Source organism: Lutjanus erythropterus, chromosome 21 (assembly GCF_056507025.1).
Source record: "Lutjanus erythropterus isolate fLutEry1 chromosome 21, fLutEry1.hap2, whole genome shotgun sequence".
NCBI lineage: Eukaryota > Metazoa > Chordata > Actinopteri > Lutjaniformes > Lutjanidae > Lutjanus > Lutjanus erythropterus.
In genome coordinates, this window is record NC_139337.1 from 10,161,698 (window position 1) to 10,297,410 (window position 135,713).

Sequence of the window (135,713 nt, forward strand, 5' to 3'; positions counted from 1 at the left end):
TGAATAATCACTTATCCTGGAGCCAGTCTCAGAGAGGATGACCAGATCCCAACAAACCAAATGTGGGACAAAGAGTATGTTTGTGTGGGACAATGTGGGACACATTATTAGCACTGAGATATAGTCTAAAATTGTGATATTAAAAAATAAACATTTCTTTTCTGCCCGTTAGTTGATTCACTGGAACGTTAGACCACGGAACGCTTTTCCACTTTGCATCAGTCCATCTCAAATGAGCTTGGACGCAGACAAGTCTGTGGCTTTTCTGGATGTTCTTGATGAATGGCTTTTATTTGGTAAAGTAGATGGTAGAGTCTTGACTTGCATTTGTACATGCAGCGACGAACTGTGTTTAACCTCAACGGTTTTAAGAAGTGTGTCCGATAAGTGTATCTAAGATTCTCTGAATCTCTTAATGATATTATGGATTGTAGACGGTGAAATCCATAAATCCCTTCTAGCTGTGTGTTGACAAATGTTCTTAAATTTTTCAAATATTTGCAGTTTTTCCACAAAGTGGTGATACTCATCCCATCCAAGCTTGTGAATAACTGAGCCTCTTGAGCATAGACATATACACTGATGTCAAATTGGCCTTTTGATCATACATCAATGTCACTGCCATACTGGACAGGGCAAGACTGACAATGGGTAAGCTAGAAAAAATCTTTTCTTACTCCCTGTAGATTATAACCCCTTGAATATAATATGACTCACTGAAATCAGCTGAAAAATAAATGTTATGGTGCTTTTAATCCAGAAAAATAGCAGCTCCTCTGTTTACATGTATTATTGTATTATTGCTGCAACACAGCAACACAAAATGTGCTGTATTCTTTTGAGGATTCTCCTTTAATACCCAGTCATGATACCGTCACCCGTTACCAGTGAACCTGTTTACCTGTGGAAAGCTCCAAACAGGTGTTTTTTTGAGGATCCCACAACTTTCCCATGTATATATTTTACAAAAAAACAATGAAGTTGATTAGTTTGAATATTAAAGACCTTGTCTTCGTACTGTGACTGAAGGTCAAAAAGGAGGTCGTATAAAGTGCTACCACAACAGCTAATTACTTTTCCTTGTCCCATGACCCAACCAAATTACTTAGAAACCAACAAATGCTCGACGATCAAAAGCACAAAATCTTTTATAGAGATAGTAAGATAAAATCTGCTTCGAGGGGTAAATAATCACTTATCCTTTGGAGGGTCGAAGGGGGCCTGGAGCCGATCCCAGAGAGGGTGAACAGAATCCAAAAAGCTAAAAGTGGGAGAGAGTATGTTTGTGTGGGACAATGTGGGACACGTTATCAACGCTGGGAAATATTGATATTAAAAAAACAAACATTTCTCTTCCGCCCATTAACTTGTAACGTCTCTTTGCTTTGCTCTCTGGCTGATTCATTGTAACACAACACAAAACAGATCATTTTTTTGGAGTAGTTTCATCATATTCCACCAAAACCTCTTGACTTTGTGGTGACACAATTTTTCCACACTGCGGTGGCAAAGACGGTGCCAGGTTAACAGGCACCCGACCCACATGGGCACAGTTTGACCGACATCAAACAGCTCCACAATGCCAGCTTTCCCTGCTTTCTTCACAACTGCTGGATATGATTTTAGAGAAGCATCTGTCCTGCAGTAGTTCTACTTTTAAAAAATTAGAGGAAACGTGGGACACAGTGTCAAGTATGTGGGATGTGGGGCAATGAATAAAAATGCCACACTATACCATATCATGTGAGGCACCTGGTCACCCTGGCATTTGGAGAGAGAATATCAGTGAAAACTCAAAATATCTGCATGGAAAAACCCTGTAAAAAGCTGTTGTAGAATTCCCTGAATCAATACACTGGTTGGGAAAGAAAGGGTGCAGACAGTACGCATACATATCCTCTATTAAATGAAACTGTTCCACTGTTAAAAGTTCTGGGGTTACAGCTGAAGAGATGCTACGGGTAGTAAAGACAGATTTTTCCGTGGTAAGAATTTATTACATTTTGAATGCGACACACTTTTAAAATAACTGTAAGCCCACATCACCTCTGCAGACTTATCAGACCTGACAGTTTATTTCACCCAAGCACGAACTACTGATACCACCTGATTCCATGAGGAAAACATCCATGTGTTCAATATATCATTCCACGTTTAATCATGTTGTGAATTAAATATTTATTTCTGATAAACATCTCTGCTATATGTGTTACAGTATCTACAGTATGCATTTCAGACCAGGTTTCTCAGTGATTTATCCCTTTAAATCCAGGACATTAATAGTGATACCAAATATTTTTCATATAAATTGTTTAGAGTGCAACTATGGATGTATATGTGAAGGTGAAGACTTGATATTAATTAATGTAATATTACAAAAAAATCATGTCAGATCAGTCTAAGCAACAAGATATAGACATGAGTGTCATTTAAAATATTATTTCCATCGGAGGAACATGGTGGAGTCATTTCATGTCAAACACAAATCTATAAAGCTATTTAAACACATCAAAATAAAAGTAAATTGAATGACGTTCAAGGCACTTAGAGTTACGCATGAAGGGAATTTACGGACCAAAACAAACATAATTCCAGGAACATTACTCACATATTATCACATTAGATCACACACTTGGAAATCAAGACAGATTCAGTGATTGAAAAGGCACTTTTCTGTCTCAAACAAATGGAAGTAGCAAAAATTCATATCCTAGCAAACAGTATGGGTTGCCATTCATCCATAAAGTGCATCACACGACCTAAAACCAGGCCTGGCTTGAGACGATTCGGCATTAACTGTGGTTATTACGCACTTTGTTAAATCTTTATCAAAGAGTGAAAACAGCTGGCCAGCACACACCGTGAAACCCCCTGCCCCGCAAGTGTTGTTTGGGTATAAAAATATTTGGGGGATGATGTGGCCTGGTAACAGTGGATGGCCGACATGGTTTAACAGTGCTAATTAGTCGCTTATGTCACAATTTCTTCCTGAAACATGTGATTTTTCTGCATCTTATTTACAAAGGCTTTGATTTAGTTTGACCACACATGTGTTGACAAACATGAAACAGGCCCTGTTCTAAACAGGGCACTTCCCTCTGCTCTATAGACTGTGGTTCATTAGTTGTTAAGGCCCTAACTTGTTTTTTGTTGTTTTTTCCAGGTGAACTAGCAGCACTCTGCATTCCTTGACTGGAGCTGAGGTTCATCTTAAAATAAATAAATGATCAACAGTTTTGAGTTTCTTAAAGGACAAGTATGTAATATATTTACTGTACTAAATCATAAAATGATCACGATATGTCTTCAGAGTGTAAGGAAACATGCTTGGTTGAAATACCAGCTTCTCCACCAACAATGCTACAGCCATTACGTTTCCATTTCGGCGTGAAACATCCATTATTTTGTTTGCCCGTTTCATATTTTCAGAGTTAAAATCAATGCCGAATGGTCGCTGAATGAGGTAGTGTCTGTTTTGACTCGTAAGAAATCATTTATAATCTTTCAGAAAGAGTAGATGTCTGTAACGATTAAACTGAGCAATATGTTAATGGAGTCTGGCAGAGAGTAAGGCAGGCCGTCACTGCCTTACTGCATGTCCCTGTCCTGTCAACTCCAGCTCCAGAGTGTGTATTTTCAGAGTAACAAGCTTTGGTTTTGGGATCATGGGCTTTGTTTTTTTAAGTACAAACAAATGACAGTTTTGTTTTGTTTTGTTGCTTTCCATGTTGCTGTCAACATGGATTAGGCTGTTTTGACACATAGCGGTTCCAGTGAAAACTGTCTAATCTGAGGTCTGTGGATTGTCCCCCAGCCAGGATTTTAACATTGTTTATGCCAGGAAAAGTTGCTGTTTAGTAATTTTTTAAGTATATTGCGCACTACAAACATCCAATTCATCTTAATTGTATTTAGATAGAGGCAGAAACCTTACAAGTGGAGGTCTTGAAGGGACAGTTCAGATTATTGTAAGTGGGAATATATGAGGTACTTACAGATAGTCAGTGTAATAGCTACAATAGATGCTGATCGACATGGCCCCAGTCTGGAGAAGCAGAGAGCAGTACCAGCAGGAAAGCCACGCAATATACAGCTGTGGACAAGGTCAGCAAATATTTCTTCAAACCAACCAAGCTCCATAGCTGAAATCACTAATTTTTAACTCACAGTATAGGTGAGCTGCAGGTCTACCACTGCCTCAATCTTTTAATTAGTTTGTTTTATGGTCTGACTTCAGTGGATCTGAACTAAACTAATTTCAAGTCACAACCCCCACCTCCCCATCTGCTTAAGACTGTTCAGGAATTACTGCATACCACATGAAAGCTACCCAACTCACATTATATTACTGGAGCAGATGACAAAAAAAAAAACTTTTCATTCATGTTGTATTTGTTTATGTAGCTAACTGTCATTTTTGAGCTGGTTTATAGTTTTGACTGCTAGTGAGGTGGCTGCTACGTATCTTGAGGCCATCTGTATTTTGCATATTTTGTGTGCTTATCTTGATGTTGGACATCTTCCTGCTGCTTGCCATGTTATTTTATTTGACTCTTCACAACCATCTGGCGACCCTCAGGAATTATCTTACAACCAAAAGGTTGAGCACCAGTGTTCTTAAACTCCTAAGTCACAAAATATGACAAACAAACTAACAAATCAAGACAGCAATAGACCAGCAACTCTAATGTTCTGTGGGGTAAAATTACTGATTTCACCTATGGAGTTTGGTTGGTTTGGAGAAAGTGATATATGGTTTGTATAAAAGCAGTTTCCAAACAGAAAAGTCTGATGGCAAAGTAAAGCGCTGAACAACATTATAAATATACCATACACTTAAACTGATTCAGTGGGTAATACCCTGACAGTTAATAAATACCTCAGAGAACCCCATTTCAACTAATCTGAACTATCCCTTTAAAAACTTCAGCAAATAAAAACAAAACTATCATGGCTACACAGCAGCAGGGCTGAGTAGAAAAATATGGATTTTGGTCAAATGGGTGAGCTGATCCTTTAATTCATGTCACGATATCTCAGCCTACGCTAACAGGAGCCAGAAGAGGTCTCGGGTTCTAAATATTTATGGACGTAAATTGGCATAACTGACATCTTGTGTGTTTAAGAGGAAAAGCAACAACAGGCCACATTTGCTTGGCTCTCTTCAGAGGATGCAGGATATTACACATTTTACTGCCTCTCACAACTTGGTGTGCCGCAAATCATGAATGGCACTAAAACATGAGGGAATGGCGGCTTTTAGATGCAAGGGAAACCGAATGTTTTCAACAGCTGTCTGTCTTCCAGCCTCGATGAGACGAGAGTCAATGGCAGTAGAGGGCAATGACATGGAAGTATGCGAACAGAAAATCCTCTGTGATACCCACCTGGATACCATTGTGTATCCTGAGACATTTAATTTTCTCCAGACTTTTTTCTTATTTCTACAGCCACAGCGGGGTGTTGTTTCTCTGGCTTGGGCCTTTTGTCACAAGTAAGGAGCCATAAGGCAAAGCAGAGACTCATGAGATGATGGTTGAGGCTTTTAGCAGATTGTCACAATTGTGGAAATCATCAAACCACCGAGTGGTGCGAGTCTTCAAGTTTTTGGTGAATAAGCCATACTTTGGCTTTGTGACCGCAGGACAAAATTGATCCAACATGGCGGCCATGGAAGGAGGTGCAAATGTGAGAAATCTCCACATAGTTTAAGAAAGATCAACTTTAGGTTGATGGAGGTTTAACCATCTAGTTCCAGATAAAGTTTTTATAGGAAGTTTCATAAGGTCCTTAGAATAAAGTCTTCTGTAGATGCCAGATAAAATATCCCATGAGCCATGAGGAAATATAAGTGAAACAGGATTATGCAGTCTAAACTGTTCCCCTTCAACCCAATATGCAGATCTTGAGATAAGGGCCGCGGCAAATCCAACTCCAGGACTGGAAGGTGAAACAGCGGCTAAAATCTGGAAGGCTGTGATGGGAGGAGGGAGAGGTAAGGCTGGAGAGAAGGAAGAATAAACAAAAAACATAAAGAAAGGTGGAGTGGTCTGGTGAGGGACGAGGAGATGGAGGAAACCGGTAGTGGTTGTTAGTGTTCCAGCTTCTGGTGGTAAAGCTGAGTGACCTGGATGACCGGAGGAGAGGAGCTGAGCGACGGCCCACACCAACAGGCAGAGGATCGCACTGGCTGGACTTCACACCTGCCACTAGAGGGGAGGGGGGTCACAGCAGAGAAAATACATTCAGCATTTGACTCATTCACCTCAAATTAAATGCAGTGTGAGAACTGGACACCTTAGACAACATAAAGCCAGACAGACTGAGAGGATCCAAGAAGACACGTACAGTACAGTAGAGGAGAGATGCTAACACAGCCCAACCTGCGAGCCATCCTTGTGGGAGGAGACAGATACTGTACGACAGGTTATTAATGCCACAACACCAGCAAGTTACAGGTACAAGTCAACTGAAAACACAGCAGAAGACAGGCTTCACTTCTGACCCTCTCCCATCTTGCGCTACGTGACAGATCATGGATCCCTACTGGTCTACATCCCCAAAATATACCATGCACACACCATATACTGCAGTACCAGGTTACCACACAATGGGCCTCATACCAGAACTACTCATACGAATAGGCTCGTTCTTAGTGATTTAGGAGAACTTGCTGTATTCACCAATTTTCTGTTGTGTAGATCCTTTGCTGTAGTCATGTGCAATCAGTCTGCAACTCTTAGGTCATCCAGACAAGTTTTTTACTATTAGATTGTATATTTCATTACTTTGAGGCAATTTTGAGCTTGAAAATCCTGGCTGCATCTTCACATGCAGATTTATGCAAGTCACTGTCCAGGGGAACATCCTCTTTTGCAAAGCCTGACTGTACAACATCACCTATTATGGCAGTTATTCTACTGTCCATCTCTGTGGTGGTGACCTCTCCTCAACCCCCACCTCCTGCTGAAGTCATGGATCGCCTTGCTGTGGCGAGACATTTGTTTTCTTTTGAGCCATTTTCATATTGGACTATTTATTCTGTAATTCAACGACAGTACGACCTTCAGGTGAAACAGCGTGAACAGCACTCCTTTTTTTTTCTCCTGTCATGGGCTTTAGCAGGTCAAATTCCATCAGAAATTCCACTGCTGATGCTACAACGATAGACTTTCCTTATGGATCTCCGAAAGCAGCCTTTGTTTTTACATTTTGATGCCATTTTCATGAATAAACACTTCCTGATGTATGGGGCGGGAGGTGTTCCTCATGCAGTATTATCTGGGTGTTAATTATGCTATTTTACAAGACTGATAAACATGTACTCAAATACACACAGACTGACTATTTACACAGTCTACTGAAGTTAGGAGCGCTTGTTGACATGGCACTGTATGATACTGTATGATATATAGGTACACATTATGGTAAGAATACAAAAATGTTCTCGCATGAGGCCCCAATATGTGACTAACTGAGATCCAAATCTGGGTCTTTAACATTGTAAGTTGGAGGATTTTTACCTCCATGTCAAGACACCAGATGGGGAGAGGGAGGAGGAAGACCTGAAATCCAAAAACCTACGATGCCCACGTAGTGAGCACACGTCACCATGTGAAAGAGAGGCACTAACCACGTGTGTTAGTCACATATGATGCAGAGGAGCAGTGTGGCACAGCCAAAAAGGTTCACAGAGCACAGAACATTACAGTACAATGAGTACACACCAAGGTTGGGGACAAATCATTTTCAGGTTGTTATTAAAATACTGTGGCTTTTCAGAAATACCAAGGACTCTCAAGCCTCTTGAGTTTTAACACCCCTCTTTCAAGGTTTGTGGCCACCGTAGTTTAAAGGGGCTGAGTAACAATTTTAGTTAAAAACATTAAAAAAATTTAAATTATCAATAGAATGCGAAGAAATAACAGTTTTGATATTATGTCAATGATGTCTATGTATGATGTAGGAGGGAGGGAGAGACTAAGGGTGCTTTTCATTTGGTAAATCCCTCGTCTCCTCCACTTGCTCCTCTCCTTGCATCTTAGCTCCTCCCAGCGAAGACATGAGAGAGAGATGTGAGGACGGAGGGGACAAAGTTGTGGAAAGAAAATTCCTCGGTTCCTTTTAGCGTCAGTCTGACATGACGACAGTTCGTGATGACCAGCTGAAAACAGCTGTATCAGCTGTCAAACTGACTGGTACAAATGTCCACTGAAACACTTATTACATGCGGCTCTTTTAAGGGGAGGGGAACAGACTTTGTGTATGAGAGGATAAGAGTTAGAAATTTTCCTGAATTAGATGCACTGAAAGTGAACTGACCCCAACCTAAACATCCTGTCTGCAAGCAATAAAAACATAGATTTGTTTTTTTTTTTTCAAGTAAATCTTAATACAATACTCACATGTCACATGTACGGCCAGTATGGACAGGAGGGACAATTGCAGCAATGACACATATAGCATGAGAGTACTGTAGTAACAAAGACTTGAAAATAATACACCTGATACCATGAAACATGACGCCTCCATTCAGATAGTACAGTAGTTAAAAATGGGATGCATGTTACTAAGGAGAAGAAGAAGAAGGAAAAAGACAGTATGCCATAGGGTTAGCCTGTTGAGCTGTTATGTGAAGTACCTCACATGTTATGGGGCCCTTTTTTCAGATTGGGGCAGCACTGCTGTGAAATATAAGGGTAAAAAAACACAAGAAGGGAAAACAGTTTAAAAAGCAAACTAGCAGGTGTGACCATGATGAAAATAATAGCAATGCCAATCCACTTTCACTGTACAATCACTGATATGTTTACAGACTTACTGTACAACTGGCCAAAAATCATGTTTAATTAACCCTTCTAAAAAAACATCCATACAGGTTTCGAACAATTTGAATGTCTATTTTTGTGCATTACATCGATAAAAGGGCAAACCAATACAATGAACAATATAACTACTTGTATATGTATATTTATGTCAGCATAAACTGAGAGATCTGCATACCTACACATTACTAAATAATAAATAATGTCCTATACCGTAAAACTTCATTTAAAGACAGTAGATCGCTCTCTCTCTCTTGGCGCCACGGTGCTAGAGTGAGAACTGAGATCACACTGTCTCTCTGAGCAACATCAAATGAATGATTAATAACTGATTTGTTATTCTGATAGCTGACACAACTCGCAAACAACTTTATCTCAAAGTTTTGTTCTGTTTTTTAATTTGAGTATATAATCAAATTTAGAATATCTGTTGACAGTCCTACTGTACCTGCCAATGGATCTTTTTTATGGACAATTTAGAGATTGATGTTTTTATCCAGACGTGCTCAAGTTCAAAAATATGCCTCTCACTCAGGCCTGAAATTTAAACTTTGTGTTATGCATTTCTTGACATTAGAATATATCTATCCAATATCCAGGAGATAGGATCAATTGCTGGAAATGAACACTGATATCTGGGCATTGTATGGAGCTAGAGGTGCTATGCCATGAATGGGTAATAAATAAACACATCAAAACAATATACACTAACTTTTATAATGTCTCTGTACTGTCTGTACTAATTGGCAGCATTTTCTGCCAAGAGAGGCTTACAATGGTAAGGACTAAAACAAAAAGGAGGCTGATTGCTGGTGCGGCCTGATGAATCAGCTGAAATGTGATTAGTTTAGTATTATGCCGGCTTGAGATCAATACCTCCTCCTGCGTAATTTGATTAGATAAGCCACAGCCTCCTTTAACCCAGCTGAAGACTGAAGAGAGATCCAGGCCTTTATTAGAAAGAAGCCTTCATTGTTTTTTTTCAGTTTGCACCCATTTGCTATGTTACTGATGACCCAGAGTCAAAACATCCTCCATCTGCTTCGCGTTAAGAGTTTCCAGTGGTTAATGGAGCATAAACTCTTTATTTCACTGAAAGGCTTAACAAGTAAACAGCAGGAACAAAGGAACTGTAGAGTTTCTTTAGCAGTAGCTTATTTTCTTATCAAGAAAAACAGGGGCAAAAGTAAAATAAAAAAAAAAAACTTTTAGTATTATGTTTAGTCCTGAGATTAAGTATTTTTCTATATAGTTATTCTTAATGCCTGCCACTGAATCAGATTCATGAATGTGTTTAAATTTTTCCACACAAAGTAAAACAAGAGTACTACGTTAGCCAATTAAAAAGAAGCAGAAGTCGATTTTTCAGCCTCCAAATTCAACACCATATGAAAGTTCCTTTTAGTGGCTTTAAGTTCCAAGGACATTATTTTACCCTGTAAATCCCTGCTCTCGGTGGAAGTACTAAAATAAAGGAACTTTGGGGTGGGGCTTGTCGGGATTAGTCAAGTATCTGCAATTGCAAATCATAACTTTTTATATTGTGATGAAAATGCAGACAACAACGATGGAAAAATAAACTTTTAGGTTGACGACAGAGTAATTCCTGGGACTAAAAGTTTTGAGTACTTTGGGTGTAAACTTGTGACACAAAACATGGATTTTTTTTCAGCCGACACCCATAATTACCTGCTTCTCATGGTGGATATGATAAGATAACCAATAATTTCATATAGAGCCCAACTGATATATCAGCTGACCAATATTATTGGTCTAATATTGTCCTACCGCAGTTTTCTCTGTCCAATACGCACCCAATATGCAATCTTTATATTTTAAAAAGAAGTTCATACAACCTGGAGTTTACGCCCACCTGAGGGTACAAAACCAGCCAAATCTAAATGACATCACTATTCTTAACTCTTCAAATGTTCATTTATTTTTTCAACTAAGTACATCAAAAACTTGACAGATATTCTTTAGCTTTTAGAGCACATTTTGAATAACAATTAAAATCAAATGCTTTGACATAGTGTGTCAAATCAGATATTATTAGAGGAAATATTTATCAGCTAAATTTACAGAATAGCAGAATAGCAAATACTAGTATAAATTTCCCATTGCTGGCTGGTAAGTACCAGGCCCAATATTTATTGTGCATCCCTACTGTAAACATGGCTGGGCTCAATGTAATTATTGTATGTATGAAAAATGAATGAAAAGAGGTTGCAGTCAGTGAAAGACCTCCTATGTACACAGCTTGTTAACCTGACAGGAAGAAGCAAAGGTCTCAGTTGTCAAGATGATTCATGTGCGTCCCATGTTCACCACTTAACCTTGCCCCTCGACCCTTGGACAACTTTCTAAAAGCATTTGGAAATTGACTTGTAGTTCTGTTTTCCTGGAAGGGAAAACACCAAATGGGAAAACATCATTTGCTCTGCATAAAATAGAGCCAGTTGCAGTTAGAGCGGGACAGCTGTAACAAGGTTAAAGACTACTTATTTAATCATGTGGCTGTCTAAGCTGTCTCTGCATTTGTGGTGTGTGACCACCTGAATCTTATTCACTACTCTGTGTGCGTGTGTGTGTGTGTGTGTGTGTGGTATTTTTTACCCAGCTTCGTCAGGCATGTCCTGATCAGCCTCAGCAGCAGACGACTCCACATCTGCATCTGCATCTGCATCTGCGCTGCTCTCACTGCCCTGAGCTGACAGACCACACAGAGACTCTGGACTCACACACTCACCACTGAGACAGACAGACAGACAGGCGCACACACACAACCAAACAGTTCTTACTGACTTTGTTGCTGCATACTAAATAACAAAAAATACTTCTTATTTTAGCATTGAGGTATGTGGACCTCAGTTACTACAGTCATTTCTAAGGGTGACACCTTCTGGTCAGTTGGAGAATTGGTTGGTTGTTATGCCCTTGTCCAACCAAGGTCACTGGTATTACTTTAATAAGGAGCTTAAGTTCTTCTTAATCCATTATTGTTGGGGGCAGGATATTTGAAGACCTGGGGTATTGTATTTTGGAGAAACAAGCTCTTTACTGAATGTTTGCCTGGCTCCAAACTAATTAACTAGAAAAAGCACAAATGGCTACATCGGCCACTAGCCTCTGAGGACAGAAGATCTGACGCCAACCAGTAACAGTTCAAGCTCAACGATAGATTGATGCAGGATGTCTGTGAGCAGCTGTAAGTTTTACCATGTTTTATGTTGTTTTAATGTTTAACTTGTACATTATTCTGTTGAATTTGGCGCTAGCGTGTTGTGGCTAATGTGGCTACTTTCACAGACTGGGCACTGTTGGACTAAAGTTGTTATACCGACGGACACTCAAGAGAAAATGTCTGAACATTAAGCCTTGTTTAAAGCCAACTAAATAACAAGAGCAATAGGTCGGATGCTGGTAACTGTTTTTTCATGTTGCCTTTTTTGCGGACATGCTGCAGCATGAGCTTTATTTAGCTGTCACCACTGTGTGTGTGGGCATATGTACGTGTTGCTGCTGTATGTAATGCAAAATTTACTTGATAGATGTGCCCTGAAGGTAACGATATAGCTATGTGGGAAACATAAATGGTCAAGCTGCAGGAATTTATGTGCTTGGGAATGCTGTGTATCCTTGATGAGCTCACATTTATGCTAGCAGGTAGAGTTCACTTAGTGACAGTTCACTCCAAAATCAGAAATACGTATTTTTCCCCTGGCCTGTAGTGCTGCTTATCCATCTTGATTTTTTGATGTGGAGTTGTAGAGTTTTCCTTTAATGTTTTATATTAATGTATTTCTAAGTTCTTGTAAAGCACCCTGAATTGCCCAGTGTTTGAATGGTGCTATATAAAGTTGCCTTTTTGCCTTTTGGAAGTATTGGCCATAGAGGTGACTTCCTAGCAGAAAGAAAGTAGTTCCAGTAGATTCTAAAGTGGTACTGGTACATTCTCCTGCAGAAAGAGAGTAGTTCATGCATGAAACTGCTCACAACAAGGTTTTGGTGCATTTAGAACCAGAGTGCCATTTAGTCATATTATACTGGAGAGAAGGCAGCCATCTCATTGGCTGATAACAAATAAAATAAAACTCTGCATCTCACACCAAAAATATCTAGGTGGATAAACAGCACTACTGGCCAGGGGGAAAGTATTTCTGACTTTGGGGTGAACTGTCCCTTTAACTACTCAAGGGATAAAGTGCATTTTTCCCCATCACCATTGCTTGAAGAGAAGGTTTTATCTTTGGTTGACTACAGCCCTCATAATTTGTTCTGCCAGATGTGACTTGCATGTATGTAATTTGTATGGTACATGTGTTTGACCTCTCTTCCTGCAGTATATCCTGCATTTGTGTGTGTGTGTGTGTGTGTGTGTGTCCACTGACTTGATATGCTTCTCCAGCAGGAGGATGGCCTTCTCCTTCTCCTCCAGCCTCTTCTTCAGGGAGGTGATCTCCTTCTGCTTCTCTAGCAGCTCCTTCTGGAGACGATAGTTGCTCTCCTCTAGAGTCTCACAGAAGGCCTGGAGGGAGCAACGGAGAAAACAAGAACGGAAAACTTTGTTGACCGTGACAAGAAACAGAGGAGAAGTCAGGGGTAACATTTTTGAATGTTGGAACTTTCAACAAATACACAAATGGTACATAAACATCAACCCATGTGTAAAAATGATCGTTAAACTGTTTTAAACAGACAAGTTCAAGGTCCTGGCTTGAAAACATTTCCAGGTCAAGTAGGTTATTTTACGAGGGCAGCTATAGGGGACAAGTGAAACTTGTGACATGTTTACTGCCTGCTGTAACGAGGGTGAGCGTTTGCCCTCGTCACCAAATGCCATCAAGCCCTGTAGGACTGGGTATCACTTTAAAGGCTTAAATACAGCCCCCATAGGGTACCTTGGTAGTGACTGTGAATACTTCATATCATATTTTATTTTGCTGACTATAAACAGATCTTAAAAACATCAGTGTTTAATGTGGTCTTTAGACTCTCTCATAAAAGAACTGCGTCAGAAATGCAACGTATTAAACAGAGCAGTAAATGAAAACACTGCAGCGACAGCAGAAAAGAATATAGCAGCAAGTTAACATTAACGTCATTTTACAGGAGCTCTCAGCACCACAAAAAACACAAGACCAGAAATAAAACGGCATATTATTTTTCATGCAATTTTAACTTTCTATTTTCCATGCTTCCAACTTAAATGTGCCTCCTTGTCTTTTTAACTGTGCCTGGGGTTTTTCATATCTCTAATCTCTGTCAGCCAGCTACATTGTAAAACGGTGGTGACGCAAAATTTTGTGGCTCTCATGCAACAGCTGCGGGCTTAAATATCCCCTGATATGCTCAAAAGAGTCTGAAGAATAATTGAGTGAACTTTAGATACTGTTTTGCTGCAATAAACAAGGGGGTGCAGGCCAACTTTTCTGAACCTCAATGGTGAGAAAACAGAAATTTTATTAGTTGGTCCAGAAATAAAAAGTGAGCTAGTTCTCGGCAAATTCTGCAGTTTGGCCCTACAGGTTACATCTGAAGTCACATGTCTGGGCATTATCCTAGAGAAGTAGTTCTCAAACGGTGGGGCGCAGAGCTACTGCCTGCTTGACCAGGGGAGAACTACAGAGTGCAACAAAGTAGAATGAATATGATTTATGTAGAGATATTTTTTTTTTACTAGTTGCTTCCTTATTTATCCTTTTTTTTTAAATAGTTGCTTCCCTATTTATTGTTTATTACTGATAATGATTATGGGATGGAGTGGAACTGAACTTTTCTGGCCTCTGAAAGGGGGCCATGCCAGAAAAAGACATACAGAAAAAGACATACAGAGAGTGACCAAAGCAACAAACTGTTTCATTAAAGAAATACTGCAAAAGAATGTCCGTTCCTATCTACACAAGATGCTGAAAAACTTGAAAAGACCTAAAATAGATAAGACTACTCTAATGCTCTTTTCACTGGTCTTCCAAGACAAACCGTGGATCAACTACAATTACTTTAGAATTCAGCTTTTAACTAGAATAGAAAAGGGAGGAGGGGTTATCACTTTAGTTTTTAGCTAACCTAAACCAGCTCCCATTATTACATTTCCAGCTCTTTGTTGTTTCATAATCCTTCATGGTGTCTTAGATGTTTTGCTGCTGTTTTTTTTTCTATACAATCTACGATCACCCTTTTTTTTTTTTTAACTATACAGCAAAACTATGGAATATTCTACCAAATGCTGTAAGAGATGCAAACTCTGTCAACAGTTTTAAAGAAAAATTTAAAATTATTGCTTAAACATTGCAATTAACTCACTGCTACTCTTATCTTTCACATATTTTATTGTATTGTTCTTATGTCTCTCTTTGTTTTATTTCTAGTTTCTAATTTCTTAGCATATGTGTTCTTGCCTTTGGCTCATTATTTCTATTAATTATTCATTTGTTTGCTCGGTTTATCACAGTATTTGCACTTGTTTTAATTTGCCTATTTTTTACACATTCTATTGTCTCCTTACTTTCTTGCAAAGCACTTTGAGCTACACTCCTTGTATGAAATGTGCTATATGAATAAAAACAAAATTTTAATCACACAGCCCTAATACAATGACACAAATCATTCTTTAAAGGGTCTTGAAGTGAAATGGATAGCAGCACAAACACAAATTCACACACACATGCTTCCACATATATATTCACACTTACTCTGCTCTCCTCTAGACTGTCAAAAGGTCCAGGCGGGTCATCCAGACACAGAAACTCTCTCACTGCCAGGCTGTCAAAGAGAGCAAATGTTGTAACATAAACGTGTGTGTTTATTTGTCAGCAGGCATGTCTGCTCTGTAACATAATACAAAAATACTCAAGTATTTTGCTTGTAGTTATGGCATTAAAAAGTAGTCCTGCTACTTATGATTATTTTCGTTGTCAATTAATCTGCTGATTATTTTTTCCTCAGTTAACTGTTAAGTTGTTTGGTCCAAAAAGTGAAAATACTGATCACTGTTTTCTACAGCCCAATGTGATGTCCTCAAATGTCTTTAGTGTCATAGAGGACTGAAGAAAACTAAAAATATTCACTTTTGAGAAAGTAGAATCAGGAAAATCAGGCATTTTTTCTTTAAAAAATAGTCAAACTGATACCTCGATTATCAAAATAGTTGGCAATTAATTTAGTACTTGCCATTTAATTGATTAATCTATTTGAAATCAGGAATTATCAACTATTACTGTACATGAGCACTTTGCAAAACACATAGTTTACACAAAAAGGCTGTCACATACCAGTTGGCAATGTCCTTATGTGCAACAAGGTTTTGCAAAAAGGCCTGCAGACCCAACTGTCTGTCTTCCAGGAAGTCGCTGTCATAGTTATCTTTGAACCACCGCTTAGGAGGCAATGAGAGGCGGAAGCCTGGGAACATCTCCTTCAGCTACACACACACACACACACACACACACACACACAGGACAGAATGAGTATCACATGATCTTGCCTACTAGTGCAGTTACAGTAAAAGAATATACTCTTCAGTGTTAAAGACATGAGGTCATGAGGACATACATGGACATTATGTACATTTCAAACAAAGTTCAGATTACATTGTTTTGGGGTTTTTTTGCATAAAAATCTGATCATGTGTTTCTCATTAGCTCAGTTTAACTAAAACAAGGTTGTATTTTGTGAAAATGGCGTTCAAACATTGTGATTAACAGGAAACGTGGGGTAAGACAGTTTCCTTATGTCACTAAACTGAATTGCATATGTGTGTACTGGTACATTCATAATGTAGCGGATGACAAACTGCACTGTGACGGTGTCATACTGCTGTAAAGTAGAGCTGGAGTGATGCAGTCTTGCCTCTGATATGAATATCTGAAAGACTTCAAAAGATTTGGTAACAATAATTTAATAAATAAAAAACATTTTGATATTTACAGCTGAAAAATAAACATTCAGTTCTCTGGCGACACTGTTTTTACTACCACAAACATCTTTGTTATTACTTTTTATGTCAGTATTATCATCTGCGGATATTTTTCTGGTTCTTTAACCCTGAGTACACAGCAAAAAAAAATTTACAGAACATGGTGCTTCATCGTCTAACACGGACAGTACTGCAAAATATTAGGAATAAAACTGTGCAGCAAAAAGCATAACTGGCTCTGGAAAAGCATGTAAATTACATATGCATGACATTCTCTGATCCCAGTCATGGGAGCTAAGAAAAAAAAAGTGATATCGATAACTCTTATATCACCCCTAGCCTCATTCTGATGTATGACTGACAGGAGGAACATGAAAAACCAGACAGCATCTGAAATTTTACCCTGGTCTCCAGCAGAGCTGCTCAGAAGGAAGGTGGAATGATTGACAACTGTTCAAGGTTCACAATATCTAAAATGAAGTGGTTATTTGGCCAGATTTTGGCAGCATGATGGTTTGGAGCATAAAGAACATACACATGGACAGCACAGCAGGGAAGTGGATTATGTTCAGGTTGGCCTGATATGATTCTGTAGATGTTGTGCAACTTTTTTCTGACAGGATGATTTTGAAGAAATATCTAAATGCAGTTATTTTGACTAATATTGCAATTGTGAAATGATTTGCAATATTAGAGGAAGGGATCATATTTACACCATTATTCACATTTTCATTGAAAAACACATTAAAAGATTTATGGTGTGTTATTTTCTTCAGGGATCCGCAACGAACAAAGATGTTTTCTTCAGTCTAGGAAATGATGTGTTGGTCAGGACACCTCTGTAGCACCACAGTTTTTCATTTAAAATGCTATTTTGACACACATTTCACCTTTAACAAATATTGCGCATCCTGCCATTTGACAATCACAGTAGACCATATTGTGAGTTTGATAAAATTTAGAAATAATTGTTCAGCTCTACATGAAAACTTGTTCTAATACTGTTAAATTAAATATATGAACTCAATCCAAAATGACCAGTCACTGCTCTTTTATCAAGAACTAACACTGTCCACTTTATTTGCACTGTAGTTAATCAAATTCAGTTAAAGTGCAGTCAGTAGACTGCAGATTTCCGCTGAGCAAGAGATGGTGAAGCACCTGCTGTAATGCCAACACAACTGCCAGATGCAACCAGCAGAGATTTGATTTTTTTTTTTTTTTGTATAGCATATCTTAACTATTATTATTTGGTCAAAAATATTGTGATACTTGATTTTGTTCATATTTCCCATCAATAATACAACAAACTCTTTGGACTACACAGCATGTCATCAGTCACAAGCTACATGATCAATAATTACAGATACCCACCAATGAAACATCACTATTGTGACAGTTCTTTCAGCTGTACCGCCCAGGCCTAGTCTTTCTACTTCCATCCATCTCTGCTTTTACTCCTGCTTATTAAATCCTTAAAACAGATGTATGTAGATTAAGACAAAGCCGTGTTGTCAGCTTTGGGAGATGCTGCACTGGTGACAAACCATGTTTTCAGTTTACTCAGCAGGAGGTGGGATGGTGTGTGTGTTCATGTATGCGCACCATCTTGTTTTCACACTTGGTAGCCTGAGCCTTGTGCATAAACTTAGAGCGGAGCAATGCTGGCTGAGGTCCAAACTACTACTCAAATAATGTTTGGCAACAGCCACCCAGTGTGGAGGCTGTGCTGCATATTGAAAACCTGATCATGTGTTGACCACGATATTTATTTATGCTGACATTTATCTCAATGTGCATGTTTGGCTTGTCTGTAAACTCTTAAATAACTGGAACTGTCATTGCTTTTTGCAATAATAATGAAGAACACATAGAAATATCATCCGAATGTTTGCGTTTCTGTGCCTCAGTGGCTAAAAATGCGGCTAATGTCAAAATGTTTCCAATCAGTTATGTGTATGACCAATGAGGCCTGTATAATTATGTTAAATGCTTGGCAAAAGGGCATCAAGGACAGTGTGAAGTTTACAGCTGCCTCTGTGGAAAAGCCACAGGAATGGAGGAAAGGATGTCCACACCCCCTCCTGTTCTCTCTCCATACTGAATGTAGGGTGTTCCCATCTCTTGTGTGTCCTTTCTTCTTGCCTGAGGTTACTGTGTCTGCATTAGTAATTGAATTGGAATAATAGCTAATAATAATCAAGTTTTTGCAAGCCGACAGCAATCCTTTTGTAGCTTACTAACCATCATTTTTTGCGGTAGGGTCTTTCTCCTCTATCATCACATGGCTTTACTTTCCCTTCAGTAATCTGTGACCAGACTGTCTTTCCTGAAACCACGAGAGACCTGTTTCCCTTGTTGGCTCGGGCCTTTTGGCTATTTGGGAACAGAGGGCCTCTTTGTGTGGCTCTAATCACTTCCACCGCGCACTCAAAAACAAAAGAAAGCATGCTGAAAGCGATAACTTGATAGTCACAAACAGGGTCTGTAAACACGGATGGGTGATCACAAAATTAAGCTTCAGATAGGCGTTCCCTTTCTTTCCACACAAACATATGTACAGAGAGCACACCCAAACACACCTTGTCATTGAGTCTGGAGAAGTCTGTGTATCTTCGAAAAACAACCCAGCTCTCATCTGGAGTCTTCCTCACCAGTACCTTAAATACCTGCAGCAGAAACAACACACATAGTTTTAAACCCTTGTTCACAACTGCAAAAATATAGAGTCATGGCTTCTTGCCAGTTGGACTTAACTTGTGTCAGACATGGTGATTATAACTGAGTATCACAGAAAACAACACAATAGTCAATTTATTTACATTACTGATGATTGGCCTGTTTATCACAATATAGGCTAATAATCAAAATAATTAGCAAAACAGTAAGCTAAAATAAAAAGCAGTATTGGCAATGATATTGAAAAGGTACAGAAAGTTATATTGCATATGAGATTGAAAATGTTATTTGTATATGTAACTGCAAATATAGTCATTCCTACCATACTGTTGCAGAATCGATGACTATCTGTACTGAGGATATTTGATTTATCACTCTACCCTACATGAGTAGTTTACAGTAAACACAGCAATGTCTACAGCAATGGATCATGTTCTTTTAGATCATCATTATTCGAGAATTTACGGCATGTTATTTTGGAGAAAATGTGTACATTGAGATATATATTGAATATTTCAGCAGAGCCTGTTTACTGGCCTTCACTCTTTGAGGAAGAAAAGACCATCATAAACTTTTTTTAAATTGTTTGACATGCAAAATGTGACTCGGCAGTCTTTAAGCCACTAGTAGTTTTTTTCATTTGGCGCCAGCACCTTTAAAGCACTTGTGTTCATCCAAGTGTTCTCAAGACAAGGACATGGCGTTTGCATGCTCTAATGAAGTGTTCTCTTTGGTAAGCTGACATGAAGGACTGTTCACTGATGTTTTTTTATGCAATTAATGTTAATTATTATGTCCTTCTCTTTCCTCAACACATCTTACAATGGTACCCTGAAATTCAGCTTTTGTACAACAACTTGTCTCTCTGCTACTCTCTGTGCGCTGAGTAAATGTTGACATTAGATTTTAATCTCGAGTATGCAGTCATGCTGTGTGCTTGTCCTCACTGAGCGTGTCTTTATCTCATCAGTTAACGTGTCAAATTGTTGTCCTGTCCTCTAGGGAAACTGACAAATATGTTCACATATTGCAGCATTTCGCACTTGGCTTGAGAGTTTTGTTACATATACTAAGCAGTTTCCAAAAAGTGGTCATGATCTCATACAAGTTAATTATCTGGCCTCATACCGTGAACTTGGCCCTCTCTTCCATGACCTCATATCCTAGAACAGTGGGGGTTATCGGCCTCTCCTCAGTTTGCTGACTCCCAACAGGATCCGATATGGAGCGGGGGCAGCTGGAGTACTCTATGGAGGGCTCCAGAGTTCCGTTCACCCTGGCCCGCGTCACAGGGCTCTGGGGTGGTGGTGGCGTCCTGCTCCGGCTGGCTCTGTCCATGCAGCGGGACTGGCGCTGGGAAGCTAATCCTCCACATCCTCTTCCGTGGTCCTCCCCGGCCACCCTGTTGACGGAGGAACAGGACGAGTTGCTGGAGACGCTGCCTAGTGAGGACGCTCGCTGTGCCCGTCTGAGCTTGCTGCTGCCTCCTGACAAGACTCTGTCCATGGGCACAGGGACAGGCACGAAGGGTGATGCCATCTTCCTGAGCTGCTTGCTCCTGCCCTGCCACTGCAGTAGTCAGCAAGGTTCCTCACACACTGACCTTGCCTTCCTTCAGAGGTGCTGTGTGATAATGAAGAGAAGCAGTAATGCTCACCCTGAGGGGCTGATGAAGACTCTGAACACCCTGTACAAGAAAAGACAAGAATAATCTGTAATGATCATTGTATTTATCATGATCAAAACTCAATACAAGCTTTTTCACATTTCCCTTAAAGGACCAGTATGAAGGATTCAGGGCCCACCTGATGCTGGATTCTTGGGGCCGATGCTGATATTAGGAGTATTTAAATTCCAATAGATATGTACATACATAGCTAGACCAATATTCTTTATACAAGTACATAAACACATTTTTTTTCTTTTATACAGTCATCCCTTTAAGGAAGTTAACACTTGTGACAAAGATATGTAATGGAGACAGGATATTTAACAGTTTAACAATCAATATTATTGTCCTAAATAATATTAGAGCACTAATAGTAAACATTTACTACTATTTTTAATATTTATAAATACCTATAAAGAAAAGAACAAAATTATAACAAAATATATGTATATATTAAACCTGAATTTTAAAAAAGGATTAAATATATTATATATAATGCTTCTGTTTAAGCTAACACATAATAACAAACGACAAACATTATATACATGCAAAAGACTGTACACTGACAATACACTAATGAAAACTGCCATATTCTGTCAATAACCCCCTGTAAATCTTACACACTAGACCTTTAAATTTACACCAGCGCAGTAGAATCTGTCAGCAAACATTATCCTGAAATAAGGGTACCAGACTGTGAAGGCTGATGAATTATTGACATGAGCCACATGCCATCTATAATTTATGGATTTGTGCATTATGTGTAAAATTCATGATGGAAGAAAAAGCCTCTAAAGATCTGTAGATAATTAGTGTGTCAGATCATTTTGCCAATTGATAAGCTCTTATCTATCGGGTTCAACTGAAGTCTGAGCAGCACCACTGAAAGCTACATGAAGGAGCCATGCTGCTTTGATCTGACATAAAGGAGGAGGAACCTGGATGTTGATTATTAAGGAAGAGTGGGGACTGAAATCGATTTCTTTTCATACTGAGGAACTGACAGCTACCTGCCAAGCATGTTCACATTAATTCAGCATCCGTCAACCTTAGAGAAGTCAGAGCTGTGTCTCTGTGACACTAGAAACAGAAATCCTGAAAACAGGCTGATCATACACATTTTAGTGGGTGTACAGAGCGAGTAGCAAGGATAAAAAGGTAAAGGTGTAAACCAAATGACAAGTTATTGCTCGTGCTGCTCACTCACTCTTAAGTGACTAGCATAGCTATTTTAGTGCGCTTAAGAAACAAACATGACGACAGTAGTGAGGCTGGAGCCAACATAACGACAAAACACTGGCTGCTTCATACTTTTAAGTCACATTTGTCAAAGTCAACTGGCTGACGACGTGGCCAGCGTTTGGTAAACGAATTTAGCAAGCGAGCTAACCTATCAGCGGCAAATGACGTCCTTCTACTGAATAGTACGAAGCCCGTTAAGAAAATGAGGCAGTGTAGTCAGTGTAACATTCACCTGCTTTTCGGTTCAGACACAACTGGTAGCATCAGTGGCTAAGTTTTGACTAAAACAGTTAGGTAGCTAATATAGTAAACAATGTGTTGCAAGTAACCACCAGGAAAACCTGCAAAAAAAAAAAAAACATTTTTGAGTCACTGCAAGAGCTAGCTGACGTTAGCTAGGTTACTACTAACAGTCCAAACAAAGTAGGCTAACTAAAATTTCATTGAAATAAGAGCTGCTTATGATATCAAATTCTTGCCGAATCGAGTATTAACTCCTCATAGTTGGTTAAATTTCTTGTGTTATTTAATTTAATGTACTTTAACGGGAATAAATACGGCTACGCTAAATCGTCAAGTTTTTGAACGATGTTTGGTGTGTCCTCTATCCCAGTGAAAGACCCTGGGATACAAGGCTATCGCATTACCTTCACGTTAGCCTGTAAGCTAGGACGGGCAGCCTCTGTGTGGACAAAAGCTAAGATGACGCCATGATGACACGGATTTTCTCTTACCGTGGAATCCAGTATTTTTCCGCTTCAGAAAATCATTTTATCATACATATAAATCCCGATGTGTGATTGCCCTGTTCCTGTTTATCCACTGCACGATCTCCTCCCCTGTCCACTTCATGTTAGCTCAGTGAATTCAGACTACGACACCTGCAGAGCCTCAGGATAGGCAGGTGAGGGCGCTGTAACACATCTAATATAACATTGTATTGTAGTGTACTGTAATTCAGTATCAATGCTGAGTAGTGTGAGCACATGATCACACTACTCAGCATGCAGTAAGCTTTTAATCATCCTCAGTTAACCTTGTAGAGAGCTGATTCGAGTAGGGCTATCTACTGTAAGTATAGCTCCCACAGAATACAACAACATTAATAATAATAATAATAAACTTTATTTAATAGCACTTTTTCATTCACCATTAACATTCACTGCCATCCACACAAAGTTTCCCTTGAGCAAAAATAGCTATATGACAAAAAGTAAACAATACAAAATAAAGATTTAAACAGACAATATACAAGAGAATGCATTTGTATTTAAAAAGGGCTTTAAGATTGACTTAGATAAAATTAGACCAAAACCCCTGTAAAAGCACAGTTAGAATTTTTAAAAAGAGTTTTAAAACCGGATAAGGAGTTTGCCAGTCTGATCTCCAGAGGAAGCTTGTTTAAAAGGTCATCTTTGGTCCTCAGCCAGGATTGTTTGATAGCTAATAGAGCCTTGGTGGAGGATCTCAGGGTTAGGACCAGTTACGTAGTTCTCATATTGTCTTTGATTTATTAGGTATTTCATTGGAAAACTTAAATGTAAATGTTTGGGTTGGCTGTGGTTTAAGAGGAAGTGCAAGTCAATGATCTCTTGCTCCTCCAGTTTGCAGGTCGAAGCGTCCTTGGGCAAGATATTGAACCACAAATTACTCCTGAGGGCTGTGCCAATTTTGTGTGTGTGTGTGTGTGTGTGTGTGTGTGTGTGTGTGTGTGTGTGTGTGTGTGTGTGTGTGTGTGTGAATGATTGAGCACAAAATCATTGTGGGGCACTTTGGTAACAAAGTGCTGCATTATTCCTGTGTTGTATTGTTGGTACCTTGCATGTCATCTGCAAACTTAACAATAGAGTTCTCTCCGTGTCAGGGGCTGCAGTCATGGGTGTTCAGTGTGAACAGGAGGGGACTGAGCATGTAGCAGTGGGGGACTCCGGTGTTGAACACAAGAGTGGAGGAGATGAGACCACCAATCTGAAGTGCAGGGGGGGACTTACCATTAGTTGGCAATTGAATTAGGCTTAAAGTTAGCAAGGGCCAAATAAAACACCTCACAAACCTAATAAATTATATCTTTCAATGAATCCATACACTAAAATGCTGTCAGAATGCTTAATTAGTGAGTGTCTCAGAGCCTCCCCTCTAACCTGGACTGTTCCATGATCTTGCTGTGCATCTGCAGAAATGATTCAGGAAGACAGTAGACAACTCCTGCAAACAAACAGCTTGGTGTGGTGTGCAGACTGTTGAAAACTCCAGTGAAGCTACCTCGGCTGTGGTGAAAAAAAGAGGAAGCAGGACGATACTAAAGAACCAGTTTGTTCACCCTGTTGCCATCTAGCAAGACACACAGAAGTATCCACCATCCTGGTGCCATACTACTATACTTATTTTCATGACTTATTATTTATTCAAGGCAAGGGATGTGGTGGGCCCCATCCACCCCTGCTAAACTGTCTGGGCATATCCAATTGCAGAATGTGGCACGCAGGCCGAATCTGACACGTCAGATGGTTTGGTACACAGAATTATCTGGGAAATTGTCCTTAGAAACTGGTTGAAATACAGCAGACAAGATGGATTCTTGCATGATCTTGTGATCTCACCAATCCAGCTGCCTCTCAAGCTAAGCTCAGGCCCAGAGTGTTAAATTTGCCCACCAGCTTCATGGGGGAGATTATGTTTAATGCTGAGCTGAAATCAACCAACAGCATTCGGGTGTAGGTGTTGTTTTCCTCAAGGTGAGTGAAGACTGAGTGGAGGGCAGTGGAGGTGGCATTCTTCTGTGGATCTGTTGGTTCTGAATGCGAACTGGTGAGGGCCTAGGCTATATCCAGTGCCCTCATAAATTTGATAATCACATTTCTATGCTGATGTTTCTGGAGATTATTATTTTGTCTTCGTCTCAGCAGTCACCGGTTAGTTCTGTTCAGGGTTATGAGAGGTAACTGTGGTTAGCACACTCTTACAGTGCACATCCATTGGACAAGACAATACCCAAACTATGACATGGTTGGGTGTGTCTTTGACTCAGTGAGTTGATTTCTAGAAACTTTCTCAAGCTGTGGCAAGACCTAGTTGATCTTGGGTGTGTCAGAGCGTAAAATAAAAACAGAGGTGGCTCAAACAAGTCTTCCTATAACCGAATCCTTCTGCATCACTTGTTGACGTGAAGAAGAGTGTCTGACAGTAAGTACAGGCTGCGTATTTGATTTTGTTGATGAGAGTGATAACTAAAGATAACAGGCTTCAGTCAGGCTTTAAATACCCAGCAGTTCTTCATTTATGCTGTTTTCACCTGGTTTCCAAGGGCAACAGAGTTTGAGTAGAAATGAGCGATATCTGTGTGTTTTTACTGAATGTGATGACATTTAACTTTTGTTTAAAGTTCTAAATCAATTCTGATTTCGATTAATTGGTGAGTTAAAAAATAACGGTGAGGGAATGATGGGAATTTGTCTGCACATGTCTGGGAGGGGATACGGTTGTGTGAGGACACTGCAAAGTTGCAAAATGAAACACCAGTAAAAAGAGTTTTCTAAAGGTTTGCATGAGCTGTTTAGTTTTTAGATGTATATTTGATAGGACAGTGAGGACAGGAGGGGAGGATAGAGCAGGAGAAGGACAGCAGCAAAGGGCTGCAGGGAGGAGTCACACCCACAGCTGCTGCAGGCATTTCATAGCCTTGGTACATAGGGTGTATACTCTACCAACGGCGCTACTAGGCTGCCAAAGCAGCTTAAAGGGACATTTCACCACAAAATAAAAAAAACCTCTTGCCTGTAGTGCCATCTATCCCTCTACATTGTTTTGGTGTGAGTTGCTGAGATGCCTGTCTTCTCTACAATAGTAAGTGGCACTAGTCTTGTGGTGGTGAGAGTGCCAACTAACACATTTGAAAAACTCAACAGCAATGTCTCTTGCCAGAAATCATGACTCAAAATAATCCACAGATCTTGTTGTGAGATGTTTCACGTAGTGACTACTTTTTTTCTGCAGTAGAATCTAGCTTTCTAGTAGAAAGAAATTAGTTACATGAAACTTCTCACAACAAGGATTATTTTTTGAGTGCCATTATATTGGAGAGACGGCAGACATCTCTATGGCTGAGATCTCCAAAACTCTGCAACTCACACCAGAACAATCTAGATGGATAAACAGCACTACAGACCAGAGGAAAAATATGTATTTTTGATAGCTGGCAAATTAAACTAAGAGCAAAATACCTGGATTTCATTCAGCTTCAGTGAAGCACTCACTCCTTGAGCATCCTCATGAAAATTGCAAGAATGCAGACGAAGAAATATTCTCATCTCTACCTGTGGCTGAAAAGGAGATTGATGGCTACAAATTTCAACTAAAAACCATTCATGTGTCACATAATCGGGGAATCTTGTCCAAATAGGAAGGTGTAACTTGTCAGATAGAGGGATGTGCTACAGTTTGTAATGTGATGAATAATTCTCTGCTGTCTTTTCTTTGTATTAGACAAAATGGCATCATCAACTCCTCTATCCAAGGCCAACACCACCTTCTGTCTGGATTTGTTCAAAAAGCTGAGTGATAACGACAAGACCGCAAATGTCTTCTACTCTCCGCTTAGCATCTCTTCAGCCCTGGCTATGGTGATGATGGGGACCAGAGGAAACACACACACTCAAATATCAGAGGTACAACACACACTGCGAAAGACCAGCAGTACAGAAGTTGCAGTTCTCGAGTTGACACACCCATTAGAACCGGTTTTGTGTTTACACGGTCACTCATGCCAATGTCACATAGTCTATAGATCTGGTTGGAATTGTGCCACAATGTTATTACATAAAAGGTGTGGGTCACAGGTTTCTGTTCTGTCGTTGTTTCCTTAAAGGGATAATTCATCCAAAAATGAAAAGTCAGTCATTATCTACTCACCCTCATGCCGACTGAGATTTAGTGTTTTTAGTCCACAAAACACTGCTGGAGTTTCACAGGAAAACTGTGTTGCAGAATCTCCCAAACAATGAAGGTAAATGGTGAACAGTTTCCAAACCTAAACAACAGGAAAAAAAATGCCTCCATACTGCTCATCTGGTGTAATCCAAGTCTCAAAAGCCCCAACATGCTAAGTTGACAAATATTTGCACCATGTCAGCCTGAATCTTCACTGTAGATCCTTAGCTTGGAGCCACATTTACATGCACACTGTCTGAACTGGGTGTGTGTGGTGTGACAGTGTGCAAACGGCATGTCAGGACTTTAGGAGACTTGGATTATGCCAGACGAGCAGTATGGAGGCATTTTATGTTTTATTTTATGTTTCCTTCCAGTTGTTTTTTGTTTGGGAGATTCTGCAACACTGTTTTCCTGTGAAACTCAGTGTTTTGTGGACTAACAAAAGAAAGAAACCCGACCTTCAGTTGGCATGAGGGTGAGTAGATAATGACTGAATTTTGATTTTTGGGTGAGCTACTCCTTTAAGTCTTGACCTGGACAACTTCAACCGAACTGTCTGGCAGAGTGAGGTGTGGCAGGAGAGGGTGTGTGGCAGGAGACGGTGCCTACACATGCTTTAATTACTCATTCTGTCGACCAGAGCCAACAAAACTGGTAAGGATCTGTTCTGTTCTGACTCAGGTTACAAGAAGAGGTGTAGTTACATTGTCCCATGAGGGGCAGACAACAAAAACGAGCAGCAGTAATGCAGCAAAACCAAAATGAGAGTGAGATGGCCCCATCTTGAGTGAATTTCAGTGCTCGAAAGTATCTAAGTATGCTTAATCATGTACTGAACTACATGTACTTTACTTGAGTATTTCTATTTTCTCCTACTTTATACCTCCACTTTACTCAATTTCAGTGACAAATATTGCACTTTTTTTTATTGCACTTCTTCTCAGCATTAAATCATTTACGTACGAAACATGTAATGAACTTATAAAATCTGCATCTGATTCAACAATCCAACATTATAGGGAGTACTTAAAAGTGACTTCACTCCACAATATTATTTATATGTTAATACATCAGTTCATCGCAGGGCTCATGACAGGAACTTATTTTTGTTAATATTTTTCTTCTTCTACTTTAGTAACATTTTTAATACATGAATTTAACTTATCAGGGATTATTTCTACAGAATGGTATTGCTACTTTTACTTAAATAAAAAGTATAAGCATACTTCTACCACTGAATAAGTATAATTACTTGCAGCTAATGTTCACACTGGACTGACCCTGATGATACTTGGCTCTACAGGCGGCTGCCAACAGTACAATAACTAAACTGGAGGGAGTACTCCGCCCCTCCTCTAAAGTCCTATAATATAACTGAGGAGATAAAATACTTACTTATCATAATGACTTCTGGGGCCTGGGCCTGGTGGGTCTGTTTGGTAATCCATCCATGGCTTTATTATGCATATCAGAAAAATAGCCTGTGATAAAGGAAAGCAACAGGAGACAAAAGCTTAAAAAACTGTACATTGTACTGTACAGTAATGACACAGCTTTGCACTGTGCAGACAGCACAGTATAGGAAAAAAGGAGTGAGAGCTGCAAAAACACTCTCTGTTTAAGATGACATTTATGATTTTTGGTGTTACAGAAACCTACTAACTAACTACATTTGGGAAAACAACCCATCTTATTTTAGGATAGGAATTTAGCTATTACAGGGTCATCCTGACTGAAGAATTTCCTAAGTTAGGTTTATAATTTCCTCTGACCCATCAAAGCTTAAATTTTTGTCCATTCACAAACTACCATTGTAACATTATAACACAGATACAGACATGACAGGACAAGTACTGATTGAAGAATGTGGTTTACAGCACTTGTAGACTTGTATTTTTTTCAAGTCTGTAATTTTACTCTTACTAAAATCTGCATTACAGTATGTAATCTAGTTATTTACTTAAAAAAAACACTACTGAGTAGCCCTACAATTTGAATTAATATCCAAACCTTTCATCTGCATTTTTTGTAGAACAGGCCAGTGAAAACCGTTTTATATATGGATGAAAAAACAAACTTTGCAGCACGCAGGTCAGATTTTCAAGACTCTTACCATCACTGATAAAAGGTGGAGTAAGCAGTTCTAGAGAAAGATAATTAATTGTTCAGTGTCATTCCCAGGATGGTCCTGGCAATAAGACTCAGCAATCAGCTTTCTCCAGAACTGCTTACTCCACCTTTTCTTGTTCCCAGCTGTCAAGACTTGGGATGTTGATGATGCAATATTTTCCTTTGAGATGTGACGTTATAAGCTTAACAGTTTCAATAGGAGTGGGAGTAAATGTTTACATCATTGGCAGTCTTTCAGTGGAATTGTATTGATAAGCGACTCTGACTTTGTATGTTAACATATTGGTGTAATCTTGCCTGTACATGTCATGCATGCCTTGGTGTGTATGTATGATTCAGTGAGGCTGTAGAGAGGTTTACCTGCCTCCAAAGAGTGCAGTTCCAGTATTTTAGTTGTGGCTAACCTGTGCATCAATCTACACACACACACATGCATTGTGGAAGATGAACGATTTTGATGATTATTTAATATACTGATTATGGGATTCTTTGTCTCTAAGTTGTGAGGAAGGAAGATTGACGTTTGAGTGTAAAATCAACGGAACAGTGAACTCAGAAAAGTTGCTGTGCTTACACATTGTTAACATCTGAAGAAAGAATTATTGAATCAACATTGTCATGGAATCAGCAGCTGTTGTTTTTGTACATAAGGCAAGACACTATGAAAGACCTTCAGAGAACACTGTGCTTGAGTCTTCTCTCCATGCTGCATGAAGTAAAGAGATTTGATTCATCACACCGTCTTGGTAATTCTTCAGTATTACAATCTTGAAATGTATCCATGAAATCAGGCATTTTAGGCCGCAACAATCCCAAAAAACAGCCTGCAAAATCCTGGAGGGACTGACATATAGTGTAAAACATATGTAATTAAAACACTGTGAAATAAAAAAAACGTTGATTTTGACTTCATGGGAACTTTAATAGTGATCCAAATAATAAGAGAAGCTACCATTTGCATCCAGGTCCTCGCCTTCACTGAGTCAGAGGAGCCGATGCAGGAGGAAGAAGAGCAGTCAGCGATGCAGTCGCAGTCACAGATGCAGTCGCAGATGGAGACACGAAGGATGATACAGCAGCAGATACAGCAGCGCTCCAGACTGCCAGCGTATCTGCAACAGGTGCTGACAAAGCCAAAATTATAGGAATGAAAAATGTTTTAGGCTTGGTGGTGTCATCTGGTGAGGAAATCTACAATTTTGGTACCATTTTTCACGCATAATATCCCACTGCTTTGCTTGCCAATTTCCAAAATGTTGCTACATCATCAGAATTTGGTCATATGAACAGTAATATGAAGCGTTCAAGCTTTTAAACAAACAGATTTGTGCTGCAGATGGAAAATTCAACATAATGATAGGCAGTGGGTAATTGTGTGTAAATGTTTTTTCAAAAGCTTGTACATGGTGTATTTATTTAAGTAGTTTGTCTGTTTGGTCTGTTTTTGTTCTTATCCATATTCTTTTCAAAAGGTGCTGGGGTGTCGTGAAGAGAAACTGAAACTTCTGAAATACATCATTTGTGGGTGGTTTTGCCGATGGTCACTCTAATTACAGTTAACTGTGAAAACAGACACCAAGATCATCCATTTTATGTCATTATTATTGGGCAGCATTGCATGTTGTCCTCGCACATTAGCACAGACAAACTGAGTGATATAGAAGGACAGTAGCATCAGATAACAAGGAAACAGAAATTATATTTTTGGCCCAGAAAAAGAAAATATAGGTTCATTGATTAGCTCACTGTAACAGTGCTAGCTGATTTTGTTGTCTGTTCTCATCGTTTAACAGGTAAGCTGACCATAAGGCCTATGATTCCTATCAACATAATACAAAGTTGTCCCTCATCTATCACTGTCTCAGTGTGTCTTTGTAACTTGCAGGTCTTCTATGGTTGTGGTCTTTTGCAGTGCCTGAAACCTAGAAACAGTGAAAATGACATCCACGCAAAGTTTTCCCAACTGCTGAGCAAGCTCAACAAGGAAGATGCTCCGTATTCCCTCAGCATCGCCAACAGGCTGTATGGAGAGAAGTCCTACAAGTTTGTTGAGGTGTGTGTGAGAGAACATATCGTGCTCAGCTTGAATCAACTAATTGGTGAAGGAGGGAGTGAACTGCTGCCCTGTAATTTAGGCCTGTGGATAAATATAACATGGCATTAAACTCATGTGTGAATGTTCTTGGTTATTCCCAGCTACCTTTACCTAAAAGAACCCAATTTGCTTTCTAATAGATGGACACAAACAAAAAGTTTTGGAGCCAGAAAACATTGCATTTAAATGTGACATTTAGATTTGCCATTTAGACAAAAAATGCCTACTTGTAAACAGTATAAATGATTTTCAATGAAATCACTTAATTGGGTTTATTTAAAACTACCTGAACAGTAAAACTCCATGTTTTTGTGCCCACGTGACTAATGGGTACAACAATTTGTCCAGTATTGATGGAGCCAGCAGAAGCAAAACTGAGCTAGAACATAATCTCTTTTGGCAAATATGCACAGTCAAAGAAAGTCCAATAAAAGTGCTTGTTTTTGCCACTAACAGGCTCGGATTATTATTATTATTATATAGCATTATGGACAGCGTTGCTATAGAGATACACTTTGTTAAAGAGTAAAATATATTTTGCTTAACCAGAAACAGCTGTATTATTGCTCTTTCCTCAACTAACCAGACTCCATTTACAAAACTGTACTCTTACCATTTCCATCATCACTTGAACTCGACAGAAACAAAATAAAAGTTATGAAAACCACCTTTGTTCATCTTTCCACTGTTCCATAATGATCAACTCTGGTTGTTTGGTCAAAATGAGCCCTTGAATCACTGCGTTAGATGTGTAAATATTCTAGCTGTACATGCTGTTTCTCTCTGCTGCTTCTTTGTTGGTGATTGTTGGAACGGTGGAAAGATGAACTTAAGATGTTTTACTTTGTTTCTGTCTAGTTTGAATGAAGTGGACAACAATGAAGATGTTAAAATTAGAGTTTTGTAAAGGGAGTCTGGTTGGTTTGACAAGAGCAATGAAACTGGTTCAACAAAACGTATCTTACGTTTTAACAAAAGGTCCATCTCTGTAGCGATCTTTTCCATAATGGTGTCAGATGCTTAAAATAACAATCTGAGCCTGTCAGTGACAAAAACAAGTAATTGGCACTGACAGTGTGCAGGTGCCCACAAGGATTAAATTGTTGCTCAGGTCGCCTCTGACGCCTGCAGCACTCTCCATCAGTACTGGACCAACTGTAGGGTTCAAAAATACTGAAGCTACACTTTAAAGTTTTTCATTTCAGTGTTAAAGTGTGCACAGTATATTTTACTTATGTCATCTTTCTTACCAATCAAATCCTGCTATGCAGTTGCAGTAAAAAACAAACAAGCAAATACATGTATTGCTCAGCTAACACAGTTAATACAGCTAAACGTATGAGGCAAATAGATGATCAGCCCTCAGGCAATCATACTGACTGAGTTCAGCTCTCTACTAATGTTGCCTTTATTTCAAAATAAGAGCGTCCTTTTCCTTTATTGGCGAATGTGACTATTTAACTGTGGTATGCATATTCAGACGTGCTATTTATGATTTAAGGAGTACCTGGCAGATACCAAAAAGTACTACAGCGCTGAGCTGGAGCCCGAGGACTTCAAAACAAACTTTAATGGAGCCAGGACCAACATCAATGGCTGGGTGGAGGAAAAGACACAAGGTAGGTCTCACATAAACATACACACACTCATCAATACATAGATTGGGAGCTACATCTAGGGCCCCTTGCCAAGCCTTCTTCATCTCACTCTGCCCTTAATCCTTATAGAGACAATTCACCCCAAAATTAAAAGTACATATAGTCCCTCTGCCCTGTAGTGACACTTTTTTTTTCCTACAGTAGAATCTATCAGAAGTACTGTCTTTCTTGAAAGAAAGTCTTCCTCGTTGATGATGGCCTTGTTCATTACTGTTCACCAGGTAAAATCAAGGACTTGCTGTCCGAGGGAGTGTTGACCGAAATGACCAGGATGGTGCTGGTCAATGCCATCTACTTCAAAGGCAGCTGGGACACCAAGTTTGATGAAGCTGAAACTACTGATGCTGAATTTAGAATAAACAAGGTAACGCTGCTTAAGAATGGAGGAGGAACAAAAGCAGCATTTTGGGTTTATGGAGTGATTTTGCTGGATAGGACACAGTTTACATGAGGTCTGTGATACAGTCTCTGCCATGTACAGTGTACTTTGATAGAAGACCGTTACAAAACTGTGTTGATTTAGCTGGATGGAAATTTACAGCTCGAAGTGAAAATGTCATTGTGTTGTATCTACCAGTTTGATTTGCTGCAGCTCACACTATGTAAACCTTTCACTAATACAAACATATGGATATATGTATTAGAAACTGTACAGGATATTTGTACACACATGATGTGTAACATTACACAAAAAGAAAAGAAAATCTAAATAATTATTGCCATAGTAATAATTCACAGAAGAAATTCACAGGATGGTTTCACAGTATGAAGATATTACACAGGCTGATCTTACAGTAAAGATAAAAATGTACAGTGTATTGTAGAGGATAACTGCACATTAGAGATGAAGGAGTAACTGTATGTATATATAGAATAAAAAAAATAGATATCAGATATATGAAGTATATAGCATAGTATATTAATAAAGAAACCAAATATATTAAAGAAAGTAAATATACATAGTATATATGTGAAATATATCAATCAAAATGATCAGAAAAAATATCAGGATGATAAGAACTACCTAAAATGACAGAGGCCATCTTTGGGAAAAATGTATTTCATGTTTACTTTGATGTTTTAGTTCGGCCCGTGTGCTATCTATTAATATTGGTAGGCGGGATTTATGACTTACACTGTCTGCAGCCTCCCATCAGGGGACAACCAGGATGCTTTGGCTTCACTTTTGGGGAACTGTGATCCTATCCACTTCTATTATATGTCATTGACTGGCCATCACTAATATTTGGGAGCATAAATTACCATTTTTCATATATTATTAGTCATGTGACTGTAATGGTGTGTGGGTAAAAACAGAAGTCCCAGAATAAGTTTAAGGCAGTTTACTTCAGGTAGAGGACATTTGAATCATGAATCTAGACGTGTATTTGTGCATAATAAAGAAAGGAATATCTGGACAAACAATGAATAAACTTAACAACGAACAGAAAACGTATCAGGCTAAACAATTTGAGCATGTTTGGCACTGAGGTAATCCAAAAGTAATGGAAAGTAATCAGGTTACATTACTGATATTGTGATGCTTGGATTAGGTTACTGACTATATTTTTTTAACAGGTAATTAAGAACTGTATCAGAATACATTTTGAAAATAACCAGCTCTGATCTTATTAAGATTAATATGTTCAATGGCTCCAAAGTGATAGAAAACTATAAATATACTAATTTATTCAGGTTATTAGTGTGATGTGTATGACATGATGACAGAATGTCAAAGGTCAATGTATTACAGTTTTAGGGTGTGCGAGCTTTGAGAGAATTACTGACTCAAGAGCAAAAGTGCCTGTTCTGTTTCCTTTTGTCTTTAGAACAATACTAAGCCGGTGAAGCTGATGCACCAAAAACAGGATTTTCTTATCGCCTCCATCCCTGAGGTCAGCTGTAAGGTAATGTCCATGTTTTTCAACAGTAAGGTTTTGTCCATTTCTGTTTGCCATGTAATTTGATATTTAAATAATTCAAAAACTGATTATAATGACATATGGAAGACAGATTTACAATTATCCAAAGAACAATTGACCCTTCCTAAGTCCTGCCCTTTTTGCTCTCCAATAACAGTTGAGCAAACATTTTCTCCCCAGGAAAGCAAAGTCATGGTCCCCCCCAACTCTGACTCTGATTGGCTAGCACTTGTTTTTCTTTGTTGGTTCTTTTCAGTATAGAGGAGCACAGCACGTAGCATATCTAAGTGCAAGAAACAAGGAAAGAGGCTGTTGACTGAGGTTCCTCAAAAGGGGGTGCAATTTACGAAGGGTATTTCCATAGACGTAACTACTAAAGTAATAAAGGCTGGGACTTTTTTCTCTCCAAATAAAGACCCGTCTTTTAGGATGAGCAAATCTGTTTATGTTTAAATGAAAATACATTAAAACCAGAATGTTTCTGGACAGGTCCTCATGATGCCCTATAAAGGGAAGGACCTCAGTATGGTCATCATTCTACCTGATGAGATAGAGGACGACACCACAGGCTTGGAGAAGGTAGGACACAAGCATACATACAGTAAGGAAACATATATAAATGTTAAAGAGACAGACTAATAAGTGATACTGTATCCACACTAGCTGGAGAGTGAGCTGACCTATGAGAAATTTGTGGAGTGGACTGGGCCAAACAAGATGAGGGAAGAGGAGGTCAAAGTGAGCCTGCCTCGATTCAAGATGGAGGAGAAGTACGACTTGAACAATGTCCTGATCAGCATGGGCATGACGGATGCTTTTGATGTCACAAAGAGTGACTTCTCCGGTAAGACATATGATATAAATGTATAGACTGCGTAATTATTTTGAAGGTGCAATATATAACATTCAGCCTCATTAGATGTCAGCAAACAACAGTTGTGCATGTCAGGAAACGTGCATGTTAGTGCGTGAGTTCCTTTCTGTCTGTCTTGCCTCCGTTTTCACATAGTGTTTAGTGAACAGTGTGTGTTCCATAGATTATATTATTATAGTAGTATAAGGAACCAGATACGGCACACAAAGATGGCACCCATTCAGTCCAGTGAGAATTGCTAACCTGGCTCATAGACTAAAAAAAGCTTTCTAGCTTCTGGGTGTACTTCTTGGATATACGAACAACTGAATATACTCAGTAGCGTTTCCCTGCTTGTCCCCACCAGCGAGTTCCTGCTCAGCTCATAGACTTTATATTGCAACAATGTCAAATTTTTAAATTGCTTTTCTCGGTTTTACGAATATGAAACCTCCATGGATCAAAAATTCTTACAAGAACAATGTTTTATGGGCTGCAGGGGAGTTTTTCACAGCAATACAATGAGCGACCACTGGGAAAAATTGGGAAGGCTGAGTGGTAACACCCTCCTTAGGTTTTTGTATTACATTTGCGGTTTGTTTCCATGTTTTGAGGAAACAAAGCGTACATTTGTTTTGGTCTGACATGCCAGTGCTATACTGCAACCTCTAGTGGCAGTGAATGTCACTTACAGCACCTATTATCAGCACAACTTAACAAACATATAAAAGAGCACCACTTACACCACAGAAATTTAAACATCATTTAGAGACAATCCAAGAAAAGACATAACAGTAATAGCTTGATTAGAGATTCATAAGAAGTGCAGTGCAAAAACATTCAAACTCAAACACTCATATTGCTGAACCTGTCACTACATATCTGACAGTCTGACAGTAGTACATGAGACGATTAATGTGTGAGAAATCAGGTTCCTCTGGCTCCTCCCGGTGGTACTTATAACCCCTTGTCTAGGCTGAGAGAGAGTCTGAGGGATTAAACTGGTCCAGAGTGAGCTGATCTTGGACTCTTAGTCCACACTGCTCCATCTAGGATACAAAATGTGGATAAAATACATTTTCAGTGCCTTGTTACCAGGTAACAGCCTTGTGTTTATGTGTGTATTATGTGTGTATGTAAAAACAGACTTGAGGTCTAAATAAAAGCTCACAGACTGGGCATAAGAATCCACCACACCTTAACAGAAGCTTCCAACTCAAAACATTAGTGATGATTATTATTCTTCAGCAAATATGAGAAAAATGTATTTTTATAGAAGTTACCAACTGTAGCTTTAAATGATCGCTCTTCCAAACTGATATAGTGTGGGTGGTAAAGTGATGGACTGTCTCTCCCCTGCTGACAGGCATGTCTCCTGCCAACGACCTGTACCTGTCAAAGGTCGTCCACAAAGCTTTCGTGGACGTGAATGAGGAGGGAACTGAGGCCGCTGCTGCCACTGGTGCTGTTGTGTCAACTCGCAGTATAAAGATTCCTGTCATCTTCAACGCAGACCACCCCTTCCTCTTCTTCATCCAGCATGACTCCACCAAAACCATTCTCTTTGCCGGCCGATACTGCTCCCCTGAATAAGTTCTCATCTGTGTTCCTGTCCTTTATTTTCATGGCCAGGATTTTGCAAGAAAGCCTTTTAACAGAAACCATGGTGCTAGATTAAATCTGTTTAAAATTGTATGCATGCATTCATTTTCCACAAGCGATTCTGTCTTTATACGCTGCCTTTCACTGTTGGCAAAATGGACACATACTCTGTATTTTCTTTGTTTCTAAACCATGTTTGTCCACATTCTGTATGTCCCTCACTGTTTCCTCATTGGCATCATGCCCAAATCCTCTTCATTAGTGATCTACATCCCACTCACTGCACCCTCATTCCTTTCATGAGTTCATTCATCTGTCACAGGACCGAAAGTGTTGCAATTGTTTCCTGCGGTGTTATTTGCAGGGTGTTTGTGTTAAATGCCAAACATAATCTCAAATGGAATTAATTTCCATCTTCCAATTTATATGAAAGAATGTGTAAATATGACATCTGTTCAATGCACTGAATTTATAATTACACAATTTCCTTACACTGACAATGGAGTAAAGGCCTTCGGTTTAACAAACAGAATAGAGTAGCGTATGAATCTGTGTGTCATGGTGTTTCAATCTATAAATCTTTGTTTTACTAATGCACATCACACCCTATCATTGCTTTGCTGTAAAAATCTGAAAGGGCAGGTCCAGCCATGATGACTTTTGAAGTACCTCCAACCTACAAGGTCCATGTGGCCTTGATTGCTTCATCTTGTCGATTTGCCTGCACATCTTCATGAAGATCAGATCCTACCTGTCTGAACATGCAGCACAGCTCCTGGTACAGGCTCTCATAATATCAGGCTTTGATTACTGCAGCTCCTCCAGGCAGGCCTCCCTGCACATACGTTCAAACCTCTGCACATGATCCAGAGTGCGGCGGCACATTTGGTTTCAAACCAGCCAAAAACAACACATCACCCCATTGCTGCGATCACTCCACTGGCTTCAAGTAACTGTTGACTCCCAGACCCTCACATTGATGAGGAGGACAAATGAGCAGTACCATCTTTGTTAACTTTTGAAGATACACAGTGTTCAGACAAGCAGAAAGTATCTCTGACAGGTAGAAAGACAGAATACACTGCTTATCAAATAAATAAATCAGAGCTGCCACCATGAAGTGATTAATTGATTACTTGATAAAGATAAAAGATAAAAATGAAGATAAAATGATTAGTTGTTTTGTTGTCAATATAATGCAAATTTGAGCCAGTCCTAACTATTAAATACATTTAAATATACCATTAAATTATAATTTACGTATCACATTAGAAACTCACTTTCTCACTCTGTTGCTGAGAAATCACCATGCTCACACAGGGAAGATGTACTGCCCCCCAGGGTCCACATAATATCACTGCACCTAATTACAAAACGTGACTCCTGCAGAGCCTCATCAGTTCAGTCATCACAGCTACAGTCTCACAGTGAAGGCAGCAGTCAGCTGCAGGGCTTTTAAATGAAAATGAGGATGCCAGAGTAACAAAACAAGAACTTTATTTATTTTATTTTAGATTTAAAAAATCTACAGTTGTTTACATATACAATAATTGAGACAGGTGTGGGAATGACAGTATTGTAGTAGTGACAGTTTAGTTCAGACGAGTTTTTTTCAGCCTGGAGTTTTCTGTTGCTGCTTTACGCTTACGTGACGGTGTGCCAAGAGCTTCTTCAGAGGGAGCCTCAGTCAGGTAGTACAGCTCCATAGATGGGGTCGGCTCCTGGAGGGAAGAAAAAAGCTCTTAACATAAAATCTGGTGCAACTAACTTTATTCTGACTTCATACTAATGAAGTGATCTTACCTCTTAGAAGATATTTAAAATATTGAACTACTTCACAATCGTCAGAATATATGAATAAAACATGTGTTGGGGTACATCTTTGCAGTTTTTCATGCAGCTGGTTGAACTGAAGCTACATCCTGTTAACCTAAGATTTAGTTATTCAATCCACTGACCTGCATGAGGTAATCTGCAATGTACTCTGGCTTCAAGCATGTGACTCCATGTGAGGTAGCCTCTGATAGATCAACTCTGAAGTCTCCCGGCTTCAACCGACTGAAATCTGCAAACAGGTGTGTGGCCTCCTTGTACAAGGACGGGGAGGGACTCGGCAGGACCTGGAGAGAAAAATTACAGGTAAGAACTACAACTTCACTATGTTTACAAAAAGAACTTGTCAAAATACAGCCGAGACTGTGGTCTAGGTTTCATTGGTAGGTAGGTAGTATTGGTTTTAGGTTGGTAGGGGAACTGGGAAACTTAGCTGGCTCTGCCCACTTCCCTTCGTAACTGTGATATGTCACAACATCCTTTTGATGTGTTCCAGTGTCAAAAATGTTTCCTGCTTCAGTTCTTGTGCCAGCATTCTGCTCTTGCATGAATGCTCTCTATGGTAAAAACTGAAAGTTCTCAGTCTCCAGAGATATCCAGCCAGTGCTGATGGTAAATGTAGTCAATTGAAGCAATAAATTCCCCAGCAAGTACTGTAGTGACCAAGAAAACTGAGATTTCCTGCTCACAGAGCTGTCGCTGGCAATGCCTACATCTACCAGGATGTATTGCGAGCAAGCTTCTGACAACAACTCCCATGTTGCTAGAGCAAGACTGATATGTTGTTGGCCTATATTGACTTATCACAGATATGTGGGGGGGTCGGTTTGCCTTTATTTGACAGGTGAGGACCGATGCTCTACCAACTGAGCTACAGGGGACCCCAATCACAAGATGCAGTAAGAACAGATTTTGCACCCGGGAAACTGTGAAAATGTGTGGATCCAAATAAACATATTGTGCAGAAAATGTGGGTGCTCATTTTTTTTCAATGGTAGAATCTACTACTTTATTTCTACAAGAAAGAAAACTTCATGAAACTGCTCGCAACAAGGTCTGTTGGTTGTCTTGAAAAACCAGATCAGTTCCACACTGAAATGTCTCACGGTGTATTTTTTTTATAAGCTTCTCTCTGTTTTATTCTGTTATTGTTATGCACAACCACTGCCAAAGGGGAAACATGCTCTACTGGAAGAATCTTAGTTGACAGAGGGGTCTCTGACTGATGATTCAACTAATCGACTTTTTGAGGGCAGCCCTACTTACAGGAGTTAGATATTAGGAGAGACGCTGTCCAATTTGCAACTTTTTTAAGAGGCCGTCTAAAGAAGAAAAACAACATAATTTGTCCTTTATGGATTACTGTTTCCATTTTCAAGTCTGACAATCAGCAAATTGTTTATCAAACAAACAGCTACCTTCGCCAAGCCAGACTGCAGTAACCGCCTGAAGCCTGATTCTCTGTTAGTGTCAATGTTCAGGATTACAGTCCATCCACTGAAGGCTCCCTGAAATACAGAAAAAGAACATTTAGTAACCTTTAATATTCAAGTAGTAGATAATAAAATAAAGTGTGTGCCTGTGCCTTTAAGTACCCCTTGCTCAGAGCATCCCTGCAGGGCTTTTCTCCAGCGCATGGCAGCTAAAGCCAATCTCCTCTGCTGGGAGGTGATGGAGGGTAACGCCTCCAGAATGGAGCTACTGCCCCACTCATAGTCATCCTCCTGGAACACACACAGAATTTTGTTTGTTTGCAGAGACACTTTTTTTTCCCAATTTAGTATTTTTTCCTATTTTGGACAATGGACCATTTTAGCAGGTTTTCGAAAACCTAAGACTTTTTTTATGCTGAACCATAAATCTGAGTCTAATGTCAAAATAAATAAAATGTCAGAAACTGTATTTTTAAATGCACATAGCTAATTCCAAATTTTCAGAATAAGGGACAACAGGACATTATTCGGCATGCAGCTCATTAAACCAACTTTAATATTACATATCACAACATATTGTAAATGCAGGGAGAAAATACATTGTTATACATATAGAAATATAAATACATTGTTAAATCTTCAGATCCTGACCTGGATGAAGCGACCCACAGAGCGGCAGGCCTCCAGGTACGAGCGGTGCAGGATCCATTTGCCGGCCGCCATCGCTGCCAGGTACTTCTCGTTGCGCAGAGGAGTCCCAACGATAATGTGGGAGCAGCTGGGGTCAAAAGACTGCTTGTCCAGGACTATACCACCTAGAAAGAGACGTATACAGAAAGGAAAAAAAGAACTATAGATAAGGTATGCTGTACCTAAACCGGACTCATTGTTATATTAAGATATGTGAGATTATTATAGACTGCTGAGAGACAGAAATATCACTTTGAACTTTAGTGGCAAAATTAAACACTGTTTTCTTGAAGAATTAATGTTTCTCTTTGTAAATGCTGCTTTGGTTAAATATATAACACAGGTTTCAATAATAGTTAAACTGATGATGTACAGTGGTTAGAGGAAGCATCTGCAGGAGGAAATGTCCCAGAACTCTGGAGGCAGATCCTCCTTTTCAGTCATCGGGGATTTGCTCATGTCTTCAGGCCCGTCCACCACTCAGGACTATAGCAGCACTGGTGCTCCTTACTGAACATTGGTGGAACACCAGCACAAATTTTAGAAGCACCACTTAAATTGACACGCAAGGGCCCTCTGCTAAGGGGGCCTGCAACCTGATCCATGAGTGATGTAAACCATTTGCCATTGCCACCAAGTCACACCTGACTCCCAATACAATCCTGTCTCCTTTAAATCAGTTTGTTCCATTTGTCGTTCTATGAATAAGTAGATGTAAAGAGAGAGCTGCAAGAGTTGTTAATAAAGCTTAACTGAGAGAAGAGTTTATCATAATTTGATTGGTCACAGTTAACCACAGGAAAGGACAAGTTTCATTTCGTGTACGGACATTGAACAGATGTTCACACGTTTTTGTTTTTTGTTTTGGGTTTTTTTTAAACGTGGAAAACTCACCAAGCTCCTCTATGAGGTGACTGTAATCAATGCGTTCCTGAGGGCTGAGGGAGGACAGCTGAAATCTGGGTTGCTGCTTTTCTTCCTCACGCTCCTCCTAAGAAAAAGAAAGAAAGAAAGAACCTTTTATCACCAGCAGCTTATTTGAAAAGAGAAAGAACAGAGAAAGAGATAAAGAGATGACATTGGGTGCATGTCACAGCTGATGTGCTATGTAGAGCACTATATAATATATATATGTGTCATGTAACAGCAGTTGCATGTGTGTGCAGATGTTTGGGGACATGTTGTTAATGTTAATATGAATCTTCACCTGTGGCTCTGGTGCTACTGGGGGGTTGGCGAGTGGGAAGGCGATGCTGGGGGCTTCAGGAGTGAGGATGCTATTTTCTTGGTCCTGTTTTGGAGGTGTCACCACTTTCTGGCCCATGCACCGATCTATGACATCACAAGCAGCTGGGGGAGGACACAGTGATTACAGTGACAGTCAATTTTATTAGTTAAACCTGAACTTACAGTAACTTCCAAACAGGTGCTGCAACTGGAGTCTGGGGGCGTTACGTGTGAATATAGCAGGATAGTCAGTTGCTTGGCCAACGGTGGCTGCTTGGAAAATTTTAACAGAACACTGAAGTTAGAACTTTCCTAAGTGAAAACTTCCAAACTGTTGGTGTGACCGGCTCCTGATCTCTTACCCATCTCCACCAGCTCAGAGTCTGTCATGGAGTCCCGGAGCCCAGGGTTGTTTTCTGCAGTTGGGGGAGGTGGAGGTGCGAGGAGCTCAGAGTGTTGTGAGGGACTTCCAGGCCACTGTAAATTATCAGCCAGCTTGGCCCTCTCCTCCCGGGCTGTGGGGTCGTCCCACACTATCTGTTCACTCTGAGACAGCTCTGTGTTTATGTCCATAGCTGCCTCTCTGGAAACCCTGAAATCAGGATAGAATTTTTATTTTAATTTGTATCAGTATTCTTTTGTTTTTATCCATTCTATTGGTTTTTATTATATTTTGTCTTTTTAAAATCTATTTTATCTAGTTCTTAGTCTAGGTTTAATTTCACTATATTATTAATATTGCCTTAAATCTATTTTATTGTATGTCACAGTCAACAGTTCTTTGTTTTTACTCTCTATCTGAAATAGAGAGAGTATGTAGTATATATAGAATATCTATTTCACTCTATTACAGTTTTCACTTTCTTATTGTTGGTCATCTGTTAAGCACTTTGAATTGCATTGACCTGTATGGAAGGTGCCATACAGATCAAGTTTGATTGATTGACTGAATGAGGTGAAGAGGTGAGTGAACCTCACAAAAATTTAAACATTTGCTTCATCACACTCTGATCTGTTTGAACTTCTCATTTAAAATGCATGAGTTTTTGCACAATGGTTATAACAATGAAATGATAATTAGATTTACTAATTATTAGTAATTGTTTAATTTGTTATTTTATCATTTGTTTATGTAATATTAAATAATTTGTTTATAAAGTATGTATTGTATCATACCTGATATCTATCGTTGTATACATTGTGACATTTTATTAAATATTTATTAATGATTACCAAAGGATTTATAACATTTTAAGAAATCACAAACATATATAGAGAGATGACCAGATATCTGTAACACTTTCATGGTTAATAATTAGTTTGTAAACCATCCATAAACATAATTTGGCTACTATAAAACTGCAACTGATGATTATACCTTAGGAACACCTCAGGTACTTCTGTGTGTAACTGTTATGTATGTGAATATCCCGAGGGCACTTACTTCAACCCAAAGCATGATCTTTCACTAAACCCATTGAAGTAATTTTGTTTCCTAAACCAACCCTACAACTGTGTGCAACATTTTGCAAATCGGTAATAAATACATCATAGTGCATCTGTAAACATTATTTGGGTGGCTGTTACAAAGTTGAAACAAATGACTAACATTTTTAGAACTGCTTAATAAATGGTTTATAAAGCATAAATAAACTTTTTTTGAAGATTGTTTAGAGTAAATAAGTATTAACTAAAGTTTCATTGACTAAATTTACCATTTAATAATGACAGTTTTTATAAAGTGGTACCAATGACTGTTACATCTTTATTTTTCAACGTGTCGGATTCCTTACCTCAGAGCCTCCAGAGTCCGTCTGTTCCCACTTCGTCCAACCCGGCTCCAATCAGGTGTGTGGGGACTCGAGTCGGCCCCTCCTGATCCCATCCTGCGGAGTCTGACTGAGGAACGCCTCTCTGTCGTCAGCTTGGTGGCTGACATTATCTCCTGGAGCTGTCTTTGCAGGTTCTCTCTCATTTCTAGAGTCTGTGAAATATCTGGATGCAAGAGATAATGAACAATGTTCAATAATAAAAATGTCTATCAAGTACATGCAAGAGCTTTGTGGAATTGAATCAAAGTTGGAGAAAGACACCCACCACTTTTCTCTGCAGCATCATGAGTTTCTTCTTGATCTATGCTTCCATCACTTACACGACGCAAGGTTGTATCTTCTGTGGTTGTAGCTGCTTCTGTAACATGTTCACACTGAGAGACAGATATTTAACAATTAAAGGAGGCACCCCCACTTTAATGATTTAGCTCCTCTCTCAGAAATTACTGATGACATAATATTGATTCTCATATGGAATTGAAGGCAGAACAGCATCTTATGTTCTCTGAATCGTAGCCATAACATACAGAGGTGAAATTACACATTTAGACCCACATTTTTTTTTCACTTACCACAGTGCTGTCTTTGCGCTGTGTTCGTGTTGAAGGTGGAGACCTCTGAGAACTGTTGGGCACCTGGCTGAGGTTCAGGCTCATCTTGGGGTTGAATGTAAAAGGATACAGAGACTCGGGGACATGCCTCTGCTCCTCAGCACACTGCACGAGATGACATGGGTAACTTGTTAGCTATGAACTTCTGTGTATGGATATGTACCGTGTGTGCAGTCACAAAAATTAACCTAACTGAATGACATAGCATATAAATATCACTTTGTGCATCTTCTTCAAGAGATAATATTTTTACAGGCTTGTATAATTAATGTCAACAAAACATTTTGCCTTACTTGTTGACAGAATGGGACTGGATTAAGGATTAAGTTTCCTTTGTGGTTGATGTTTAGGTTTTGACATCACTAGCTGCTCTTGGTTTCAAAATGATCTCTCTGAGAGGTCACAAAGTGTCAAGATTGGTCACAATGTGTAATTCCCAATTGGTAATGCCCAGTCCTCTTTCCTCCCCATTACAAAGGGAGTTTCTCAAGGTTCAGTCCTTGGATCAGTCTTATTCCCCATTTATATAAACAATATTGCATCTCAATTGTACAATTGTAATTGAAATCCATCTTTACACGGATGACACTGTCCTTTATTGCTGTGCAAACTGTATTCATGCTGACACTCTTTCATTTACACTCCTACAAAAAAAACCTTCATAACTTAGACCTGGTCCTAAACCGTGAAAAGAAAATATAAGCTCGATATCATTAGCCATCAGCCTTGGATCAACTGTATCTGAGGCAGTGTGTGATGTGTTGACAAAAACGCATAATAGTAATTTAAAACACAAATAACAGGCTACTAACTTAGTAATTCACTTCAGAGGTGAAACAATGAATTGATGAACTGACTAATCTTTGAAGTAATTCTCAAATCTGTTGGTTTTCTGTGCTTCATGTCAATGTAAACCTTTTGGCGGAAAAAAAATACATTTTTAAAACAGCATGTTTTTGCCATTTTCTAAACTAAATGATTAACTAATTGATTAACAAAATAACCAACTGATTAATCAATACTAAAAACAATCATTAGCTCCAGTCCCAATTCATTTACTTACAAATGAAAATGTATTAACTGCTTTCCAAAGTTTGTGAGCAAACTGTCCAATAACTTCCTGTGCAGTGCACTTAAGAGTAGAAAACAAGTTGACAAGTAAATTAGAGCTCGGGTTCTACTTTACTGTGTTTTGTTAATGGGAAACTTACAGCCTGCAGCCAGTACTGAGAGACCACATGAAGCCCTCTCTCCTTCACTCCTCTGTATTCCCGGGTGTTGTCCCCTACACGGCCCTGGTAGATGTAGTGTGTCACTGTATCATCACAAGCCCACCTAAAACAAGTTGATAAATAGATGTTTGTATTATTGTGTCTATATTTACTGGAATAGAAATGAAAGGATGTGTTCACATTTTCAAGAGACCCCTTCGTAAAGAAATTTCAACACAAGTGACAAAACTCCACAGTCCTTCTTCTGTGCAAAAATAAATAACTAATGTATTTAAATATTTATTATTGTGTAGATATGAAGCTTCTGCAGTCTGAATCAGACCGATATAGTGAACACCTTCCAAAGTTAATGTGTCTTTACTTTGAAATTCCCTCTTTGGGCCTCCAGAGGGAAAGAAAAACGGCTGAGTCGGGTCAGAGCAATACAAAATTGGTACTAAAAACACATTCACTTTGGAAGATGCACACTCTGTCTAATTCAGACTGCTGAAGTCTGATTAACTTCAGACAAGTTTTGGAATGTATTTTTCTTAAGAACAGGGACTGTTTGTTCCTTCGTCACCTAAAAATAAAATAAAACTGATTTCAGAAGGGGTCTATTTGGAGAAAAAAAATGATTACATAAGTTAAATACCTGAAGTCAGCTCCGAGCGAGGCAGCGATGGCGTTGAGTTCACTCTGCATTCTGCTCAGCTTCTTTCCCACACAGATTACAACACCAGTCAGAGGACCAGCCTCTTTTTCTTTTCTTACCTTTAAACACAGAAATAAGGTGACATGGACAGTATGTATGCTGCTCTCACATATGTCCACTATCTCTTGTACTATAAATGAAGTTTTCCTCTACTATGTGGCAGGTATCGGTAACCATAAGAGATCCTCCATCAGTGTTATTTGTAAACAGAATCACTTAATATGTCAAACAGGTCTTGTGTTAGTTTACCTCCTTCTCAGATGTCTTGGTGAATTCTGGGCTACCAGAGGTAGCTTGCATATCTGAGATGCCATTTCGGGCGCTATTAGCCAGAGCCACCTTCATGTTCCTGTTGATGATCTCAGTCAGTGGGGTCTCTGGCGTCTCCACTGTCCCTCCTGGTTTGGACTTTCCCCCTGGAGTCTCCAATGCTCCTAGTGCATCCTGAACACAAAAGGTACACATATTCATAGGATTATCTTTTATATATCGATTTATGACTACAAGCCTATAACATTAAGTAAAAATTGTAATTGTAGCAGCTGTTGCTGCTCACTGTGTCCCAACCTTTATATTGAAGGAGGGCCTGAAGAGCTGGTCTCTGCTGAGGAAACGAGAGGGAGTGTCCAGCTGCAGTGAGGGATCTCTCTGATGGGGGGTCTCTCTGCTGCTCTCCTGGTTTTGTTTAGGGGTGTTGATGTCTTCTTTGGGCTTCATCTTGTCCACTAAGGAGCGGAACATTTTGCTCTGGAAGCGACTTACATCCAGTGGAGTAACGGCCTTAACGGTCTGGACACCAAGCAAAGGCAATTCTGGAGAGACACGTGCTGGTGGAGGCATGGTGGGATTCTGGGAACCACCAACAAAACTTCCATCATCCCTATCTGTGGAAGACCACAACAAAGTCAGTGAACACTTGCCAAATACATCAGACACCAAATAAAATGCACTGCAAAATCACAGTTATGTAGCAAAACTATGTCTTACTTAATTTAGGTTACTCAAACATGCCTGGCAAAACTTACTTTTCTGTTAAATAAAATAGACTCATTGGTAATTTACAATTTACATCATGTTCTATATCCAGCCAATACAAATAAAGCATACCATTACATCCATATAGAGAGTTTAAATCATGACACTCTTCTAACCTGGTGAGGGTGGCAGGTCAACTAGAAAACGCCCCTCCTCTGCCCTCCGGCCGGTTCGAGCAGACTCTAGTATCCAGCGCACGGTGACAGCTGGGAGCCCCCATTTCTTTGCTGCCTGGTACTTTGTGCCTTCGGGGGTCTGCAACACCAGATGAGTGCTGGCCATCATGCCTGTCTTCTGGTTGGCCAGGCGCACAAAGTAATCCTGGACACTACAGGAGGGGAAAAAAAAGATGATGATTTAAAGACAGGTAGTTCACAATGGGCAAGCAGGACACATTAGCAAGCTTCAATGGTGAGGGTTTTTTTTTCCACTTGTAAGTGGGCAAAATCTACTTTCCTGAAGTCATTTTTTTTACTTGCCCTTGTACAAATTGTTTTATTTATTGGTGGTTATCTAATAACAACAAACATCTAAGTTACCGGTCATATTTAATCTGAGGCTGCAATGTCTAAAAATGTCTGTAAATAGTACAAAATGTTTATCCCATTTCGTCAAAGTCCAAGGTGATGTCTTTAAATGTCTTGTTTTGTCAGTCAATCGCAAGGATATCTGGTTTAATTTGATAATAATTTCCACATTTGAGATGCTGAAAACAGCATTTTCTGCACTTTTTGCAAAAAAAATTATTTCAAGGGTTAATCGATTATCAAAATAGTTACAGTAGTTTAATTCTCTTTTGCCAGTTGCCCATTTAGGCAAGTAAATTGCTAGATTTACTTGCTCAACATAGCATTCTACTTGGTCTGGGCAATCCTTAATAGTTGAACCCTGATGAGGGTAAAGGTATGCAGGAGAGAGAACAATGTCAACAGCCAATGACTTACTCTACATTTATTTAACAGTGGTAACAACACCCCACAGCTGACAGCTAGAAAAATGTACAAATTGACATTTGTGAACTGAACTTGAAAACAACTGCTATTACAGCAAGTAAATGCAATATACTTAAAACTACTGGTAATGTTATTACATTTTTATTAGTGTCATGTGGGTTCATTTGAAATCACCAAAGTCTCACATTAATACAAACTAACTAACAGATCAAGGCAGCAGTAGACCAGCAACTCATTAAAATGACTGTTTCTGCCAAAGGAATCTGGTGGCTTTGCAGAGAGCAATATTTGGCTTCTATAACAGCCTTTTCCCATTGGAAAAGGCTGTCTGACAGCAAAGTAAAGGACTAAAAATCTAAATATAGTGTACACATAAACTGATATTGAGTTAGTTAGATGGGACTATTTTTGGGGTGGCTAAAATATGCTTTGGTGCAGTACATCTCTTAGTTTCTGATTCCAGTACTCCTGCTGGCATGCTGACCGCCATCTACTGTAGGTAATACAATAATAGTATATAATAGTATAGCTAACAGTACAACAGCATGTGTTAGCATGTGTGGTCAGACAACAGTGTAAACATACTTGGCTCCAAGGTGCTTGGCCAGCTCCACCAAAGACTCCCTCTCTGCTCCGGTGAACTGGCTGACAGAGAGGACACAGTCTTTGAGAGGTAAACGTCCATCCATCACAGGAACAGGGGTGAACAAAGGGTTGGAGGACAGCTGCAGAACACACTCCTTCTCCACACACATGGCCTGAACATTAATATGAACATTTCTGTCAGGTATCAAACTTAGAAAGCTTTTCATGTCACATGAAACTGACAAAAAAATCTATGAAATTATAACCAACAACTGTTTTCATTATCATGTGATCTGACAATTATTTTTGGTCTAACCATTATTTAGAAAACATGAAAAATCACATGTTCCTTGAGCCTAAGATGTCAACTTCAAACTTCCTTGTTTGGTCTGACTGGCAGAACTCAAAACATATTTCATTTTACAGGATAACGCAACAAATCTTCTTTGACCAATCATTTTTAGCTCAAAAATTGTTACCGTTGCCTCAAAAATGAGATAAGCAACAAAAAGATACTCCTTATTAAAGGATGAGTAACAGACCATTTTTGTCCAGATCACATTAAAATCAACAGAAATGCCACACCATCCTTCCTACTCAAACAAAATGAAACTAGATCTGAATTATGATCTCACCAGCCAGGTATCAGTGACCACCTCGTCCACTGTGGCCTCCACTGAGCAGCCCAACAGTGGCACCACTGCATAGTCTGCCACAGCACGTGTACGGCTCATTAGCACCCTGCCTCCATTTTCTGTCACCAGCAGAGAGAGCTGGGCCTCGGACTCCGTGCCGAAGCCCACGAGAAGGAAACACTTCCCAAAGAACAGGCCTGCTTCACTGGCTTCGTGCAGGGTTGATTCAGGCTCGGCTACTTTGGTCTGGTTCGATGACCAGCGTTCAGGCTCTGCAGCTGCACTAATGGATCTCCTACTGTTGACCTCTCCTGGTGGGGGCATTTCAGCTGGAGGAGAGAGGAAAATTAGATTATCTAAAACATATAAAACTAAATTTTGTAAAAGCTCCAAGTGAATCCTTCAATAACAGGTACTTACCTACTGTAGGGTCGTCATCCATGTATTGTGAGAGCAGATCTTCCTCTGCTTTCTTATGCCTAGGAGTGTTGGGGCTGGCTGCAGGGGGACCAGCTGAGGCACGAGAAGTTGGAGCGTGATGGGCAGGCACAGTAACAGCAGCCACAGCTGGAGGCAGACAGTCAGGGTGGAAGTAACCTGCTTCTAGGAGAAGACTGCCTTTGGAGAAACTGTCCAGCAGCCACTGCACTGTTACTACGTGAGGTCTGGGAAGTAAAAAACAAGCCAAGTTTATTAAAGGAAACTAAAAAGTAAAACTAGGTGTGACAAAAACATTTGTTAACTGAAATAAAAAAAACAAAAACTAGACTTAAGAGAAAAAAGAAAACTGTGACAATATTATGTACCGTATTTTTCAGACTATAAGGCGCACTTAAAATCCTTTAATTTTCTCAAAAATCGACAGTGCGCCTTATAATCTGGAGTGCCTTATGTATTAATTCTGGTTGTGCTTACTGACCTCGAACCGATTTTATGTGGTACACGGTGCTCAAAAATCTGTCAAAATGTTTTAGTACGACTTTGGTAAGCTATGAAGCCGCACCGCTTGATGGATTGTCGGAGTATTACGGCTACCGTAGTCAGGAGTAATACGTACTGTGTTTCAACATAATAAAACGGTGTGTGTATAAGGACCCCAAAGTGGCACTTGTTAAGAGACATGCTTACGAAGCGGATTTCAAACTCAAGGCTATCAGTCACACAGTAGAACATGGGAATAGAGAAGCTGCGAGAGAATTCAACATTAATGAATCAATGGTACGGAAGTGGAGGAAGCTTAATGCGCCTTATAATCCGGTGCGCCTTATGGTCCAAAAAATATGGTACTTACAATACAAATTACAATAAAATAAAAATATAAAGGAAATGTCTTTAGTTTTACATGAGGAGGCACTGCAGCATCTGTAATTAAGACTCTACATAAAAACTGAAACTGAATTCAAAACAAAACAAAAAATAATAATAATAATGATCTAAAACACAAAGCTGTTCTGATATTCTAATAAATACATAACATCACCTGAACTTTTAACATACTGCAAACATGCTGAACTGCAACAGTACTCTCCATCCAGGGTCCTGTAAATTTTACTCAATTGTGACTACATATGATGTAAAACAAATGTAACAATATGCACTGAAATTAAAAAGAGAGAGGACTTAAGGCAATATAGTCTCTAATCACTATTTTGAACCCTTTTTAATAAGCTATTGTGAGGCCCTTTTGCCTTTAATTTGTAGTAAGAATCCCCATAATGTCTTGTAGGCACATTTTTGTAGCACTTCACATTTTCATTACATTGGGTAAAATAATCAAATCAAACCTGATTCTCTAATGATAACACCACTACATCAAATGGAAAATTCTAGCACTACTAGTCTTACTCACTCTTGTTCAACAAATATACATACACTTATGCAAATATAGCAGCAATCTCTAGTTGCTAAGCTGACGGTGGGTTGTTGGAAAATTTTAACATATCGACCGACCCTATGATTCAGTCTAAGATGTATATGTGCTATATATGTTTAGAGACCTTGCAATTTAGCACTTTTTATAGTTTTGTGTTTTATAAAGGTTCAAGCAGACAAAATAAGTGAGGATGAAATAAATAATACGTAAAGTAATAATATGTGCAGTTCAGACCTGTGTGTTGCTTTGGACAGAAAACTGGTGAGGTCCTGGTCCAGGTCTCCCATTACCACATGTGTGAGCTCCTCACTGGGCTGGTTGAAGCGCAGACCTCCTGCAGCATTCACAAGACGCCGTAACTTCTCCAGTTTCTTCCCTGGCAGGCCACACAGATACAGCTGCACAAGATTTAACACGTGATCAAAACCTCAAATTTGATTTTCACAGTTTTAATAAAGAGTCAATCTACACTCTGTAAGAAAAGAAATATTCTTCTTACCTTACAGCCATCTAATATATCATCAGCTGGGCAGACAGTGAGGTCCAGACTATCCATGGGGTCTGGAGCTTCCAGGCGGCTGACGCTGCCGTTGGTGACGGCTGTGTCATTTACTGGCAGGCTGGCGTTGAAAGAGATGTGGCTCAAGCCCAACAGAGATGGACCGTCTGGATTTGAAAAACATGATTCTTCGTTATAATATATAACAGACTTTATGTTGCACCCAATCACTCCACAAAGATGTAAAAGTAGCATTTCTAAGTACAATAAACAACAAACAAGTGCACTATCAGTCTGTGGCTCACCCTCCTTTTTGTTGGTGCCAGTAGGAGTGGAAGTGTGTGGTCGAGTCTTCTCTGATGTGTTACGATGCACAGTGTACCGGCTCACATCTTGACAAAAGCCCTTCTTGACACTGTCAAACAGCCAGTGCAGAGACACGCAATACACGTTCCACTTTCGTGCACACTCGTACTTCTGACCTGCAAACAAATACAAGCACTCAGAAACACACTGACACCAGTAAGGGTACTGTGTCCAAGAATGTCAAGATTGCTGAAAATCGAATTTAAATACTTGTTGGTATTTATTCATTGATATGTCTGACTTTCAATTAGATAAAAAAAAACAAAAAACAAAGGTATTACTTAACATAACACACACTGTAATGAAATGCATACATCTATTTTAGAAAAATGAATCCCCTCCCACTTTTAAGCTGTTCCTGGATCAAATATCACAATTCTGAAAATTAGACTAAGACAATCTATTCTACAGACTATTTTTTTCAAGAACTTCGGTTCCCATTATTTTCTTACTTTTCCAAAGGAGATCAAAAATTAATTTGGATGCTTCTTGGCCTTTTTGAACTTTGACTTTATTTCTGCCTAGAGCTTTTAAGGAAATACATAATAAGTTATTAAAGTTTTTCTAACATATAATTCTGTTACTCTTTGGTTTTTGCACACTTTAGTGCATTTTTAAGTATACTTATTTTGGTTTATGGGGTGGAGGGAAGGGATGAGGAGACATGAGGAAACTCAGTGTACTCTTAATGCTTGTATGGTTACTCATTGGTGCTGGTTGTGGTAAATGAAAAGACGGTGAGATTATTAATTAGAGAATTATTATTCTGGCTTTTTTGGTCAAAATGAATAACAAATGTCCACCAAATACTTAATACTGTTTGTATTTTCATCTTCAGCAAAAGCTATAATATAGAATTGAACATATGCAAACAAAAGACACAAGAAATCTAATGTTCTATCACTTATTGTGTGTTACAGAGGTTTTTTTTAAGTTGGGAAAAATTGGCCAATGTGTTGAAACTGCTTGTAACTTGCCTGTTGGTTCATTAACGATGAGGTGTGTGCACTCGTTCATTTTGAGCTGACCGGTGTAGGTAGCTCCATGCTGCTCACAGAGCCGCTGCACCTCTTTACGCTCGACGCTGGAAAGACCTGTCACACAAACTGTGCAGCCACGCAGCACAGGGCACAGATAGTCCTCAGTGGGCAGTTCTGTATACCTGTAAAGACTGAAGGGGGCAGGGTTTCTTTTTAACAAAAAGAGTTCATGTGGCCACAGATACATCACAAAAACCAGTATAGTTTTTCATACCTGTCTTGAGACTTCTCCCAGCAGGCTTTGACCCATTCTGGCAGCAGAATGGGTTTGCCCAGGCTGGCAGCTACCACGTATTTCTTGCTGCCCACCTCTCCTGCTATCAAGTGTGTGACGGATACATTTAAGTCAAGATAGACCCGTCCACCCATGAGTTGCACCAGATCCATCACCTCTGTCTGCAGAGAGAAACAGGCAATCAGACAGAAACAACACTCAGCTGACTGACATCTTCTGGTACACAAAGCCACCCTATAAGATTGTTACCAGCTTTGGAAAAGGTCATGAAGAGAATTATTTTTGAACAAATTCAAACTTATTTTGATGTAAATAACTTAAACACAGATTATCAGCATGCTTGTAGTCCTGATTATTTTACATGCACACCTCTGATGCTCGGCAAAGTGAGCAAGTTAAGAGGAATTTCATAGCTGTAGTCTTACTCGATTTCAGTTCATCATTTAATGTGATAGATCAATCTTTGTTGTTAGAGATGTTAAAACAGCATAGCTTTACTGTTGCTGCATTAAGCTGATGAGCGAACTACCTGACAAATAGCAGGCAGACAGTAGCTTGTCAAAGGTCAGACAGATGTGACATCTTACTGATGTATTTAGTGTTTATTACACTGCTGATTTAAACTAAGCAACAATCTGTTAAGTATCAGACACAGTAAACTAACCCGTGTTGCTTTATCCAGACTTGTGCAGGAGATAGTGATGTCAGCCATGGCCATGTTATAGACAGGCTTCTCTGCTCTGGGGACACATTGCTGCTGCTGCAGGCAGTACAGCACCACCAGTGGGCTGACGACTCGGCAGCCAAGCTAAATGACAGTAAAAAGTGAGACAGAAGAATTACTCCCCATGACAGTGTATTACCAATACTTGTGAAACTCAAAATCAAAAATTTGATCTATCAAATATGGAGTCAGACCCGTTCGCAGTGCAGAAAGGCTGGGCTGGTGAAGCTGCTAAAGACAAACAGAGACTTGTCATCCTGTTCCATCTGTAAAACAGCATCTTCATCCACGGTTTTCAAGTACTTTTCAGACTGCAGCTCCAAAATGGCCTGTGTAAACATGAGACAAACATCATCAACTCCAAAGAAAGAGCTGCAGCAGAAAATGTAATCATGAATAATAAGTTGGAGTCAGACAATGGAGATTACCTCATACGCCTTGACAGCATACTCAGTTTTTTGTCCTTTACTCTCCACAAACTTCACAATGAAGGCTCCCCTGTCTTGTTTGGACATGATCAACCTGGAAGTGAAATAAGCCCAGCAGACAGACTTAACATTAGTTATAATGTCATTAGCTGCCTTTAGCAGCCTCTGAGTTCATAATACACCTTTTTCACAGCAGCTGTTTTACATGAATAGTTGAGTAAACACAGGTGTTACTACTTATAGGTGGATGGTATAAAAAGTACACCAATACAATTTTGACCTATGGTATGAATTTTGACTATATTGTGCTGACTGGTAGAGCCCTCGCTTTGCTTGACCAAAAAGGGTCCATAAGTTGTGCCTGGATTCATGCTTCGTGTCCGTCAGTGTATGTGGAGGAGTTGCCATGACACAGAGCATGAGAGAACTGCAGGATTATGATAAGTTACACCAAAATGTTAAAAGAACTGATCACGCCGGAACGTTGACAGATTTTTATGTGACAAACTAAGCTAAACAGTTAAACTACATACAGACAACTTTGGTTTATGATTGATTTGTTTGATCACATTAACTTATTTTTTTTATTTTTCGTGGTGTTGTTACAATGGGGTGTAAGTGGACAAGAATGTCACCTAGGACATAACTAATGGTCACAATCTGAAGGATCGCTTTATTGAGGAAGATCTGATTTTAAGATTGATGGAGTGAATGAGTTGATCAGATAGGAATATACAGATGTTGAGCTTCTGCATGTATGTAGAGTAGATGGTTATTGGAGTGAGTCTTGTTTAGTATTGTCTTCTGCTCTGTCTTTCTCATGTTTTGTTTTGTTGTTAGGTTTGTGCGCCTGTGTTGTTATTGTGTTTATTATATATAATCTGAAATCTAAATAAAAGCCTTAAAAAATAAAATAAAGAGTTAAGTAATAGCTGACATGCAGTTGCCATACCAGTGCTTTACCCCTTCAAAAGCATTTACACTGACATTTTACAAAAACTAATATACCGTGACATACATGCCATTACCGTCAATGCACCACATTATACCGTGACTGAAATTTTAGGCCATGCCGCCCGGCCCATGATCAATGATAGCAATTAAACTTCAGATCTATTCAGGTCAAATAGTCAGGGTGCTGATACTGTGCAGATTGGCTCACTGGAAAGGCTCTGCTAAACTAAATGGGACGGGACCTTAATTACTGCCGTGAAAAGGGTCTATTCATTATCGCGTACGGATAATATGCAATGATCCTGCGTCGTATTTTAAAGCTGCTATTGATAAACTGGTTATAGATTAGCACTGTGTTATATGCACACAATATTAGCTCACTAAATGCAGTACAGTCCTGCCAGCTAACCATATGTTTACTTACCTCCTCTTGAGCGACTCAGGCTGTCAGAAAAATGCGCAGTGCTGATGCTGACAGTAAACAATATGAACCCCACCTCATGAGGAACTAGCTTACGGTGAGTATGGCTTGTCAACAAGAAACTGCACGAAAAGTAGGAGCTTATCTAATGGTACTGTCAGGTTGACAGAGCCTGCGTTAACGTCTTAGAAAGGAACTGTTACCGATTAACGTTAGCTAACATTCAACAAGCCTATAACGATAAAAAAAAATACTTCACAGGCCATTAGAATTCATATTATCATAAAGAAAATGTTACTAGTTTCCATCGTGTTGAAGAAATTATTATAATTTTTCTCATAATTTTGCTGTTAATGGTAATAGTTTAGCGAAATTAAAACATCACCCTTGTTGTTATTATTCGCGCCAACAGCGCAACTTCCTGTGTCACTTTGTAATGTGACCGTGTAGGTACACAGTATTCTTTTTATATGGTCGTGTTTACAACCCAACATTTGCGAAACTCTCACTATCTCTTAATGGTGCGTATTGTACAAAGTAAGTGTGTTTTATGGTGCCACAAGGCTGTGATTAAGTTCTGGGAGGGTTTAAGGACAAAAAACACGGTTTTGTCAAGGTTTGGGTTAAATTGATCACTCTCGCGAGATCTTTTGTGGGTCTGGGGTTCCTTTCTAGACAGGCCTACACTACTATATTATTTTTCACTGGTAAGCTACAAACCTAAGTGCATGTTCAAAACTTATGGAGATCCTTGCATTATTACCTAAACTCCAAACCCATAAACATAGATTTCCTTTCCTACAAATAATATCGTGAAAGCAGCAATCTTGAGAGAGAAAACGATGAATTTCGAATTGACATCATCATTACCCAGTTTTGTGTACACAAATTTCATACACTGAGGAATCAGTATTCTTTACTAAACAAATACACAAGAAAGACCAAAAATGCCCATGCCAGAAAATTCACTGTACTCACATCTGAATATGATTTGTTCTAGTCTGGTAATTTGATGTACTCTACTTTTATATTTTAATTAAGTTTAATTCATTTTTCTAATTTTCTTTATATGCTTTGTATATTCTTTCTTTCTTAGACATCCATAGCAAATGAATTGTTGTGGCCTTGCACAAAGACTCTAGATGAATATATTATACGGGACCATTCAAGATGTCCTGGAGGTGTGAATCCACTCTGAACAAATGATTTGTTTAATTTGTACAGAGATTTTGTCATTGTACTTTTGCACCTTCTTGTTGTAAATAAAGTTATAAAAAAAAAAAAAAAAATAACAACAACAAAAAAAGAAAAGAAAAACAGCCACCTACTGTGCCAGAGTGTGTAACACTTCACCAAGAATTCATATTCTGGATATAATTATTCAGACTACAAAATGTTTTGTACCTGTATTAGTTTACCTCTATCTCTAACTGCACTTGGGTGCACCACTTCCTTCACATTTCTATCACCTAAACTTCCTGAATCCTATTAACACATGTACAAAGGTTCCCCTACATCCACAGTCTCACATCTATCTGACGCTGTTCTTTTCATGAAGAACAATTTATTACATTTTGTCAAGTTATTACATAATGTTTTGTTACATGCCGTCATGTGTCTGGAGGCTTCTCGCTTACAAGGATGCACTGACATTGACCCCTAATATTGGTGAACAATCAGTAGCTTTTCCTATACTAGGAATAAATTCCTATACTGTAGCTTGCTCATGTCTTAGCTTCAGCATGATGGGTGCTGATTTTTTTTATTTATTTTTTCACTGAGACCTCCAGAGGTTTGACTTGTTCAAAGTGTGTTCACCGAGGAGGAAGAAGCAGCAGCAGCGCCCTCTGCTGTCCGTTAGGAGAAGTGAAAAAGCTTACAGCACCTGGTATTCCCAGGCGGTCTCCCATCCAAGTACTAACCAGGCCCGACCCTGCTTAGCTTCCGAGATCGGACGAGATCGGGCGTGTTCAGGGTGGTATGGCCGTAAGCAACAGCATTTAATACAGACGGGCTATTTATACATGCTGTAATGTCAAGTCATCACGTTTTGATTTGTGGTGGCTTTACATCCATGACAAAGCAAATTATCTCAGTTTAATTAAAAAAAACAAACAAACAAAAATACAATCAGATTTAAGCATATCATTTAACTATTATCATAACTTAAGCGTTAGGCCTATGTTTAGTAAATTTATCACAGCATGTAAGTAATATCACCATATAAAAATTTGGATTTATTCTCTCCTTACTTCATATCATAACACTTGTTGGGTCTGGCTTATTAACAGCAGCTTGTGTCCTCCATGCAGCTGAGAGCTTCTCCAAGGCTCCTTTGAAATTAGTATCATTAATCAATTAGCATCATTATTATTATGGAATTGATTATTTGTATAGTAATGTATTTGGTCTGCACAGTTCGAAATCTTAGCATAATTAATCCCCATTTCAGCTTTTTAGTATACCATGTGCATATAGGGAAACCATGAACCTTATACTTTGAGAGGATTACTGTTACAGTATCTCAGTATCTGTCTGAAACAAAACTTAAAAAGGCTGACAAAGAGTTGTTCCAGCATAGAAGGCTCGCACTAAAACTGCCTGTAAATTGAAATTGGACACTACAACTGCTTTGCTTCAAGCGACAAAACCAAGCGCTACATTTATTCTTACAGTATTGATTACCGTTTGTATGCTAGCCTTAGAAAAAAATCGAGTAAAAGCTCGTTTTACCCGCGCGGCTTCCGTACACTGACATACGAGAACGCGGAAGCGCAGATGTCAGTGTTTTCGGGGCGTGTCAGCTTGTAAATCATAAAATTGATTCTTCCAACAGAAGTCTTCCTGTGACGGAAAAACTCCTGATCACTTGAGGACCACAAGAAAAGTGTCTGTCAGTAAGTAGAGGATGAGTCTCATTCAGTTTGTGATATTCGGGTTAGTTTGTTTTAAGTTGGTGTAAGATCAGTATCGTGATAACGTTACAGGTGTTTTAAGTTCAAGTTTGACAGTCGGTGAACCTGATTCACACCTTAAGACCTTTAAATTATAGTATAGTATAGTATATCTCAATTTATAGCTACCTAATTTTACAGAGTAAGTAGTATGCTTCTAGTACAAAAGTAATATTGAACCTTTTAACTGGTTTTTCTACCTCATTCCATTGAAAGATCTGGAATTTTGATACTGTCTTGAATGTATGATGCTTTCAAAGTCGTCTATATTTACAATCTGCAGTTAAATTTTCAGATACACTACCAAGGATGCAGCTAATTACAATAAAATCCTAAATTACTGGTGGTAACAAGCACTACTTTATTTGATTCCTTTTAAGGATAGAATAACCAGTTTTAAAAATAGATTGAAAAGAAGACTAACAACAAAAAAAATGATCAAAACAGCACAAGGGAAAAAACCTTAATACCATACCAAACTGTGATGATATACACATGTTAAATGGTTTTCAAACCGGGGTTCGGGGGACAACAGGGGTCATTGAATAAGATGTAGGGGGATCCCAAAAGAGAGGCAGAATATTTTAACTTTTAACAGTTTTTTTTTTATTTGGAACCTCAAGGGTAGAAATGGGCTTGGTCATTTTGATTGATCATGCCTTAAAGTGATATTAGTTTATTCGTTGATTAACTATGAAGATTTTTTTTGTATCCAAACCCTAAAATAAAAACTTAACAGACAGCTGACAGCAATATTCTAAACGCTGCTTTAGGAAAGCCAAGAAGTTGTGGTGGTATCTTATTCAAGAGCAAAACCTGAAAAGAAAAGTTGATATCAATTCTTAATTTTTTTTCCATGCTGTCTCTGATTGTCTTCTAGTAGCTGTGGCTCTTAAAACATCCCCAAAACTTATGTTAATGATTTGCTCCCACAGATCCACAGCCTCTCCAGCATTCTGTCTGACTCACTTGGATTGTTTAAGTGCTGGTGTTATAAAGAATCTGACCATGTTTTTCCAATTAAACTCTCTCCAAATGAAAACTCTTACCAGTTCCAGATCTTGATTTTTCCTTCTTGGTCTGTTTAAAGTTTGGTGAACTTAAAACTGAGTCTTACTGGTTTTGAAATTGCTTTTATATATCGTCTATCAAGTATTTATATTCAGTGATAATCAGTGACATTGTAAATTAACAAAATTTTCAGTGGAGTTTGGTCCAGTTATATGAGAAATTGTGATACTAATCAGCCAGAGATCAAGAGTTATTTTAGGTTGACTATCATTAATATAATAATTAATGAACTGCCCTGATCCTTCTTGGCAGACACGATGGCTTCTTCAACTCCTCTATCCAAGGCCAACACCGCCTTCTCTCAGGCTTTGTTCAAAAAGCTGAGTGACAACGACAAGACCGCCAATGTCTTCTACTCTCCGTTTAGCATCTCTTCAGCCCTGGCTATGGTGATGATGGGCGCCAGAGGAAACACATACACACAGATGTCAGAGGTACAATAAAAAAACACACAGACAATCTGTGTTTGTGAAACGTGACAGATTAACATTAATGACATTGCAGGTTGGTGCACCTGGTTTATTTTATGAAGCTCACATTTTACAAGATGTGTAATTGCTTTGTTCATCTGGTGGACAAAATCATGCAGATTTGTACTAGAAAATAACCCATTAAGTTAACCCAGCACCTGTGTGACACGACTTCAAGCAACACTGCAGATAGTTGGCTTCATATAGTGAAGCACTGCAGGCCTGCAAGTCCTCACTCACTTTTCTTTCAGTGTGAGCATAAAGAAAGAAGATCTGTTCTGTTCAGACTCTGACTAGATTTTATTGGTGGTGACTCTGTGTTGTGTTACCATAGGAACTGAACACATAATGTGGAAGTCTAAAGGCAATAAAGATCTAAGTAGAGTGATCTGTACACGTTATCACTTCCCATTATGTGTGCTGGAGACATGTCTGACTGCCTGGGTTGAGCTGGAAGATATGTGCAGTCTTATGTTGTTAAACTTATGACTACACATATTCACAGTTAGATAATTAATGAATAATTACTTCTTTCAGTCTTATTATTCTGACATGCACATTGCAAGCTGTAGAATTAACACCTTCATTATGAAGAAATACAGGGGTTGTTAAGAAAAAACATTGTCAAAGCTTGTTTTAGGACATGAAATAAATTAATTCTGCATATACATTAATATACTAATATGTTTAATTGAATAAGGGATTGGTTTATGCTAATCTTAAAGCTTTCAACAAGATAAACAGTCAGTAAGGTCCAGAAATATTGGTAGAATAAACCACAGATATTGAGATTAAGTTGAGTCTTCAGTGAAATCAGTCTTCAGTTTTGGCAGTCGGTACTCTCAGTAGAGGTAGTAAGAATGTAGGTGGAGGTTAACATGGTGAAACACAGAACATTTAGTGACAGTTTTCTAAATGATTGCTAAAGCAAAGACGCACCCAGATAAGTCAGGACCGTGGAAATGTGAGTAAGTGGGAGAGGCAAGGCTTCACCTGAAATCTTGCATGTTTCTTCAGAAACAGTTTCAGTCTAAGGAAAATGCAATGTTTAGGGAGTTAGTGGGCGTGTAAGACAGTGATTACAACATACTGTTTTTTAATTGTTTGTAGAGCAAGTGACAGTCAGTGGGGATAAGGTTGTTCACAATATGTGCAGGTTTATTTCCAGTGTGAAGCTTTATGTTTTGTAATTTATAAGCAGATATGAATGGTATTTTGTCCTTTTTTCCCTTCTGTCATCTGCTGCAATAACAGGAGGATAATCACCTGGCTGTTTGACAGCGTCAGGGACAAAGATGTCATACAGCGTCATGCAGTGGCTTTTGTGAGAGAGTTCACTGTTCAAAGCAGGGCTTTGTTCCAGAAGGTGGTGAAATTGTTGTTGAAGTGTTCAGCTTTCAGCCAGATGTGACGACCACAGTTAAACTGCACCTGCACCTGGACCAAAGGTTGCAGAGGGAAAAGGTTTATGGTGGCTTTTACAGATGAGTCTGTGATAGACAGATCGAAAAAAGAGCCACATGCATCTGTTCAACCCACCCACCAAGACAAAAATCCAACTGATTTCTGTTATTTTTGTGGGATGTTGTTCTGCTTGGTGGCTTGGTGATCCTGACTGTGTCATGAGATGCGGTTACAGAACAGTGAGTCAGTGCAGAAAGTGAGTGGGTGTGTGCTTGTGCCCGCATGACAGAGATCAGAGGTGACAGTAACATATGACTGCTGTGAAGATTTTTAGCAGTCAGTTACCACAAAGTCCAGTTGTGTCAATTGATTTCTTTTAACTTGTTCATTAACTAGCTGGACAACATTTACTCTACAAATACCTCAGTGTGTTGATGGAAATAATAAGTGTGTAGGTCAGCATTCAGCAATATCATCACCCAAATTTGTGAGAACATGCCATTTACCTTCTTGTTAACCGTTATTAGCATTTAGAAATGTGCACACACTGGTACCTGGACAAAAACGATATCTCTGTCACTGGACATGAACATATTGCTTACTATACAAAATAAGAAAATGAAAATCTTAGGCTGAAGACAAATAAAAATATACAACTAGGACAATGAAGCTATTTACAATATTTTAAATAAGGTTATCTAAACATATTTCTGAATATAACTTAAGATTTACAACTGAAATATCTTGTTGAATTAGTCTAAACCACTGGTTCCCAACCTTTTTTTGTCTGATATCTTATTTCAATCATTTAATCCTTACTTATAGCTATCTATTTCATACCAACTTTTAAATGTTTACATTCACTGCTAGCTTGTTAACTTGTTAACTAGTTTTCACACACTCTCAGTTGCAAGACATGGTGTTCAGGTGTGTGGATATAGTTTTAAAATCAAACAGTAATTTTAATTTTGTCAATTAAGTATTCCCTGGTGTAGAAGCACACCCAGTTAGGAATCACTGGTCTCAAACAATGCAAGCCTGTAACTCTTGTGTTTGCTGACCCCCATAGATTTAAGGTCTTAACTTGCTCAAGTGTATGCAGGGTGTGGTGAGTACACCTGTTCAACACTGTTGGGTGTGGTTACCCCTAAGGAATTCAGTCACTTCTCTCTGATCAACTATTTGACTGTGTGGCCTAATTTTTGATCCATTTTCCCTATTTAAAGGTAATGTGTAAGTGCAAGTTCTGCAAAACACGACCTGACCCACACATTGCTGCTAGGGTGACATTTTAACTTCCTGCACAGCCACACAGACACATGATATCTAACTTAACTGTGAACATTACCAATTACACCCCTAGGTCCTCTGCTTCATTGAGGCAGAGAAGCCACAGCAAGCAGAAGAGCAACTAATGCAGGTTCCAATGCAGATGCAGCAGAGTTTCCAGTCCAGCCTGCCACAGCATCTGCGGAAGATGGTAACAGAGCCAGCAGTGCAGGAGTGATAAACTAACTATGGGGCTTTACTAACTGCCTGGTTGGTGTCATCTGGTGAGGGAATCCTTGGAGATGAAGACGCGGTGGTTCCGCCTCCGTTTTCACATGGCTTTGCTTGTTGATTTCCAATCTACCTCTGTCCTCCTGAACTGAATATGGAAAAGAAAGCAATGCGAAATAGCACAGTAGCTACTGTATATGTGTGCTATTTACAGAAGGCTTACTGTGTGTGTGTCCAACAACTCAAAACCTCATTGTGATACATGCCACTCAGGAATGTTCTGGCTTTTCTTTGTGCAGTTTCTTCCCGTTGTGCTCTTTATCTCTTATAAGCAGCTGCTGAAGACCACAGTGTGATTAGACTTAACCATCAGAAGTTTGACCCATGAGAACAAAATGCATTAATGACAGTGTTTCCTGTAGGATTTTTTTCAGCAGCGGGGGCAGGCGTTCCGTTTCTCTTCTTAGAGAAATATTTCAATAAACTCATCTGAAAAATGCAGTCAGTTGTTACATAATGGTGTGTAGATATTAACGTTAGCCTAATACTATCAAATCAGTTTACTCACGTTAGTAACACTGAGTTGGCACCGGGCCAAATTAACTTAAACTACCGATAAGTTACGTAACGTTAGCTGGTCATCAACATATTGTGAACGTCTGTTTAACTTGTAAAATCTTTGTCGAGTTATCTCAAGCTAATAACTTACGTCTACCTCTTCTCCGGCCGGTAATTCGCTGCTTTATTGTTTATTTGTAATTCGGGAATTTGCTCCTCTGACTCTGCCCTGTCGCCTAGGTGCTTGACGTGCTTGACGACCGTGCCCCCCAAACAACGCTAGCATCATGCAAATGAGCACGCGCAAGTATATTTCCATACTGAGCAAGATAGTTATCTGCAGTTTACCTTAGTGCTCGCAAGTACCCGACAGGAGTCTGTTTTGAAGGTGGAGAGATGCGGCGGTGGTGTATTTGCGTCAACAATAAAAAAAAAAAAAAAGAAAGAAATTTGAAGGAGTGGCGGCTAGGATTTAAGAGTGGCGGGCCGCCACTCCTAAATGAATGTAGAGGAAACACTGAATGAAATAGAGTACACACAAATTGAGCTGTTTCCTTTTGTTGTACTACTCTGATAACACATTGGCTGTCCACACAAGATTATTATGTATGTCTTCCTGATTTGGATGCACAGCAGCCAAAACATGCCATCCTGAATTCTTACAAAAAGACAGACATTTGTTTTAAAGATAACCACATGAGTAACAACATGGTGGAGGGACGGTGTGTCTTCATACTGGTCAGACTTGGGCAGGCATTTCCATGGGTTCTTTAAAGTTGGTGCTAAAGGTGTTAAAGTGGTCCCTCTATGTTTTCCATGTCAGTTTTTATTGTATATTTTGTGTTTCATGCCACATTTTTCAGTCTGTTGTGAGGTTTTGCATTAACTTTGACTTGAAATGATTTAGATGTTCTAAGATTAAAAGAGTACACCAGTATAAAAATGTACCAAATTCATCACCTTGACCATTAAGTGAAATTCCAAGTCATCCATTTCTTTCTTGTTGATCATTATGGACCAATCTATCTGCCTTGTACTGGCTGACTTTAATGGGTTTTTTTTAATGACCAATTGATTTTTAATAGTTTTACAACTAATTTTCTATTTTTAGAGTTACTTCACATTTTCTATTCTCATCATTTAATGGGTAAGATGAGCACCAATCCAGTCTAATACACTGTTTATAATAGAATGGTCTGTTGTTCACTCAGTGCATGTCTGTAATTCTTGTCTTCTTTTTCCACAGTGCCTGAAAACCAAGGATTGTCAGGATGATGTCCACGTTAGCTTTGCCCAGCTGCTGGATGAGCTCAATAAGGCAGATGCTCCGTATGCCCTCAGTGTCGCCAACAGACTGTACGGGGAGCAGTCCTACCAGTTTGTTCAGGTGTGTGTATTCCAGTGTGTGTCTTCTTGAGTAGGTGTGCTTCTGTTTGCGTATTATTAGGCTGAAGTGAATGCAAGCAAGGAATGCAGTGATTGTAAAAAAAAAAACAAAAAACACAGTTCTGGCTATAATGACCTATATTCCACCATGTTAAAGGTAGAATATCCAGGATTTTTCAGTTGCTGCTTGTGAATACACTATTCAAAGTTGGCCCCTCCTCTCCAGCCCAACAAATGAGAGAGTGAGACAGCAGCATTGGTCAAGAAAGCTAGAGAGTGAATGAAGTGAGGAAGCAGCACTAGTGAGAACAAAGCGATGAATTTGAGAAAGAGAATGCTATTTTCTGGTTCTTTCATAGAACTTATGTTCTAAAGCACAAATAAACACACCCACACCTCTGCACAAGCAGACACCATCACACACTTACAGTTGGTCCTAAGTGATGATTGAGAGGGATTCATTTTAAATGAGTCTATACACTACAGGTCAAAACTTTTAGAATGTCCCAATTTTTCCAGTTTTTTATTGAAATTCAAGCAGTTAAAGTCAAATGAATAGCTTGAAATGGTACAAAGGTAAGTGGTGAACTGCCAGAGGTTAAAAAAAAGGTAAGGCTACCCAAAACTGAAAAATAATGTACATTTCAGAATTATACAAAAAGGCCTTTTTCAGATAATAAGAAATGGGTTAACAACTTAAAGGTGTTCTGCAGCAATGGAGGTTGATTAAGCCTTGAAAGTTGGTGCTACCAATTCCTACAGGTGTCCCAACTTTTCTTGATTCCTTATAACCCCCTCTGTCTGCATAAAAGTAGTGCTGGAAAACGCTATGGTATCATACCCTCATGAGCATTATTTGAACAGTATTGTACTGCAGAAAGTAGTGTGTTGCTATAAAAATGGCGAGAAAAAGGCAATTAACAATGGAAGAGAGACAGACCATCATAACACTTAAAAATGTAGGTCTTTCCTACAGAGAAATAGTGAAGAAAGACAAGGTGTCAGTGAGTACATTTTCTTTCGCCATCAAAAGGCACTCAGAAACTGGGGGAAACTCTGACAGGAAGAGGTCTGGCAGACCCAAAGCCACAACAGAATCAGAGGACAAGTTTCTGAGAGTCAACAGCTTGTGTGATAGGCAGCTCACAGGACAACAGCTTCAAGCACAGCTTAATAGTGGTCATAGTAAACAAGTCTCAGTTCAACTGTAAAGAGAATACTTCGAGTTGCAGGTTTGACAGGTCGAGTTGCAGCAAGAAGACGTCAGAATAAGAAAAAGAGGCTTGCCTGGGCCATGAAACACTGCCAATGGACTACTGAAGACCGGAAAAAGGTGTTATGGACTGATGAATCAAAATATGAAATCTTCGGTTCATCACACAGGATTTTTGTATGCCATCGAGTAGGCGAGAGGATGGTTCCTCAGTGTGTGACATCAACTGTCGAACATGGAGGAGGAAGCGTGATGGTCTGGAGCTGTTTTGCTGGATCCAGGGTCGGTGACTTGTACAGAGTGAGAGGCACCCTGAACCAAATCGGCTACCACAGCATTCTGCAGTGCCATGCAGTAACCTCTGGTATGAACCTAGTTGGTCAGCAATTCATTCTACAGCAAGATAATTACCCAAAACATAAATCCAAGCTATACCAGAACTACCTTAGGAAAAAAGAACAAGATGGTAAGCTTGAAAACATGGAGTGGCCAACACAGTCTCCAGACTTAAACCCCATCAAGCTGGTTTGGGATGAACTGGACAGAAGAGTGAAAGCAAAGCAACCTACAAGTGCCACACATTTCTGGGAACAGTTGGGAAGAACTTTCTGAAGAATATTTGATTTCCATTGTAGAAAAAATGCCACGAGTGTGTTCAGCTGTTTTTTGGTTGAATTGATTCTGTGATTCCTTTTTTAACTTCAATTGTTCATTTGTTCTATGTTTTCATTTCAGAGTACAATGAGACATTAAACTGCATAATTCTCAATAAAAAACTGGAAAAATTGGGGTGTTCTAAAACTTTTGACCGGCAGTGTACATTGTTCTTAAAGAAAATCCTGCATATTATGCCTTAAATCAAAGAGAAAATTTTGTTTGGGGGATCAGATTCAGTAAATATGTTGTTGATGGTTTCAGGATTTCTTATCAAACTCCAAGAAGTACTACAAAGCAGAGCTGGAGTCTGTGGACTTTATGACCAGTTCAGAGGCAGCAAGGCTGAACATCAACAGCTGGGTGGAGAACCAGACACAAGGTAATTTATACACACTAACATACACACTTAACAGTTTGTTAATCATCCTGCATGTCGCCTTCGTTCAATGCACTTTTAGTGATGAATAGAAAAATCCTGAGATGAGCTCACATTTTTGGATGCAGAAGTAATTGTTAAATCAGAATTCCAACTGATGAAATTACACATCAACATGCAAACCTGAATGTCCTTACGATGCCATAAGTTTAAAGGTTTTCTCAATGGTGGCTTGAAAAGGGGCAGAATTTAAGTCTGAGTGCTACTCTCATCTGATTTTCTTGGTATAAGGCAGATGTTTCCATGTCGATTTAGAAATTATGCAGTAAATAGTCCTGGAAATTGAAGACCTTTTTATGTGTCCTAATGAAAATAATGATTCAGCATTCCTTCCCAAATTCCACCCTGTTTTACTAATACAGTTGAGCGAAATTGGTACCTGGCAGAAACTCTGTCTCCTGTTTTCTGTAGTCTACGTGGATATGCTGTGTGTTTGGCTTATCTATGTTAAAAAGAAAAACAAATTTAAAAGACGTTGCTTGAGGACCTGTAAAAGTGACATATATCTACAGCATTGTTAACTACCGAGATGCATCTGATAGTTAGCGTTAACAAAATGTTAGCTCATTGGCTAGCTACTTTATAGTGATAATTAGCTAGCTAGTTAGCTAGCGTTTTACTAGCATTAGGTATCAGCTGTAACTAGTAAGCTAACAATGTGTGCAGATTTTGCAAGCTAGTAACCATGTTGCAAAAATTAGATAACTTTAAGCTATTCCAAGGAGTTTTTAGCTGGGTATGAAAGAGTCTTAATTTAGTACTGATGCCTCTATGTGACCTACATAAACAAAGGTGGCCATCCATGATAGGATCTACTATTTCTGTATAGTTATTTTTAGTGCCTACCACTGGGTTAGATTCTCCATGAAATTATTAAATGAGCCTGTGTTTACATTTTCCCAGGTAACATTTCAGTGAGTAGTACATTAGCTAGATAAAAAGAAGCAGGTGGAGAGGGCCCTCAAAAATGACAAAATATTAAAGTTCCTTGTAGTAGCTTTAAGATGTGACTAAATGTCACTTTTACAGGTCCCCCAGGAACATCTTTAACTCTTTAAATCTTCAACATTCTGTTTTCTTTTCAACATAGATAAGCCAAAGACATAGTTAAGTAAAGGAAAGAAAAAAGGACAAATTTGACAGGGGTTCCACTGGTACCAAGCTAGCTCAACTGTTATTGGAGCACAGAGTGTAAAGAGGGGGGAGTAAGGAAAGGTCCCTTCAGGGTCAAAACTTAATATTGTTTCATTTGTGTGATATTGCTTCACATGTATCCATGTCGTCTACCAGGTAAAATTAAGGATCTGCTAGCCCAGGGCGTGGTGGACGCCATGACCAGGCTGGTGCTGGTCAATGCCATCTACTTCAAAGGCAACTGGAACAAGCAGTTTATGGAGAGTGACACAAGTGATGCTCCGTTTAAAATCAATATGGTAACTGCTGCAACTGCTACAATCACAACATTAAATGGACCAACACTAGTTGACAAAAGTCAGTTAAAGTCAGTAAATATGGGGTTGGAAATATGTATTGCATGGTAGCATAGCATTTAGGCCACTGATTCTGACATCTTCATTGAAAGCAAAACAGAAAAACTTACCATAGTTAATTGTGGGACTGAGGGTCAAATGACGGTGAAATCTGATTACTAAATAAAAGGGGTATGTCCAACATTTTTGTATTGCAAAGTAGTCAAGACTGGGAGGAAGTGTTTACCAACAACTTTTAACATATTATTCATGGGTTACACAAACTATGTTCCAGTAAATAGGAATGAGGCTGAGACATCTGTTCTTACATCACATGATGTTTGTAAGAGAAAAGTTACTGTCTTAAGGTCAAATGATGTCAGATTTAGAGGAATTGTTTGGTGAAATATGGCAGAAATGGAATATGTTTTCATTAGTGTGTGATCTCTTATGAAATAACACTTTGTTCAGACTGTGTGTTTCTCAGATCAGATCTGTGCCAAAAGCAAATTTGAGCAGGCAGTCTGAGACTGTTTTTTTCATGACCTTTGAATGAACCATTTATATCTCCAGAGGATGCAGGTCCTCTTTCTTGGAGTCCATGTCACATCACCATGTTTCTACAAGTAGCCCAGAACAGACGTGCTACACCCTTGTTCTAGAGAGGGACTTTAGCATTTTTCACAAATTTCACAGCCACCATAGGTTCTCCTACAGGCTTGGACAGAAGGGTGAGATGGGGGGTATTCTGCTGATTGCAGTCTGCAACCTCATCAGCCATTAAATCATACACACTGGTCCTTTCATGCACATTTAGATATACTGTAGAGTATGGGAAAGTAACTTAATGCAGGATGAAAAAAAGTGTTTTGCTGCCCTGTCTGGTTGAAAGTTTCAAGTATATTTCACCTCTGAACACACTCATCAATGACACCACGTTATACTGACCACACTGTACACATCACATCACTGCAACAAGTTGATGTGCACAAGATTTCAACTGATGTTAAGACGTGTAATTTTTCTGTTCGCCATTTTCAGACTGAAACCAAGACAGTGAAGATGATGTTCCAGAAATCCAAGTTCCCTTTGACCTTCATCCCTGAAGTCAAATGTCAGGTAATCAAGAACATTGGTTAATTAATCAGTAACATTAAGACAGTCATTCAGATTGTCTGTCAGTCGATCAACCAGCTGTTAAGTGACCAGGCGACAACAGAACCAATCATGTATTACCTTTGTTAATGAAGTTAAGTGGGACTTGGCAATCTTGAAGATTGCTATCGCCTGCATGTCTTTCTGCATGTCATTCTGTGGCTGCTCCTGACTGTTCTGTTACTCCCTCTAATATTTCAAACTGATCTGCTGTCAAAAAACAGTCAAAAATGACTGCTGTCTTGTTTTGTAGATGCACTTTTGAAGAACAATAAAGGTTAAGTACAAAGCCCACTGACTAACATTGCATTTCCTATGGCTCCTTCATAATAAATGTCAGCTTGTGTTTCACCAGGTAATGATTTTAAAGTGAAGCTGCAGCAGTAGGAAATGTTTGCTTGACTTTGCATTGGATTTCAGCTTCTTGTTCGTGAACATTTTCTGGTTTCTTTACTCCTTTATGACAGTTAACTGAATGTCTTTGCATTATGGACAAAACAACATTTGAGGATGTCATCTTTGGCTTTGAGAAACACTGATCAACATTTTCACCATTTTCTTGATAAATAAATGAACATTGCAATACTTTGATCAGTGGGCCGTTGTATTACCTCATGTGGTGATAAATCATGTATTTAAATGAAAATCTTTAAGATTGACACTTAAATGAAATGTCCATGGTATGTCATTGAGATTGACAATTACTCAAAGAGGAATGGATAAGACTTTAGTCATGATCCACACTTTTTTCTTTTTGCCTACATATTACAACACTGATTACCGAAGAAGAGTTTTGTTTGTGTCATGTAATCCCATGAGCTGTCCTCTTTAAAAAAAAAACAAAAAAACAAGCAAACAGACCAGTATATATATATATTTGCTGTAATGTTTGAAACCTTGTGTTGGACAGATCCTGGAGATGCCTTACAAAGGGAAGGAGCTCAGCATGCTCATATTTCTACCCATGGAAATCAAGGACAGTTCAACAGGACTGGAGAAGGTAGGACTCACACACACACTTCCACACATAAAGAAACCCACAAGACACTATCAAAGTAATAATTATTTCTGTGTCCACCCAAAGTTGGAGCAGCAGTTGACCTATGAGAACTTTGTGGAGTGGACTCGTCCAGACATGATGGATGAAATTGAGGTCCAGGTTGGGATGCCACGATTCAAGATGGAGGAGACATACGACATGAAGGATGTCCTGATCAGTATGGGCATGGTGGACGCCTTTGACATGGCAAAGAGTGACTTCTCTGGTAGGACCATATCAGACATATCTAACTGTAAGACAAGGAATCTGTCTCCATGTATGTAACTCGCCTCTCTTGAGAACTGTTCATCTGACGTACTTCACGTCACGTTTTTAACCTTAAAGTGTCCATCTGATTTTTTTTCATGTTTTCCAAGACATATCAGGCATGAAATAAGTATCCATGAGACCAGACTTTATGTTTATTTAAAATACTGACTTTCCTTCTCTTTTGCTGACAGGCATGTCTCCTGCCAACAACCTGGTGCTGTCAAAAGTCGTCCACAAGGCTTTTGTGGAGGTGAACGAGGAGGGAACGGAGGCCGCTGCTGCCACTGCTGCTGTCGTGATGCTGCGCTGTGCCCGTATTCCAGCCACATTCATTGCAGACCATCCCTTCCTCTTCTTCATCCGCCATAACCCCTCCATGAGTATTCTCTTCGCTGGCCGATACTGCTCCCCTCAGTGAGCACTACTTTGCTTAGAGCAGTGTTCTTCAACTGGAGTGGCGTTACGACACAACTACTGTTGCAAGAGTGTATTTTTGGGTATTACTGGAAGAATGTTGATAATCACTGCTCTAGAGTTTCTTATAGCTAAAGAGCTCTAGAGTTTCTTATAGCTAAAGAGTCCCTGTCCCATATTTTCAACACCAGAATTATGGGTAAAAACTGTAGTGTTGGATTTTCTGTAGTGACTCTGTTTTTATCTTGTGCCTTCCTGATCATTAGGTTCTTGCACTACTTATCTTTTGCACCTACTCTCATCCTTAGGGTCTAGTTTACTTCATGTCTGTAATGCATGTATGGTCCTGTTTGCTGCACCCTCACACCCTACCCTCGTCTATTGAAGTCTAGTTTATCTTATCTTATACGTGACACCCTTTGAAAGAATTTGCCTTTATCATATTTTCTCTGTGCCTCTTTTTTCGACCACCGGCACAGATGTCAATTGTACTTTTACACCATATGAAGGTATGACAGTTCCAGGATTCTCTGCACTTTACCTCATTTTATAAATCCAGTTCACCAAAGATAATGTCATGAAATCACATCATCAGATAGACATGTCCTTGAGGATTATTAGAAGTGTAAACAAGCAAGGTGCAGTTAAACTATATGTAATTGTACCACTATGCATATAATGAATATGTACTATAGACAACAAGAGCTTGCATTAAGGTTAAACCTATTTTTCTGTATCCTAATGCTTTTACATATGGAATAAACGTGTGGTTGGCATACATTGTTTGTCACATTTTTTGAAAATTCCTTTCATTGACATTTTCTCAGATCTGGTTCAATCACATGTGATAAGATGGATTCATGCCTCATTGTGGACATGTTAACACGTCTGCTACCACCACCACCACCACCACCACCACCACTACTACTACTATAGTACTTATTGTCAACAAGAAGTCTTTACCATTACATTTCTTACTATTAATGTCAACATAAAACAGGGGTTTTCAGAGTCTGAGACTGTGGGCCTCTCCTCAGACAAAGCTTGGGAAAAGATGCCCCCCTTAGTTTACTTGCTTAGTTTCACTCAATTCCTGAATGTCTATGGGATCATGATTATGTGTATTTGATCCCATAGATATTCAACAATTGAGCCAATATAGCCTGATATTGCTGTTTGACATAACTTATAATCACACCAAGTACATCAAATGGTCTGCCTAAAGGCATTTATTAATTTCTGACTCTGAGAAACAGTAAGATACCCCAATAAGTATCTTTGAACTATTTTTGTAACCAAATCACACATTTAGGCAATTCTATGTGATCTGTTGTTGTAACTTATGTAGTAACTTATATTTTTCATGTCCATTCACTGAACCTCCCTTGAAACTGTTTGGCATCTCCCTGGGAAGGCCCATATCTTATATTTTAAAACATCTGACCTAAACCTACATAAGTATAGTAATGCTTTATATGAGCAGTAGGGGTGGCTGATATGGATCTAAAATAACATCACTTGATATCATAACACTGTTGTTGGGTCTGGCTTGTTAACAGCAGCTTCTGTCCTCCATGCAGCTGAGAGCTTCTCCAAGGGTCCTTTGAAATTAGTATCATTAATCAATTAGCATCATTATTATTATGGAATTGATCATTTGTATATATAGTAATGTATTTGGTCTGCACATTCTGAAATCTTAGCATAATCACACACACACACACACACACACACACACACACACACACACACACACTAATATATTTGGGAAACAAATAGGCATCAAAAACAAAGTATGTAACTTTTAATGTTATGATTATAAATGTTTACTCCTTATATGTTTAGGACATAGGTAAGCACCAAACCAACATATGTATTTTTCTAATGTTTTTATGAGTTTTTACAGCTACCAAACACTGTTATTGCGATGATAAATATTGAAATATTAATATTAAACATCTGTGTTTATAATAACCAGATCCTGAAACGTAGATGTGACAGGTGGGTTTTCTGAATAAAGAGCATGAACGTTTACATTTAACTGATTTTGATTAATCATTTTGATTCAGTGATTGATGAACATATATACATACATATATATCTGTAGGGGGGGACATTGATGAACATACATATATCTATACAACTACAGTCTGTGTGTGTGTGTGTGTGTGTGTGTGTGTGTGTGTGTGTGTGTGTGTGTGTGTGTGTGTGTGTCTTGCACAGCTTTTTCCGTGTGTTGTAACTCTGCATGAATGAAAGAGGCACATTCTCCGTTTGCTCTTGCCACATCCAATATGGCGGCGACGTCGACGTATGATTCAGCGCTCAATGCGGCGTCTACGTATACATGTCTATGCCTACGTCTATGCACGTGAGAACGCAGAAGCGCAGATGTCAGTGTGTGTCAGCTTGTAGGCGATAAAACTGATTCTTCCAACAGAAGTCTTCCTGTGACGGAAAAAATCCTGATCACTTGAGGACCACAAGAAAAGTGTCTGTCAGTAAGTAGAGGATGAGTCTCATTCAGTTTGTGATATTCGGGTTAGTTTGTTTTAAGTTGGTGTAAGATCTTTTCCTATATCATTTTACCTGATGGGTTAAACGGGACAGGCATTATGATAACGTTACAGGCTGGGCTGGAATGATCCTCTGTTCTGATTACAGAGCATTTGGACCTGAATAAACAGTTAACACTGATTTGTGTTCACATGTTTTTATTTTAGCAATCAGACGCAGCGTTATGGGGGTCCTAACGGGCCTGGGTCCACCGACTTATACAACTGGTCCACCTTAAATGACTGGCAGAACATATATTTTCTTGCGCATCGCACCGCGATCTCTCTCCTCTCTCCTGACGACGTTAACAGGGGCAGGAGATTGGAGAGCGCTGTGATCGGGGCTGGGAGAGATGCTCTTATTTTGGATAGCATAGAGCTACCTGTGCTTTCCGCCTCGCCACGTACGGTTCGTTTAAAAAAACGCTGATATTTTTGCGTGGGGACAGTTGGGGAACCTCCTACCCCCTTTGTGTTTGTTTGTTATTGTTGTTTACCGTAACTCTCTCTCCTCCGCTCTCTGAGTGTGGGTGGGTGTGTCTGTACAATAAAATCCTACTGGTGGTAACAAGCTCTACTTTATTTGATTACTTTTAAGGGTAGAATAACCCGTTTTAAAATATATTGAATAGAAGAGTAACAACATTAAATATCAAAACAAAACAAGGGAAAAAACCTCAATACCAAACCAAACTGTGATGATATACACAATGTTAAATGTGAATTATTTTATTTAAGAGGTTTTCAAACTGGGGTTTGGGGGACAACAGGGATCATTGAATAAGATGTAGGGGGATCCCAAAAGAGAGGCAGAATATTTTAACTTTTAACAGATTTTTTTTTTTTAAATTGGATCCTCAAGGGTAGAAATGGGCTTGGTTATTTGTTAAAATAATTTTTTTGATGTTGTCATTTTCTTGTTTTTTAACAATGCAATAAATATTGCATCATGGACTTTATATTGTGGTATTATTGCACCTTGAGTTTTTGGTATTGTTACATCCCAAATCTTGAAAATAACTCTTCTTGGTCTATTTTTTAATGCTGTTTTTATTCAAGTAGAAAGTCAGCAGCTGCAAAATGTCTTCTATTATAGACTTTGTAACATTCTGGTTTTTATCATGTTATTTCCTGTTTTATTTTGTAATACTACCTCTTGTGTCTTTTCAGTTTCCTGTGTTTTCCCACCTCTCATCAACCACACCTGAGGCCTCTTACTCACCTGCCCCTGATTACCCTCCTTGCCATCCTTGTGTATATATACCCCCATCAGCTCCACATGCCTTTGCCAGATTGTTTTTGTTCTCAGTGATGCTGCTTCTAGCTTTCGCTGTGTTAGGCTCCATGGTTTGTTTGGACTTTGACTGTTTATAGGATTTTAGTATTGTGCCTCTTTTCCTGTCTGTTTTGTTTGCCTTTTTGGACTCTAGTAAAGACAGTGACTTTTGTTTGAACCTCACTCTGCCTCCTGTGTGTTTCTCTGCACCTGAGTCTCAGCCTTCCAGAGTTGTTACAGACTTTTGTTTCTAAATGCAAATGAAGCAAATAAACACAAAAAGAAACAAAGAAGGGGGGCTGTATAGCAGAGAACCAGGGGTGTTATAATACAGCTGATGCACCTGAAAATTGTTCTATATGAGATGGTAAATTCACTCCATCCTTATAAACATTTATCAGATGTGTCTGTTTTGAGTCTTAAAGCAAATGTTATTTTTTATATTACAAAAGTATCTATTTATCTATTTGGTGGTGACAGCAATATTCTAAACGCTGCTTTAGGAAAGCCAAGAAGTTGTGGTGGTATCTTATTCAAGAGCAAGACCTGAAAAGAAAAGTTAATATCAATTCTTATTTTTTTTTCCATGCTGTCTCTGATTGTCTTTTAGTAGCTGTGGCTCTTAAAACATCCCCAAAACTTGTGTTAATGATTTGCTCTGAGTGCTGGTGTTATAAAGAATCTGACCATGTTTTTCCAATTAAACTCTCTCCAAATTAAAACTCTTACCAGTTCCAGATCTTGATTTTTCCTTCTTGGCCTGTTTAAAGTTTGGTGAACTTAAAACTGAGTCTTACTGGTTTTGAAATTGCTTTTATATATCGTCTATCAAGTATTTATATTCAGTGATAATCAGTGACATTGTAAAGGAACAACATTTTCAGTGGAGTTTGGTCCAGTTATATGAGAAATTGTGATACTAATCAGCCAGAGATCAAGAATTATTTTAGTAATGTAATAATAATGAATATCATTAATATAATAATTAATGAACTGCCCTGATCCTTCTTGGCAGACACGATGACTTCTTCAACTCCTCTATCCAAGGCCAACACCGCCTTCTCTCAGGCTTTGTTCAAAAAGCTGAGTGATAAAGACAAGACCGCCAATGTCTTCTACTCTCCGTTTAGCATCTCTTCAGCCCTGGCTATGGTGATGATGGGCGCCAGAGGAAACACATACACACAGATGTCAGAGGTACAATAAAAAAACACACAGACAATCTGTCTTTGTGAAACGTGACAGATTAACATTAATGACATTGCAGGTTGGTGCACCTGGTTTATTTTATGAAGCTCACATTTTACAAGATGTGTAATTACTTTGTTCATCTGGTGGACAAAATCATGCAGATTTGTACTAGAAAATAACCCATTAAGTTAACCCAGCACCTGTGTGACACGACTTCAAGCAACACTGCAGATAGTTGGCTTCATATAGTGAAGCACTGCAGGCCTGCAAGTCCTCACTCACTTTTCTTTCAGCGTGAGCATAAAGAAAGAAGAAGTCCAAAGGTAATAAAGATCTAGGTAGAGAGATCTGTACACGTTATCACTTCCCAGTATGTGTGCAGGAGACATGTCTGACTGCCTGGGTTGAGCTGGTTGGATACCAGCTGGAAGATACGTGCAGTCTTATGTTATTAAACTATGACTATACAATTGACATGACAGAGATCAGAGGTGACAGTAACATATGACTGCTGTGAAGATTTTTAGCAGTCATTTACCACAAAGTCCAGTTATGTGAATTGATTTCTTTTAACTTGTTCATTAACTAGCTGGACAACATTTACTCTACAAATACCTCAGTGTGTTGATGGAAATAATAAGTGTGTAGGTCAGCATTCAGTGATATCATCACCCAAATTTGTGAGAACATGCCATTTACCTTCTTGTTAACCGTTATTACCATTTAGAAGCACACCCGGTTAGGAATCACTGGTCTCAAACAATGCAAGCCTATAACTCTTGTGTTTGCTGACCCCCATAGATTTAAGGTCTTAACTTGCTCAAGTGTATGCAGGGTGTGGTGAGTACACCTGTTCAACACTGTTGGGTGTGGTTACCCCTAAGGAATTAGGGAATTTTGTCTGATCAACTATTTGACTGTGTGGCCTAATTTTTGATCCATTTTCCCTATTTAAAAGTAATGCACTGTGCAAGTTCTGCAAAACACGACCTGACCCACACATTGCTGTTAGGGTGACATTTTAACTTCCTGCACAGCCACACAGACACATGATATCTAACTTAACTGTGAACATTACCAATTACACCCCTAGGTCCTCTGCTTCATTGAGGCAGAAGATCAACTAATGCAGGTTCCAATGCAGAGCTTCCATGCAGAGAGTTTCCAGTCCAGCCTGCCACAGCATCTGCAGGAGTGATAAACTGTGGGGCTTTACTAACTGTCTGGTAGGTGTCATCTGGTGAGGGGATCCTTGGAGACGAAGACGCGGTGGTTCCGCCTCCGTTTTCACATGGCTTTGCTTGTTGATTTCCAATCTACCTCTGTCCATGCCACACAGGAATGTCCTGGCTTTTCTTTGTGCAGTTTCTTCCTGTTGTGCTCTTTATTTCTAACAAGCAGCTGCTGAAAACCACAGTGTGATTAGACTTAACCATCAGAAGTTTGACCCATTGCAAAAAAACAAAAAAACAAAATGCATTGATAAAATAGAGTACACACAAATTGAGCTGTTTCCTGTTGTTGTACTACTCTGATAACTCATTGGCTGTCCACAGAAGATTATTATGTATGTCTTCCTGATTTGGATGCACAGCAGCCAAAACATGCCATCCTGAATTCTTACAAAAGGACAGACATTTGTTTTAAAGATAACCACATGAGTAACAACATGGTGGAGGGACGGTGTGTCTTCATACTGGTCAGACTTGGGCAGGCATTTCCATGGGTTCTTTAAAGTTGGTGCTAAAGGTGTTAAAGTGGTCCCTCTGTGTTTTCCATGTCAGTTTTTTATTGTATATTTTGTGTTTTATGCCACATTTTTCAGTCTGTGTTGTGAGGTTTTGCATTAACTTTGACTTGAAATGATTTAGATGTTCTAAGATTAAAAGAGTACACCAGTATAAAAATGTACCAAATTCATCACCTTGACCATTAAGTGAAATTCCAAGTCATCCATTTCTTTCTTGTTGATCATTATGGACCAATCTATCTGTCTGGCTGACTTGAATGTTTTTTTTAATGACCAATTGATTTTTAATAGTTTTACAACAAAATATCTATTTTTAGAGTTACTTCACATTTTCTATTCTCATCATTTAATGGGTAAGATGAGCACCAATCCAGTCTAATACACTGTTTATAATAGAATGGTCTGTTGTTCACTCAGTGCATGTCTGTAATACTTGTCTTCTTTTTCCACAGTGCCTGAAAACCAAGGATTGTCAGGATGATGTCCACGTTAGCTTTGCCAAGCTGCTCAATAAGCTCAATAAGGCAGATGCTCCGTATGCCCTCAGTGTCGCCAACAGACTGTACGGGGAACAGTCCTACCAGTTTGTTCAGGTGTGTGTATTCCAGTGTGTGTCTTCTTGAGTAGGTGTGCTTCTGTTTGCGTATTATTAGGCTGGAGTGAATGCAAGCAAGAAATGCAGTGATTGTAAAAAAAAAACAAAAAAAAACACAAAAAAAAACACAGTTCTGGCTATAATGACCTATATTCCACTATGTTAAAGGTACAATATGCAGGATTTTTCAGTCGCTGCTTGTAAACACACTATTCAAAGTTGGCCCCTACTCTCCAGCCCAACAAACGAGATAGTGAGACAGCAGCATTGGTCAAGAAAGCTAGAGAGTGAATGAAGTGAGGAAGCAGCACTAGTGAGAACAAAGCAGTGAATTTGAGAAAGAGAATGATATTTTCTGATTGTTTCATAGAACTTATGTTCTAAAACACAAATAAACACACCCACACCTCTGCACAAGCAGACACCATCACACACTTACAGTTGGTCATAAGTGATGATTGAGAGGGATTCATTTTAAATAAGTGTATACATTGTTCTTAAAGAAAATCCTGCATATTGTGCCTTAAATCAAAGAGAAATTTTTTTGGGGGGGATCAGATTCAGTAAATATGTTGTTGATGGTTTCAGGATTTCTTATCAAACACCAAGAAGTACTACAAAGCAGAGCTGGAGTCTGTGGACTTTATAACCAGCTCAGAGGCGGCAAGGCTGAACATCAACAGCTGGGTGGAGAACCAGACACAAGGTAATTTATACACACTAACATACACACTTACCAGTTTGTTAATCATCCTGCATGTCGCCTTCGTTCAACGCACTTTTAGTGATGAATAGAAAAATCCTGAGATGAGCTCACATTTTTGGATGCAGAAGTAATTGTTAAATCAGAATTCCAACTGACGAAATTACACATCGCCAACACCCTGTTTTACTAATACAGTTGAGCCAGATTGGTACCTGGCAGAAACTCTGTCTCCTGTTTTCTGTAGTCTACGTGGATATGCTGTGTGTTTGGCTTATCTATGGTAAAAAGAAAAACAAATTTAAAAGACGTTGCTTGAGGACCTGTAAAAGTGACATATATCTGCAGCATTGTTAGCTACTCAGATACATCCAATAGTTAGCGTTAACAAAATGTTAGCTCATTGGCTAGCTACTTTACAGTGATAATTAGCTAGCTAGTTAGCTAGCGTTTTACTAGCATTAGGTATCAGCTGTAACTAGCAAGCTAACAATGCATGCAGATTTTGCAAGCTAGTAACCATGTTGCAAAAATTAGATAACTTTAAGCTATTCCAAGGAGTTTTTAGCTGGGTATGAAAGAGTCTTAATTTAGTACTGATGCTTCTGTGTGACCTACATAAGCAAATGTGGCCATCCATGATAGGATCTACTATTTCTGTATAGAAAGAAGTTAGCCTGTGTTTACATTTTCCCAGGTAACATTTCAGTGAGTTGTACATTAACTAGTTAAAAAGAAGCAGGTGGAGAGGGCCCTCAAAAATGACAAAATATTAAAGTTCCTTGTAGTAGCTTTAAGATGTGACTAAATGTCACTTTTACAGGTCCCCCAGGAACATCTTTTAACTCTTTAAATCTAAATATAAAAGACATAGTTAAGTAAAGGAAAGAAAAAAGGACAAATTTGACAGGGGTTCCACTGGTACCAAGCTAGCTCAACTGTTATTGGAGCACAGAGTATAAAGAGGGGGGACTAAGGAAAGGTCCCTTCAGGGTCAAAACTTGATATTGTTTCATTTGTGTGACATTGCTTCACATGTATCCATGTTGTCTACCAGGTAAAATTAAGGATCTGCTAGCCCAGGACGTGGTGGACGCCATGACCAGGCTGGTGCTGGTCAATGCCATCTACTTCAAAGGCAACTGGAACGAGCAGTTTGAGGAGAGTGACACAAGAGATGCTCCGTTTAAAATCAATATGGTAACAGCTGCAACTGCTCAATCACAACATTAAATGGACCAACACTAGTTGACAAAAGAACTAGAAAATTAAGAAAAGTTACTGTCTTAAGGTCAAATGTGTACTTTGGTGCATTGGTGGTGCATGGTGCACATGGTGCATATGCCATTGTTTGGCACAATATTGCAGAAATGTAATGTGTTTTCTTTAGTGTATGATCTCCTGAAAATAACACTTTGTTCAGACTGTGTGTTTCTCAGATCAGATCTGTAAGACAGCTTGTCCACACTGTTATTTGTAAGTAATCAGTGTCCAGACATCACCAACCTATCTGGATGGGTTTCTATGGTAATGATGAAGCCATCTGTAGCACTACAGTAACTACATTCGCCGATGACATGGCTTTTTACTTGGAGAAAATACCAGAGCAGACTGCTGCAAAAATCATGTTTTTTTTTTGTTCTTTGTTTGTTTTGGTTTGTTTTTTGTTATTCATACTTTGTAAAAAATCAATCTGGATTCTTACAGTCTGAGACTTGTTTTTTCATGACCTTTGAATGAACCATTTATATCTCCAGAGGATGCAGGTCCTCTTCCTTGGAGTCCACGTCGCATCACCATGTTTCTACAGTAGCCCAGAACAGACGTGCTACACCCTTGTTCTAGAGAGGAACTTTAGCATTTTTCACAAATTTCACAGCCACCATAGGTTCTCCTACAGGCTTGGACAGAAGGGTGAGATGGGGGGTGTAAGGTGCAGGGAAGAACTTCATAGGCGTTCGAATGCTTAATTTCTCTTTATTTATTTATCAATATATTCAATCTTAACCAGTGGCGGGGCAAGGGTCCTTGGGGGCCCCAAGCAAGAAATTTATGGGGCCCCCACCCCATAGGTGCAAAGCGCCGCACCGCACCGCCACACCGCACCGCCGCACCGCACCGCATGCCCCCCCCTAGCGGGGGCCCCCTAAAAGCCGGGGCCCCAGGCAAATGCCTGGTTTGCCTGTTGGCACGCCCCGCCCCTGATCTTAACTTTAGGGAAAAGGGAGATGGGAACAAAGGAGTTTGAGTTTCTTGAGCGCAATTCGCGCGCTTCTACCGCTCTGCTTTGTCTTCGAGGGGGCCTCCTCCTCCGGGATTCACTCATACCATATTTGGACAAGTGCGTCACTCAAAAGGTGGAGGTGATTCCCCTCTATGAACTACAAACGGGCGCAACACGGGGTATTCTGCTGGTTGCAGTCTGCAACCTCATCAGCCATTAAATCATACACACTGGTCCTTTCATGCACCTGTAGATATACTGTAGAGTATGGGAAAGTAACTTAATGCAGGATGAAAAAAAGTGTTTTGCTGCCCTGTCTGGTTGAAAGTTTCAAATATATTTCACCTCTGAACACACTCATCAATGACACCACGTTATACTGACCACACTGTACACATCACATCACTGCAACAAGTTGATGTGCACAAGACTTCAACTGATGTTAAGACGTGTAATTTTTCTGTTCGCCATTTTCAGAATGAAACCAAGACAGTGAAGATGATGTACCAGAAATCCAAGTTCCCTTTGACCTTCATCCCTGAAGTCAAATGTCAGGTAATCAAGAACATTGGTTAATTAATCAGCAACATTAAGACAGTCATTCAGATTGTCTGTCAGTCGATCAACCAGCTGTTAAGTGACCAGGCGACAACAGAACCAATCATGTATTACCTTTGTTAATGAAGTTAAGTGGGACTTGGCAATCTTGAAGATTGCTATCGCCTGCATGTCTTTCTGCATGTCATTCTGTGGCTGCTCCTGACTGTTCTGTTACTCCCTCTAATATTTCAAACTGATCTGCTGTCAAAAAACAGTCAAAAATGACTGCTGTCTTGTTTTGTAGATGCACTTTTGAAGAACAATAAAGGTTAAGTACAAAGCCCACTGACTAACATTGCATTTCCTATGGCTCCTTCATAATAAATGTCAGCTTGTGTTTCACCAGGTAATGATTTTAAAGTGAAGCTGCAGCAGTAGGAAATGTTTGCTTGACTTTGCATTAGATTTCAGCTTCTTGTTTGTGAACTTTTTCTGGTTTTTTCTTTACTCCTTTATGACAGTTAACTGAATGTCTTTGCATTATGGACAAAACAACATTTGAGGATGTCATCTTTGGCTTTGAGAAACACTGATCAACATTTTCACCATTTTCTGGATAAATAAATGAACATTGCAATACTTTGATCAGTGGGCCGTTGTATTACCTCATGTGGTGATAAATCATGTATTTAAATGAAAATCTTTGAGATTCACACTTTAATGAAATGTCCATGGTATGTCATTGAGATTGACAATTACTCAAAGAGGAATGGATAAGATTTTAGTCATGATCCACACTTTTTTCTTTTTGCCTACAAATTACAACACTGATTACCGAACAAGAGTTTTGTTTGTGTCATGTAATCCCATGAGCTGTCCTCTTTAAAAAAAACAAGCAAACAGACCAGTGTATATATATATTTGCTGTAATGTTTGAAACCTTGTGTTGGACAGATCCTGGAGATGCCTTACAAAGGGAAGAAGCTCAGCATGCTCATATTTCTACCCATGGAAATCGAGGACAGTTCAACAGGACTGGAGAAGGTAGGACTCACACACACACTTCCACACATAAAGAAACCCACAAGACACTGTCAAAGTAATAATTATTTCTGTGTCCACCCAAAGTTGGAGCAGCAGCTGACCTATGAGAACTTTGTGGAGTGGACTTGTCCAGACACGATGAAAGAAACTGAGGTCCAGGTTTGGCTGCCACGATTCAAGATGGAGGAGACATACGACATGAATGATGTCCTGATCAGTATGGGCATGGTGGACGCCTTCGACAAGGACAAGAAGAACTTCTTCGGTAGGACCATATCAGACATATCAAACTATAGGACAAGGAATCTCTGTCTGCATGTATGTAACTCACCTCTCTTGAGAACTGTTCATCTGACATACTTCAAACTTGTCAGGTGTTTCTGTGGAGCCAATGAGGTGACTGCATCCTGTCATGATTCCTCCAGAGAACTAAATTACAGCTAAAAAAAACTTCCCACACAATTATTTTAAGTGTTGGAGCATTTTAGACACAGATCGAACAGTGTGATACTCTGCAAAGTGTTTTAAAGTAATATATGAGAGAACATGGCTTAAACTAAGGTTACAGACTGTTATTACAGTGTGTGACTGTTGTTACAGTAAATTGTTTCAGTTTTTTATCTTGCCCCACACGGACAAAAAAGTACATTGGGATTATCTTAAAACTCACCTCCAGTGAAAATCACGTTTTTAACCTTGTTAACATGTTCATATGTTTTTTTTCATGTTTTCCAAGACATATCAGGCATGAAATAAGTATCCATGAGACCAGACTTTATTTAAAATACTGACTTTCCTTCTCTTTTGCTGACAGGCATGTCTCCTGACAACGACCTGGTGCTGTCAAAAGTCGTCCACAAGGCTTTTGTGGAGGTGAACGAGGAGGGAACGGAGGCCGCTGCTGCCACTGATGCTGTCTTCACATTCTGCTCTGCCCGTATTCTACCCACCTTCATTGCAGACCATCCCTTCCTCTTCTTCATCCGCCATAACCCCTCCAAAAGCATTCTCTTCGCTGGCCGATACTGCTCCCCTCAGTGAGCACTACTTTGCTTAGAGCAGTGTTCTTCAACTGGAGTGGCGTTACGACACAACTACTGTTGCAAGAGTGTATTTTTGGGTATTACTGGAAGAATGTTGATAATCACTGCTCTAGAGTTTCTTATAGCTAAAGAGTCCCTGTCCCAGAATTATGAGTAAAACCTGTAGTGTTGTATTTTCTGTAGTGACTCTGTTTTTATCTTGTGCCTTCCTGATCATTAGGTTCTTGCACTACTTATCTTTTGCACCTACTCTCATCCTTAGGGTCTAGTTTACTTCATGTCTGTAATGCATGTATGGTCCTGTTTGCTGCACCCTCACACCCTACCCTCGTCTATTGAAGTCTAGTTTATAGACATGTCCTTGAGGATTATTAGAAGTGTAAACAAGCAAGGTGCAGTTAAACTATATGTAATTGTACCACTATGCATATAATGAATATAGACTATAGACAACAAGAGCTTGCATTAAGGTTAAACCTATTTTTCTGTATCCTAACGCTTTTACATATGGAATAAACATGTGGTTGGCATTCATTGTTTGTCACATTTTTTGAAAATTCCTTTCATTGACATTTTCTCAGATCTGGTTCAATCACATGTGATAAGATGGATTCATGCCTCATTGTGGACGTGTTAACACGTCTGCTACCACCACCACCACCACCACCACTACTACTACTACTATAGTACTTATTGTCAACAAGAAGTCTTTACCATCACATTTCTTACTATTAATGTCAACATAAAACAGGGGTTTTCAGAGTCTGAGGCTGTGGGCCTCTCCTCAGACAAAGCTTGGGAAAAGATGCCCCCCTTAGTTTAGTTTACCTGCTTAGTTTCACTCAATTCCTGAATGTCTATGGGATCATGATTATGTGTATTTGATCCCATAGATATTCAACAACTGATCCAATATAGCCTGATATTGCTGTTTGACATAACTTAGAATCACACCAAGTACATCAAATGGTCTGCCTAAAGGCATTTATTAATTTCTGACTCTGGGAAACAGTAAGATACCCCAATAATGTATCTTTGAACTATTTTTGTAACCAAATCACACATTTAGGCAATTCTATGTGATCTGTTGTTGTAAGCTAATGTAGTAACTTATATTTTTCATGTCCATTCACTGAACCTCCCTTGAAATTGTTTGGCATCTCTCTGGGAAGGCCCATATCCCATTTTTAAAACATCTGACCTAAACCTACATAAGTATAGTAATGCTTTATATGAGCAGTAGGGGTGGGTCTAAAATATATGATATAATAATAATAAATTTTATTTATATAGCACTTTTCTTAACAAGGTTACAAAGTGCTGTACAGAAAAAATAAAAAATATGAGCAGCTGAGACAAAGAAAGAAACAGCAAGTAAAGCAACACACCATAAAAGCAGGAGGAGGTAAAAATGCATGAAGTAAAATCACATTACAAGTACAGAGATAAAAATTGGTTTAAAAAAAAAAACAAATAAAAAAATAAATAAATAAATAAAAATGTAACCGAGCCAGAGCAGTGTGGGAAAACCAAATGACTTGGATTAGCAGTTTGCAAAAGCTTTCCTATAAAGGAAGGTTTTCAGCAAAGATTTAAAAGAAGCTAATGAAGTAGCCTGTCTAATTTCGATGGGGAGACTGTTCCAAAGCCTCAGGGCTCTGACAGCAAATGTCCGGTCACCTTTGGACACGAGCCGGGATCTGGGGACAACCAGGAGAGCTGCATCCACAGACCTCAGTGACTGCTGAGGTACGTAAGGGATCAAAAGGTCCTAAAATAACATCACAACATTTTAGGGTGTTCTGCTAGAACAAATTCTTGATGATATAACATAACACTGACAACTATTTTTGGTTTAGACCTCACAATAGCTGTTGGGTTCTCCTTGCAGGATTTTTGTCTGTCATCATACTCAACCGGGTGCGTCTGCTTGAGGTGGATGAAATTGTTCTTTTTAGTGCTACAGTCTTGAACAAATTCAAACTTATTTTGATTTAAATCACTTAAACACAGATTATCAACATGCTTGTAGTCCTGGTTATTTTACATGCACGCCTCTGATGCAAAGTGAGCAAGTTAAGAGGAATTTCATAGCTTCAGCATGATGGGTATTGATTTTTTACTGAGACCTCCAGAGGTTCGACTTGTTCAAAGTGTGTTCACTGAGGAGGAAGAAGCGGCAGCAGCGCCCTCTGCTGTCCGTTAGGAGAAGTGAAAAAGCTTACAGCACCTGGTATTCCCAGGCGGTCTCCCATCCAAGTACTAACCAGGCCCGACCCTGCTTAGCTTCCGAGATCGGACGAGATCGGGCGTGTTCAGGGTGGTATGGCCGTAAGCGATAGCTATATATACAGACGGGCTCTTTATACATGCTGTAAGGCTCGGGGTGGCCATAGGGAGTACCGGGGAAATCACCGAACGACCGCTGCGCTCTCGGGCCGCGGCGGCTAGTAAAAATGCCGTATCGGAGAAACAGCGCCATCTCCTGTCGTTGCATGGGAGGTAGTAATACCACTCAGTGGTGCGGCCGCCCCCTTGCTGATCCCAGACAAGTTTAAAACACGTACGTAAGGGCTGATTCCAGATCAGCCGCGAGGTCCGCCCATTTAGCAATCAGCACTCAATTTCCTAATAGGCTCGGCTGCATTGAAAAGAAACGTCGGGTGAGGCTCATCACTATGGACAAGAAGAAGGAGAAAGGTGGTGCTGAAAAGCAAAGATTCAGAAAAAGAAAAGCTGCAAAGGCATCTGCAGCGAAATTTCCTAAGCTTGACACGTTTGGTTTCCTCAAGCCTGCTGTCAAACTAGGGACAGGTAAATACACTTATCCTGCACCTGCACTGTCATCTAGCTAATAACGTTAGCCAACGCTAACGTGTGTTGATGTCTAGAAACGCTTTGATTAATATGCGCAAAAAGCAATCGGAATGTGAGGCCCTGTTTAATGTGAGAAACGCTTGTCTTAGTTTCACAACAGACGGCTGCAGCCTCGCAGCAGACAGCAGTTCACAGTGAAGAAGAACCAGGTCCAAGCAGGAGTAGGCTTAACAGCCAGCCTGCACAAGGTTTGAGTAGCACTGTGTTTATGTTTAGCTACTCAAAGTTAGTTAAGTAACTTGAGTTCGCCTACAAACCACTGTTCATTTTTTATATAGATTCCCTATGCTGTATTTTTAGCCCACCTCATTCACACTTAAACTTTTTTTTTTTCTTGTTGAAGCTGGTGTTAGTTCCATCACCAGCAACAGCTATGATGATGTTTTGGCAACTCCAGAGTGGGTTGGAGGTAAGATTGCTCAGTCCAGTTTGAAAAAAAGAGAATTCCTATTTAAAGAGGAACTTTTCTATTTGTGATGTTAAAGGTGATCGCTCCAGTATTCTCTGTTTGCTAAAGCTCTTATTGTGATTAAATCAAGGTGCATCAGATACGCAAGAAGGTATGGAAGGGAGAGTAGTAACTGATGCATATATATATGTGTATATATATATATATATATATATATATATATATATATATATATATATATATATATATATATATATAATGTATATACATACATATAATGTATATACACACATTTACATATATATACATTTCTTTGTATTTCTCAGCAATATCTGAATATAAGCTATATTCTGGACCCATAATAATTATGTTGTTTAAAAGGATTATTTAAAAGAGTGACAAAAAACGTTTTTAGCTTTTTTACGCGCACGCGTGTGCATGAGGGCTGGTCTGGTGAAATCCCCGGGCTGAAAATGAGTCCCACCCCGACCCTGGCTCTTTATACATGCTGTAATGTCAAGTCATCTCGTTTTGATTTGTGGTGCTTTTACATCCATGACAAAGCAAATTATCTCAGTTTAATTAAAAAATAATAAACTTAAGCATTAGGCCTATGTTTAGTACATTTATCACAGCATGTAAGTAATATGACCATATAAAACTTTGGATTTATTTACTCCTTACTTGATATCATAACACTTGTTGGGTCTGGCTTATTAACAGCAGCTTGTGTCCTCCATGCAGCTGAGAGCTTCTCCAAGGCTCCTTTGAAATTAGTATCATTAATCAATTAGCATTATTATTATGGAATTGATCATTTGTATATTTGGTCTGCACAGATATATTTGGGAAACAAATAGGCATCAAAAACAATGCCCCCCTCATCAATCACTGAATATCAAAATGATTAATCAAAATCATTCAAATGTAAACGTTCATGCTCTTTAAAAACCCACCTGTCACATCTACGTTTCAGGATCTGGTTATTGTAAACACAAATGTTTAATATTAATATTTCAATATTTATCATCACAATAACAGTTACATACATTGGTAGCTGTAAAAACTCATAAAAACATTAGAACAATACATATGTTGGTTTGGTGCTTACCTATGTCCTAAACATATAAGGAGTAAACATTTATAATCATCACATTAAAAGTTACATACTTTGTTTTTGATGCCTATTTATTTCCCGTGTGTGTGTGTGTGTGTGTGTGTGTGTGTGTGTGTGTGTGTGTGTGTGTGTGTGAGAGAATGGGTGAATAAAGGGCATTAATTGAAATCACTTTGTAGGAAGGCGCTTTATGAAGTTTGGTCCATTTTCTTGCATTAGTTTACAGGGCAGTTCTGCCACATCCAATATGGCGGCGACGTCGAGGTATGATTCAGCGCTCAATGCGGCATCTAAGTATATTTGTCTATGGGTGGGTGTGTCTGTACCGGTTCATGGCTGCATGCTGTGAGAGAGGAGCGAGGGGGGAGACCCGCCCGTCACAGAGGAGAGGAGAAATGCATTGTAATGAATGTAATGAAATGATAGCAACGCATTCGACTCTGAAAGTTAGCTTTTTTATTTGATAAAAAAAAATAACACCTGTTATAGGCCCTTTTGATTAAAATAAAAATTAAATAATGGAATAAAAAAAAAAATCTACAACTTGAATTCCTGGGTTGGGGTCCTGTTGGTTGGGCGGGGACGTCTGTTGGGGAGGTGCGGCCCTCCTAAATGAACTATGAACACTGGGTGCCCAAGTTCAATTTTGACAGTCGTGAACCTGGTTAACTCAAGGTGTGACCTTTAAATTATAGTATAGTATATCTCAATTTAGAGCTATTTAATTTAACAGAGTAAGTAGTATGCTTATAGTACAAAAGTAATATTGAACCTTTTAACTGTTTTTTTCTACCTCATTTCATTGAAAGATCTGGAATTTTGATACTGTCTTGAATGTATGATGCTTTCAAAGTCGTCTATATTTACAATCTGCAGTTAAATTTTAGATGCACTACCAAGTGTAAGCGCCATTTATCATTTAGTAAGTTCATTACTGTTAGTGTATTTACTTGTTGAGCACAGTGAGAGAATATTTAGATTTAAAATCAGAGAATAGTGTTGAATATTTTGTAGGACTTAATTCCTGTTTGTTTTTACCTCTGAGCTTTATTTTGTCATTTTCTACAGTTTCTGTTGAGCTGTGACGAATTAATAGGAAGTGGAATTTTATTGTGAAAGGTTCTTTTCTGTGAATAAATGAGTGACGGTGGAGCCTCACGGTTGTTTTACCGTTGGCGTTTCCACCGAGCCGACTCAACGCGTAAAGCAGTCTCCTGTCATCAATGTTGTCCACAAGTGTGGTTATATGTAGAAATAAGTAGACATAAAAGTTTAGAAATGTGTAGACTAAAGATAGCCACTGCACCAAGAATGCAACTAATTACAATAAATTAAAAATAAATTGAATAGAAGAGTAACAACATTAAATATCAAAACAGCACAAGGGAAAAAACCTTAATACCATACCAAACTGTGATGATATACACAATGTTAAATGTGAATTATTTTATTTAAGAGGTTTGTCAAACTGAGGTTTGGGGGACAACAGGGGTCATTGAATAAGATGTAGGGGGTTCCCAAAAGAGAGGCAGAATATTTTAACTTTGAACAGATTTTTTTTTAATTTGGAACCTCAAGCGTAGAAATGGGCTTGGTCATTTTGATTGATCATGCCTTAAAGTGATATGAAGATTTTTTTTGTATCCAAACCCTAAAATAAAAACGTAATATTCAGAGGATATTCCTTGGGGGTCCGTGGTCTAATGTGAATCTATTGTGGGGGTCTGTGACGTGGCAAAGTTTGGGAGTCCCTGTTTTATTTCATTATTTTAATTTGACAAAAGGACTGCTACTGACTGCTGCATTGTTTTTGTTTTGCTGTTGTACATACATTATTCAAGCATTCATTGCAGTTGCACCCACAGACAATTTTTTGCACATGCTGGCTGCTTTTATTTTCTTTGTTAAAGATGGAAAGCAGAAACACTTTAAGTTAAAATGAAAACTAAATTAAATTTATATGAACAACATGTTGTATACATTAGATTTATTATTTGTTAAAAATAGAGAGAACCAGGGGTGTTATAATACAGCCGATGCACCCGAAAATTGTTCTATATGAGATGGTAAATTCACTCCATCCTTAAAAACATTTCTCAGATGTGTCTGTTTTGAGTCTTAAAGCAAATGTTAATTTTTATATTACAAAAGTATCTATTTATCTATTTGGTGGTGACAGCAATATACTGATATATGATACTTATCAGCCAGAGATCAAGAGTTATTTTAGGTTGTAATGTAATAATAATGAATATCATTAATATAATAATTAATGAACTGCCCTGATCCTTCTTGGCAGACACAATGGCTTCTTCAACTCCTCTATCCAAGGCCAACACCGCCTTCTCTCAGGCTTTGTTCAAAAAGCTGAGTGATAAAGACAAGACCGCCAATGTCTTCTACTCTCCGTTTAGCATCTCTTCAGCCCTGGCTATGGTGATGATGGGCGCCAGAGGAAACACATACACACAGATGTCAGAGGTACAATAAAAAACACACACAGACAATCTGTGTTTGTGAAACGTGACAGATTAACATTAATGACATTGCAGGTTGGTGCACCTGGTTTATTTTATGAAGCTCACATTTTACAAGATGTGTAATTGTTTTGTTCATCTGGTGGACAAAATCATGCAGATTTGTACTAGAAAATAACCCATTAAGTTAACCCAGCACCTGTGTGACACGACTTGAAGCAACACTGCAGATAGTTGGCTTCATATAGTGAAGCACTGCAGGCCTGCAAGTCCTCACTCACTTTTCTTTCAGTGTGAGCATAAAGAAAGAAGAAGTCCAAAGGTAATAAAGATCTAGGTAGAGAGATCTGTACACGTTATCACTTCCCAGTATGTGTGCAGGAGACATGTCTGACTGCCTGGGTTGAGCTGGTTGGATACCAGCTGGAAGATTCGTGCAGTCTTATGTTATTAAACTATGACTATACAATTGACATGACAGAGAGCAGAGGTGACAGTAACATATGACTGCTGTGAAGATTTTTAGCAGTCAGTTACCACAAAGTCCAGTTGTGTGAATTGATTTCTTTTAACTTGTTCATTAACTAGCTGGACAACATTTACTCTACAAATACCTCAGTGTATTGATGGAAATAATAAGTGTGTAGGTCAGCATTCAGTGATATCATCACCCAAATTTGTGAGAACATGCCATTTACCTTCTTGTTAAGCGTTATTACCATTTAAAAATGTGCCCACACTGGTACCTGGACAAAAATGATATTTCAGTCACTGGGCATGAACATATTGCTTACTATGCAAAATAAGAACATGAAAATCTTAGGCTGAAGACAAATAAAAATATACAACTAGGACAATGAAGCTATTTGCAATATTTTAAATAAGGTTGTCTAAACATATTTCTGAATATAACTTAAGATTTACAACTGAAATATCTTGTTGAATTAGTCTAAACCACTGGTTCCCAACGTTTTTTGTCTGATATCTTATTTCAATCATTTAATCCTTACTTATAGCTATCTATTTCATACCAACTTTTAAATGTTTACATTCCCTGCTAGCTTGTTAACTTGTTAACTAGTTTTCACACACTCTCAGTTGCAAGACATGGTGTTCAGGTGTGTGGATATAGTTTTAAAAACAAACAGTAATTTTAATTTTGTCAATTAAGTATTCCCTGGTGTAGAAGCACACCCAGTTAGGAATCACTGATCTCAAACAATGCAAGCCTATAAATCTTGTGTTTGCTGACCCCCATAGATTTAAGGTCTTAACTTGCTCAAGTGTATGCAGGGTGTGGTGAGTACACCTGTTCAACACTGTTGGGTGTGGTTACCCCTAAGGAATTCAGTCACTTCTCTCTGATCAACTATTTGACTGTGTGGCCTAATTTTTGATCCATTTTCCCTATTTAAAAGTAATGCACTGTGCAAGTTCTGCAAAACACGACCTGACCCACACATTGCTGCTAGGGTGACATTTTAACTTCCTGCACAGCCACACAGACACATGATATCTAACTTAACTGTGAACATTACCAATTACACCCCTAGGTCCTCTGCTTCATTGAGGCAGAAGATCAACTAATGCAGGTTCCAATGCAGAGCTTCCATGCAGAGAGTTTCCAGTCCAGCCTGCCACAGCATCTGCAGGAGTGATAAACTGTGGGGCTTTACTAACTGTCTGGTAGGTGTCATCTGGTGAGGGGATCCTTGGAGACGAAGACGCGGTGGTTCCGCCTCCGTTTTCACATGGCTTTGCTTGTTGATTTCCAATCTACCTCTGTCCATGCCACACAGGAATGTCCTGGCTTTTCTTTGTGCAGTTTCTTCCTGTTGTGCTCTTTATTTCTAACAAGCAGCTGCTGAAAACCACAGTGTGATTAGACTTAACCATCAGAAGTTTGACCCATTGCAAAAAAACAAAAAAACAAAATGCATTGATAAAATAGAGTACACACAAATTGAGCTGTTTCCTGTTGTTGTACTACTCTGATAACTCATTGGCTGTCCACAGAAGATTATTATGTATGTCTTCCTGATTTGGATGCACAGCAGCCAAAACATGCCATCCTGAATTCTTACAAAAGGACAGACATTTGTTTTAAAGATAACCACATGAGTAACAACATGGTGGAGGGACGGTGTGTCTTCATACTGGTCAGACTTGGGCAGGCATTTCCATGGGTTCTTTAAAGTTGGTGCTAAAGGTGTTAAAGTGGTCCCTCTGTGTTTTCCATGTCAGTTTTTTATTGTATATTTTGTGTTTTATGCCACATTTTTCAGTCTGTTGTGAGGTTTTGCATTAACTTTGACTTGACATGATTTAGATGTTCTAAGATTAAAAGAGTACACCAGTATAAAAATATACCAAATTCATCACCTTGACCATTAAGTGAAATTCCAAGTCATCCATTTCTTTCTTGTTGATCATTATGGACCAATCTATCTGTCTGGCTGACTTGAATGTTTTTTTTAATGACCAATTGATTTTTAATAGTTTTACAACTAATTTTCTATTTTTAGAGTTACTTCACATTTTCTATTCTCATCATTTAATGGGTAAGATGAGCACCAATCCAGTCTAATACACTGTTTATAATAGAATGGTCTGTTGTTCGCTCAGTGCATGTCTGTAATACTTGTCTTCTTTTTCCACAGTGCCTGAAAACCAAGGATTGTCAGGATGATGTCCACGTTAGCTTTGCCAAGCTGCTCAATAAGCTCAATAAGGCAGATGCTCCGTATGCCCTCAGTGTCGCCAACAGACTGTACGGGGAACAGTCCTACCAGTTTGTTCAGGTGTGTGTATTCCAGTGTGTGTCTTCTTGAGTAGGTGTGCTTTTGTTTGCGTATTATTAGGCTGGAGTGAATGCAAGCAAGGAATGCAGTGATTGTAAAAAAAAAACAAAAAACACAGTTCTGGCTGTAATGACCTATATTCCACCATGTTAAAGGTACAATATACAGGATTTTTCAGTTGCTGCCTGTAAACACACTATTCAAAGTTGGCCCCTCCTCTCCAGCCCAACAAACGAGATAGTGAGACAGCAGCATTGGTCAAGAAAGCTAGAGAGTGAATGAAGTGAGGAAGCAGCACTAGTGAGAACAAAGTGGTGAATTTGAGAAAGAGAATGATATTTTCTGATTGTTTCATAGCAGTTATGTTCTAAAGCACAAATAAACACACCCACACCTCTGCACAAGCAGACACCATCACACACTTACAGTTGGTCATAAGTGATGATTGAGAGGGATTCATTTTAAATAAGTGTATACATTGTTCTTAAAGAAAATCCTGTATATTATGCCTTAAATCAAAGAGAAATTTTTGTTTGGGGGATCAGATTCAGTAAATATGTTGTTGATGGTTTCAGGATTTCTTATCAAACACCAAGAAGTACTACAAAGCAGAGCTGGAGTCTGTGGACTTCAAAACCAGCTCAGAGGCGGCAAGGCTGAACATCAACAGCTGGGTGGAGAACCAGACACAAGGTAATTTATACACACTAACATACACACTTACCAGTTTGTTAATCATCCTGCATTTCGCCTTCGTTCAATGCACTTTTAGTGATGAATAGAAAAATCCTGAGATGAGCTCACATTTTTGGATGCAGAAGTAATTGTTAAATCAGAATTCCAACTGACTTAATTACACATCGACATGCAAACCTGAATGTCCTTACGATGCCATAAGTTTAAAGGTTTTCTCAATGGTGGCTTGAAAAGGGGCAGAATTTAAGTCTGAGTGCTACTCTCATCTGATTTTCTTGGTATAAGGCAGATGTTTCCATGTCGATGTAGAAATTATGCAGTAAATAGTCCTGAAAATTGAAGACCTTTTTATGTGTCCTAATTAAAATAATGATTCAGCATTCCTTCCCAAATTCCACCCTGTTTTACTAATACAGTTGAGCGACATTGATACCTGGCAGAAACGCTGTCTCCTGTTTTCTGTAGTCTACGTGGATATGCTGTGTGCTTGGCTTATCTATGTTAAAAAGAAAAACAAATTTAAAAGACGTTGCTTGAGGACCTGTAAAAGTGACATATATCTGCAGCATTGTCAGCTACCGAGATGCATCTGATAGTTAGCGTTAACAAAATGTTAGCTCATTGGCTAGCTACTTTACAGTGATAATTAGCTAGCTAGTTAGCTACGTTTTACTGGCATTAGGTATCAGCTGTAACTAGTATGCGAACAATGTTTGCAGATTTTGCAAGCTAGTAACCATGTTGCAAAAATTAGATAACTTTAAGCTATTCCAAGGAGTTTTTAGCTGGGTATGAAAGAGTCTTAATTTAATACTGATGCCTCTATGTGACCTACATAAGAAAATGTGGCCATCCATGATAGGATCTACTATTTCTGTATAGTTATTTTTAGTGCCTACCACTGGGTTGGATTCTCCATGAAATTATTAGAAATGAGCCTGTGTTTACATTTTCCCAGGTAACATTTCAGTGAGTAGTACATTAACTAGTTAAAAAGAAGCAGGTGGAGAGGGCCCTCAAAAATGACAAAATATTAAAGTTCCTTGTAGTAGCTTTAAGATGTGACTAAATGTCACTTTTACAGGTCCCCCAGGAACATCTTTTAACTCTTTAAATCTTCAACATTCTGTTTTCTTTTCAACATAGATAAGCCAAAGACATAGTTAAGTAAAGCACAGAAAAAAGGTCAAATTTGACAGGGGTTCCACTGGTACCAAGCTAGCTCAACTGTTATTGGAGCACAGAGTATAAAGAGGGGGGACTAAGGAAAGGTCCCTTCAGGGTCAAAACTTGATAATTGTTTCATTTGTGTGACATTGCTTCACATGTATCCATGTTGTCTACCAGGTAAAATTAAGGATCTGCTAGCCCAGGGCGTGGTGGACGCCATGACCAGGCTGGTGCTGGTCAATGCCATCTACTTCAAAGGCAACTGGAACAAACAGTTTAAGGAGAGTGACACAAGTGATGCTCCATTTAAAATCAATATGGTAACTGCTGCAACTGCTCAATCACAACATTAAATGGACCAACACTAGTTGACAAAAGTCAGTTAAAGTCAGTAAATATGGGGTTGGAAATATGTATTGCATGGTAGCATAGCATTTAGGCCACTGATTCTGACATCTTCATTGAAAGCAAAACAGAAAAACTTAACATAGTTAATTGTGGGACTGAGGGTCAAATGACGGTGAAATCTGATTACTAAATAAAAGGAGTATGTCCAACATTTTTGTATTGCATAGTAGTCAAGACTAGGAGGAAGTGTTAACCAACAACTTTTAACATATTATTCATGGGTTACACAAACTATGTTCCAGTAAAAAGGAATGAGGCTGAGACATCTGTTCTTACATCACATGATGTTTGTAAGAAAAAAGTTACTGTCTTAAGGTCAAATGTGTAAGATTTAGGGGGATTGTTTGACACAATATTGCAGAAATGTAATGTGTTTTCTTTAGTGTATGATCTCCTGAAAACTTTGTTCAGACTGTGTGTTTCTCAGATCAGATCTGTAAGACAGCTTGTCCACACTGTTATTTGTAAGTAATCAGTGTCCAGACATCACCAACCTATCTGGATGGGTTTCTATGGTAATGATGAAGCCATCTGTAGCACTACAGTAACTACATTAGCCGATGACATGGCTTTTTACTTGGAGAAAACACCAGAGCAGACTGCTGCAAAAATCATGTTTTTTTGTTCTTTGTTTGTTTTGGGTTTTTTTTTGTTATTCATACTTTGTAAAAATTCAATCTGGATTCTGACAGTCTGAGACTTGTTTTTTCATGACCTTTGAATGAACCATTTATATCTCCAGAGGATGCAGGTCCTCTTTCTTGGAGTCCACGTCGCATCACCGTGTTTCTACAAGTAGCCCAGAACAGACGTGCTACACCCTTGTTCTAGAGAGGAACTTTAGCATTTTTCACAAATTTCACAGCCACCATAGGTTCTCTTACAGGCTTGGACAGAAGGGTGAGATGGGGGGTATTCTGCTGGTTGCAGTCTGCAACCTCATCAGCCATTAAATCATACACACTGGTCCTTTCATGCACCTGTAGATATACTGTAGAGTATGGGAAAGTAACTTAATGCAGGATGAAAAAAAGTGTTTTGCTACCCTGTCTGGTTGAAAGTTTCAAGTATATTTCACCTCTGAACACACTCATCAATGACACCACGTTATACTGACCACACTGTACACATCACATCACTGCAACAAGTTGATGTGCACAAGATTTCAACTGATGTTAAGACGTGTAATTTTTCTGTTCGCCATTTTCAGACTGAAACCAAGACAGTGAAGATGATGTACCAGAAATCCAAGTTCCCTTTGACCTTCATCCCTGAAGTCAAATGTCAGGTAATCAAGAACATTGGTTAATTAATCAGCAGCATTAAGACAGTCATTCAGATTGTCTGTCAGTCGATCAACCAGCTGTTAAGTGACCAGGCGACAACAGAACCAATCATGTATTACCTTTGTTAATGAAGTTAAGTGGGACTTGGCAATCTTGAAGATTGCTATCACCTGCATGTCTTTCTGCATGTCATTCTGTGGCTGCTCCTGACTGTTCTGTTACTCCCTCTAATATTTCAAACTGATCTGCTGTCAAAAAACAGTCAAAAATGACTGCTGTCTTGTTTTGTAGATGCACTTTTGAAGAACGATAAAGGTTAAGTACTAAGCCCACTGACTAACATTGCATTTCCTATGGCTCCTTCATAATAAATGTCAGCTTGTGTTTCACCAGGTAATGATTTTAAAGTGAAGCTGCAGCAGTAGGAAATGTTTGCTTGACTTTGCATTGGATTTCAGCTTCTTGTTTGTGAACATTTTCTGGTTTCTTTACTCCTTTATGACAGTTAACTGAATGTCTTTGCATTATGGACAAAACAACATTTGAGGATGTCATCTTTGGCTTTGAGAAACACTGATCAACATTTTCACCATTTTCTGGATAAATAAATGAACATGGCAGTACTTTGATCAGTGGGCCGTTGTATTACCTCATGTGGTGATGAATCAAGTATTTAAATAAAAATCTTTAAGATTCACACTTTAATGAAATGTCCATGGTATGTCATTGAGATTGACAATTACTCAAAGAGGAATGGATAAGACTTTAGTCATGATCTACACTTTTTTCTTTTTGCCTACAAATTACAACACTGATTACCGAACAAGAGTTTTGTTTGTGTCATGTAATCCCATGAGCTGTCCTCTTTAAAAAAAAAAAAACAAGCAAACAGACCAGTGTATATATATATTTGCTGTAATGTTTGAAACCTTGTGTTGGACAGATCCTGGAGATGCCTTACAAAGGGAAGAAGCTCAGCATGCTCATATTTCTACCCATGGAAATCGAGGACAGTTCAACAGGACTGGAGAAGGTAGGACTCACACACACACTTCCACACATAAAGAAACCCACAAGACACTGTCAAAGTAATAATTATTTCCGTGTCCACCCAAAGTTGGAGCAGCAGTTGACCTATGAGAACTTTGTGGAGTGGACTCGTCCAGACACGATGAAAGAAACTGAGGTCCAGGTTAGGCTGCCACGATTCAAGATGGAGGAGACATACGACATGAATGATGTCCTGATCAGTATGGGCATGGTGGACGCCTTCGACGAGGCAAAGAGTGACTTCTCTGGTAGGACCATATCAGACATATCAAACTATAGGACAAGGAATCTCCGTCTGCACGTGTGTAACTCGCCTCTCTTGAGAACTGTTCATCTGACGTACTTCAAACTTGTCAGGTGTTTCTGTGGAGCCAATGAGGTGACTGCATCCTGTCATGATTCCTCCAGAGAACTAAATTACAGCTAAAAAAAACTTCCCACACAATTATTTTAAGTGTTGGAGCATTTTAGACACAGATCGAACAATGTGGTGCTCTGCAAAGTGTTTTAAAATAATATATGAGAGAACATGGCTTAAACTAAGGTTACAGACTGTTATTACAGTGTGTGACTGTTGTTACAGTAAATTGTTTCAGTTTTTTATCTTGCCCCACACAGACGAAAAAATACACTGGGATTATCTTAAAACTCACCTCCAGTGAAAATCACGTTTTTAACCTTGTTAACATGTCCATATGTTTCTTTTCATGTTTTCCAAGACATATCAGGCATGAAATAAGTATCCATGAGACCAGACTTTATTTAAAATACTGACTTTCCTTCTCTTTTGCTGACAGGCATGTCTCCTGCCAACGACCTGGTGCTGTCAAAAGTCGTCCACAAGGCTTTTGTGGAGGTGAACGAGGAGGGAACGGAGGCCGCTGCTGCCACTGCTGCTGGCTTCTCATACCGCTCTGGCCGTATTCCACCCACCTTCATTGCAGACCATCCCTTCCTCTTCTTCATCCGCCATAACCCCTCCATGAGTATTCTCTTCGCTGGCCGATACTGCTCCCCTCAGTGAGCACTACTTTGCTTAGAGCAGTGTTCTTCAACTGGAGTGGCGTTACGACACAACTACTGTTGCAAGAGTGTATTTTTGGGTATTACTGGAAGAATGTTGATAATCACTGCTCTAGAGTTTCTTATAGCTAAAGAGTCCCTGTCCCATATTTTCAACACCAGAATTATGAGTAAAAACTGTAGTGTTGGATTTTCTGTAGTGACTCTGTTTTTATCTTGTGCCTTCCTGATCATTAGGTTCTTGCACTACTTATCTTTTGCACCTACTCTCATCCTTAGGGTCTAGTTTACTTCATGTCTGTAATGCATGTATGGTCCTGTTTGCTGCACCCTCACACCCTACCCTCGTCTATTGAAGTCTAGTTTATAGACATGTCCTTGAGGATTATTAGAAGTGTAAACAAGCAAGGTGCAGTTAAACTATATGTAATTGTACCACTATGCATATAATGAATATAGACTATAGACAACAAGAGCTTGCATTAAGGTTAAACCTATTTTTCTGTATCCTAATGCTTTTACATATGGAATAAACATGTGGTTGGCATACATTGTTTGTCACATTTTTTGAAAATTCCTTTCATTGACATTTTCTCAGATCTGGTTCAATCACATGTGATAAGATGGATTCATGCCTCATTGTGGACGTGTTAACACGACTGCTACCACCACTACTACTACTACTACTATAGTACTTATTGTCAACAAGAAGTCTTTAACATCACATTTCTTACTATTAATGTCAACATAAAACAGGGGTTTTCAAAATTTGCAAAAGCTTTCCTATGAAGGAAGGTTTTCAGCAAAGATTTAAAAGAAGCTAATGAAGTAGCCTGTCTAATTTTGATGGGGAGACTGTTCCAAAGCCTCGGGGCTCTGACAGCAAATGCCCGGTCACCTTTGGACACGAGCCGGGATCTGGGGACAACCAGGAGAGCTGCATCCATAGACCTCAGTGACCGCTGAGGTACATAAGGGATCAAAAGGTCCTAAAATAACATCACAACATTTTAGGGTGCTCTGCTAGAACAAATTCTTGATGATATGACATAACACTGACAACTATTTTTGGTTTAGACCTCACAATAGCTGTTGAGTTCTCCTTGCAGGATTTTTGTCTGTTATCATACTCAACCGGGTGCGTCTGCTTGAGGTGGATGAAATTGTTCTTTTTAGTGTTCAATCTTCTTGCACTTCTAACATATTACTGTGGTTATTAACCAAACCACTTCCACACTACTGAAGTCACTTCTCCACCATGATATTTTCCATTAGCACAATATGAATTTATAACATTGTAATACTACCATTATCACACTATGATTTGTTTTACAATTTAGTGGTACTAGTACTTGACCTATTTGTTAGTGATAATGGATGGATTACTGAATAAAGTATTTTAACAGTAATCACTGGATTTGAAAGAGCAGGGTGAACTTGTGTTATCAGTGATACTAATTAAGGGTCTGTTCCATTCAGGTCAAACAGAGTCAGGGTGCTGCTATCTTAAAAATGCTAGACCTTAAAAAGTATCACTGGTACTGCCTGCTCGCTCTCTCTGTTCCTCACTCTTGCAAGCAATCAACAGATTGCCTGTAGCAAACCCCAGACAGACAATGGTGAAGCATACTTATGTTTCATAAGGCATTTATTCTGAACATGAATTCACTTTCCTGTCCTTTAATCCTTTCCTCAGGAAACACTGTAAGAGCTACAGGAAGGACAAACATAAAACAAAAAATAAATAATAAACATGAATGAGCCCTTACAAGTACACAAACATCACCTTAACACAACTTTAACCATACATGTGAAAATATTAGCCATAATATTACTGACATATAGCACTCCTTTGTCAAAAACATGCCAAAATAGAAAGCTAGCAGTACCACATAAACAGAAGCTAACATTTGCTTGACTGCTATGACAACAATTCACATAAAACACCCTTTCACAGTTAGCTAAATTAAATTCACATGTCATAGAAAACCGTCTTAAACAAATTAGACTAAATAACATAAATACCTTGTTCCCATTCCAGCTAGGTGCTTGTAAGTTTATATAAATCCTTCGCCTTGGACAGCAACAGCGTGTAACCCGGTTTTCCTTGTCCTTTACATGAACTTTCGGACCTTTTCTTTGGAAGCGTCTCACTTGTGTCAAGAAACCGCTTGTTAGATATACACTTCCTGTGCTGCCGGAAGGGCGCCAAAATAAAAGCCCATAACATTTACAATTACATTCTCTGATTGTTTGGTATTAAAGCTTTGACCATATATTAGTGTTCGCGCTCACAGCTCCGTCCCACTCAGACTGACTCGATGTCAGTGTTTTCGGGGCGTGTCAGTTTGTCAGTGATAAAACTGATGCTTCCAACAGAAGTCTTCCTGTGACGGAAAAACTCCTGATCACTTGAGGACCACAAGAAAAGTGTCTGTCAGTAAGTAGAGGATGAGTCTCATTCAGTTTGTGATATTGGGATTTGATAACGTTAGTTTGTTTAAAGTTGGTGTAAGATCAGTATCTTTTCCTATATTATTTTTACCTGACAGGTTAAACGGGAAAGGCATTATGATAACGTTACAGGTGCCCAAGTTCAAGTTTAACTCAAGGTGTTACCTTTAAATTATAGTATAGTATAGTATATCTCAATTTATAGCTACCTAATTTAAATAAGTAGTATGCTTGTAGTACAAAAGTAATATTGAACCTTTTAACTGGTTTTTCTACCTCATTCCATTGAAAGATCTGGAATTTTGATACTGTCTTGAATGTATGATGCTTTCAAAGTCGTCTATATTTACAATCTGCAGTTAAATTTTCAGATACACTACCAAGAATGCAGCTAATTACAATAAAATCCTAAATTACTGGTGGTAACAAGCACTACTTTATTTGATTACTTTTAAGGGTAGAATAACCAGTTTTAAAAATAAATTGAATAGAAGAGTAACAACATTAAATATCAAAACAGCACAAGCGAAAAAACCTTAATACCATACCAAACTGTGATGATATACACAATGTTAAATGTGAATTATTTTATTTAAGAGGTTTATCAAACTGGGGTTTGGGGGACAACAGGGGTCACTGAATAAGATGTAGGGGGTTCCCAAAAGAGAGGCAGAATATTTTAACTTTTAACAGATTTTTTTGAATTTGGAACCTCAAGCGTAGAAATGGGCTTGGTCATTTTGACTGATCATGCCTTAAAGTGATATTAGTTTGATCATTGATTCACTATGAAGATTTTTTTTGTATCCAAACCCTAATGTGAATCTATTGTGGGGGTCTGTGACGTGGCAAACTTTGGGAGTCCCTGTTTTTCAACATTTTTTGATGTTGTCATTTTCTTGTTTTTTAACAATTCAATAAATATCGCATCATGGACTTTATATTGTGGTATTATTGCACCTTGAGTTTTTGGTATTGTTACATCTCAAATATTGAAAATAACCTTTCTTGGTCTATTTTTAATGCTGTTTTTATTCAAGTATAAAGTCAGCTCCAGATCTTGATTTTTCCTTCTTGGTTTATTTAATGTTTGGTGAACTTAAGACTGAGTTTTGAAATTGCTTTTATATATTGTCTATCAACTATTTATATTCAGTGATAATCAGTGACACTGTAAATTAATAAAATTTTCAGTGGAGTTTGGTCCAGTTATATGAGAAATTGTGATACTAATCAGCCAGAGATCAAGAGTTATTTTAGGTTGTAATGTAATAATAATGACTATCATTAATATAATAATTAATGAACTGCCCTGATCCTTCTTGGCAGACACGATGACTTCTTCAACTCCTCTATCCAAGGCCAACACCGCCTTCTCTCAGGCTTTGTTCAAAAAGCTGAGTGATAAAGACAAGACCGCCAATGTCTTCTACTCTCCGTTTAGCATCTCTTCAGCCCTGGCTATGGTGATGATGGGCGCCAGAGGAAACACATACACACAGATGTCAGAGGTACAATAAAAAAACACACACAGACAATCTGTGTTTGTGAAATGTGACAGATTAACATTAATGACATTGCAGGTTGGTGCACCTGGTTTATTTTATGAAGCTCACATTTTACAAGATGTGTAATTGCTTTGTTCATCTGGTGGACAAAATCATGCAGATTTGTACTAGAAAATAACCCATTAAGTTAACCCAGCACCTGTGTGACACGACTTCAAGCAACACTGCAGATAGTTGGCTTCATATAGTGAAGCACTGCAGGCCTGCAAGTCCTCACTCACTTTTCTTTCAGCGTGAGCATAAAGAAAGAAGATCTGTTCTGTTCAGACTCCGACTAGATTTTATTGGTGGTGACTCTGTCTTGTGTTACCATAGGAACTGAACATATGTGAAAGTGTAAAGGCAATAAAGATCTAGGTGGAGCGATCTGTACACGTTATAATAATAATGATTAATTACTTCTTTCAGTCTTATTATTCTGACATGCACATTGCAAGCTGTAGAATTAACACCTTCATTATGAAGAAATACAGGGGTTGTTAAGAAAAAACATTGTCAAAACTTGTTTTGGGACATGAAATAAAATAATTCTGCATATACATTAATATACTAATATGTTTAATTGAATAAGGGATTGGTTTATGCTAATCTTAAAGCTTTCAACAAGATAAACAGTCAGTAAGGTCCAGAAATATTGGTAGAATAAACCACAGATATTGAGATTAAGTTGAGTCTTCAGTGAAATCAGTCTTCAGTTTTGGCAGTCGGTACTCTCAGTAGAGGAAAGAATGTAGGTGGAGGTTAACATGGTGAAACACAGAACATTTAGTGAAAGTTTTCTAAATGATTGCTAAAGCAAAGACACACCCAGATAAGTCAGGCCCGTGGAAATGGGAGTAAGTGGGAGAGGCAAGGCTTCACCTGAAATCTTGCATGTTTCTCAAGAAACAGTTTCAGTCATAGGAAAATGCAATGTTTAGGGAGTCAGTGGGCGTGTAAGACAGTGATTACAACATACTGTTTTTTAATTGTTTGTAGAGCAAGTGACAGTCAGTGGGGATAAGGTTGTTCACAATATGTGCAGGTTTATTTCCAGTGTGAAGCTTTATGTTTTGTAATTTATAAGCAGATATGAATGGTATTTTGTCCTTTTTTCCCTTCTGTCATCTGCTGCAATAACAGGAGGATAATCACCTGGCTGTTTGACAGGGTCAGGGACAAAGATGTCATACAGCGTCATGCAGTGGTTTTTGTGAGAGAGTTCACTGTTCAAAGCAAGGCTTTGTTCCAGAAGGTGTTGAAACAAATAAAAATATACGACTAGGACAATGAAGCTATTTACAATATTTTAATTGAGGTTATCTAAACATATTTCTGGATATAACTTAAAGTTTACAGCTAAAATATCTTGTTGAATTAGTCTAAACCACTGGTTCCCAACCTTTTTTGTCTGATATCTTTTTTCAATCATTTAATCCTTACTTTTAGCTGTCAAGCATTTACTCTTAGCCAACTATAACCATTTATACATTACCCTTAACTCTCCATTTCAACCATTTATCTACTAGCCTACTTTCAGCTAACTGTCAACCAGTCATTACTTTTAGTTGCCATTACATTTAGCTAACGTACAAGCAATTATTATTTTTATCTGTCAGATATTTATCCATTACTTTCAACCAACTTTAACCATTTATCCATTACATTTTAGAGCACCAGGCCAGTCTAATACACTGTTTATAATAGAATGGTCTGTTGTTCGCTCAGTGCATGTCTGTAATACTTGTCTTCTTTTTCCACAGTGCCTGAAAACCAAGGATTGTCAGGATGATGTCCACGTTAGCTTTGCCAAGCTGCTCAATAAGCTCAATAAGGCAGATGCTCCGTATGCCCTCAGTGTCGCCAACAGACTGTACGGGGAACAGTCCTACCAGTTTGTTCAGGTGTGTGTATTCCAGTGTGTGTCTTCTTGAGTAGGTGTGCTTCTGTTTGCGTATTATTAGGCTGGAGTGAATGCAAGCAAGGAATGCAGTGATTGTAAAAAAAAAAAACAAAAAACACAGTTCTGGCTGTAATGACCTATATTCCACCATGTTAAAGGTACAATATACAGGATTTTTCAGTTGCTGCTTGTAAACACACTATTCAAAGTTGGCCCCTCCTCTCCAGCCCAACAAATGAGAGAGTGAGACAGCAGCATTGGTCAAGAAAGCTAGAGAGTGAATGAAGTGAGGAAGCAGCACTAGTGAGAACAAAGCAGTGAATTTGAGAAAGAGAATGATATTTTCTGGTTCTTTCATAGCAGTTATGTTCTAAAACACAAATAAACACACCCACACCTCTGCACAAGAAGACACCATCACACACTTACAGTTGGTCATAAGTGATGATTGAGAGGGATTCATTTTAAATAAGTGTATACATTGTTCTTAAAGAAAATCCTGCATATTATGCCTTAAATCAAAGAGAAAATTTTGTTTGGGGGATCAGATTCAGTAAATATGTTGTTGATGGTTTCAGGATTTCTTATCAAACTCCAAGAAGTACTACAAAGCAGAGTTGGAGTCTGTGGACTTCAAAACCAGCTCAGAGGCGGCAAGGCTGAACATCAACAGCTGGGTGGAGAACCAGACACAAGGTAATTTATACACACTAACATACACACTTACCAGTTTGTTAATCATCCTGCATGTCACCTTCGTTCAATGCACTTTTAGTGATGAATAGAAAAATCCTGAGATGAGCTCACATTTTTGGATGCAGAAGTAATTGTTAAATCAGAATTCCAACTGATGAAATTACACATCAACATGCAAACCTGAATGTCCTTATGATGCCATAAGTTTAAAAGTTTTCTCAATGGTGGCTTGAAAAGGGGCAGAATTTAAGTCTGAGTGCTACTCTCATCTGATTTTCTTGGTATAAGGCAGATGTTTCCATGTCGATGTAGAAATTATGCAGTAAATAGTCCTGGAAATTGAAGACCTTTTTATGTGTCCTAATGAAAATAATGATTCAGCATTCCTTCCCAAATTCCACCCTGTTTTGCTAATACAGTTGAGCGACATTGATGTCTGGCAGAAACGCTGTCTCCTGTTTTCTGTAGTCTACGTGGATATGCTGTGTGTTTGGCTTATCTATGTTAAAAAGAAAAACAAATTTAAAAGACGTTGCTTGAGGACCTGTAAAAGTGACATATATCTGCAGCATTGTTAGCTACCGAGATACATCTGATAGTTAGCGTTAACAAAATGTTAGCTCATTGGCTAGCTACTTTACAGTGATAATTAGCTAGCTAGTTAGCTAGCGTTTTACTAGAATTAGGTAACAGCTGTAACTAGTAAGCTAACAATGCATGCAGATTTGCAAGCTAGTAACCATGTTGCAAATATTAGATAACTTTAAGCTATTCCAAGGAGTTTTTAGCTGGGTATGAAAGAGTCTTAATTTAATACTGATGCTTCTGTGTGACCTACATAAGAAAATGTGGCCATCCATGATAGGATCTACTATTTCTGTATAGTTATTTTTAGTGCCTACCACTGGGTTGGATTCTCCATGAAATTATTAAATGAGCCTGTGTTTACATTTTCCCAGGTAACATTTCAGTGAGTAGTACATTAGCTAGATAAAAAGAAGCAGGTGGAGAGGGCCCTCAAAAATGACAAAATATTAAAGTTCCTTGTAGTAGCTTTAAGATGTGACTAAATGTCACTTTTACAGGTCCCCCAGGAACATCTTTAACTCTTTAAATCTTCAACATTCTGTTTTCTTTTCAACATAGATAAGCCAAAGGCATAGTTAAGTAAAGGAAAGAAAAAAGGACAAATTTGACAGGGGTTCCACTGGTACCAAGCTAGCTCAACTGTTATTGGAGCACAGAGTATAAAGAGGGGGGACTAAGGAAAGGTCCCTTCAGGGTCAAAACTTAATATTGTTTCATTTGTGTGATATTGCTTCACATGTATCCATGTTGTCTACCAGGTAAAATTAAGGATCTCCTAGCCCAGGGCGTGGTGGACGCCATGACCAGGCTGGTGCTGGTCAATGCCATCTACTTCAAAGGCAACTGGAACGAGCAGTTTAAGGAGAGTGACACAAGAGATGCTCCATTTAAAATCAATATGGTAACTGCTGCAACTGCTCAATCACAACATTAAATGGACCAACACTAGTTGACAAAAGTCAGCTAAAGTCAGTAAATATGGGGTTGGAAATATGTATTGCATGGTAGCATAGCATTTAGGCCACTGATTCTGACATCTTCATTGAAAGCAAAACAGAAAAACTTAACATAGTTAATTGTGGGACTGAGGGTCAAATGACGGTGAAATCTGATTACTAAATAAAAGGAGTATGTCCAACATTTTTGTATTGCATAGTAGTCAAGACTAGGAGGAAGTGTTAACCAACAACTTTTAACATATTATTCATGGGTTACACAAACTATGTTCCAGTAAAAAGGAATGAGGCTGAGACATCTGTTCTTACATCACATGATGTTTGTAAGAAAAAAGTTACTGTCTTAAGGTCAAATGTGTAAGATTTAGGGGGATTGTTTGACACAATATTGCAGAAATGTAATGTGTTTTCTTTAGTGTATGATCTCTTGAAAACTTTGTTCAGACTGTGTGTTTCTCAGATCAGATCTGTAAGACAGCTTGTCCACGCTGTTATTTGTAAGTAATCAGTGTCCAGACATCACCAACCTATCTGGATGGGTTTCTATGGTAATGATGAAGCCATCTGTAGCACTACAGTAACTACATTAGCCGATGACATGGCTTTTTACTTGGAGAAAACACCAGAGCAGACTGCTGCAAAAATCATGTTTTTTTGTTCTTTGTTTGTTTTGGTTTGTTTTTTGTTATTCATACTTTGTAAAAATTCACTCTGGATTCTGTCTGAGACTTGTTTTTTCATGACCTTTGAATGAACCATTTATATCTCCAGAGGATGCAGGTCCTCTTTCTTGGAGTCCATGTCACATCACCATTTTTCTACAGTAGCCCAGAACAGACGTGCTACACCCTTGTTCTAGAGAGGAACTTTAGCATTTTTCACAAATTTCACAGCCACCATAGGTTCTCCTACAGGCTTGGACAGAAGGGTGAGATGGGGGGTATTCTGCTGGTTGCAGTCTGCAACCCCATCAGCCATTAAATCATACACACTGGTCCTTTCATGCACCTGTAGATATACTGTAGAGTATGGGAAAGTAACTTAATGCAGGATGAAAAAAAGTGTTTTGCTGCCCTGTCTGGTTGAAAGTTTCAAATATATTTCACCTCTGAACACACTCATCAATGACACCACGTTATACTGACCACACTGTACACATCACATCACTGCAACAAGTTGATGTGCACAAGATTTCAACTGATGTTAAGACGTGTAAATTTTCTGTTCGCCATTTTCAGACTGAAACCAAGACAGTGAAGATGATGTTCCAGAAATGCAAGTTCCCTTTGACCTTCATCCCTGAAGCCAAATGTCAGGTAATCAAGAACATTGGTTAATTAATCAGCAGCATTAAGACAGTCATTCAGATTGTCTGTCAGTCGATCAACCAGCTGTTAAGTGACCAGGCGACAACAGAACCAATCATGTATTACCTTTGTTAATGAAGTTAAGTGGGACTTGGCAATCTTGAAGATTGCTATCACCTGCATGTCTTTCTGCATGTCATTCTGTGGCTGCTCCTGACTGTTCTGTTACTCCCTCTAATATTTCAAACTGATCTGCTGTCAAAAAACAGTCAAAAATGACTGCTGTCTTGTTTTGTAGATGCACTTTTGAAGAACGATAAAGGTTAAGTACTAAGCCCACTGACTAACATTTCTTTTCCTATGGCTCCTTCATAATAAATGTCAGCTTGTGTTTCACCGGGTAATGATTTTAAAGTGAAGCTGCAGCAGTAGGAAATGTTTCCTTGACTTTGCATTGGATTTCAGCTTCTTGTTTGTGAACATTTTCTGGTTTCTTTACTCCTTTATGACAGTTAACTGAATGTCTTTGCATTATGGACAAAACAACACTTGAGGATGTCATCTTTGGCTTTGAGAAACACTGATCAACATTTTCACCATTTTCTGGATAAATAAATGAACATTGCAATACTTTGATCAGTGGGCTGTTGTATTACCTCACGTGGTGATAAATCAAGTATTTAAATAAAAATCTTTGAGATTCACACTTTAATGAAATGTCCATGGTATGTCATTGAGATTGACAATTACTCAAAGAGGAATGGATAAGATTTTAGTCATGATCCACACTTTTTTCTTTTTGCTTACAAATTACAACACTGATTACTGAACAAGAGTTTTGTTTGTGTCATGTAATCCCATGAGCTGTCCTCTTTAAAAAAAAAAAAACAAGCAAACAGACCAGTGTATATATATATTTGCTGTAATGTTTGAAACCTTGTGTTGGACAGATCCTGGAGATGCCTTACAAAGGGAAGGAGCTCAGCATGCTCATATTTCTACCCATGGAAATCGAGGACAGTTCAACAGGACTGGAGAAGGTAGGACTCACACACACACTTCCACACATAAAGAAACCCACAAGACACTGTCAAAGTAATAATTATTTCTGTGTCCACCCAAAGTTGGAGCAGCAGTTGACCTATGAGAACTTTGTGGAGTGGACTCGTCCAGACACGATGAAAGAAACTGAGGTCCAGGTTAGGCTGCCACGATTCAAGATGGAGGAGACATACGACATGAATGATGTCCTGATCAGTATGGGCATGGTGGACGCCTTCGACGAGGCAAAGAGTGACTTCTCTGGTAGGACCATATCAGACATATCAAACTATAGGACAAGGAATCTCCGTCTGCACGTGTGTAACTCGCCTCTCTTGAGAACTGTTCATCTGACGTACTTCAAACTTGTCAGGTGTTTCTGTGGAGCCAATGAGGTGACTGCATCCTGTCATGATTCCTCCAGAGAACTAAATTACAGCTAAGAAAAACTTCCCACACAATTATTTTAAGTGTTGGAGCATTTTAGACACAGATCGAACAATGTGGTGCTCTGCAAAGTGTTTTAAAGTAATATATGAGAGAACATGGCTTAAACTAAGGTTACAGACTGTTATTACAGTGTGTGACTGTTGTTACAGTAAATTGTTTCAGTTTTTTATCTTGCCCCACACGGACGAAAAAATACACTGGGATTATCTTAAAACTCACCTCCAGTGAAAATCACGTTTTTAACCTTGTTAACATGTTCATATGTTTTTTTTTTCATGTTTTCCAAGACATATCAGGCATGAAATAAGTATCCATGAGACCAGACTTTATGTTTATTTAAAATACTGACTTTCCTTCTCTTTTGCTGACAGGCATGTCTCCTGCCAACGACCTGGTGCTGTCAAAAGTCGTCCACAAGGCTTTTGTGGAGGTGAACGAGGAGGGAACGGAGGCCGCTGCTGCCACTGATGCTGTCTTCACATTCCGCTCTGCCCGTATTCTACCCTCCTTCATTGCAGACCATCCCTTCCTCTTCTTCATCCGCCATAACCCCTCCAAAAGCATTCTCTTCGCTGGCCGATACTGCTCCCCTCAGTGAGCACTACTTTGCGTAGAGCAGTGTTCTTCAACTGGAGTGGCGTTACGACACAACTACTGTTGCAAGAGTGTATTTTTGGGTATTACTGGAAGAATGTTGATAATCACTGCTCTAGAGTTTCTTATAGCTAAAGAGTCCCTGTCCCATATTTTCAACACCAGAATTATGAGTAAAAACTGTAGTGTTGGATTTTCTGTAGTGACTCTGTTTTTATCTTGTGCCTTCCTGATCATTAGGTTCTTGCACTACTTATCTTTTGCACCTACTCTCATCCTTAGGGTCTAGTTTGCTTCATGTCTGTAATGCATGTATGGTCCTGTTTGCTGCACCCTCACACCCTACCCTAGTCTATTGAAGTCTAGTTTATAGACATGTCCTTGAGGATTATTAGAAGTGTAAACAAGCAAGGTGCAGTTAAACTATATGTAATTGTACCACTATGCATATAATGAATATAGACTATAGACAACAAGAGCTTGCATTAAGGTTAAACCTATTTTTCTGTATCCTAATGCTTTTACATATGGAATAAACATGTGTGGTTGGCATACATTGTTTGTCACATTTTTTGAAAATTCCTTTCATTGACATTTTCTCAGATCTGGTTCAATCACATGTGATAAGATGGATTCATGCCTCATTGTGGACGTGTTAACACGTCTGCTACCACCACCACCACTACTACTACTACTATAGTACTTATTGTCAACAAGAAGTCTTAACCATCACATTTCTTACTATTAATGTCAACATAAAGCAGGGGTTTTCAGAGTCTGAGACTGTGGGCCTCTCCTCAGACAAAGCTTGGGAAAAGATGCCCCCCTTAGTTTACTTGCTTAGTTTCACTCAATTCCTGAATGTCTATGGGATCATGATTATGTGTATTTGATCCCATAGACGTTCAACAACTGATCCAATATAGCCTGATATTGCTGTTTGACATAACTTAGAATCACACCAAGTACATCAAATGGTCTGCCTAAAGGCATTTATTAATTTCTGACTCTGGGAAACAGTAAGATACCCCAATAATGTATCTTTGAACATTTTTTGTAACCAAATCACACATTTAGGCAATTCTATGTGATCTGTTGTTGTAACTTATGTAGTAACTTATATTTTTCATGTCCATTCACTGAACCTCCCTTGAAACTGTTTTGCATCTCCCTGGGAAGGCCCATATCCCATTTTTAAAACATCTGACCTAAACCTACATAAATATAGTAATGCTTTATATGAGCAGTAGGGGTGGGTGATATGGATCTAAAATAACATCACAATATTTTAGGGTGCTCTGCTAGAACAAATTCTTGATGATATGACATAACACTGACAACTATTTTTGGTTTAGACATCACAATAGCTGGTGGGTTCTCCTTGCAGGATTTTTGTCTGTCATCATACTCAACCGGGTGCGTCTGCTTGAGGTGGATGAAACTGTTTTTTTTAGTGTTCAGTCTTCTTGCACTTCTTACATATTACTGTGGTTATTAACCAAACCACTTCCACACTACTGAAGTCACTTCTCCACCATGATATTTTCCATTAGCACAATATGAATTTATAACATCGTAATACTACCATTATCACACTCTGATTTGTTTTAGTATGAAAAAATGATGATATATCATGAATTATACAATATGGCACATCCCTATTAGGAAGAATAAATGTATTACATTAACTACATTTTGTGTCCTATTTCAATAGGCCTTTCTTCCCAGAGAGCACAGGAGAAATACACGTTCTCAAAAGAAAACAGTGTTACACTTTGGTTGTTTTTTTACATTTGAAAACTTTCCACAAGGCTGTTTTCCTGTGAAACTCCCACAGTTAGCATGGGGATGAGTAGATAATGACTGAATTATCATTTTTGGGTGAATTATCCCTTTAATGTACCTTTTCATGGCAGCCATATTGAGACGAAATCGTAAACACAGGTGTTGCCACTGATACTAATTAGGACCTGTTCCATTTAGTGTAGCAGAGCCTTTCCAGTGAGGTTACATGCACAGTAGCAGCACCGTGACTGAATGGAACAAAGCCTTAATCAGTATCATTAGTAAAACCTGTCTTTATTGCACTATTTCATGTCTAGTCTTACTCCAGTCCAGTAGGTGGTGCTAATGGGTCTTTATGTTTGGTGTCCGGAGTAGAAATACAAAAAGAAGAAAACGTTAGAAAACGCACTTCCTGAAAACTTCCTAGTTGTCTTGTTTGAAGTCTGGTTATTCAAAAACAAGTCGCTTATTAACAAAACACGACGGTAATACTACCAGGAATGTCTTTATGTTAAAGAGAAGCAGAAATGGCTGCGGAGAAACGGACAGTAACGTTAACGACCAGCTAGCTAACTTACCTTAGCTCCCAGTGCTGCTGCTAATCTGGTTTTCCCTGCTTGGTTTGTGATGGAGAAGCTAATAACCAAGCTGACAGAGAAGCACGTCCTCTTCACGGTTTCCTTCGTTATACGGCTGACCTTGGTCGCTTATGGAGACTACCAGGACAGGACTATGGTGGTGAAGTACACCGATATCGACTACCATGTGTTCACAGATGCTGCAAGATTCACTACACAGGTAACAGGACAGCAGTCTTATAACGTCTGCGACTGGAGTGAAGTAAACAGATAAAGTTGTCAGGTGTCTGACTGTGTTTACTAATATAATTCTGGGTCAACAATGAGGAAGACCAGCAAATTTATTCAAGTGGCTACTACTATACTGAAGTACAATGTAGTGGTACTATTACTTGACCTATTTGTTAGTGATAATGGATAGATTACTGAATAAAGTATTTTAACAGTAATCACTGGATATGAAAGAGCAGGGTGAACTTATGTTATCAGTGATACTGATTAAGGTTCTGTTCCATTCAGGTCAAACAGAGTCAGGGTGCTGCTATCTTAAAAATGTTGGACCTTAAAAAGTATCACTGGTACCATCTGTGTTTATGCTACTATTTCATGTCATGATGACTTCAGTAAAAAATGTCTATTGGCCTACCAGACACAGCCCAAGGACCCCATTGGGCTTGACATGCAAAATGTATAGCAACTATAAAGAAACACATAACAGCCACGATGAGACACAAAATTACTACAAAGACACAGAAAAAAAACACTACAAACAGGAGCAAAACAACCACAAAGAGATAAAAAAAATGGCTGTGGTGAGACAGAAAATGGCCACAAAGACACACTATGACTTTTTGAGTAGATAATGACTGAATATTATTTTCTGGGTGAACTGTCCCTTTAAAGCCACCAGCGTATTTACAGTGAGAATTGAATTTACCTTAAGTTGACCTGCTGGACAAATGGTGTTTGAAGAGTTGTTGTCCAACAGTTCAACATATATTTATATATTCAGGATTTTTAATGAAGGAGAAAGAGTGGATGCCATTTCAAAGATTTTAATATAATAATTGATTTTTTTTGTGAAAATGACCTATCACATGCAGGTTATTTTTAAGCAGAACTATTTATAATTTTTTATATATGTTCATACATGTCTAGAGGGGATCTATAAGTACACTGAGTTGGTAATATTTCTGTACTGTACTACAACATTTCAACATTTGCGCAGGGGGAGTCCCCATACAACAGATCAACCTACCGCTACACCCCTCTGCTAGCCTGGATGCTCACCCCTAACATCTATCTCAGCATGGTGTTTGGCAAGATCCTCTTCATTGTGTGTGATGTACTGTCAGGACTGCTCATCTACAGAATCCTCTGCCTGAGAGGTTTGAGCTCAGAGGTAGGTTTTTAGATAGTTTTTAGTTAGTTTTTAGCTGATCCTTGTTGACCAGAAATTGTTGATAAGGATAGTTGCAAATACCCTAGTGCCCACAGTTCTGTCCAGCAAAACAACAGAGTTTATGGCTTCTTGAAAATGCACCATGCAGATGAAGTTGTGTTTTGGGGGGATTTATGTTCAGACTGCACGTCGTGTCTGCTCTCTGTGGCTCCTCAACCCGCTGCCCATGGGAGTATCCAGTCGAGGGAATGCTGAGTCAATCCTGGCAGCCCTGGTGCTGGGGACACTGCTCTGTATGGAAGGTACTTTTGAGCTCTGTAAAATACCGTAGATCTGGCTAATGTTATAATGGAATGTAGATACACAGCTCTTCTGTTAATACTTTACCTTAATTCTTCTAGCCCGGCATCTGATATGGGCAGCTGCACTCTATGGTTTGTCAGTCCATATGAAAATCTACCCTGTCACATATGCTCTGCCCATCGCTCTGACCCTGCGTACGCCACAGACCAGATCAGAGGAGGACAGAAAGAGGTGGAGGAGCTTAATTGGGTTTATAGGAAGCTTCCTCAACCGAGAGCTGTTCCTGTTTGCAGGTGTGGCCGGAGGAGTCTTCTGTATGCTCACAGCGCTCTTCTATTACATGTAAGATGAACAAGGAAATTACGGACAGTAAAAGCTTTTCATTGCCTGTGATTTTTGACTCTGCATAACAAGTATTACGTAATGCAGCTAGTTTATAAACCTTCCCAACTAGTTTGTACACAGAGTAAAATTTATCTTGTTTCTGTTGTTCAAGTGGAAAAATGCAGAATTATTCAGCTGATAACACAATATGTGGATATTAATTATTGACGTAAATTACTAAGAACAATGACAACAAAAAAAGATGTTCAAAGTTACTTTAAAGGTGATTGGCTATTATTTGGGAATAGTGAAATCTGGTTCGTAGAATAAAGTTAAGTAATATATTAAACATATACTCCCCTAAAGTCTTCTTATGGTAAACAAATATGGAGCCAAGTGCTTGAAATATCAATTTAAATATTTTGATTTGAATCCAAATCATCCCCTGTGTGAGGAAGTACACTAACTATTAATAACTTCCCAAATCATGTGATTCCTCTGCTGTATTGTCAGGTACGGTTGGGAGTTCCTTCATGAGACCTATTTGTACCATCTGACCAGAAGGGACATCAGACACAACTTCTCTCCATACTTCTACATGCTCTACCTCACTGCAGGTATTCACCCATCCAGCCACTTATATGTGGCACATTGTTGCAGACAGAACTACAGAACTAAGAGCAGCATAATGTATTAGCTCATGGACAGAGCTACATTGCTTTGGGTCAGTGGTGATAATTTGCTTGTTTATTTAATCAGCTATAAAGTATGTTTATTAGGTATTTGCCTTGCTCTTCTATGTTAATAGGGAGTGTGAATTTATAGAAACCAATACAGCTCTCTAATCATTTTGTATTTTGTTGGTGCAGACAGCAGGTGGAGCCAGTGGCTTGGACTGGCAGCATTCCTGCCACAGCTTGTTCTGCTGTTGGTGGCATCGTGGGCCTTTCATTCTGACCTGGCCTTCTGCTGTTTCCTGCACACTGCCATCTTTGTCTCTTTCAACAAAGTCTGCACTTCACAGGTACATAAAGCACAATCAAGTCTAGGGGGATGCTCCCATAGCTCAGTTGGTAGAGCGTTCACCTCATATACTGAGGCTGTTCGTCCTCCGCAGTGGTCGCTGGCTCAATTCCCGCCTGTGACCCATTTGCTGCGTGTCATTCCCCCTCTCTCTGCCCCCTTTCCTGTCACATCTTCAGCTGTCCCTATCAAAATAAAGGCAAAAGCCCAAAAAATAATCTTAAAAAACAAAAAACAAAACCAAACTGAGTCTAAGCAGAGATCAGATGCTTGTTAGCCATCTTTTACCTCTCCTTTTTTGACTTTCCCCTGTCAATCATCTATCCAAACTTAATGTATACACAGACAGACAGACTAAAAGTCAAAAGTCAAAACTGCCTCTAGGAAAACTACTAGTTAGTTACTAGTAAATAAGGGGAAAAAAAATAATTGTTGTTTGTGTTAAAATAGCACAATTTCGACCACATGGGGCTTTAACTTCTCCCATGTGCTTGAGGACCACATTTTACCATGACACACACACAGACTCACAGACCCACAAGGTGAAAACAATATTCACCAGCCTTGCTGTTGTGGCTGGATATCAATAAACAATAATTACTTGTTTCTCATGGCCAATACAGATATGATAGCCAGTAATTAAAGTTTTTGTAAAAAGAGGTTCATATAGCCCAACTCGTATTTTATGCCAGTGTATTTAAAAGTTTTGTGCCCAAGGCACAACACAGCCAAAATCACAAGGCATACCTGTGTCTGTCCAAAAAACCTTCATAACACATACTGTCAAAAGTTAAAGTAAAATTTGACAGAATAAACTAGATGGCTCAATAAATATTTATCAACAAAATAGTTAGAAACTTTTATAGTTGTATATTGCAATAATATTGTATAGTTGTCACAAAATCCCAAGGCACACCTGAACTTGCCTCATGGCTCATTATATTTGTGCACACATTAGGGTAAGAAAGGCTAAGATGTAGTGAGCAAAGATGAATGATTTTCTTATTTCATAGCTCTGATTAAACCAAATATAACTGACATCACTGTTACAACAAAAACTAATAACTGGTCTGAAAATGTCACAAACATACTTGCTTTAACATATTCTGTCAAATCAGATATTATTATAGACAGTAATTAAATAATAACGTAATTTTTCCATTCAGCCCTGATATTTAACAGCCCTGATATTTATAGTGGATCCCTAGTGAATTCTTGTAATTTTTCTGTGTTTATTATTTCACAGTTTCAGTGTGATATCACAGGCTCATTAATGTTTGGGTACTGAACTGGCTCTCACCCATCTGAAGTTTGTTTCATCCTCCAGAGCACTGTCCAGTCTCCGTCACTAAATATGAATGCAGTATACTGTATTGTGTATAATAATCTGATCTAGCCCTCGCTCACACCCTTCACACAGCCTTTAACAATGTTACTTGTTGTCTTTTCATAGTACTTCCTGTGGTACCTGAGTCTGCTCCCTCTGGTCATCCCTCACCTGACTCTGTCACTGAAACAAGGAGTGGGGCTGCTTCTCCTCTGGTTTGCTGGACAGGTAATTCAGCTGAGCACATTTTAGTTAAATTTGACCTCAGTTATTCACTTGATTAACAAAATCCGCTTACCATAACAAGATGCCGTTAATTATGCTAGCTTTGATCTCTGGCTCTTGTTCACTTGTACAGATTCTTATATTCACAACATTAAAACAGAAGATTAACTGAACTTATTCTGTAATATTTTGAATGAAGTAATTAGTAATAGATTTGATATGAAGAAACTACTGAGTATTTTCTCTCTACTATCAGGGTATCTGGTTGGGTCCAGCATACTTCCTGGAGTTTGAAGGCTACAACACCTTCTTGTTGATCTGGCTTGCTGGTTTGCTCTTCTTGATCATCAACTCCTCCATCCTGATTCAGATTGTAGCCCATTACAAACCAACACACACTCCACACAGACTGAAGACTGACTGACATTGAATAGTTTCAACTTAAGATGTTGGATGGACGCATGTTTAAAAAAATAAAGTGTATATTTCGTTAAACCTCAGTCTCCTTAGCACCTCATTATGTTCTCATGTAGTTTTTTGCACAAAGCAGATTCATGCATTGCCATTTCCTGAGTGAGAAAGCCACATTTAGACCTTGAGTCACTCAGAGTTAAACCCATTGATTAAATGCTGTCCACTGCAGGCCAAAACACTTAAATCCTCAATGAGTCACATAAGGCAGAAAACTGCTGTTGCTCTGGTTTTTCTGGGTTGAAACTTTGAAGTGTGTTCCACCTGTGACCACACCACACAGATGTTTTCCATTTGTCCATTTGCTGTCAAGGACAAAATACCTGCCACAGATCAGAGATCACTCACACCCCACCCACAGATTTAACGAACCATGACGTTAAACAGCTCTGGACCAAAATAATGAACAAAGCGTTCAGGGATTTTGGTCAAATCTTGAGGATAAGAGGCACTTTCTCATTCCAGAGACAGAAGTGGACAGATCGTTTATAGACATCATTCAGCCCACAATCTGATGTTTTGCTCACTTCCAAAACATGAAGCAGGGATTGTGATGCACCATTCAGATCTGACATTACAAAGTCTAGGATAATAACCTAAAATAAATCCTGTCATGTCTGTGATCTGACCAGTATGACCTGAGTCTGACCTGCACATTAGTCTAATGAATTAGGAATGTTTTCCTAGTTTGTAGAAAAATACTGTAAAGTAATATGCTCATCGCTCTGTCAAATCAATCACATTATGTTGATGAAGCACTGTGAAGACATGCCAGTTGGATTTAACACTCACCAATACAAAAAGATGCTCTTTGGTGTGACTCAGAGTACTGACATCCATGGCAAAATGTTGCTGTATTTGTTAAAGGAGAGATAATTCAAAGTTTTATCCAAGATCTTGAATGCTAGTTTGTTAATGTGATCATACTGGAATCCAATAATGTCAAATGTACGCAACATTTGAATAGTTTAAATAGCTTGCAGATTTGACTTTCCGTTATTGCCCAACACAAAACCTTTGTCAAAACCTCAAGTAACAGGAAAATATTTGCACTTTGCAGACTCTAGTGATGAGTAAGAGGGAAGATACTGGTGGAAATTGGGTAAAGGAATGCTTGTGGGTTAGAGTGAAGTTTGGACTAAACTGTTTTCTGTTTTTGCACTTTTTGTAACATCACTCCAATATAATAATGAACACAGTTAAATGAAAGCTAAAAGCATTCCTGAGAATCTGAGTTGAGAACTGCTCTATTAAATATTATGCATTTGGTCACAGGGTGGAACTAATGGATTCTTAAACTAAATCGTAATTATAGATCAGGATATTATCTACTGTCCAAATCAACTAAGTACGGATCACTTGTGGAAGATAACTAAGTACTTCAGCTCAAGTACTTTACTTAAAAGGCCAGATAACCTCAAAATCAAAAATACACATTTTCCCCTGGCTTGTAGTGCTGTTGATACATCTAGATATGTTTTGGTGTGAGTAGCAGAGTTTTGGAGATATTGGCCATAGAGATGTCTGCCATCTCTCCAGTATAATGGGACTAAAAGGCACTTGGTTTGCGGTCTTCAAAGCACCCAAAATTATATTTGAAAAATTCAGAAACCAGAGTCTGTTTCTAAAAATCAAGACCTGGTTACTCAAGATTATCCACAGACCTTGTTGCGAGCAGTTTCATGTAGGAACTACTTTCTTTCTAGTAGAAAGAAAGTAGTTCTGGTAGATTCCACTATAGATTTTTATTTTCAAATTTGGGCTCACCTGTCCCTTTAAGTACAGTTTTGAGGTACTTGTACTATGTTCTCCACTACATCTCTGAGGCAAATGTTTCAGATTACAATTTTACATACCCTTCCCTTCAAAGAAAACCATGTATCTCCAAATGTGTGGAATTTGAATGCAATATTTTTTTTCTTATAAACAGAAGGATTAAGTGTTCTTTTATGTTTTGAGAAAAATTTTGTTTCTTACACTAACTAAACAATTTTAATTGCTGAAAACGGCTGTTTTTCTCAGCTCAGGAAAAGTTGACTTTTTAGAGATCCATGGTTCTCACAGGACATCAACATATGATGATCTTATAGAATATGATACATGGCTGTAGATTAAACTACCCAACAGTATATAAAGTAGTAAAATGACCATAACCTTAAAGGTCTACAGCACTAAAATTCAACATGCACATTAATGCTGCAAGAAAATTAATCAAAAAACATCAGATATAATAGTAAAACACATCATTATACTGTGAATTGGTACTTTTACTTTTCATGCTTTAGACACATTTTGTCAATAATACTGACATACTTTTACTTACACAGGACTTTAAGTTGTAGCTGAGTATTTTCATTGTGTGGTAGTAGTATTTTTCTTTAAGTAAATAATCGGAATACATCTTCCACCACTGGCTCAGATACAGTCATGCAGTTATGAAGCTGCCATTTCATTTTCTCACAAATTTGAGCCATGGCTTCATGCCATCAGATGTGACTGGACTCTTCCTCAGCTGCAGTGTGCAGTTGTGACCAGTAGGGAGAAGCATTTGCCAGCAAAAGAGCCAAACTTAGCATCTATCCTCGTGTAACCCTCACAGATTAATCAGTCAACTGGAGCATGAACACAACCCAATACAAACAGTGCTGGCAGTGACTCCCTAATCTCACTCTACTCTCCTTCTAATCTCACATGGAAATTATTAGAGCATTCATTTTAGTCCCGATGGTTCTGAGCATGTTTGCTGGCCCTCCCCCCTGTGATTGATGATGGGAGTGCATAATAATAATATCATATATGTGTGCTGATGCTTGTTTGTGCAAAAGACTTAATACACAGTAGTTTAACTTGAATTAGTGGCTTTCCGGAGACATTCTTGTGAAGCACTTTGTGTATCTGCGGGAATGGAAGAGCTTGCTTGTGTGTTGTGTATGTGCGTGCATGTGTGTATGACTCACGGTCAGCTGCAGCCTGCATATCTAGTTTATGAATCACCAGGTTGCACTCAGTAACCTTTCAACTGGCTAGTCGCCCCTGGACAAATACAGTAGGCTACATATACCATTTCATTTTAACGCTGCATCCCACTGAATACCATCTCGCTCAGCAGTTTATTTTTAAATCCCAGAGACTGAAAAATAGCTGTGAATGTTGCTTCTTCTTCAGCTCTTTCCTTTCATCTTATTTGAGCATGAGACATTCTCAACCAGAGACATTCGCACCCCAGAAAATGTCTGTGCAGTTGCAAGGGGGTGTTCAGTTTATTTGATAAAACAGAAATTAGAGAAATTACAATTCAAGAATAGTATCCGCATGCTGAAGTCAGCACCAGAAAATGTAGTGATTAAGATTGCTTGAAATGTGGTTAGAAAGCTAGCACAAACAGTTGGCTAAAAATAATCAGTTCATACAGGTAATTGTGTTGTATAATGGATAAATGGTTAACAGCTAGCAAACTAAAAGTAGGATAATACAGTTGAAATGGTCAGTGAAACAAAGGATAAACTGTTGAAATAGGTAGCTAAAAGTAATGGACAGACAGTTGAAATACAGTAGTTAGCTAAAAGTAATGGATTAATTGTTGAAAAAATAAATGTTATTGTTAAATGGTTTAAATTTCAGCTAAATGCTGAATAAACAATTGAAATAGGAAGCTCAAACTAATGGATAAACAGTTGTAATAGTTAGCTAAAGTTAGGATAAACAGTTGAAATAGGTTACTAAAGTAGGTTCAACAGTAGGTCTACTTGAAATAATTAGCCAAAAGTGTTAGGAAATGGTGAAAGCTAAAGATTTGAAATAGCGTATTCATAAAGTTGGAATAATAACTTAATGGAATAATAACTTTAGGCAAATGGGTAAATAGTTGAACTGTCCAGCGTTCAAGTGGTAGCACTTGTCTACAAATGAAAGCTTGACAAAACTAAACCTAAACACTGACAGTTCTGTTGTATGAATTATTGTAACAATCCACTTTTGTATAATGAATAATCAGATTTAAAGTCATTTCAAATGAGTGTATTTGGAGCCTGAAGTCTTGTTTAAATGTGTTCTGTTCTTGAGTTGATCTGACAGGGCACTGGGGAGGATTGACACCACTGTTTTAGAGACATGGACGCAGCTAAAGACAGTAAGCAATAAGACCAGGTGCTGTTTATTGTTCATTAGCTCATTGTAGTGAGGAAAGGAGAAGTGGCAAGGTTGTGGCGGTTATTGGCGGGGGATTGCGTGACTGTCTTCCATATGCTTAGTAGGGTGTGTGTATATGTGCATGATAATGTGCGTGCATATGTGTATGTGCATGCGTGTCTGTGACATACCCTTAAGGACCCTCCTCATTGTCACCGGGGGATATGGGGAGACGAGATGCGGACATTGTTGTGTCTATGTATGCATTGGTGCATCTGCCTATATGACTGTGTATTAGTGTGTGTGTGAGAAAGACACAGGGTGGGTGTGACCAATTAGGGCAAATGGTGTGCAGAGCAGCAAAGAGTGGGGTATGAGCGGTCACGCAACCTTGCATGGTATAGGATTATAGGTCTTGGTTTGCACACACACACACACACATTCACACACTCTCTCCCCCTCACAGATACAGCTGTCAACAAGCATCAAACACTTTGCTTACAATACAGTTGCCCTAAGCACTCGCTCCTCTCTCTTGATTGGATGTGCTCTTTTCATTGTTTTCACCCCTTTCCTGAGCTAACTTCTCTTTTCTCACCTCCAGGTTTTGTCTCTCCACCTCTCGCTCCGTCTTCGTCTCTTTCTTTGTCATTCTCGCCCTTTCCCCTCCCTGTACAGAACAAGTGTCATACAGATGGCGTGATCGAAGGTTGCGTGCATGCTGACGAATATTAAACATTTAAAGTCGGCTTCATCCGCCCTCCCCCCCTTATTGTCACATCATCAGTCATGAAACTACAATGAAACAAAAGCAAAGTACTCCTTTGGGGGAAAATGAGAGAAAGATACTACACACTGTTTCATATGAGGTAGTTCTTACTCATGTAGAGACCTCTGTGTGTGTATACAGTATGTCAGAGAGACCTAATGCATATGTAAGTCATCTTATGGAGCTTGATCCCTGTAAGGCTGCAGAAAAGCACACCATTTCTCCTTTGTTCAGACTCAGTTAGTGGTGTGTATATTCCATTATACCACACAGTTTTTCCCAGTCGCACATTTCCTAAAACTGCAGCTCAATTGCTCAATTCCTCCCCCCATCCCTCCCCCTGCATAGAAAGAGAAAGTCCATTTAAAAAGAAACAAAAGTCAGAGAAGGGAAGAAATACAAGAGGTATTGGGAGAAAGATAATTTTGATGGTTATTCAATCCTCCTTTGAGTCTGGTGAGATGCACAAGAGGTCAGCATATTCCAAAAAAGAGTTCCAGGTGTCATGGAATTTTCTTATCAAGCCCATGAAGGAAAAGCACGCTGTCTTTCTTGTCAAAACTGATTCTTTTCACCAAAATACAATACACAGCTATCATATAAATATCTTACGGAGCACCAAAGCTGCAAAGCTGAGAACTAGAACAGCCCCGTTACCCACAATTATCTCTAAGTCAAATCCACACACGCCTGGAACCATAAATATAAGCCCCACTGTCAATATGTTTCCATAGTGACGACGAGCTTCAGGCTATCAAAAGCTAATACTGTTTGAAAGTTTTTACAAGCAGCAAAGTCATTGACAGTGTTATCCTCACAGTCTTTGAGCCCACCAAAGTCCTCCCAAACGTGCGACTTGACCTTTGATGATGTATCGTCCAATTTGGTGTCCGACACTGGCTTTTTTTTGCCTTTATGTCATTCATTTTAGCCAGGAGCTAGCCAATGTTGCTGTCAGATCAAACAGTGACATCCTATTGTTTGGCAGTTTTATAAGTTTCCTTTTTTTTTTACTGTAGATTTTTGTTTTTTTTTTGTTCCAAAAAGACAACTCAACTTCCCAGAGTCACACAGTAAACTCTCTGCATAGTTGATAGTGCAGCATTGTTAGAGTTCAGCGACTTCACAAATGTTACCTAATAATAAGTAAAATGAGAAACACTACAGGACGAGAATATTTAGACTGCCTTTCTGGGAATGTGATGATGAAATCGGTGCACAAAAATGACATAGTATGTGGTCAGCCAAAGTTGTGTAGATTTCATAAGAAATATTGACTCATCGTCCTCTTCTTCCTCCTCCTCGTGCTGTCACTCTTCCTCTTTCTTTCTGTCCTCCATGCTGCTCCAGTTTTCCCCCAACACAGTAGAGGTCACCTTAGACCTCTTTTATGCTCTGTGAGCTGATTGGAGCGGTCTACCAGTTGAGTCTGAACAGCTGAGATGTGAGTGAGACCAACTGGTGATTAGGGTGCGTCCAGTGTTTTCCAGATAAAAACAAAAAAGTGTGATAAATAAAGCAAAAGTGAAAACAATGAGATTGTTCTTTGAGTTTAGCAGTCTGCAGACTTTATAAGTTATTGATAGATGAGCTTCATGCAGTTCCATTTTTTTATGTGTATCAAATGGAGAGTGTCCCCCAGTTTGAGTGCAAGTCTCCATAGCAAAACATGAAGCGTGTACTTATTCCAGTAAAGAAAAACATTTCCTTTACAGAGAACTTAAGCATCTTTAAAGAGTGTTTTCAAGTCCAGAGCTATTAAACTCTGTGGATTATTCATCTATTATTGCTATATGAATCAGAATGAGTTATGAACATCGTTTTGCTTTTTACTATTCCTCCTGCACTATATTTTCCCGCTCCTTGCCAACTGCCACGTAATGAATCTCATTACTTTTTTGGCAGTTACACCTGGCCTGTCACAAACCAGCCCTGCAGTACTATATGCAAAATCTTGATTCAAAGGGAAATCCTCAGAAACTCCCTGTGAAATACATGTTACCGTAGATCCCCTGTTCATGTGGAAAAACACCCAAAAAACTGAATGCTGTTTTTCATCTCAAGCGGGGGAGGAAGTGGGGCCTTATTTTCATAGTGTTTTAATCCAAGAGGAAGAGAAAAGTTCTGCCGTGCAACTGTTTGGAACTACATGGGTGTACACATCATTAATGCTGACATGCATACAACCATTGTACTTTAACTTGTTGCTTAGTGAATCAACAAAATACTTTACACTGGAGGAATTAAGGTTTGTGGGAAGTACAGGCTAAAATGGAGAAACACTAGTTTTGAGGATCCAAATTATCTTTCAACAATGAGACACTGATACACTCATATATTAGACCAACATGTACTTCAATTATTAATAATGTGCACATGACATGAATGACTTATATGGTTTTTGATGCAGGGTAACATGAACCTTTAGCTGTTCTATTACAGCCACTTGTAGCCACTTGAAATCTTGTACATGAAATCATTGATAGGCATCTTTTTCTCAGATTTTGTTTCTTGTATTGCTTTCATATCACTCCCTACTAACACAAAGCTTTGGAGGAACGTAGTTGCAATGCAACTTTTGCAACATGTGATATTGCAGTAACCTACCGTGTTCCAGAGTGTTGTTGCCAGCACGTTATTTTAAACATCACCAGTAACGTTTCCACCACTTTTGGAGATGTTGTAATGTTTTAGCAAACAGGAAATACCACGCAGAGTTGAACAGACAAAGATACCATAGAATACCTGTTATGTTGTACTGTAGTCACATGAACGCACTGTGTTTATAGCACTGTAAAAATTAAATAAATATAAATAAATAAATATTTGTTTTAACAGGAAAAGGTTAGCATCCAGGCTACCATAAAATTTTGAGTGGACTGAGTCAGAAAAGACAATTTGAGGTAAATTTATAATTATTCTTAACAAATAAGCTTGATTACTTAAGTTGTACATGAGAAAACATGTTCAGTAAGCTCAAGATATTTAGTTGAACCAGCAACTCTTCAGTCACACTAATGAATAAAAATAACACTTAACTTTAAGCACAATTTATTAACTTTTAATTAACTAATTCAATACTAACCTTCATCATGGTTTACAGTGTGTAAATTATTGTGAAAACAAGTAACCATGACGTATCTTAAAGTGTATTAGCAACACACAGCAGGTTTCCATCATAAATGTTTTCCTCAAACTTTAAAAAAGAAAGGAGTTTTGATTCTTAAGTAATGTATGATGGGAAGCCTGTTAATACACTGATCATTTATTATTTTTCTTTAGAAACTTAATTTCATAAGTTGATTGAACTCTAAACGGTACATTCAGTCAACTCATCATTTCAAGTTCTTCAAGTAAAAGAACTTGTTTGTGAGTTCTTAAGTGTTCTGAAAACAAATACTAAAAATTTTCCTTTTACTTAACTTGAATAAATAAAACTTGAATATTTATAATTAGTGAAGAACCATTAGTTGGTTCCACTAAATTCCTGTACATTTTTTGACAGTGTATTTTATGTTAAAATGAAAATAAATGTGATATCATGAACTGTATGTGAATGTTGAGCCTTAGTGGACATAGTGGATATTATTTATATAATGTAGTTAAAGATGTGGAGATCATGACATGATTTCCTGTAATTTCATTAGTAGTCTGTTAACAAACATGAGATGTGGCTCTCCGGTACTTACTCAATTTACAAGCATGCAAATGCACACACTTGCACACATGCACATACACACTCACAATTATCCCAATAAGTAAAATCCCCACGCTAACTGATCCCTGTGTGTCCTGTAATTCCCCATAAGCTATACTCTGACTGTGGTGAAACAAACACGAGCTTCTGGGAGAGATTAGAGAGAGGAATGATAGTAGCTGTGGAATCAGAGAGAGAGGATCGTTCCTTCAGATCAGAGCGAACCGGTGAGGGATCCACTGCAGATAATGCTCATATAAGATCTAGAGGTGATGGCGGCACAGAGCGCAATTATACTAAATACAGTTTCTCTTTGACTGTTTGCTTGATTGCCAAAGTTTTTTCTCATCTCAAGCACTCTTTGGTAGCAAGAACCACAAGCTCCACTAGTACTGAGTTCTGGTGCCAGGGTGAACTCAGAATACATGGCCCTACAAAGAACGTCCTAACAGACCCTTTTCACAGCAGCCATATTGATACGAGATAGCAGAATAAACACAGGTGTTACCAATGATGCTAATTAAGGTCCTGTTTCATTTAATGTAGCAGAGCCTTTCCAGTGAGCCAACATGCGCAATAGCAGCATCCTGACTCCGTTTGACCTGAATGGAACGGAACCGTAATCAGTACTACTGGTAACACCTGTGTTTACATTACTATTCAGTTTCATTTAATGTCACATAATCATAATGGCCCTGGTTAGATTAGAAAAAGGGAGAGATTAGGGGATGACACTGTACAGGCAGGATTCGAACCTGAGGCAGAGAACTGACAGCCTTTTTATGCAAAAATTGCAAGAATTAAGTTTTTTTTTTTCGCAGCTTCAGATTGCATTTCAAGTATGTGCATTTGTTGTAAGTTGACAGCTTTGTTAACACAGCCAAACATCAAGCAAATGCAATAACACATGACATAGCAAGTCTGCTAATATTACTTACCATTCCAACAGACAGGGACGGGCATCTTATTTCGCGAAGCTTTTGCCAACGACTAAAAGCCAGTTCGGAGAGTTACTCTCTTCAGATGGCCTTTTGTGGTTCCAGTTCTGGTGCCCATTCTGGCACGTCTCCCTGTCAACATTCAACACTGGTTCTCCCCAACCCTCACCCACCATGGAAACTTTGAAAACCACCTCCTCTTTTTAACTTCTACAGATGAGCATTAGAAAGCATCCTGACTGGAAACATCACAAACTGGCAGGGGATAAGCTCGGTCCAGGACAGGAAGAACTCTACGGCAGGACATTAAAACATCCCAGAACATCACTGGTACTAGGACTGCTTGATTATGGCAAAAATCATAATCACAAGTATTTTGATTGATATTGAAATTATGATTATTAAATACAATTATTTATTGATTTGAGAACATCACATGCATTTATTGAACTTTTTTTTTAAAACACAATGACTTTGAACTTAAACAAGAATAAATTAAATTAAATAATAATAAGATGAAACATATATAAATGAATAAAACTAACAATATAAAAAAATATTAAAATATAATAATAAGTAAATATCACCAGCTATGTTATACAGTGTGTCCTTTTCCACAGTGAGCAAATATCGCAGAATCAAGAGGCGTGACAACAGATGATTCTGCTAATTTCTAATCACACAAAGAGCTGATAACCTCTTGGATTTATAACAAAGTTTTTATGTGTTCTTGGATAAACAAGCCATTCTTTCTTCTGTTACAGATAAGTTAAAAAGATTGTCCTGTGAGATTATCTGTGAAAGGATTTCTTTCCTCCTGCTTGCATGCCTGCGTGTTTGCTTAGTGCATACGGCTCTGTGTCAGCGCTGTCAAAAATGTCCGCTCATAATTTAACACAAAAAACTGAGCATGTAACTCAACATCATCCTGACCCGCTGTGAAGGCTTAGCTTGACTTCAATCAATATGAGAAGAAGGGTGCACTGCATTTACACCACAAGACAAAATGCAACACGCCACCACGGCGTGTGGCAAAAAAAGTCATTTTATTTTGATTATCCTGTTTTAATGAGAAATTATCTTGTTTTAATGAAATTGAAATTCAATTAATCACCCAGCCCAAATTGGTACCCATCCACTGGCATCAGTGATGTCAGAGAACTGAGGTGGCTGTGCAGAGCCCAAAGGAAAACTACAAGACAACAGCCTCCCAGCCACAGCCTGTTCACCCTGCTGCCGTCTGGCAAGAGATACAGAAGTGACTGAACTAACTAGCTGACAGCAGCTACAGTTAGCAGCAGTTAGCGGTTACTTTAGCATCAAGCAACGCTATCTGTCCAATAAAGAAACTCTGTAAATCCCAGAAAGTTGAGGAAGAAATATAATATTATCAAGTTTCACCAAAATTAGTGACATAGTTTGTGATGTCTGACATAGTACCATAAACCGTTACCCCAATCAACCCGAGTTAACACCCATTTTGTGGCGCAGAGTGGAAATGGCAGAGGCACCATTTGCCATATTACAAATCAGTGTAGCATCAAAATGGCTTTGAAGCTGTTATAGCTGTTATTGTAAGGTAAAATACAAAATAGTTACATAATGTTGCTTTGAACAAGACAAGCAAAAAAAGTGCTCTCACAACAAATAATGAATATCCAGCAATTACTCTTGGTGTATTTTTAATATATATTGGACCCAATAGCTTGAATCGTGATGATTCAAAAAGCACTTATTGAATTGGTGTGACCTTGTGGAAGTTTGTTCTTTTCTAGTTTCATGATTTCTTTTGCATTACAGTAAATGAACATTTTCCAAGCCCAGGGCCATAGCTCTGAAATATCAGCGGTCTAACTGTGCTGTGCATTGATCCACAGTGCTGTCCATGGTGCTGAAGTAGCAGATGGATTTTTAATTGCTACCTTTCCCACATTGTCTTGGATCTATAATATTTTCAATTTAACTATAAAAAAAAATACAGAGCTAAGAAAAGTTGTTCATGCAAGCCAGGTCCACCCACCCTGTTAAAAATGAATAAATTCCCTACTGAATATAGACAAACCAGACAGACAGCTACATTTGAAATCTTATGCATGAAGCTGCATGAACTGATTTATTCAAAAGGGCCCTGAAAGGTCAAAAGTCATTAGTTGAGTAATCATTGTTGTAACTATGTAGAAAATGACCTTTATGCACTTTGAATTTAGCCCCAGAGCCACTGTGATCTTCAGTAAAGATGAATGATCAGACATTTACTGATCAAAGACCTAATTCTGTCACAAAGCAACCTTCATACAACATCTTTATATAGACCAATGCCATGTACTGTAATCCAAACTGTGTGATTTTGAAATTGCACCACTGTTCAAAGGGAGGAACTTTGGATAAAGGAGACAGTGACTGTTTAGGGATCATTTTAAACCTGATGTGCCAAGTGAGTACAATCAAGTACCTTGCTGGATTTAGGTTCGGCCCCTTCTGGGAACCCTGAGGACCAGGATTTAACCACAGCTTTTAAGTTACATCTCTTTCTCCTCTTGTCCCCTGCCTCTTTTTCTGCCCTCTACCTCTCTGTGGATGCCAACATTCCCCTGGCTCGAGCCCCCGTCCCAGACAGTGGTGAGAGACGGGTGTTAAGTTTCCCAGATCGTGTGAAGGAGCTGTCATGCCAACTTTACAGCACATTAATCATACAGGCAATGTGGCTAGAGATACTCTGTATCCTGTTCTGCTGAGTATTTATTATTAATAGAGACACAAATCTGAAGGATGAGACCACATTTGGTGGATGTGAAAAATTCAGAAGCTACTAAAAAGACAAGGACGTTACAGGAACAATAGAATTTGGCCATTTTTCATTCTGTAAGACATTTATGACAATATGAATCCAATAGATTAGCAGAGTGATTAGTTTTACATTATTTCACATTATTGGTGTATCAAATGTATTTTATACCATGACAAAGTCCTAACAAAGCCACATGCTGCTGTTTGCTGTCAATCATTTACTGCAATATTTAAATGATTGACAGAGATGCATGTCATTTACAGCTGCAGTGTTCATATTCTAAGTAACTAATTGTCTGTAATTTTGGATTTTTGTGGATTTTTTGATTACCAGAATGTCACATGTGACATCTTGACAAGTTGCTTTCCCAGCAAGCACTATAAAAATCACACAGGACTTGAGGCAATCTTTTCTTGTTAACTTCTCATAAATATACAAGCTTTATTTGTTCAAGTTAATTAAACTAAAATATTCTTCCATTTATTTTAAGAAGACTTTAGAACTTATAAACATGAGTTCTTCTAACTTAAAATGATTAGATAAATGAATGTACTGTACAAAGTTCAGTCAACTCTTTAAATTAAGTTTCTGAAAAAGCATCATTGGCGTATTAGCAGACTTCCCAGCATGCATGAGAGTTAAAACTCCCCTGAGACCCAATTTGTTTTGAATCATTACAAAATTACCTCGAGTTTTGTCTTGTCAGCCTGGACACTAACTTTTTTTTAAGTTAAAATAAAATTTTTCATAGTGAATAATATGTTGCCTTGTTTATTAACTATGCGATGACAAAAGAACAACACTCCACACAGATTTTCCATATAAAGAAAAGTCTTTTAATAGATAAGTCCCATTTGCAAAAACACGTAGAAACATTGGAAGACACTGCATATGTACACTGTGTTCGCTACCTTGCAGCTACCTCCTCCATGAGACAAGTATGACAGTCTTTTTTTTTTTAACAATTATCAAAAAGATAGCAAGAAAAAAAGCCATATTTATTTACCTTAGTGAAACAGAAAAGCCTTCAAAACTGTAGTTTTTAAATTATGCACTTTTGTCTCTTACAATAAATACGAATCATCAAACATTTATTGAAATGAACACACACAAAGAGAAAAAGACAAATTCAAAACAGTGACACCATGTACAGTTGTGCGTGTCTGGCTAGGCTGAACTTCAACTGAACTACTCCCAGTAGTGCAATTTAGAAGCTACTACAGTAGCTTCACAGAACTGAGACTCTGATATCGAATCGATTTGGTGCTTTTAATTCATTTGTGCAAAAATACTGATTGTGAAGACAATGTCTGATGTTTTCGGACTAAAAGGACAACATGAAAAGTGTATATTCATTTCAAAGGAAATGTGTCGCATCTGCAGTGAGATAGGCTGGTTGAAATGCTGATTTTGAACACTAATCCACACTGTACAACAATAGCTTTGACATGAAATGACATAAATTAATATTATTTGTACGTTCAACAGGAGTTTCATGACTTAATATCAGGAAATTATTGTGCGCATTTAGAGAAGAATCAACATTGAACCGTGTAACAGACTGCCTTCTTTTCCTTCAGTTCAAACTAACACCTCTATCTTGTCCAAACGAACCTTCGACTGATAATGAGACCATCATTCTTATGTCCAAGTCCATCTTAGGCCTGCAACTTAAAGGGTAATGCTAGTGTGAGCTCAGTCGAGTCACTTTTCAAGTCAAGTCTAATGCTGGTAACTTATAATTGTGATTTACTTTTAAATCAGTTATGCCATCAACGTCCTTATACTTGCACACCCTGAATTTCACTTTTCCTCTGATCCCTTCCACAAGGAAGTCAGAGATAAAGATCAGAGACGGAGCGGCGTCTGCAGATCTTGTTAGGATTCAGTACCTTACTCATGGGCGCTTCAGAAGGACACAGGTTTGTGGTTAAGGGTTTCTTTCCCTACTTACTGTGTCCCCTTATGTACAAATGTAGTGAATGTACTTAAAGCTTTGGCCATGTCAATAGTTTTAAATGTTTTGATCCATTAACTACAAATTGCATATACTTTACATTACTGTCAAGGTTTAAAAACTGTCCTTTATGGTGTGTTTCAAGGATAAAAGCATTGCATTGTAACCTATGCTTTTGAAAAATCTAATTCTGAGCACAAACACTGAGTAAAAAGGGACGTTGTGAGCCCTTGAATGCAAGTGTTAGTGATGACGAACGTTTTCAAAGCAGACCCTAGCTGTAAACATATTATCTTATGACAATTATGCAACTTTGACGGAATATTTTTTTCTCTGCAATTGATTAAAGGGATCTTTCATATTATTAGAAGTGAAGCTGCATGAGGTACTTGTCAATAGTCAGTGTATTACCTACAGTAGATGACAGTTGATATGACCCCAGTTTGGAGAAGCAGAGACAAGTACCTGCACAGAAGCTAAGCAATGTACAGCTGTGGACAGGGTCAGCAATAAAACATGTTAGCCACTTTAAAAACCTTTAAAAAAATCAATATTAGTTTAAGTGTACACTATGTTTTACATTGCTTTCAGACAGCTGCCATGACCTATTAGTTAGTGTTACATTGGGACCGATGTTTGGCTTATGTAACGGCACTTTCCCATCAGAAAAGGCAGGAAGGCAGTGAAAATATTCTAAATATAGCGTACACTTGAACTGATATTGATTTTATTATTATGTGGCTCAGTCAAAATAGTCTTGCACACCTGAAAAGTCTTTTTGACAAGTGTGTAGGTGGAGTGGGTACGTCCAGTAAAAAAGAAAAAGAGACACCTGCACACCGTCAATAAACTTGCTCAATGAAAAACACATTGCAGGGATTCCTTTTGCCTCTCCAAACTGAGGGCATGCAGGACGCCATGAGTATTCTAGTATCTCATACAACCCCACTTCAAATAATCTGAACTATCCCTTAATTTTCAAGTCTCTGTAAGTTGATTTTATACAATTTTAAATTGTGTAGATGGAGGCAGTAATGAAAAGTAGGTCTTTTATAGTTAAAGCATTAAAACATGCAAGACCACCATCAAGCAGATCATCCTTTAAGTTGTTGTCACTGACTTTTAAGTGTGTTCTCATAATCAGCCATCTCCCTTGATAAGTCCAGCAGTAGGTGTAAGTCATCTCCTGTGCACAAAGTTTTAAAAAATATCTTTTTACAGCAAAATCTTTGTTCCTCCCACAAAAGCCAGGTGTACACAACACATAAAACAAAATGAAATTGTGTTTCTAGACATAATTTGTCTCATTTGTCACTAAATCCAAAAGTGCTTGGAACCAACTACAAAATGTATTCTTTAAAAACTAAATCATCTATCCATAAACTGGATTCAAAGTATTATTTTTTGAT

The 135,713-nt window shown here is 38.7% G+C and overlaps 8 protein-coding genes and 2 non-coding genes across 14 annotated transcripts; 6 read left to right on the forward strand and 4 right to left on the reverse strand.

Moving 5' to 3' along the window:
• Positions 1 to 4,851: 4,851 nt before the first annotated feature.
• snx16 (sorting nexin 16) lies at positions 4,852 to 23,223 on the reverse strand. Of its 4 annotated transcripts, none has more exons than XM_084747623.1 (9): positions 23,068 to 23,223; positions 20,551 to 21,109; positions 19,326 to 19,412; positions 16,100 to 16,248; positions 15,521 to 15,590; positions 13,217 to 13,353; positions 11,442 to 11,576; positions 8,647 to 8,684; positions 4,852 to 6,209 (listed from the first exon to the last, which is right to left on the reverse strand). In XM_084747623.1, the coding sequence occupies exons 2-8, from the start codon at positions 20,959 to 20,961 to the stop codon at positions 8,666 to 8,668; spliced, it is 1,008 nt and encodes a 335-aa protein (XP_084603749.1). In that variant the 5' UTR covers positions 20,962 to 21,109; positions 23,068 to 23,223; the 3' UTR covers positions 4,852 to 6,209; positions 8,647 to 8,665. The 4 variants fall into 4 exon arrangements, with proteins under 4 accessions (XP_084603749.1, XP_084603747.1, XP_084603750.1 ...); XM_084747622.1 differs by having other exon boundaries at positions 6,072 to 6,209; positions 8,642 to 8,684; XM_084747621.1 differs by lacking the exon at positions 8,647 to 8,684.
• A 2,153-nt stretch (positions 23,224 to 25,376) lies between these two features.
• Positions 25,377 to 37,603, forward strand: LOC146307306 (leukocyte elastase inhibitor-like). Its single transcript, XM_084747396.1, has 10 exons — positions 25,377 to 25,516; positions 26,816 to 26,997; positions 30,358 to 30,513; positions 31,305 to 31,445; positions 32,989 to 33,106; positions 33,367 to 33,509; positions 34,975 to 35,052; positions 35,557 to 35,646; positions 35,731 to 35,911; positions 37,287 to 37,603. Exons 2-10 carry the CDS (start codon positions 26,821 to 26,823, stop codon positions 37,511 to 37,513), a joined length of 1,311 nt encoding a protein of 436 aa, XP_084603522.1. The 5' UTR covers positions 25,377 to 25,516; positions 26,816 to 26,820; the 3' UTR covers positions 37,514 to 37,603.
• A 1,401-nt stretch (positions 37,604 to 39,004) lies between these two features.
• On the reverse strand, positions 39,005 to 57,240 carry topbp1 (DNA topoisomerase II binding protein 1). The gene is made up of 28 exons (XM_084747599.1): positions 56,826 to 57,240; positions 55,448 to 55,541; positions 55,214 to 55,348; positions 54,960 to 55,103; positions 54,275 to 54,456; positions 53,998 to 54,191; positions 52,960 to 53,136; positions 52,655 to 52,821; positions 52,390 to 52,553; positions 50,703 to 50,947; positions 50,283 to 50,611; positions 49,648 to 49,820; positions 48,226 to 48,437; positions 47,642 to 47,958; positions 47,324 to 47,518; positions 47,015 to 47,133; positions 46,360 to 46,483; positions 45,110 to 45,253; positions 44,803 to 44,911; positions 44,499 to 44,700; positions 43,068 to 43,297; positions 42,686 to 42,828; positions 42,373 to 42,469; positions 41,440 to 41,603; positions 40,951 to 41,079; positions 40,774 to 40,863; positions 39,481 to 39,642; positions 39,005 to 39,243 (listed from the first exon to the last, which is right to left on the reverse strand). Exons 2-28 carry the CDS (start codon positions 55,532 to 55,534, stop codon positions 39,115 to 39,117), a joined length of 4,563 nt encoding a protein of 1,520 aa, XP_084603725.1. The 5' UTR covers positions 55,535 to 55,541; positions 56,826 to 57,240; the 3' UTR covers positions 39,005 to 39,114.
• Positions 57,241 to 58,695: 1,455 nt separating this feature from the next.
• On the reverse strand, positions 58,696 to 58,814 carry LOC146307308 (5S ribosomal RNA). Its single transcript, XR_014768938.1, has one exon. It is a non-coding gene; the product is annotated as a 5S ribosomal RNA (ribosomal RNA).
• Positions 58,815 to 59,559: 745 nt separating this feature from the next.
• LOC146307309 (leukocyte elastase inhibitor-like) lies at positions 59,560 to 72,958 on the forward strand. Of its 2 annotated transcripts, XM_084746742.1 has the most exons (10): positions 59,560 to 59,719; positions 61,100 to 61,281; positions 64,085 to 64,201; positions 66,026 to 66,166; positions 68,297 to 68,414; positions 69,762 to 69,904; positions 70,982 to 71,059; positions 72,006 to 72,095; positions 72,180 to 72,360; positions 72,596 to 72,958. In XM_084746742.1, exons 2-10 carry the CDS (start codon positions 61,105 to 61,107, stop codon positions 72,820 to 72,822), a joined length of 1,272 nt encoding a protein of 423 aa, XP_084602868.1. In that variant the 5' UTR covers positions 59,560 to 59,719; positions 61,100 to 61,104; the 3' UTR covers positions 72,823 to 72,958. The 2 variants fall into 2 exon arrangements, with proteins under 2 accessions (XP_084602868.1, XP_084602869.1); XM_084746743.1 differs by lacking the exon at positions 64,085 to 64,201.
• A 2,219-nt stretch (positions 72,959 to 75,177) lies between these two features.
• On the forward strand, positions 75,178 to 85,885 carry LOC146307310 (leukocyte elastase inhibitor-like). Its single transcript, XM_084746746.1, has 9 exons — positions 75,178 to 75,319; positions 77,665 to 77,846; positions 80,043 to 80,183; positions 80,774 to 80,891; positions 81,946 to 82,088; positions 83,590 to 83,667; positions 84,607 to 84,696; positions 84,781 to 84,961; positions 85,511 to 85,885. Exons 2-9 carry the CDS (start codon positions 77,670 to 77,672, stop codon positions 85,735 to 85,737), a joined length of 1,155 nt encoding a protein of 384 aa, XP_084602872.1. The 5' UTR covers positions 75,178 to 75,319; positions 77,665 to 77,669; the 3' UTR covers positions 85,738 to 85,885.
• A 2,072-nt stretch (positions 85,886 to 87,957) lies between these two features.
• Positions 87,958 to 88,076, reverse strand: LOC146307311 (5S ribosomal RNA). The gene has a single exon (XR_014768941.1). It is a non-coding gene; the product is annotated as a 5S ribosomal RNA (ribosomal RNA).
• A 4,336-nt stretch (positions 88,077 to 92,412) lies between these two features.
• LOC146307312 (leukocyte elastase inhibitor-like) lies at positions 92,413 to 101,604 on the forward strand. Its single transcript, XM_084746744.1, has 8 exons — positions 92,413 to 92,623; positions 95,280 to 95,420; positions 95,996 to 96,113; positions 97,464 to 97,606; positions 98,905 to 98,982; positions 99,924 to 100,013; positions 100,098 to 100,278; positions 100,828 to 101,604. Exons 1-8 carry the CDS (start codon positions 92,447 to 92,449, stop codon positions 101,052 to 101,054), a joined length of 1,155 nt encoding a protein of 384 aa, XP_084602870.1. The 5' UTR covers positions 92,413 to 92,446; the 3' UTR covers positions 101,055 to 101,604.
• A 1,747-nt stretch (positions 101,605 to 103,351) lies between these two features.
• LOC146307313 (leukocyte elastase inhibitor-like) lies at positions 103,352 to 113,145 on the forward strand. The gene is made up of 9 exons (XM_084746745.1): positions 103,352 to 103,493; positions 104,837 to 105,018; positions 106,818 to 106,958; positions 107,536 to 107,653; positions 109,000 to 109,142; positions 110,436 to 110,513; positions 111,455 to 111,544; positions 111,629 to 111,809; positions 112,367 to 113,145. Exons 2-9 carry the CDS (start codon positions 104,842 to 104,844, stop codon positions 112,591 to 112,593), a joined length of 1,155 nt encoding a protein of 384 aa, XP_084602871.1. The 5' UTR covers positions 103,352 to 103,493; positions 104,837 to 104,841; the 3' UTR covers positions 112,594 to 113,145.
• Positions 113,146 to 114,752: 1,607 nt separating this feature from the next.
• pigm (phosphatidylinositol glycan anchor biosynthesis, class M) lies at positions 114,753 to 120,056 on the forward strand. Its single transcript, XM_084747151.1, has 8 exons — positions 114,753 to 115,172; positions 116,181 to 116,354; positions 116,536 to 116,656; positions 116,756 to 116,999; positions 117,495 to 117,598; positions 117,851 to 118,005; positions 119,458 to 119,559; positions 119,813 to 120,056. Exons 1-8 carry the CDS (start codon positions 115,002 to 115,004, stop codon positions 119,978 to 119,980), a joined length of 1,239 nt encoding a protein of 412 aa, XP_084603277.1. The 5' UTR covers positions 114,753 to 115,001; the 3' UTR covers positions 119,981 to 120,056.
• The last annotated feature ends 15,657 nt before the right edge of the window (positions 120,057 to 135,713 follow it).

Bases quoted from the DNA above. Each gene is read 5' to 3' on its own strand.
- snx16 (XM_084747621.1), bottom strand. From the start codon at position 20,961: ATGGCATCACCCTTCGTGCCTGTCCCTGTGCCCATGGACAGAGTCTTG. The intron at 19,413-20,550 runs GTATGAGGCCAG...TTTCTGCTGCAG, and splicing joins AAGAGAGGGCCAAGTTCACG to GTATTTAAGGTACTGGTGAG. The intron at 6,210-11,441 runs GTAAAAAATACC...CCTCCCCTCTAG, and splicing joins GACATGCCTGACGAAGCTGG to TGGCAGGTGTGAAGTCCAGC.
- LOC146307306 (XM_084747396.1), top strand. From the start codon at position 26,821: ATGGCATCATCAACTCCTCTATCCAAGGCCAACACCACCTTCTGTCTG. The intron at 31,446-32,988 runs GTGTGTGTGAGA...TTATGATTTAAG, and splicing joins AGTCCTACAAGTTTGTTGAG to GAGTACCTGGCAGATACCAA. The intron at 33,510-34,974 runs GTAACGCTGCTT...TTTTGTCTTTAG, and splicing joins CTGAATTTAGAATAAACAAG to AACAATACTAAGCCGGTGAA.
- topbp1 (XM_084747599.1), bottom strand. From the start codon at position 55,534: ATGTCCAAACAAGACAGGGGAGCCTTCATTGTGAAGTTTGTGGAGAGT. The intron at 44,912-45,109 runs GTAAGTGAAAAA...TCTGTCTCTCAG, and splicing joins AGCGCAAAGACAGCACTGTG to TGTGAACATGTTACAGAAGC. The intron at 41,604-42,372 runs GTGAGTTTTCCA...GTCTCTTTCTAG, and splicing joins TCACCTCATAGAGGAGCTTG to GTGGTATAGTCCTGGACAAG.
- LOC146307309 (XM_084746742.1), top strand. From the start codon at position 61,105: ATGGCTTCTTCAACTCCTCTATCCAAGGCCAACACCGCCTTCTCTCAG. The intron at 61,282-64,084 runs GTACAATAAAAA...TTACACCCCTAG, and splicing joins CATACACACAGATGTCAGAG to GTCCTCTGCTTCATTGAGGC. The intron at 68,415-69,761 runs GTAATTTATACA...GTCGTCTACCAG, and splicing joins GGTGGAGAACCAGACACAAG to GTAAAATTAAGGATCTGCTA.
- LOC146307310 (XM_084746746.1), top strand. From the start codon at position 77,670: ATGACTTCTTCAACTCCTCTATCCAAGGCCAACACCGCCTTCTCTCAG. The intron at 80,184-80,773 runs GTGTGTGTATTC...TGATGGTTTCAG, and splicing joins AGTCCTACCAGTTTGTTCAG to GATTTCTTATCAAACACCAA. The intron at 80,892-81,945 runs GTAATTTATACA...GTTGTCTACCAG, and splicing joins GGTGGAGAACCAGACACAAG to GTAAAATTAAGGATCTGCTA.
- LOC146307312 (XM_084746744.1), top strand. From the start codon at position 92,447: ATGGCTTCTTCAACTCCTCTATCCAAGGCCAACACCGCCTTCTCTCAG. The intron at 92,624-95,279 runs GTACAATAAAAA...CTTTTTCCACAG, and splicing joins CATACACACAGATGTCAGAG to TGCCTGAAAACCAAGGATTG. The intron at 100,014-100,097 runs GTAGGACTCACA...GTCCACCCAAAG, and splicing joins GTTCAACAGGACTGGAGAAG to TTGGAGCAGCAGTTGACCTA.
- LOC146307313 (XM_084746745.1), top strand. From the start codon at position 104,842: ATGACTTCTTCAACTCCTCTATCCAAGGCCAACACCGCCTTCTCTCAG. The intron at 111,545-111,628 runs GTAGGACTCACA...GTCCACCCAAAG, and splicing joins GTTCAACAGGACTGGAGAAG to TTGGAGCAGCAGTTGACCTA. The intron at 111,810-112,366 runs GTAGGACCATAT...TTTTGCTGACAG, and splicing joins GGCAAAGAGTGACTTCTCTG to GCATGTCTCCTGCCAACGAC.
- pigm (XM_084747151.1), top strand. From the start codon at position 115,002: ATGGAGAAGCTAATAACCAAGCTGACAGAGAAGCACGTCCTCTTCACG. The intron at 115,173-116,180 runs GTAACAGGACAG...ACATTTGCGCAG, and splicing joins CTGCAAGATTCACTACACAG to GGGGAGTCCCCATACAACAG. The intron at 118,006-119,457 runs GTACATAAAGCA...GTCTTTTCATAG, and splicing joins ACAAAGTCTGCACTTCACAG to TACTTCCTGTGGTACCTGAG.